At 60.0% G+C, this 133,711-nt stretch overlaps 9 protein-coding genes and 1 long non-coding RNA gene across 23 annotated transcripts; 4 read left to right on the top strand and 6 right to left on the bottom strand.

Moving 5' to 3' along the window:
- Positions 1–28,382: 28,382 nt before the first annotated feature.
- On the top strand, positions 28,383–43,390 carry ADGRE5 (adhesion G protein-coupled receptor E5). 4 transcript variants are annotated; one of them, XM_056119445.1, is made up of 20 exons: positions 28,383–28,443; positions 31,345–31,395; positions 31,518–31,646; positions 32,752–32,907; positions 36,104–36,250; positions 36,755–36,901; positions 37,241–37,387; positions 37,471–37,517; positions 37,607–37,684; positions 38,207–38,384; positions 38,466–38,573; positions 39,121–39,344; positions 40,211–40,390; positions 41,347–41,538; positions 41,898–42,124; positions 42,213–42,279; positions 42,350–42,441; positions 42,534–42,702; positions 42,785–42,883; positions 42,973–43,390. In XM_056119445.1, the coding sequence occupies exons 1-20, from the start codon at positions 28,398–28,400 to the stop codon at positions 43,000–43,002; spliced, it is 2,514 nt and encodes an 837-aa protein (XP_055975420.1). In that variant the 5' UTR covers positions 28,383–28,397; the 3' UTR covers positions 43,003–43,390. The 4 variants fall into 4 exon arrangements, with proteins under 4 accessions (XP_055975420.1, XP_055975422.1, XP_055975421.1 ...); XM_056119447.1 differs by lacking the exon at positions 36,104–36,250; XM_056119446.1 differs by lacking the exon at positions 36,755–36,901.
- Positions 43,391–43,416: 26 nt separating this feature from the next.
- On the bottom strand, positions 43,417–45,880 carry DDX39A (DExD-box helicase 39A). The gene is made up of 10 exons (XM_056119449.1): positions 45,660–45,880; positions 45,458–45,585; positions 45,249–45,341; positions 44,857–45,040; positions 44,436–44,554; positions 44,231–44,362; positions 44,046–44,155; positions 43,815–43,959; positions 43,588–43,735; positions 43,417–43,502 (listed from the first exon to the last, which is right to left on the bottom strand). The coding sequence occupies exons 1-10, from the start codon at positions 45,865–45,867 to the stop codon at positions 43,486–43,488; spliced, it is 1,284 nt and encodes a 427-aa protein (XP_055975424.1). The 5' UTR covers positions 45,868–45,880; the 3' UTR covers positions 43,417–43,485.
- Positions 45,881–54,210: 8,330 nt separating this feature from the next.
- PKN1 (protein kinase N1) lies at positions 54,211–69,427 on the top strand. 2 transcript variants are annotated; one of them, XM_056119443.1, is made up of 23 exons: positions 54,236–54,390; positions 55,323–55,387; positions 58,870–59,173; positions 59,255–59,406; positions 59,998–60,136; positions 61,507–61,652; positions 62,441–62,654; positions 62,852–63,046; positions 63,327–63,436; positions 63,525–63,668; positions 64,412–64,487; positions 64,574–64,709; positions 65,363–65,456; positions 66,565–66,644; positions 66,720–66,795; positions 66,891–66,982; positions 67,848–68,024; positions 68,107–68,169; positions 68,266–68,342; positions 68,431–68,573; positions 68,761–68,868; positions 68,969–69,049; positions 69,133–69,427. In XM_056119443.1, the coding sequence occupies exons 2-23, from the start codon at positions 55,331–55,333 to the stop codon at positions 69,334–69,336; spliced, it is 2,868 nt and encodes a 955-aa protein (XP_055975418.1). In that variant the 5' UTR covers positions 54,236–54,390; positions 55,323–55,330; the 3' UTR covers positions 69,337–69,427. The 2 variants fall into 2 exon arrangements, with proteins under 2 accessions (XP_055975419.1, XP_055975418.1); XM_056119444.1 differs by lacking the exon at positions 55,323–55,387 and having other exon boundaries at positions 54,211–54,390.
- Positions 69,428–69,775: 348 nt separating this feature from the next.
- PTGER1 (prostaglandin E receptor 1) lies at positions 69,776–71,445 on the bottom strand. Its single transcript, XM_056119463.1, has 2 exons — positions 70,434–71,445; positions 69,776–70,044 (listed from the first exon to the last, which is right to left on the bottom strand). Exons 1-2 carry the CDS (start codon positions 71,382–71,384, stop codon positions 69,778–69,780), a joined length of 1,218 nt encoding a protein of 405 aa, XP_055975438.1. The 5' UTR covers positions 71,385–71,445; the 3' UTR covers positions 69,776–69,777.
- Positions 71,446–72,918: 1,473 nt separating this feature from the next.
- GIPC1 (GIPC PDZ domain containing family member 1) lies at positions 72,919–82,672 on the bottom strand. 8 transcript variants are annotated; one of them, XM_056119451.1, is made up of 9 exons: positions 82,553–82,672; positions 79,525–79,651; positions 78,292–78,353; positions 75,331–75,651; positions 74,576–74,761; positions 74,318–74,498; positions 73,657–73,769; positions 73,426–73,507; positions 72,919–73,327 (listed from the first exon to the last, which is right to left on the bottom strand). In XM_056119451.1, the coding sequence occupies exons 4-9, from the start codon at positions 75,616–75,618 to the stop codon at positions 73,176–73,178; spliced, it is 1,002 nt and encodes a 333-aa protein (XP_055975426.1). In that variant the 5' UTR covers positions 75,619–75,651; positions 78,292–78,353; positions 79,525–79,651; positions 82,553–82,672; the 3' UTR covers positions 72,919–73,175. The 8 variants fall into 8 exon arrangements, with proteins under 8 accessions (XP_055975426.1, XP_055975430.1, XP_055975427.1 ...); XM_056119455.1 differs by having other exon boundaries at positions 79,525–79,579; positions 82,553–82,652; XM_056119452.1 differs by lacking the exon at positions 82,553–82,672 and adding an exon at positions 81,410–81,624.
- A 5,209-nt stretch (positions 82,673–87,881) lies between these two features.
- DNAJB1 (DnaJ heat shock protein family (Hsp40) member B1) lies at positions 87,882–90,829 on the bottom strand. The gene is made up of 3 exons (XM_056119460.1): positions 90,305–90,829; positions 89,213–89,793; positions 87,882–89,098 (listed from the first exon to the last, which is right to left on the bottom strand). The coding sequence occupies exons 1-3, from the start codon at positions 90,513–90,515 to the stop codon at positions 88,868–88,870; spliced, it is 1,023 nt and encodes a 340-aa protein (XP_055975435.1). The 5' UTR covers positions 90,516–90,829; the 3' UTR covers positions 87,882–88,867.
- Positions 90,830–96,284: 5,455 nt separating this feature from the next.
- On the top strand, positions 96,285–107,171 carry TECR (trans-2,3-enoyl-CoA reductase). 2 transcript variants are annotated; one of them, XM_056119459.1, is made up of 13 exons: positions 96,285–96,395; positions 104,837–104,887; positions 105,163–105,214; positions 105,479–105,523; positions 105,595–105,698; positions 105,781–105,896; positions 105,983–106,088; positions 106,261–106,333; positions 106,414–106,457; positions 106,538–106,595; positions 106,685–106,773; positions 106,855–106,900; positions 106,989–107,171. In XM_056119459.1, the coding sequence occupies exons 1-13, from the start codon at positions 96,381–96,383 to the stop codon at positions 107,114–107,116; spliced, it is 927 nt and encodes a 308-aa protein (XP_055975434.1). In that variant the 5' UTR covers positions 96,285–96,380; the 3' UTR covers positions 107,117–107,171. The 2 variants fall into 2 exon arrangements, with proteins under 2 accessions (XP_055975434.1, XP_055975433.1); XM_056119458.1 differs by lacking the exon at positions 96,285–96,395 and having other exon boundaries at positions 104,699–104,887.
- Positions 96,609–103,860, bottom strand: LOC130028656 (uncharacterized). Of its 2 annotated transcripts, none has more exons than XR_008793231.1 (3): positions 103,598–103,860; positions 102,068–102,175; positions 96,609–97,299 (listed from the first exon to the last, which is right to left on the bottom strand). It is a non-coding gene; the product is annotated as an uncharacterized LOC130028656 (long non-coding RNA). The 2 variants fall into 2 exon arrangements; XR_008793230.1 differs by having other exon boundaries at positions 96,609–97,122.
- Positions 107,172–107,224: 53 nt separating the features above from the next.
- Positions 107,225–109,633, bottom strand: NDUFB7 (NADH:ubiquinone oxidoreductase subunit B7). The gene is made up of 3 exons (XM_056119461.1): positions 109,454–109,633; positions 107,783–107,951; positions 107,225–107,405 (listed from the first exon to the last, which is right to left on the bottom strand). The coding sequence occupies exons 1-3, from the start codon at positions 109,563–109,565 to the stop codon at positions 107,273–107,275; spliced, it is 414 nt and encodes a 137-aa protein (XP_055975436.1). The 5' UTR covers positions 109,566–109,633; the 3' UTR covers positions 107,225–107,272.
- Positions 109,634–112,416: 2,783 nt separating this feature from the next.
- CLEC17A (C-type lectin domain containing 17A) lies at positions 112,417–119,506 on the top strand. The gene is made up of 12 exons (XM_056119684.1): positions 112,417–112,537; positions 112,660–112,734; positions 114,760–114,834; positions 115,381–115,431; positions 115,600–115,641; positions 115,720–115,761; positions 116,392–116,532; positions 116,607–116,669; positions 116,814–116,909; positions 117,123–117,268; positions 118,539–118,666; positions 119,368–119,506. Exons 1-12 carry the CDS (start codon positions 112,501–112,503, stop codon positions 119,504–119,506), a joined length of 1,035 nt encoding a protein of 344 aa, XP_055975659.1. The 5' UTR covers positions 112,417–112,500.
- Positions 119,507–133,711: the final 14,205 nt, after the last annotated feature.

Below are 133,711 nucleotides of genomic sequence, written 5' to 3'. Positions count from 1 at the left end.
GATGACTCGAATGAACAACTTGTAGATGACAGACAATAGGCAGATCAGGCAATAGTTGCCAATGTCATGGATGTCTCCCTTCTTGAACAGTAGTACAGTCCTGCTGGTTTTCCATTGGGACGGAACCTTGCATTCAGACAGGTAGCGTGTGAAGAGCCAAGCCAGTGTACTGATGAGTACTGACGGCAGGATCTTCAGGTGTTCAGGTCTGACCTTGTCTGGGCCGGGTGCTGTTCGTTTCTTTACTGACAAAATGGCGTGTCAGATTTCGGAAGAGAGAACATTGGGAACGACATATCCATCCTGTGGAATTTGGTATGTCGGCAAGTGGATATGGCTACCAAAGAGATTTGAGTAGAAGTCATGGATAATCTTCTCCATTGCCATTCTGGAGGATGTGATAGATCCATCAGGACGTCGGAGGGCAGTCATCTTGGTTTTGTAGTTGGCAAAGGACAGGCGGACGTTACAAATACTTTTCCCGGCTTCTGCCGCATCTACCAGCACTTCTGCTCTTCTCTCTTTGAGGTCTTCCTTGATCGCATCTCTGCACTGCTTTGCAAGCTCGGACGTTCGCTTGCGGTTGCCTGAGTCATGCGCCAAACCACATTGGCGAATAAGCTCAAGAGTTTTTGAAGACAGGCGTTTTTTTGTGGCTATCTCTCTTTTGGCGTTCCTCGCACAATCACGGAGGTGCTGAACCAGTCGATCGTATTCCTCGTCAATGTTGTCAACAATGGCATCTTCCTATGTTGCCGCAATAGTGCCAAAGTGCCAGTTGGTGGTCGTTCTGGGAGTTCTCTTTTTAAACTTTGCAGCCATTTCTCCCCACTCTGTGAAGTAGAATTTTGCACGAAGGAGACGGTGGTCCGATCCTGTTTGGAATTTTGGGACAACAGCGACATCGGTCAGGCAAAACTGTCGATTGAATATGATATGGTCTATTTCATTGTGGAATCGCCCACCGGGAGACTCCCATGTCAAACGTTTAGATTCTGCCTTCTGGAACTGTGAGTTACCATGGATGGTCTTGGTCGACATGATGAACTCAGACAGCCTCTCACCCTGTTCGTTCCATTCTAGGCCATGGGTCCCGATGTGAAGTTCTTCAGCTGATCTTCTCGGTCCTAACTTGGCATTAAAATCACCCACAATGATCTTATAGAAGGTGTGGTCTTCTTTATAGAACTTCTCCAGCTCCATGTAGAACTTCTCAATTTCTCCTTCATCATAATTAGATGTTGGTACATAGACAACAAAGATAGAAACTGCTGGCAGTGAGCCACATCTATTCAAATGTAAACGTCCGATTCGGATTGTTAGGCATTCTAATGAATCAATGCTCATGGCCAAGTTTGTGTTGACAAGGACACCTACGCCTCCGACACCTCTTTTATCGCATGTTTCGAGGAACAATTCTTCTCCAGTGTCGAAAACAGCATGATGAGATCGGTGCCTTCTTGTCTCGGTCAGACCAATGATGTCGTACTTGATCTTTCGCGCTTGTACCATCAGGTCCTGGATGCATGCATCTGATGCTAGCGTACGTGCGTTGAAAGTACAGGTGATCATTTTTGTCTTCCTTCGTTGTGGCAGCCTAGTTCGGCCTTGAGATTTTATCGGCCTCTCCTTTCTCATCCTTCTCAATGCTGCCATGTTGGTGAAGCCTTCAGGGTGAGGTGAATGAGACCCATTGTAATTACTAGTTTTGGCATATCGAAAACACAACGGATAGCTTGTCAGGCTCTTCCATGCGGGCGGAATACTCTCGGTAGCTTGCCAGGCTTTCCGAGAGGGATAGAGGCTTTTGGGGTGACCTCTAATCGCCCTCGTAGGTGTTACCATATTTGAACCCTATCAAATATGGTACAGCAATTCCGGAAGATGGGTATTTAGTGTTTTATAATGTGTTGTGCAGCCGCAAAGCGGCCGCGCGGGTCCGGAAAGCATCCTGGAGTGTGGCGGCGGCTGGGTAGTGGAGGTAGTGTCGGTAGTGGAGGTCTGCCAGTGAGGAATAGAGAGGAGAGAGACCTCCACTACCCAGCCACCGCCACACTCCAGGACGCTTTCCGAACCGCATGGCAGCTCCAGCCGAGACTCATGCACGACTGAAGACCCACAGAACAAGATAAGCGGAACTCTCTGAGACCTTGGACTCCAGGCTCAACGGACCCAGGGACAGAGATTCTCTGCTTGCTCCCACCAACCACAGGTGACAAAGGGATTATAATCAGGAGCCCTACCCTACCCTGCCCTGTCTGCTTCCACCAACCACCAGAGACCCAGGGATTGGATTGCGCACAGACGACCCACCCTACCCCTACCGGGACCAGATAAAATCTCCAGTGATACCGTTATATAATTCTCTTGGGCAAGAGACATAATATTGGTTGCCTTGCATGTGACGGATCCCGGGTGTGATCTCCAGCATTGAAGAGGGTCCCTTAAGTCCTGCTGGGAATAAGCCCTGAGCACCATCAACTGTGCCCCCCCAAAAGATTGTTGTGTATCTGCTTCCTTGTCACTTTATTATTTTTCTGTACTGAACAGGAGGACATGGATAAAGTAGCTGGCATCTTGAAGGCCCACAAAGCTTTTATAATATCCCCCAAACAGTTTCCTTTTCCTGTACACACTACAGGAAAACTACATTTCCCAGCATCCCTTATGGCTGGGCAGGGTCTCGTGACTCATCTTCGGCCAATGGGACATAAAGGAAGTGGTCGCTCCACTTCCAGAAGAGAACCCTAAAATATCCTGCCAGCTCCTTTCCTACCCCTCCTCCTGAATCAGAGGATCAGTCAAATGTGGAGGAGGACTGGAGGACTCTGGGGGCGGAAGAGAATGATGTCACTGTACATGGAGAATCTCATTCATAGTGTTGGAAAATAAGAACTTCCACCTCACCAGGCTATTTTGAGGATTCAATGAAATCAATTAATATTTGAATTCATCTCGCTAATATTTGCACGGGCAAATGAATTCACTTCACGTCAATGAATTCAAGCTTGAAGAACAGGCTGAGAATAGTTCCTGCCAGGGTGCTGTGGGCTCCATGTGTTCGGGAGATTTTTTTCTAATGTAGCGTTTAATAAACACGAACCTGTACATATGCAGACCGACGTCAGGACTGGAACACAGGGTCGGGAGAGGAGGCGCAGCGGGGAGACACTTTGTCCCCATCACACACTGGCACCCACGGAGCCTGGCATAGCGTGTGGTCCCAAACCAGGAGGCAAACGAGTAAATACAGAAGCCATCTCGCTGCGTGACACCAGGACCCGGGAGGTCTCAGAGAGGCGGTCCAGGCTATTCTGCAACAGGGAGGCTAGGGCACCTGGTTATTCTTGGGTAAAGGCATGGTGGGGCGGTTTGAGGTCAGGAAACGTTCTACTGGGGCGTGGGGCTGTGACTCAGAAACCTTCCTGAGAGCCAGTGATGGTTCTTGGAAACATGGACTTGAAGAGGAACAAACTGATGACAAGAACAAGTCGCTGACAAGGCCTTGCTCCCGCCTGCGGCCGCTCCCCCCAACATGCAGAAACGCCACGGGAAGCCGCGGCTGATGTTTACGGCCCTGCCCTGTGAATCTAGGAGCTGCTGAGGCTTAGGATATGCGTGTACACGGTGGATTTGCTATACTCCAATAAAAGAGAAATTATTAAAAGTATTTTTGTGGTGATGGGAAACGAACCCAGGGCTTCGTCCATCCAAGGCAAATGCTCGGCTGCCAAATAATATTTCCAAACTTAATTTTTTTTTGGGGGGGGTACACCCAGCTGTGCTTTGCATTCAGGGATCACTCCTGGTGGTTCTCAGGGGACCCTATGGGATCAGGAATTGGATCAGGGATTGAGCCTGGGAGGACAGTGTCAGGGCAAGCACCCTCCCTGCTGTGCTCTCTGGCCCTGGCCCCCACACTCACGTTCTTTTACTTCAGTGCTGGGAGCAAACCCAAAGGAGGCACGTGCCCTTCTGTAGAGTTAGATTCAGCCGCCTGACCACCCAGATTGGTGGATTTAGCATAAAAAGCCAGCTTCCTTACTATCCTAGAAAAAATAAAAAGCAAAACATCTGGGTCAGGGAGGCAGCTCAAAGGGGTGGGACATGAGCTTCTTTTTTATTTATTTTTTTGCTTTTTTGGATCACATCTGGCGATGCACAGGGGTTACTTCTGGCTCTGTACTCAGGAATTACCCCGGCAGTGCTCAGGGGACCATATGGGATGCTGGGAATAGAACCCGTGTTGGCCGCGTGCAAGGCAAACACCCTACCCGCTGTGCTATTGCTCCAGCCCCAGGACATGAGCTTCTTAAGGGGGGCCTGGGTCTGCTCCCCACACCGCATTCCCCACACCAGCACTGAGTTAGAATGCTGCCCCAAATACCACTGGGTCAGCTGTCCCCCCCCAAAAAAAAACAAATTCAGCAGGTCTGGGGTGCCCCGCCACACAGCATCCAGGACCCTGACAGGAAGGTAGCAGCTGCTTCTCCACAGACCCTGCCACTCCTTAATGTGTCTCAGCCTGGTGGCCGGGGTCCATTCCCATCTTGCTCCGTGTTTTGCCGCTGGCCTTGTAAAGCAGCAAGATGTCCACACATCCAGACGCCTTTTTGAGGGTGTGTGGGTGTCACAGTCTCGGCAGTGACTCTGAGCTCTGTGTCTGGGGCCAGGGTAACCTCATGTCAGCTGCACTCAAGACCCAGCCTTAGCCCCTGCACCGTCTGCCAGTGCTCCCACCCCCAGCTCTAACTTTATTTTATTTGGGGGGGCCACACCCAGCAATGCTCCGGGCTGACTCCTGCCTCTGTGCTCAGAGATCACTTCTGGCAGTGCGCGGGGGGAGGGGGGGTCCCCACCCGCTGTGCTACATCTTCGACACCCCAGCACTTATTTTTCAAAGGTAAAAGAAAAGAAGGTCCGAGAGGTCTGCGTGGCCCTGTGTCCTTCCTGCAGATCTTCACGGGCAGCTGAGTTCCCACACGGGCTCAGAAATGAGGATCTGGGGTCTGGAGCAATAGCACAGCAGGTAGGGAGTTTGCCTTGCACGCAGCCGATCCGGGTTTGATTCTCAGCATCACATATGGTCCCCCGAGCACAGCCAGGAGTGATTCCTGAGTGCAAAGCCAGGAGTAACCCCTGAGCATCTCAGGGTGTGACCCAAAAAAGCAAAAAAAAAAAAAGTGGATCTGGGGCTTCAGGCTATAGGGAAGGAGTGATTTTTTTTTTTATTCAATTATTCAACTAATAGTTTGTAGCCGTCCGGCCCCGCGGGACCCCGTGCGACTCGGAGGCAGCTCTGAGCCCTGAGCTTCCTGCAAAGCCGCCTCAGCTGCCCCAGGCGCGCCGGCCTGGAGCCTCCCAGAGCGACCCGCGTCCCCTGTCCTTCGGCCCCTGCCCGGGAGAACCAGGCTGGGCTCAGCGCCCTGCGGGATCCCGCAGCGCCCCCTTGAGGTGGCCGCAGGCTGGACACCTGCTCTCGGGGCGGTGTCCCAGGCTCACCTCCTAGGGCCCAGCCTTGACCCAAATCCTCCTCCCAGCTTGCTTTCTTTTAGCTGTTTTACATTGGTCCAGTAAACACTGGGGTTCATGGGCCTCTCCTGACCATGGGCCTATTCAGACCCCCTCTCTGAACGTCTCTCCCCACTTTGCAAGGGGTGTGCAGAGCAGAGACCCCAGCCTCAGATGCCCAAGCACCAGATCTGGTCATTTTCCGGGCTTCCCAGGAGCCCTAAGTGGGCACCCCACTCTGCACCCCTGGGGAGGGCCATGCAGGTGGGGCAGGTTTCGCTGGAGACCAGCATGGGGCTCGGTGGGTGCTGGGGCAAGATGCCACTGCGCCAACATGTCACTATGTTTTCTGAATTCCACAGAGACTCTTTGATTAGCGCACATGTGCTGAGCATGACCTCCGGGACCTCATTATTTTCCCACCTCAAATAAATATGGTGTTTGGAAAGCAGGTGTGGGTTGGGGGCGCAGAGGAAGGAAAGGATGAAGGAAACCTCATCTGTGAAAAGAATTTAGGCCTTAATGAGCTTTTAGAATTTGCTGCCCCCTTCCCTCTAACCCACAGGCACCCCCAGACCTGGGTTTTGGGAGGGGACATTTCTGGACAAAATCCTGGAGGGCCTCATGGAAGTGGCTAAGATTTTTAGCTGGGAGGAGGGGCAAGGTGCCAGGTCAGGCTCAGCATCTCCACCATCTGGGGCTTGGCATAACATGAGCCCTTGAAAGATCTAGAACTTCCTGCCCTGCCCAAAAGTCTAGCTTTATCTAGATTTCTAATTTTTCTTTTTTTTTCTTCTTTGGGTCACACCCGGTGGTTCTCAGGGCGGACTCCTGACTCTATGCTCAGGGATCACTCCTGGCAGGGACTCAGGGGACCCTAAGGGGCACCAGGGATTGAATCGGGGTCCAGCCATGTGGCAGGCAAGAGCAGTAAGTCCTGTGCTATCTCTCGGTCTGGGGCAGAATCTTCTATGTGTTCCAAAGTGGCACAGCTACGGAAGTTGGGGTGCTACCGGGGTTCCTCCAAAGTGCCCTTCCTGTGGGACCATATCCCTGAAACTGCTGGCTGTTTCGTTTGTTGTTATAGTTGGCCCACACCCAGCAATGCTCAGGGATTACTCCTGGCTCTACACTCAGTGCTCAGGGACCCTGTGGGGTGCCAGGGATGGAACCCTGGTCAGCTGCATGCAAGGCAAATGCCTCCCCACCCGATGGCTCCGTCCCTGCTGGCCCTTCCTTGGACGGGTTCCCATTCCCTGACCCTCAGGGCTGGTCAGAGGGAGATGGAAGCCCCGCTGGGAGCAGAGCAAAGCCTTGGTGGCTCCCTCCCCCTCCCCCCCCAGCCGGTTTCTGTGTCTATATTTGGGCGGGAAGGAGATTTCCCGGCCCTGAACAATCCCCCAGATGCCGGAAGTCTCGGAAAATAACCATGCCATCAGATGGGGGAGGCGCCCGCTGGGAATCAGGCTCAGGTTCTGCTGGGGGGGGTCCCCTTGCACCCCAACCCTCTCATTAGGCTGCATTTATGTGTTTATACGGCTTGGGGGACCACATGCAGAGGAGTCACTTGGCACTCCCAGGGCTGCCCGGGCTGAGCCCTTGGGCCTGTCCTAGCCCTGAACCTCAGAACTGAGGCCCACCCTACCCCATTTATCAAAATTTATCCTTGCCTCTTCACTTCCTTCTTATTGTTGTCCTCTAGCTTGGGGGCCCCGCCTTAAGCTGGGTGTCACTGAGCCATGCACAGGAGCTGGCTGTGCTGGCCAGGGTCCCACTGTGAGCCAGCTGCAGGTACTTCCTGATTGTGGGCTGACCTGGTGCCCACACCCCTCTGGTTGCCAGGTGACCAGATATCACTGGGGGGCGTGGCCAGAATCATTGAGGGTGGAGTTGCCAGGGGTGTGTATGTGGGACCCCAGGGAGGGGAGTTGAACCCACAACCTAAGGACTTGCCAGGCAGGGGTTTATCTATATCCCTCCTGCTGCTCCTCCAGGCATGGCAGCTCTTTGTATCTAGTGAGTCCAGGATCCAGGGAGCCAGGGAGTGACCTCACCGCTACAGGGGCACAAAGAATGAAAAAAAAGAAAATTCCGAAGGTGACTCCCAGGCCCCCAACACTGACACCCACCCTCAAAAATGCCCCAGGTGGGGGACTGGAGTGATAGCACAGCGAGTAAGGCGTTTGCCTTGCACGCAGCCAACATGGCCGACACAGGTTCGATTCCCAGCATCCCATATGGTCCCCCGAGCACCGCCAGGAGCAATTCCTGAGTGCATGAGCCAGGAATAACCCCTGAGCATCGCAGGGTGTGACCCAAAAAGCAAAAAAAAAAAAAAAAAGCCCCAGGTGGGCAGGAAGTCAGAAGGAGGCAAAGGAGTAGAGCACAGCAGGGAGGGCGTTTGCCTGCATGCAGCTGACCGGGTTCGATTCCCTCACCTCATAGGGTCTCCCTAGCAGCGCCAGGAGCAGTCCCTGAGTGCAGAGCCAGGAGTCACGCCTGAGCATTGCCGCGTGTGACCCAAAAAGCCAAAGAGAGGGGCTGGAGCAATAGCACAGCGGGTAGGGCATTTGCCTTATACGCAGCTGACCCGGGTTCGATTCCCAGCATCCCATATGGTCTCCCCCGAGCACCATCAGGAGTAATTCCTGAGTGCAGAGCCAGGAGTGACCCCTGTACATCGCCAGGTGTCACCCATAAAGAAAAAAAAATCCAAAGAGCGAAAAAAGGAGGGTGTGCCCACACCCACACGGTGCCACCCTGGGCAGCCAGGAAAGGGGAAGTGCTTCCGCCAGGAGCCCCAGGGCAGTTTCAGAGCCAAGCACCCCACCCCTGTTTCCAGCATGCTCAAAGGAGACCAGAAGTCATAGTGGGGATGGGGCGCTTTGAGGGCGCTTCTGGGTGGAAAGAGAACCTCTTCGTGGAAAGAACGTGGGAGCTGGCAGCGGTCAGGGGTTCCCCATGGGATTCAGGGGTCAGTTCCCAGGGTCTGCAGGCCTGGGAGTGGGGGTGTGAGGGAGCCCCAGGGACCCCTCTGCTCCTGCACAAACACAGACCCGGGACTGGTGTAAGAGGTCCCCTCAGCCCAGCACCCCGCCCCCTCCACGGCTCCCGGTTACGCCTTGCAGGGCCCTGCTGGGCTGCAGGGTCAGTGGGTGCCGGTGCCCCCCCTCGCACGCAAGTCTCAGACCTGTGTGGAATCACAGGGTCTGTCAGGAGACTAGTTTTTGGAATTCTTCCTTCATCTGTTTGTCTTGCTCTTGTTTGGGGGCCACACCGACCTTGCTCAGTCCTAACTCTGTGCCCAGGGACCTCTCCTGGGGCACTCGGGGGTGCCCGGGATGGACACAGGCAGGCACCTCACCCTCTGTGCTATGTCTCTGCCCTAAAGCTGTTATCCTGGTGTCTGGATATTTCACGGTCACGGTCCTCCCATTGTTCATCGATTTTGCTCAAGCGGGCCCAGTAACATCTCCACTGGAGACTTTGTTGTTACTGTGTTTGGCATATCGAATACGTCATGGATAGCTTGCCAAGCTCTGCTGTTTGGGCGAGATACTCTCGGTAGCTTGCCGGGCTCTCCGAGAGGGGTGGAGAAATCGAACTCGGGTTGGCCATGTTGGCTGCGTGCAAGGCGAACGCCCTATCACTGTAGCTGGGGTGGGGTGTGGGGAGATCACACCCAGCAATGTTCAGCGCTCACTTCTGGCTCTGCACTCAGGGATCACCCCTGGCAGTGCTCAAGGACCCTACGGAATGCTGAGGATCAAACCTGGGACATCCTCCCGGCTGTCCTGTCGCTCCGGCCCTCAGGGGCTTCCCCTGGTGGTGCTGGGAGACATGCGGGCAGAGAGCCAGATCTCGGCTTTGTTTAAGGCCGTGAAATATTCCGTGTGTCAACAGGTGAGTACTTTATCCATTCGTTGGACACCTGGTTGTTTCCAGGCCCCTCTGTGCACAGAAGCTGGCGCGCATCCTTTCAAATGAATGTTTCTGGCCTGAGCACAGCAGAGAGGGTGCTGGCCTTGCACGTAGTGGACCATGGTTCAATTCCCAGCACCCCAGAGAGTCCCCTGAGCATTGCCAGGACTGATTCCTGAGCACAGAGGCAGGAGTAACCCTTGCGCATCACCAGGTGTGGCCCCCCCCCCCCGGGAAAAAGTCAAATCAATATTTCTGTTTTCTTGGGAAAGGGTCTGAGAATGCCATTGCTGGGCTGGAGCAGGTTCTGGGCATTCTTTCTGGTTTTGGGGTTTTAAATTTTGTCTTTTTTGGGTCACACCCGGGCTGGAGTGATAGCAGAGTGGGTAGGGCGTTTGCCTTGCAAGCGGCCAACATGGCCGACCCAAGTTCGATTCCTCTGCCCCTCTCAAAGAGCCCGGCAAGCTACCGAGAATATCTTGCCCACATGGCAAAGCCTGGCAAGCTACCCATGACATATTCGATATGCCAAACACAGTAACAATTGTCACAATGGAGACGTTACTGGGCCCGCTCAAGCAAATCGATGAACAATGGGAGGACAGTGACAGTGACAGTGGGTCACACCCAGTGATGCTCAGGGCTTACTCCTGGCTCTGCACTTAGGGATCACCCCTGGCAGTACTTGGGGGACCCTGTGGGAAGCCAGGGATCGAACCCAGGTCATCTGTGTGCAAGGCAAATGCCCTCCCTGCTCCTGGGTATCCTTTCTGGATGCTTCTTCACAGCCTTTGCCCAGAGTCTGGCCATGTTCTCTCCTGCAGTGAGGCTCTCCCTTTCCTCAGATGGTATGACTTTAAGGCTCAGCAGAGTCAGCCTCTGTGAAAAGGTGCATAACAGGTGCTCAAGAAACAAGACCCGCCGGAGCAATAGCACGTTAGGGCGTTTGCCTTGCACGTGGCCAACCTGGGTTCGATCCCCGGCATCCCATAGGGTCCCTTGAGCACCGCCAGGAGTAATTCCTAAGTGCAGGGCCAGAAATAACCCCTGAGCATCGTTGGGTGTAACCCTAAAAGACCAAAAATAGAAAGAAAGAAAGAAAGAAAGAAAGAAAGAAAGAAAGAAGATCCACGTTTTGGCTGGAGAAAGAGGACAGTGGGCAGGCGCTGGCCCCGCCACCCAGGGTCCCCCAGCTATGCCAGGTGGGCCCCCTGAGCACAGCTGCCCATGGCTTAAGAACAGACAAGTTGGGGCTGGAGTGATAGCACAGCGAGTAGGGCGTTTGCCTTGCATGGGGCTGACCTGGGTTCGGTTCCCAGCATCCCATAGGGTCCCCCGAGCACTGCCAGGAGTAATTACTGAGTGCATGAGCCAGGAGTAACCCCTGTGCGTCGCCAGGTGTGACCCAAAAAGAAAAAAAAAGAACAGACGAGTGACAGCCATCCGGAGGCCAAGAAGCAGGAAACGGTCACAAGCAGCACAGGGCCGCTGGGGCCCACAAACCATCTTTCCTGGCATCGCTGAGGACACCTGGGGGGAAACTGAGGCTACAACCACGCCCCCTGGCCAGCCAGACCCTTCCTCCCCCCAGGCCTGTCTTCACTGTCCCCAGGAGACAGGGAAGGGGCCACTTGGGGGCCACGTGGACAGGCTGCCCAGCACAATTACAGTTTTCATCCTCATTAAACCACATTTTCATTCTAATTAGAGTTTTGCCGCCTCCCAGAGAGAAGGGCCCGATTCCTTTTCAGCATCATTACCAGCCTCTCCCCTCCTGCCACACACAGACTCTCCTCTCCCGCCCTCTCCCCACCCCCCTTCTCTCCCCCTCTCCTTCTCCCTTCTCTCTCCCTCTTCCCATTCTCTCTCCTTCTCTCCCCTTCTCACTATCTCTCTCTCCCTCTCTCTCCTCTCTATTCCTCTCTCCTTCTCCCTCTCCCCCTTTCCCTCTCTCTCCCCTCCTCTCCTCCCTCTCTTTCCCTCTCTCCCCACCTCCTCCTCTCTCTTCCCCTCCCCCCTCTTTTTCTTCCTCTCCCCCTTTCTCATTCTTCCTCTCCCTCTCTCTTTCTCCCTCTGTTTTTGCCTGTCTGTCCATCTGATCTCTGCACGGTCTCTGGCCCCCAGGATGCCCAGGTCTCTCACAGACCCCATCCCACCCGCTTCCACTCCCATGCATCCAGCCCTACACCTGGCCCTTGGGCCCCGGAGGACTGAGATAGAGTGTCCCCAGACCCCACTCCCTGGGTTCCCCCCCAGCTCCACGCCAGCCCTGCAGGGTGTGGAGAGATCAGGGTCAGCGGGAAAGTGTGGGGTGCAGTTTCCTGGCTATCTCTGGGGTGCAGTGTCCTGGGGGAGGGACAGAGAGGCTTAGCGCCTGCATTTCATTTTCTCTTAGGTCACACCTGGAGGTTGCAGGGGTCACTCCTGGCTCTGTGTGCAGGATCACTCTTGGCAGTGCTTGGGGTACCCTATGGGGTGCTGGGGATCGAACCCTGATTGACTGGGTGCAGGGAGCAGGGATAGTGCCCTCCTCACTGTGCTATCTCTCCAGCCTTACTCATTTCTTTTGTTTGTTGTGGGTTTCATTTGGTATTTTTGGGGTCACACCCGGCAATGCTTTAGGGATTACTCCTGGCTCTGCACTGAGGAATTATTCCTAGCCATGCTCAGGAGTAATATGGGATGCTGGGGATCAAACCCACGTCGGCTGCATGCTAAAGCAAACGCCCTCCCCGCTGGTCACTGAGGCCCCCAGTTTGTTGGTTTTTGCAAGGGGACCATGCAGGGGGGGATGCTCAGGGAACCCCACAGTGGGAGAGGCTTGGGGTTCCTGCAGGGGGGGTCCTTGGAGGACCCGCAGTGGGGGGGAGGCTCGGGGACCACACGGGGGGATGGTTAGGGGACCCTGTAATGGGAGGGATGCTCGGGGGACCATGTGGAGGGGATGTTGGGGGACCCTGCAGTGGGAAAGATGCTTGGGGTACCCTGCAGTGTCGATTTTCTGAGGGAGCTCCTGAGGCCCCCAGGTCCCCAGCCCCTCTCGCAGCTCTTTTTTTTAAATTTTTTTTTTTTTGCCTTTTTTGGTCACACCCAGCAATGTTTAGGGGTCACTCCTGGCTCTGCACTCAGGAATTACTCCTGGCGGTGCTTGGGGGACCATATGGGATGCCGGGGATCGAACCCAGGTTGGCCGCGTGCTAGGCAAACGCCCTACCCACTGTGCTATCGCTCCGTCCCCCACACAGCTCTTTTGAGGAACAGCAGGCACTGAGGCGAGGAAGAAGGCACCGGCCACGCAGGCCCCAGCTGAAAAGAAATGAAAAAGAAAAGAGGAAGTGCCTGAGCCCACCTGGGTTCCCTTCCAGGGGCTGAAGGGAGCCAGGGAGGTGGGGGTCAGGTGGGGACCACCCCGTGCTGCAGCTGAGGCATCAAAACAGGCTGCAACTCTGTGCCCCACCTCTAGCTTTACCCCAAAAATAACAAAACAGGCAGACTTAGGGGTCAGGGTGATCCACGGCGGGGAGGGCATGTGCCCTGTGCACAGACGCCCCCGGCTCCATCCCTGACAGCCCATATGGTCCACCGAGCACCCCCAGGAATGAGCCCTGAACACAGAGCCAGGAGTCAGCCCTGAGCACTGCCAGGTGCACCCCAATTCTCCCCCCAGTTTCCAGAATCACGTCGCCTGTCCCCCTTCAGCCTGGCCAGGGGCTGCCTGGAGCAGAAACATCTCCCTCTGGCTGCTGAGCCGGAGGCTGCCGGGGCCATGGGCCTCCGTCTTCCTCGTGAGCCACAGGGAGTCCCCGTGGGGTGATTCTGGGAAGGCTGAGAAATTAAGGGGGGTTTACCCCTCCACAGCTAGGCAAGCAGCAGCACCCCAGCCCCTGAGTAGATGGTTTCCTGCATTCCTGGACATGAGCAGACGGTAACAAAGCCTGGGAAACAGATTCGGGAAAGGCTCCACAGCGGAGCAAAGAGCAGCCGGCCAGGGTCCCCCCTGCAGACACAGGGGTCCCCGCCTTCTCTGCCCACTCTCTCCGCACCTGCTCCCTTAGGGTCTGCAGAGGGAACCCAGGAGGGCAGGCTGGGAGCCCCTGCTGCCGCTTGCCCCTCTCCTTAGGAGCACCCCGGGGCTCACTTGGAGCACAGAGCCAGGAATAGACCCCATCTACCCCAGGGGTGGTCCAACCCCCCTCAAACAGAAGATGAGGGCTGGGAGACAGGATGGGGCTAAGGCGCTTTCCCTGAGGGCTCAACAGACAGCACTGCGGGTGACCAGCTGGCCTTGCACTTCCCCCACCTGGATTTACCCCCCCCCACATCCCATCCGGTCCCCCAAAACTGCCCTGAGTGATCCCCGAGTGCAAAGCCAGGAGTAGCCCCTGAGCATTGACTTAAAAAAAAGGGAACCCCCCTTGCATGCAGCTGACCCAGGTTTTAACTGCACCCCAAGCCAGCTCTGGAGTCCCCGGGAATCATGGAGGGGTGCGGGTGGGGCCTAGGCTGAACAAGCCACATCCTGGATCCCCTGAGAGAAACCCAAACCTGGAAACCCGCAGTCCCAGCTGGGCAGAAATTGCTGGGAGGGAACTGGAGGGAAGGCGGGGAATGTGTGACAGCCGGGATGCTCAGCCACTGGGAACCTGCCCATGCCTCAGTTTCCCCAGGTGTGGAAAGGGGAACTGGGTCAGAGCAATAGAACAGCTGTGGGGCTGGAGCAATATCACAGCGGGGGGTAGGACGTTTGCCTTGCATGTAGCTGACCCGGGTTCGATTCCCAGTATCCCATATGGTCCCCTGGGCACAGCCAGGAGTAATTCCTGAGTGAATGAGCCAGGAGTAACCCCTATCTATGCATTGCTGGGTGTGACCCAAAAAGACAAAAAAAAAATAAAAAGGACAGCTGGGAGGGCAATTGCCTGGCAGGCAGCTGAGCTTCCTCGGGTTCCAAAGGGCCCCCGCAAGCACTGCCAGGAATGATCCCTGGGTGCAGAACCAAGAGTCAGCTCTGACATCTCCAGGTGCCGCCCACAAACACAAAAAGAAGTGGGGGTGGGGCGTGGAGTTCCTCCTATCCTGAAGCCCGGGCAGCACCCCACTGACCCCTCCCCCTAGCCTGGGACTATCTAACTCATTTAGGGGAGCAGAAACACCCCAAGCCCCCGCCCACCGCCTTTGAGACATCCCCCCCCACCCCCAGCCCCCCGCCACACACACACATGCAGCGTGCGTGGTCACGAAGCGTCCCTGCGGGGAGCCGGACCAGGAGGTGACCCCCGCAGATCCGCAGCGAGGGGGCCACAGCGGAGGGGCCTCAGCGCCGCCCCCGCCCCCGGGGTCCCGCCAGTCCCGCCCCGGCCGGGCGGCAGCTTCTCGCCGCAGCGCGGGGAGCGAGCGCCACCTCGGGGCGGCCAGGGGTGGTGCCGCCACCCCGAGGAATGTGGGTGTCAGGACCCCCCCACTGCCGGGCGCGGGGCTATGTGGTAGCGGGGACCCCTCCGCGGGTTGGAAACGGGCCTCCCCGCTTAGATAACGCTGCACGGCGGGGGCCGAGGCGCTGGATAGCGGGAAGGGCGGCTGGCCTTGCACACGCTGGCCTGTGTTCATCCCTACCTGCCGGAGCGTCTCTGAGCACAGGAGTCAGCCCTGAGCACAGAGCCAAGAGTCAGCCCTGAGCACCAGCAGGAGTCATCCCTGGGCATCGCCGGGTGTGGCCCCCAAACAAAGCAAAGCCAGAAGATGCATGTGTAAAGGGTCTGGGGTAGAAAGGGCCATATATGAGTGTGTGTGGTGGGGCGGCCGCTGGACCACACGCTGGGCGCCGGGCCCTGTCACGGATCAATCCACCCATCGATCTCGCGCCGGGCGCCGGGCGCCGGGACACCCGTCGGCAGCTCACGCTCAGGCCTTGTGTGCAGGACTCCCGGTTTGAGCACCACCACTGCCTGCCCCCGTGAGTAGCCCGCCTGAGCACCACCAGTGGAGCCCCCCAAAATAAGAACAAGAGGGCTGTGTGCAGCTGCCAGACCCCCATTCCCTCAGACCCGCTGGGGAAGGGGAGGGGGAGAGGGCAGGACGTTCCCCGCAACTAGGGGGCGCCCCGCTCCTCCCTCTTCCTGCGACCCTTAGAACCTCATTAGAAAAGTGGGCGGGGGGGAGGGTGTCTCTGGAAAGGGGTTCCAGTACCAGCTCAGCCCAGCGCCCCACTTGCCTTTGTGTCCGCTCCCCGCCCCAAACAAAAAGCAGAGCCCAAAGAGAACGTGCGGGAAGGTGTGGGGGGGAGGGGCCGCGGGGTGCACGTGGTTCTCACGGGCTTTGGGGTTTGGCTTCCCGGGGAGGGCGGAGCATGTTGCGGTGACTAATTACAGGGGTGGCTGCAGACTTAATTACCGCCTCGGGAAGGGTTAATTACCCCTAATCCGCCGAGAATCTAGAATTGGGGAATCCCAGCGCCTAGAGAACCAAAATATTTCCCTTCCCCCAGGCACCCCCTCCTGCCCGCCTCCGTAGCACGAGGAAGTGGGTCAGGTCCCGCCTGACAGAGGCTGGGTACACCCAGAGAAATGGTCACTTGAGGCGCTGGAGCAATAGCACAGCGGCTGTGGTAGGGCATTTGCCTTGCAAGCAGTCAACCAACCCGGGTTTGATTCCCAGCATCCGGTATGGTCCCCCGAGCACCACCAGGAGTAATTCCTGAGTGCAGAGCCAGGAATAACCCCTGAGCATCGCTGGGCTGGGTATGACCCCCCCCCAAAAAAAGAAATGGTCACTTGGAGGGGCACGGGGCCCCTCGGAATCCCCAGGGCCAGACAAGGAGGCTGAAAGGCACATGTACAATCTCGGGGGTCCAGCCTGGTGCCATGTGAACCTGAGACTGTGGGCAGGAGTGGGACCCTGGGAACAGTATTTCTCAAGGTGGTAGAACAGGAAGTGGCCCTGAGGCAGAGGAAAAGAGAGACCAGTAAGGTGGACAGATGGCACAGGCTGGGGGGAGGGGCGGGGGTTTTGACTGAACCCGCAGAGTGGGGAGGCCTCTAAGTTCACAGGAGATGGGGTCCTTCACCCGAAGTTGGGAGTAGAGCCCCCTCCTGTAGCTGTGCTGCTGTGCTGTCAGCCACTCCCCAGCTTCCTTGGTTCCCAGGGGCGCAGGTCCAGGTAGTGTGGGAGGAGCCGGGAGCACCCCACCCCTGGTCCCCTGCCAGGACGCCCAGGCTGGCTGTGGGAATATTTGTTTTGGCTCCGCTGCTGTGCTCCAGGCGTGTCGGGGGCACGGAGAGGTGAGTCCCAGCTGGGGCAGGACCGGGGCACCCTGAGACCCACCTTGGAGAGCCCGGGACACCGGGGGGCCCCTCAGAAAGGCACGGGGTCCCCCCCCACATCCCTGGCACCTGTCCTAGCGGTGCTGAGGAAGAAGCCTGGCAGGTGGGGGGTAGGGGGGCAGGGCTTCTATCCTGAGATAAGGCCCCCAGGCCTGAGGGTGCGGCATATCCTGTTTGCAGGTGGGAGGGCTACTGGCCTCAATAGGGAGGGCGAAGGGGCAGGGGTGGGGTGAGGCTCACTCTGTGGCTAAGAGAAATGACGGAGGGGAGGGCACTGGCCTTTCAAGTGGCCAACCCGTGTTCTGTCCGCAGCACCCCTCACGGTTCCCTGAGCCCCATTGCGAGTGACCCCTGAGGAAGGGCCAGGGCTAAGCCCTGAGCATCGCCAGTGGGATCCCCCCCTCACTGTAGCACTGTGGCACTGTCCTCCCTTGTTCATCGATTTGTTTGAGCGGGCACCAGTAACATCTCCACTGTGACTTGCTACTGTTTTTGGCATATCGAATACGCCATGGGGAGCTTGCCAGGCTCTGCTGTGCAGGCGGGATATACTGGGTAGCTTGCCGGGCTCTCCGAGAGGGATGGAAGAATCGAACCCAGGTCAGCCGCGTGCAAGGCAAACACCCTACCCACTGTGCTATCTCTCCTACACACACACACACACACACACACACACATACATAAAACCCCAAGTCAGAAAGTCTAACTAGATGGTGGGAAAAACGGGAATCTTGGTGACTTTCTTTCCCACTGGGGCCAATCCTGGGGGTGCTCAGGGACCCCCAGCCTGGGGTAGAAGGCGGGGTGGCGTGGTGTGGCATGGGGGATGCTGGATCTCTCTCACAGACCCCAGGGCGCAGCCCTTTAACCTTTCATCTAACTGAAGTAGGAAATATCTGTGTCTTGGGCAAAGGTTTCTTATCTCAGTCACCAAAACCTATGACCCTTAAGGGACAGTTTAAGAAGCAGAGGGTGGGGCCGCTGCACTTGAACTCCGCTCACTCAGGCTCCCCGACATCCCACAAAGTCCCCTGAGCCCCGCCAGGAGTGATCCCCGAGCACAGAGCCAGGAGTCAGCCCTGAGCATCACTGCTGGGTGTGCCCCCAAACTATAATAACGAAGAGTAAAGACATAGCTCACAGGGGCTGGAGCAATAGCACAGCGAGCAGTGGGTAGGGCATTTGCCTTGCATGCGGCCAACCCGGGTTCGGTTCCCAGCATCCCATATAGTCCCCTGAGCACCACTAGGAGTGATTCCTGTGTGCAAAGCCAGGAGGAACCCCTGTGCATTGCCGGGTGTGACCCAAAAAGCAAAAAAAAAAAAGGAGCACACATTCTGAGGGACCATGGGGTGCCCGGATCAAACGGGGGTTGGCAGCATGGCTGGCAAACACTTTAGCCCTTGAGCTGTGCCTTTTTTTTTTTTTTTGCTTTTTGGGTCACACCCGGCGATGCACAGGGGTCGCTCCTGGCTCTGCACTCAGGAATTATCCCTGGCGGTGCTCAGGGGACCATATGGGATGCTGGGAATCGAACCTGGGTCGGCCACGTGCAAGGCAAACGCCTTACCTGCTGTGCTATCACTCCAGCCCCAGAATGTGTGCTCCTCTTGGCTGAACCTATTTAAATCTCTTGCATCCTACATGATCTGTCAAGCCTGCCAGGAGTGATCCCTGAGCATCTCCATGTGGGGCCCACAAACAAACAAAACACACAAAAAGAGGAATTATAAGTAAACTGAATACAAGAGGCATTGATACAAATCAGCATTGCAGCCAAGGAGGGGGAAGGGAGACTTAGAGACTTATATAAAATCTGTAAATCATGCTTCAAATATTGAATATGCCCATTTTTGTCAAAGTGTATAAATATTGTTTTGATATGTTACAAAAAAAAAAAAAGAATGTGTGCTCCTGGCAGCCCCAAGTACTGTGGGTCGGCTTAGAAAGAATCCACGCACCCCACGGGCCAAGTGGCCCCTCACCCAAATACTTGGCGTGAGAATTGTTGGGAGGGTCCCCCCAGCCTCCTGAGCACCCCCCCAAACAATGGAGCTGCCTTGATGAGAAGAGTGTGTGCCCCCTAAACCAGCGGAGCCAGGAGGCTGCGGTGGGGGTGTGGCCATCTGCGGGTGGGCTGGGAGGAAGGAGGAACCCCGTGATCTGTGACCCGCTGAACCTGTGCTCCCCCATGCAGGCTCTTTTTTTTTTCCTCTAAAGCAAAGAGAAAGCCAGTGAGCTCTTAGCAAATATCAAAGTCGATTGTGAAACGCAGAGATTCCCTCTGAGATTAGCACCAGGCTGGATGTAAGTGCGTCTCCAGGGCAACGGGGGCCAGAACGACCTGCAGACGCCTGAGGGGAGCCAGGGGGTCCAGACCCCACTCGAGAGGTCAGGGCGCAGCCACCCAAAGCCCCTTTCCAGGACGGAGTGACAGGAGAGCCCATCAAGAAGTGTCTCAGCCCCGCAGCCTGTGGCGAAAAGTGTCTTGAAAAAAACCAAACTTAGTATAGGCAGGGGCACTGTCCTTGCATGCTCTGACCCGGGTTCAATCCCAGCATCCCATGGGGTCCCCTGAGCCAGCCAGGAGAGATCCCTGAGCATTCCCAGGGGCGACCCCCAAACCAGTTCCCAAAAAACTCCACAAATATTCAGAGGCGGGAGGGGGGCTGGGAGGCCCTGATCTGAATCGCCAGCACCCCAGGGGGTTACTCCGGAGCACAGAGCCAGGAGTAGCCCTTGAGCAGCTACTTGGTGTGACCCAAACTCCTGTCCCCAACACACATTCCAAGCCCAACTGTCCAGACAGAAGCACAGGCTGCCAGGAGGGGCGGCAGCCCAGCTCTGCGAGGGGCACCCAAGTGCCCGCACTGCAGGGGACGTCGGTGCACTGAGAGCGATCCCGAGTATAGGGCAGTGGAGCCTTCAGGCACACGTGGCGGCACTCGCGTGGAACGCTCCACCTCGCGCTTCCGGTCTGGCAGTCTGGACCATCCCCGGACCCGGAGACAGCACAGTCCTCGGGGCTCGAGGATGGGGGAGACTGGGGGCGTCAGCGGGGCTGCCGGGGCTCAGGGAGGGAGAGAGGTGGCCGGCTGGCCCCCGCTTCAGCATGACCCTGTCCCAGGCCGGCGCTGACTCCAGAGCCCGGGCGTGGGGCCCAGAGCCAGGCCCCTCCCCGCCGCCTCCCGCGCTCGCCCGGCCCCCCTGCTCCCCTGTCGCCTTCCAGCCGCTCCCCGGGGATCTGCCCATGTGCTTCTGATTCCTTTGTCCTGAACTCATGTGGCGGCCGGCCGGCCGGAGCCTTATGTGGAAGAGCAGAGCCGAGGGGAGGGGGCGTGTCAGGCCGAGGCCGCGGCTCTCACATTCCTCCCCCTCCCCCGTACCCGGCCCTGTCAGCCCCCTTGGGCTCCCTGTCCAGGCCGGGACGCGGCTCCGTCCTTCCCTCCCTCCCCCTCTACGGGCTCCGCGCAGACACTGCTTTGGCTGCTGGCAGGGTCCTGCACTGAGCGTCCAGCCCGAGGCGGAGGACCCTGCCGGGGACACGGAGGCCACCCAGGGTCACAGCGCCCGGGACTGCCCCACCGTGTCCCCGGGGAGAGGGCGGATGACGTCCCAGGCGGCTCCAGGGCTCCGGGCTGCTCACCAGCAGGGATGAGCTGCGGTCCAAGAGGGGTCCGGGGTCCGGAGTGATAGGATGGGGGCGGGGGGCGGGCACTGGCTTTGCATGCGGCTGACCTGGGTTGGGTCTCAGCATCTCATAGGGTGCCCGGAGCACCGCCAGGAGTCAGCCCTGAGCATCACTGATGTGACCCAAAAGAACTGCAGGAGGGGGGCCCCCCAGCAGCTGGCCCGCTGGGTTAGAGGAGCAGGAGAGCCTCGTGGCCACAGGGCAGCTGGGGTCAAGTGTCCTGCGGGCACACATCCGCCTGACCACTCGGCCACGCACCCAAGCTTGGGCGCCTCCACTTTGGGGGAGTGTGGGGAGAAACCGCAGGCAGGAGGGGGCAGGAGAACATCTGCCAGCAGCACAGCTGGGGAACCAGTCTGCCTCTCCTCCCCCTCCTCTGTCCTCCCCTCCCCCTGCCCTCCCCTCCCCACTCTTTTCTGCAGCCCTCCCCTCTGCACTGCCCTCCCCTACCCCCTCTCCATCCCCCTGCCCTCCCCGACCCCTCTCCTTTGCTCCCCTCCCCCTCTGCACTGCCCTCCCCTCCCCCTCTTCTCTGTGCCCCTCCCCCCCTGCACTGCCCTCCCCTCCCTTTACACACTGTCCTCTCTCCTCCCCCTGCGCCCCCTCCTCCCACACTGCCTGCCTCCCTCCTTATTCTCTCCCATCAGGGCTCATTCCCCAGGAGTGCCAGGGATGCCAACAAGAGCTCCCACATGCAAAGATTTGTCCTCACTGTGGTGCGATGTATGTACATGTCCGCATCTCAAGCACCCTGGCTTTATTTCTTTCTTTCTTTGCGTTTTGGGTCACACCCAGCGATGCTCAAGGGTTCCTCCTGGCTCGTGCACTCAGGAATTACTCCTGGCGGTAATCAGGGGACCATATGGGATGCTGGGAATCGAACCCAGGTCGGCAGCGTGCAAGGCAAATACCCTTCTCTTATGGCTCTGACCCAGCACCCCAGTTTTAAACGTCAGTGAGGATCTCTGGGTCAGGGTTGGGGGTCACTGTGGAGGGGACCCCAGAGCCAACAGAAGCAGAAGCAGATAAGGGGCACCAGAGCCACGAAAGGCTGCTGGCCACCAGCATATCATCTGTGGGACCAAGAGCCATTGCTGAGAACACGGAAAGCCCCAGTGGGGCTCACACTTTCAGATATGGGGAAAGTGCCCCCAGGGGCCTCCTCCCCCAAGAGCCCTTGGCACCTGCAGGACCCATCCCTGTCACCCCCCCCCTTTCAGTTTTTTTTTTCTCTTTTTGGGTCACACCCGGCAATGCACAGGGGTTTCTCCTGGCTCTGCACTGAGGAATTACTCCTGGTGGTGCTCGGGAGACCATATGGGATGCTGGGGATTGAACCCGGGTCGGCCGCATGCAAGGCAAACACCCTACCCGCTGTGCTATCGCTCCAGCCCGATCCCCTTTTCAGTTTCAATCTTGTCATTGGCCACATTCACAGTGCTCAGGGTGGACTCCTGGATCTGTGCTCAGGACTCACTCCTGGTGAGGCTCAGGGAACCAAATAGGGTGCTGGGGACTGAAATCAGGGTAACCTCGTGCAGGTCAGTAGCCACCCCCTGTTGCCTGGCCCCTTGGGTGAGTTCCTTGGCAGAGGAGTGCAGGGCTGCAGGGCTTGGGGGGGCAGAGCTCCCAAGTGTCCGGACCCCCCACTGACTCATGGACAAGCACCTCAGGGAGCCCCAGGCCCTCATCCAAGGGTGCTGTGGCCTTCCCCACTGTCCAGGGGCTACAGATGGCCTCGCTGAGACTGGGGGGTGGGGGTGGGAGCATCTACAAGTGCAACATTGGGGGGGGCCAGGTTGAAGGCTGAGGGGCTGCAGAGCCACTTTCCCAATCTGTGAAGGAGTTCCCGGGACACTGGGGCCCGAACGGAGAAACTGAGGCCTGGGGCGGGGAGGGGCCGGAAGCAGTAGTGCCACCCAACAGCCTCCGCAGATGAGGAAGAGCTGAGGGAGGCGGAAATAGGGGTCCCAGCGCAGCCACACAGCTGCCTCGAGCTGCCCCCCTGCCCCCATCCCCGCCTGCTCCTCCCCTCTGCCCCCCCCCCGCCCCCCTCATTCTTTTCCATGACGTCAGAGCATCAGAAGCACCACTTGCAGAGCCGTTTCCGTCCAGGCCAGGGACTTGGCAGCATCCATGGCCCGGAACTCGCCGCCGGCCCAGCCCAGACGGAGCTGCTTTCTTGTACTTTATATATATATATATATATATATATATATATATATATTTAAACTCCAAAATGAATTTTTTGAAATGAGGCCTCTCCTGAGCCCTCCGTTCCTGCCCAAATTCTCGCCGCCCTCCACCACCCTAACTCCTGGGTACACCCGGCACCGTGCTCAGGGATCATTCCTGGGGGTGTGGACCCTCGGGTGCCGGGGATGGAGACTGTTCGGCTGCGTGCAAGACCCCTGCGTCCTACACGCCGGCCAGGCCGCCCCAGTCTTCCACTGGCCAGCCCTGGGGGCCCTTCTTGCTCCCCAGGACGGAGGGTGCAGATAACAGATGGGGCCTTGCAGGCCCACCGGCCCCCTCCCGTCCTGCCCACTGGGATCCCCAGGGACAATTCCTCTAAGATTTATTTTTATTTATTTATTTATTTATTTATTTTTGGCCTTTTGGGTCACACCCGGCGATGCACAGGGGTTGTTCCTGGCTCTGCACTCAGGAGTTATTCCTGGCGGTGCTCAGGGGACCATATGGGTTGCTGGGAATTGAACCCGGGTCGGCCATGTGCAAGGCAAATGCTCTCCCCGCTGTGCTATTGCTCCAGCCCCTAAGATTTATTTTTTGTGTGTGGAGGTGGGTGGGACCACATTTGGCGATGCTCAGGGCTGACTCCTGGCTCTGTGCTCAGGATAGTCCTGGCGGTGCTGGGGCACCCGATGGGCTGCCGGGAGGAAGAGGGCTGCCCTCCCCGATGTGCCATTGCTCCGCCCCCCCAGCGCTGCTAGACCTCTCGTGGGCCAACCCCCTCCCCCCCCTCCCCTGCCTTCCTCGAATCCGAATTCTGAGACTCACAAGTAGGGGACAGAACATGGGGCCCCTTTGGGGTGCAGCGGCTGTGCTGGGGTTGTGGCCGGCTCTCCTTATAAACGGGCTATTAATATCCCCCCCGCCCCCTCCCGCGTCACTGCCCCCCCTCCAGTGAGCACAGAGCTCCTGGGAAAGAGGAAGTGGGTTGCTAGGTGCCAGGGTTTGTTTAGAATTTGGGGTGCCCCTGTGACTTCCAGGAGGCCTTTATTTCCTGAGGCACACCATGACGACAGCTCAACCCCCTTTTCCACGACCTGATGTGGGGTGCCGGAGGCTGAGGGGTCTCCGGGTCAACACCCACGCTTCTCCATCTTGTCCCGGACCCCATGTCCCCGAGCTCTGAACTCCTGCATGAGCTTTGGGGAGCCCCTCTGCCCTGCTCCCCAGTATCCCCAGCCAAGCCATCACTGTCCCCCAGAGGCCACCAGTGCCCCCCTACCCCAGGATGTCGTGGGTCTAGGTCAGGGAGACCCGGAGCCAGCTCCCCCTGTCCCGGCCTCAGCCCTGAAGAGCAAGGTGCTATATTTAGGTGCTTGCTGTGCTGAGCCAGCCAGAAAACTATAAATACAGCTCCCCCATGGCTCCCGGGCCTGGTCATCAGGCTTTGGGTGGACCCCAAGGATGTGAGTGGGGGCCTGGCCTCCCCACAGTTCCTGCTCAGGTAGTCCCTGAGGCCAGGCCTGGGGGCAACCCAGGTGGCCAGCCTGTCGGAGGAGACAGCCTGTTCCATGGTTTCCTAGGGAGGCTGACCCAGGCTGAGGGTCAGAGTCCCCCACCCTCCTCCCTCACTCCCCCCCTGCTTCCTGGCTCTGGGCCGGGCTGTCTGTGTGCACAATAGTCCAGCCGCCCTCCTGGAGCCTCTACGGGACTCATCCCTGCAGGGCCAGCCTGGCCCCTTCCTCTGCCATTGTCTCCCGGGCAGGGGCTTCCGGTGATGCCCCTCCACCTGCAGACCCCGACTGACCCCCGCCTCACTTGCTGCCGGGGAAGGCCTTGGGCACAGCGGAGGGGCACGGGGGCACAGGAAGCCAGAAGCAAACATTAGCGGCCCCCTCCCTCCCTGCCCCTGCAGAGAGCAGAGAGAGGGACCTGGGCGCGCAGCTGCGCCGCCCCCACACCCTGCAGACCACCCTCTCACCGCGGCCTCCATTTCACAAATGGGGAAACTGAGGCTCAGGAGCGGTCACAGTGCAGAAGGGGAGGGGAGGGCCGGGGAGACAGGATGGCGCTGGCCTTGGACACGGCCCAGCCTGGTTGGCTCATTGCTCCATCTCAGAGCAGGAGTGATCCCTGAGCACAGAGCCAGGAGTCAGCCCTGAGGACGCCAGTGCGGCCCCCACAAAAAAATGAGTGGGGAACTGGGGAGCAGGTGCAATGACCGAACGCAGGTTCCTGTGGCCTGTGGTTGCAGAAGCTGGAGTCAACCCTGTCCTGTGTCCCCCTGAGCACTGTGGAGGGACTCCCCCCACACTCAGCACAGAGCTGGGAGCAGTCCCCAGGCACTGCCACATGTGGCAGCCCCCCAAAATAAGGAAAAGGAGAGGAGGAGGAGGACGAGGAGGAGGACGAGGAGCAGGAGAAGGGGGAGGAGGGGGAGGAGGGGAGGAACTGGCTCTGACGGGAACAGAACTCCTGTGCAGGCAGGTCAGGCTCCAGCCTCAGTTTCCCCATCTCTCACACAGGAATCACAACCCCTGCCTCTGGTGGTGGGCAGGGGGCTCAGCCTAATGCCCAGGACTGGGCAAGGCTTTGGGTGGCACCAGGCAGTATCCCGGGTTCCACCCCAGTCCACAAGGAACACAGGAGCCAGCCGGGCGGAGAGGTGCGGGCTGGGGTGGGGGTCGCGGGCTCCGGGTAGGGCGTGGGTTGGGGGGCGGGGGCTGGGGGGTGCAGACAGGCCAGTCCTGTTGGCTGAGTGAATGTTTCATCTCCACAGCTCTAGGCAGCAGCGGCCCGCCCAGTGCTCGGGAGCCAGGCCGGCCCCCGAGGGCCCTCACGTGCTGACAGTGCACAGGGCAAGAGGTTGTCCAGGCGCTGCCAAATAGGCCAGCGGGCCCGGCTGGGCAGGGCGGGCATAGCCGCCTGCGGGTGCTGGGAGTGTCGTGCTCCAAGGACAGGCTCGCGGGCGGGGTGGGCTCTGAGCTGCCAGGGTGGGGATTGGGGTGCAGGCAGGTGGGAGAGGATTCTTTTTTATTTTTTTGTTAAAATTTTTTTTATTACTTTATTACATAGGATGGGTCAACCTCAAATTTTTTTTTTTTAATTTTCATTAGTGAAACACCATGAGGTACATTTGTAGACTTTTTTTTTTCTTTTTGGGTCACACCCAGCCGATGCTCAGGAATCACTCCTGGCAGAGCTTGGGGGACCATATGGGATGCCGGGGATCGAACCCGGGTTGGCCACGTGCAAGGCAAACGCCCTACACGCTGTGCTATTGCTCCAGCCCCGGTACAGTTGTAGACTTACAAATTTTTGTGCATGGGTTTCAGTTATACAATGATCGGGTACCCATCCTGGGAGAGGATTCTTTCTTGTTCCTTTTTTGTTTTGTTGTTTTTTGGGGGGTGGGGCCGCACTTGGCTGTGCTCAGGGATGACTCCTGGTTCTGCACTCAGGGATCCCTCCTGGCAGTGCTCAGGGGCCCCTGTGGGACGTTGGGGTGGGACTCGGGTCGCCCCGTGCAAGGCGGCGCCCTCCCAGTTATGGCTCCCACCCTTGACCCTCCGAGCTCACAGCCAGCAGCGGGGCTTACTCCCGGCTCTGTGCTGAGGGGCTGCGAGGGGCCAGGGATCAAACCCGGGGCCTCTCGTGCAAGACCTGAGCCCTGGCCTGGGGCTCGCCCTGCAAGGGCTGGTTTATCTGAATTCTATCCGTGACCTTATGGGTTGATTATTCACACATAGGACGGTGCTCAGGGCTGACTCCTGGCTCTGTGCTCTGGGATCTCTCTTGGGGGTTCGGGGGACCACATGTGGTATTGGGGATCAAATCCAGTGGGCCGCATGGAAGGCAAAGTATCTTCCTTGCTGTGCATTTTTGAGGGGCTGAGGGTGGGGGGTTAGAGGTCAGAACCAGGAGAGGCACCTGCCCCAGGGGGTCTGGGGTCCCACTAATGTCAGACAGCACCCCCAGCAAAGGAAACAGCAGCAGGGTGAGGGGGGTAGGGTTGGAGCCCGGGAGCGGCCTGTGAGCTGGGGGAGTTTTGGGGTCTGTTGTGAGGGGCTGGCGCGGAGGGGGGAGCCGGCCCCCTTGGGCTGTGGGGTGGGGAGCAAGGTTGGGCGAGGCGTGGGGTCCTTGAGGTGGGAGGGATGGGCTGGCCCATCTGGACAGGGACGAAGCCAGAGGCCAGACTGCTGGTCAGACTGGCGGGTCCTGAACGCGCCTCCCTCCCTGCTCATAGCAAACTCTCCTGGCCCTGCCCCAGGCTACAATGGCCGGCTGACCAGACAGGGCTGCTGAATTCCAGAAGGTTCCACCTGTCCCAAGGGTTGCAGACACATCTGGAGGAATGGAAAAGAACCAGGATGCTGGGGGATCCTAGGATGGCCTGAGGCTGGGGCAGAGTGCCCAGCCCCACCCCTACCCCCTGCCCCAGTTCTTTCCAGAAGCATCCCACCTGGGGCCTGTGGACTAGGGCAAACAGCCAGGCCCCCAGCCGCGTCTCCTCCCTCCCTGCGAGGGGCCTGGAAGGGCCCCAGCCCTGTCCTGGGGAACCAGGTCTGCCCCCCTCTTGCGCCCCAAGTTTATGCACTTAAACAGGAAACGCAACAGGCTGAGCCTGGGGGCTGCGGTCATGAGCTGAAGTAACGGAAACTTGGGACGTGAATCTAAATATTTGGATCCTGGTTGAAGGTGGGACATGCAGACGGGCAATGCGGGGCTCTGCCTCAGTTTCCCTACTGGCCTAGGGGGTTGGTGGAGTGAAAGGGGTGAAGGGGACAAAGGATTTCAGGTCACGCCCAGCAGTTTGGGGGGTCACTCTCGGTGGTTCAGGGAGACCTTGTGGCACAGGGATCAAATCCAGGACCTCATGGCGCCAAGCCCCCCAGGTGGAGTTCGGGAGTCCCTGGTAGCCCTGTGTGTTACTCAGGCCCTTGAAGTGAAACCCAGGACCCCCACCCCCATCTCACCGACCCCCACCCCTGCATCTCATTACCTACCCCCCAGGTTCCCGTTTGCTCTTACTCACCCTGTGCCTCAGTTTCCCCATTTGGGAAGCTAAGGCCCAGGTATTGCTCCTTCCATGCATCAAGGCTGTAAGCCTGGGAGGGGCTCCTAGGTCATTTCCGACCCTACATCGAAACCCCCTTCCACGGGACAGCCCAGCCCACGTGTACTTGTCCAGAGCACGTGTGTGTGCACGTATGTGCCTGTGCGTCTCTGCATATATGTAGGTGTGTATGTGTGCCCGTGTGCATGTATGTATGTGTCTGTGTCTGTGCATGTCAGCATGCATGTTGGTCTCTGCTTCTCTCTCTCCTTTGTCTTTGTGTCTCTCTGCCTCTCTCCCATCTCTGTATCTGCCTAGCTGTCTCTGCCTCTCTCTCCTAACTCTGTCTCTCTTTGTCTCTGTCTCTCTCTGTCTCTCTCAGTCAATATCTATTTCTGTCTCTGTCTATCTCTCCTGTCTCTGTGTCTTCTGTCTGTCTCTCTCTGTCTCTGTCTGTCTGTATCTCTGTCTCTGTGTCTCTGTGTCTCTCTCGCTGTCTTTGTCTCTCCCCCTCTCTCTCGTTCTCTCTCTCTCCCTCCCCCTCTTCTCTCTTTCTCTCTCTCTCCTCTCTCTCTCCCTCTCTCCCCACTGTCCCTCCTCGGGGTTGTTTTCCCCGCGGGGCGGTTCCGGGGCGGGTCCTGCTCCCCTACTTAAGGCCGAGCTCCCGCCCCGCCCGCGCCTTCCCCGTCGCCCGCCCGCAGCGACCATGGGCGGCCCGCGGCGCCGCAGCAGCCTCTGCCTGGTCCGCGGAGGTGAGAACTTCGGGACTGGCTTGGCGGGCGGGGGTCCCCTCAGTTCCCGGGGGTGGGGGGCTCGGGCGGGGGCAGCCCCGGGCTGTAGACACAGCCGTGGGGAGCAGCTGGCGGCTCCCCTGGAGTGGCCGCTCACAATGGGGTGTCCTGGGGCTCTGCGGGGCCGGTGCTTGCCACTGCAGGAGAGGGAAACTGAGGCAGGGCGGGGCTGCCTGAGGCAGCTGATTTCCCCGCAGGCGGTGGAGAGAGCGGGTGCAGGGAGCCCCCCACCTGCAAAGACATGTCCTGCTCCCCTGGCCTGGGCACTGCGGGGGGAGGGGGGGTGTTACTGGCTGGTGGCGCCTGGTTTGAACTTGACTTGGCTTTGCTCGGGCCCCGCCCAGGGTGGCCCTAACGGTTCTGGGGTTCAGTTATGGGAACAGATTGGGGTGTTGTTGCCTAAGCAACAGGGAAACAATGAAGAAATGATGTGGGGTCACCACGTCACCACGGGGCTTACTCCACACCCTGGTGGGGGAGGTTCCAGGTGTGAGCTAAGTGTCTCCCCCGGGTTCAAAGGTGACCAGCGCTGCAGGGCTGCCGCGGGGGCACTCGCCTTCCACATGGGAAAAGAAGCTCCTCCTGGCCCCCATGGTCCTGAGCACTGCTTGGGTGAAGAGCGAACAAAAGGGGGGCTGGCGAGAGCCCAGGGGCTCAGGCGCTGGCCTTGCACGTGGCGACCAGGGCCGGTCCCTCAGCACCGCAGGGTGTGGCCCCAAAACCAAAAAAGAAGAAAGTAAAATTAACAGAAGCACTTTGGGGCCGCAGGGATGCAGGGTGCAGGGGCTGGCGCTGGCGGGCTGTAAACAGCCTGCAGGGACCACCCCGCCGGGCCCCCTTCCTCCCACTTCCTGCTGGACCTTCTCGCCCGGGGCTTTCCCTGAATGGAAACCAGATGGGGCGGCCGCAGAGCAGTGGACAAACTCTTGGTCAGTGGACAGACGCTTCTCCCCCAGCAGCTCCTGTTTGGACCCTGGCCAGCTCCCAGATGGAACCGGCCCTCCCAGCAGCCTTCAGGGGTGAGGCAGGACAGCCCCTCTCCCTGAGTCTGAAGACCCCAGCCCCTCAGTCCTGCCTTGCCAGGCGCCGACAGTCCATGTGTGGGGTGGATAAGACAGTCCTGAGCCCGGAGCTGCTGTGTGGGGCCGGTGGAGGGGGGACCCCGTGTTCAGGAAGGTAAAGAGGAAGTAGGTCCCGGGAGTGGAACTGGCCTAATGCTACTACGGTGGGGCATATCCCATGGATGCAGGGCTGGGCAGATGCCTCAGTTTCCCCAGGGGTCCCCAGTTTGAGTAGTTAAATCCCCAGGGCTGAGTATTTAAGACCTCGACACGCCCCCCCAGCCCTGCCCAGAGTCCCCAGGAGCCCTGAGTGGGGGAGGGAAGGTCCTGAGTCATCCTTCCAGGGCCCAGGAAGTGAGTCACACTCCTTCCCTCCTCCCTCCCTGACACACTCCTGGGATCTCAGGGGTGAGCGCTGCCCCCACGCCCGCCCCCTGTTTCTACTCGCTTCTGTTTCCCCATCTCTGACCCACTGTGGGAGTTCCCTTTTTCTCTGTCCATCTCTACCACTGGCTTTCCTGGGGGAAGGGTCGGGCCACGCCCTGTGGTGCTCAGGGGTCACTCCTGGTCGAGCTCAGGGGACCATATGGGGTGCCAGGGATCGAACCCGGATTGGCTGCATGCTAGGCCACCGCCCTAACCACTGGGGTCTCCGGCCCTTGAGTCAGACTCTGCCTCTTCTCTCTCTCTCCCTGCTCCACCCTTGCTCTCCGCCCCCTGGGCCATCTCTGGGGGACACCATGGATGCCCCCTCTCCAAGCCGGCCTGAGGGAGAGGGCCCAGTGCATCCTGTGCCTGGGGGCTGAGGTGGCAGACTGCCCCTCCCCCCACTGTGCCGAGCTCCCCAGGGTGAGCGGATGTGGGCTGGGTGGGGATAAACAACCCCCCCACCACCACCACACGTACTCTGGAAGCGGTTCCTGAGGGGGAAACTGAGGCACTGAGCTGTACCCTGCTGGGATCTGGGTGCAGCTGCATGGGGACCCCCACATCTGGTTTCTGAAGTGTGGGACCCCAGAAGGAGCCACTCCCTACCCCCCACTTTGATCTTTTTGGGGGCCACACCCTGTGGCGCTCAGAGCTGACTCCTGGCTTTGTGCTCAATCCAGGAAGGGTTTGGGGGGGCCTCTGGGGTGAGGGGGGATGCAAGCAGCTCTCTCGAGCACGGCCCGAGGGCTCCCGTCCCTTTGTGTTTTTATTTCATTTCCTTTCACTGTGATGGCGGCTACCGTGGTACTGCTCTGGGGGCGGGGGAGAGGGGCTCTGGGTGGGCCCCCTGCAGTCGGGTAGGGACCCCTGGCGCCCATGTGGAAAGCTCAAGCTGCTCAATTCTGGCAGCAGTTACTTTTGCTGTTGTTGTTTTCGGTTTGGACACACCGGTGCTGCCCGGAGCTGGGGCTCACTCCCAGCTCCGTGCTCGGGGACCCTAGGGGTGTTGGGGACGGACCTCCAGGTCCCCCCCCGCCCCCCGCTATCCTATGGTGCTGGCTTGTCTCAGCTGCAGTGCCCAGGCCACGTACCAGACTGAGGTTCCTTTAGCTGCACATCTGCAGCGCTCTCCAGGGTCTGCGCCCCCCCCACCCTGTTGCTCACACATGGCGAGGGGGCATGGCTGGAAGGGGGCTTGCAGCTGCTGGGATGGTGCCGGGCACACATGGGGCCCCTGGGAGTCGGCCCCGTGACAGTATGCTTGCAAAGCTGGTGCTGTGTGACTGAGCTCACTCTCTGGGGACGGGGCACCAGCCTGGCTGACCCCTGTCCCTCAGACGCCCTCACCCTGCCACCCCCATCTGTGTTTCAGTTCTGAGCATCCTGCTGACTCTGGCCATAGTCGGACTCCAGGATTGTGGCGGTGAGTTTGCTGGAGACACCTCAGTCCCCACCCCACAGAGCCCAGGGAACGGGCCCAGACCCCGTGCAGACCCGCTGTCCAGGGAGGAGGGAGGGTGCAGCCTCTAACCTCTGTCCCCATAGCCTCTCCATCCTGTAAAAAACGCTGCCCCCCACGGTCCACCTGTTTGAACGACACGGCCTGCCGCTGTGACCGGGGCTTCAGGGCTTTTTCTGGAGACATCTTCACCAATCCACTGGAGGACTGTCAAGGTAGCGAGACGTGGGACTGGGACTGGGGGTCTCGGGGGGCGGCGGGGGCAGCGGGCCTCAGCATTTGTCCTGTGGATTGTCACTAAGGGCAAGGACGTGGGCGGAGGGCATACCTGAGCGTGGGGAATCGGAAGTGACAGCGTGGAGAGGCGGGAGCTCTGGGAGACTCCAGCCTGACCTGTGCCTCGGCTTACCGTACCCTTTAGGCCCAAGGAGTAGGAGTCAGCAGTGCCCTCTGTGCCACCCCCGCTTTGCCCCTCCCCCTGTGTCCAGCTCTGGAGTGCCAGCCGGAGGCTGAGAAGAGCAGAGCTGACTGTCTGGGCTTCAGGCATGGCTTGCTCCAGCCACAGCCAGGTGGCCTTCTAGTCTAACTCTGCTTGACTTCCCCACTTCCCTTTCTCCCGCTATTGTGGTGACACCCAGGGAATTCCAAAGTCTCCCGTGTGTGGTGCTCCAACACTCGGCCAGGGTGCCCAACAAGGATTGCAGTCCTTCCGCTGTGGTGCTTGCACACCCTGGGGCCACACTCTGCAGCTGTGATGCTCCCACGCACCAGTCTGTGGTTAGATACAAGTGACTTTTTCTTGCTTTTTGGGTCACACCCAGCGATGCTCAAGGGTTACTCCTGGCTTTGCACTCAGGAATTATTCCTGGTGGTGCTCAGGGGACCCTTTGTATTATTTTTTTTTTTTTGCTATTTTTGGGTCACACCTAGCGATGTTCAGGGGTTACTCCTGGTTCATGCACTCAGGAACTGCTCCTGGCCGTGCTCAGGGGACCATATGGGATGCTGGGGATCGAACCAGGATCGAGCTGTGCGCAAGGCGAACGTCCTACCCGCTGTGCTATCACTCCAGCCCCTCAGGGGACCTTTTGGGATGCCAGGGATTGAACCTGGGTCAGCCGCGTACAAGGCAAATGCCCTCCCTGCTGTGCTATTCCTCAGGCCCAGGACACAAGTTTCCTTGCCGACAGCAACGCTGCCAGGGTTGCGCCTGGTCCGTAGAGCCTGAGGGACCGACCTCATGGCCTTAAGCTGGGGCTTGTAGGCTGTCCCGGAGCTGTGCTGCGCCTTCAGAGGTGACCCCGTGCCCTTGTGTTCCAGACATCAATGAGTGTGCCCCAAGCATGAACGTGTCCTGTGGGAGGCTGGCGGACTGTGTGAACACGGAGGGCAGCTACCACTGCGAGTGCATCTCGGGGTACCAGCTGGCTTCCGGGGAGAGGAAGTTCAGTAACAAGAACGAGAACACGTGTCACGGTAAGGGCCCCGAGCATCCACCCTCTTGGCCGCTCATCGGGGGTGGGGGGCAGGGAGGCTGGGAACTTCGGCCCCTGAGAGCCGCATGTGTGGCCCCCGGGTTTACTCGGAACCCTGCCACTGTTCTTGTGGGCCTTCAAGGGGAAGGTCCTGAGGCTGGCGGAGAGACGGGGCTCCCTGCAGGTGCTGAGCCCCAGTTCATCTCCTCCAATCCAGAGTCAAGGCGTCCCTGAGCACGGCCAGGTGTGGTTCAACCTATCCCCACTAAGTGCCTGGATCAGGGCTGGGGCTCAAGTGAGGGAGAATTTGCCCTTCACGCGCCAGGTCCAGGGTCAGCGGCCCCCCAGGCAGCTCTGGACATAGCCTCCCCTCCAGAAAAGAATTTTCATCTTTAAAAATAAAAATCTGAGGCCGGAGTCATAGCGCAGGGAGGGGAGGCTTGCGTGCTACCAACCTGGGTTTCATCCCCAACGTACTAGAGGGTCCCTGGAGCACCTCCAGGAGTGATCCCTGAGTATAGAGCCAGGAGTCAGCCCTGAGCATGACTGACTGTGGCTCAAAAAAGAAAAAAAAAAAACCTTTTAGGGGCTGGAGCAATAGCACAGCAGGTAGGCCGTTTGCCTTGCATGACACCAACCTGGGTTCGATTCCCAGCATCCCATATGGTCCCCTGAGCCGCCAGGGGTAATTCCTGAGTGCAGAGCCAGGAGTAACCCCTGTGCATCGCCGGGTGTGACCCAAAAAGCAAACAAAACAAAACAAACAAACAAACAAAAAAAACACTTTTATTTTAAAGAAATAAAGTAGGAGTGTTGGGAAATGCTCAGAGAACCATGGGCCTGGTCCACATGGGTCCCAGGCTCGAACCTGCACCCTGGGGAGCCCCATGCACTGCTGGGCGAGACTCCGATTTATTTATTTACTTTTAAAAATGAGCAAATCTGGGGGCTGGAGAGATAGCACAGCGGGTAGGGCGTTTGCCTTGCATGCGGCCAACCCAGGTTCGAATCCTAGCATCCCATGTGGTCCCCTGAGCACCACCAGGAATAATTCCTGAGTACAGATCCAGGAGTAACCCCTGAGCATCGCTGGGTATGACCCAAAAAGCAAAAAAAATAAATTAATTAATTAAAAATGAGCAAATCTGGGGCTGGAGCAATAGTACAGTGGGGAGGGCGTTTGCCTTGCACGTGGCTGACTCAGGTTCAATCCCCGGCACCTGTGTGGTCCCCCAAGCACCGCCAGGAGTAATTTCTGAGTACAGAGCCAGGAGAAAGCCCTGAGCACCACCGGGTGTGGCCCAAAGCGCCCCCTCCAAAAAAAAAAAAAGCAAGTCTGGAGCCAGAGATGCAGTGCAGGGGAGAAAGTGTTTGCCTTGCACTTGGTGGGTTTCAGTTTGATCCCTGGCACCTGGGTCCCATTCGAAGGACCCTCTCTCAAGTACCACAAGGAGTGATTCCTGAGCACTGAGCCAGGAGTCATCCCTGAGCACTGTCCTGGAAGTGGTGGCATGGCCACCATGGCCCTGGAAGCAAACCAAAGCAGCGACTGTCCCTTTGTGACTGGTATGACCTACTTTGCTTCCCCGTGCCTCCGTTTCTTCTCTCTAGAGGGAGCGGACCCTTGTGCCTTCTATCACAAAACTCCCAGGAAGGACTGTGAGGTCCCAAAAGGGCACTGAGAAGGGGTCGCCCCTTCCCCCCTCCTCCCCGCATTAATGCCCTTGGCCTTCCTTAGCCTTGCCCACCCAATGACCCTGGGCATTGTCTGGCTCTCACACTTTCCAGGGAGGGCTGGGGGACAGCAGCAGTTTCAGGGCTCCTGGGGGTGGGTGGGGCTGGGAATGTGGAGCGGGGGAGCCTGTGGGGCGTTGTGAGTTGCGCCGAGAGGGGGGGGGGCGCTGGAGCAGTGGAACAGCGCGGGGGAGGCACCAGGCACCGACCTCATGTGCCCGGGCCCAGCGTCCATCCCCAGCACCCCGGAGGCCACCAAGCCCCGCTGGGCATGATCCCTGAGGACAGACACTACCGGGTGCAGCCCAGGCCGGGAAAGATGGGAAATGACCCAATGGACATCCCAGTGAGGAGATGCAGAGACCCCCCTGCAAAGATGTCACTCTGACAGGCGCAGCTGTGCGCCACAGCTCAGCCCACCTTTCACTGCACCCCTGCATGTGTCAGCCACACCAGGCCTCCCAGCCCACTTTCTCCAGGCATCCCCTGGCCCCCACGCCCCAGTCCCCAGCTCGCAGCTGCTCCCAGCATCCCTGCCAGGTGCCCGGATACCTCTCACCTACTCTCCAGGCGTCTTCTCTGTGTGAAAGAAGGAAGGAATGTTCTGGAATAGTACTGTTTCCTCTGGGACTTCCTGGGTGCCTGGGGGGCTCAGGCCCCAACCCCACCCCCCGCCTGGAGCCCATCAGAAGTCCAGGAGGGCGCTCACCACCCACCTCGCTCTGGGGGCAGCAGGACACACGGACACACCTGGATGGCGGGGAACAAACAGCAGCCTGTGTGGCCACTTGGGGAATGAGCCCAGGATGTGCCCTTCCAGAGGCCCACGTGGGAGCGCCAGTGCCCCTGGAACCAAAAACGGAAAAGACCAACCCCCTGACCGGGGACCCTCCAGTTTCCCAGCCTCCATGCTGCTGACCCCATCCTGATGGGTCAGGGGACACCAGCACAAGGATTCCTCAATGGCTCTGGATGGCCCAACACAGCCTGGATGGCCTGGACAGCCCTGGATGGTTCTGAACAACTGGCATGGCACTGGACAGCTTGGACAGCTGCCTGGACAGCTCTGGAAAGCCTGGACAGCCCTGGACGACCCTGGACAGCCCTAGATGGTTCTGGACAGCCCTGGATGGCCCTGGACAGCCCTGGATGGCCCTGGACAGTGGATGCCAGCCCCCACCCCACATGGCTGCAGGACTCCTGCCCCACAGGCCTCGACCTGGGGCTGTCCCGACTCAGAGTTCCATGAGCACCGCACAGGTGCCTCCGAGCCCCAGCCCCAGGCCATGTTCTCTAGTGTTCATTGTGGGTGACCTGCGCCCTGCCATATCCATCCCATGGAATGAAACTGACAGTCAGCGGGGGCGGGGGGGGGGGCGGAGGGGGGTGGCCCGGGGCACTTGACATGAGCACTGAGCACTGTAGCGGGGTGGGGGGAGCTTGACTTCTGGCTTTGTCTCCAGACATGAACGAATGCAACTTGGAGCCGAGACCCTGCCACGAGACCACCCACTGTCTCAACTTCCAGTCAGGCTACAAGTGCCTCTGCCGTCCGGGCTGGAAGCCGGCTCCCGGGTCCCCCAATGGCCCCAACAATACCATCTGCGAAGGTCCAGAGCTCAGACCCCGAGCCTGGGGCCCAGTCAGAAGCCGGTCCGTGGTCAGCAGCCCATGGCGGCAGTGGGGCTGCCCCTAGGGCCAGGCACTGCTCCCATGAGGCGGAATGTAGACAGATGTGGGGGTCCCGGGAGGAGCTGGGGTGCCAAGGGGAAGCTTCTGAGACCCTAGGTGGCATTGGCTCCCAGGATGTGGCTGCTTTTGGGGGGAGGGGGACACCTGGCGATGCTCAGGGGTTACTCCAGGCTCTGCACTCAGAAATTACTCCTGGCGGTGCTCGGGGTCATGTGGGATGCTGCGGATCAAACTAGGGTCAGCCACGGGTGAAGGGAAAGTGCCCTCCCAGCTGTTCTCTCTCTGGCTCCTGAAACTGCTTTTTGCCCCTGGACAATTTCTGTGTCCTGCCTGGAGGTAGAGGTACACAGGTAGACACCCAGAGAGGTTGGTAGAGCCCAGAGGGGAAGGGGCCTGAGCCTCCCCCATCTTGGTGTCCCCAGATGTGGACGAGTGTACATCTGGGACACACCAGTGCCCCAGTAACACCACCTGCGTCAACACTCCCGGCTCCTACAAATGCCGCTGCCCTCCAGGCTGGAAGGACCAATTCAAATTCAGAACCAGAAAGAAGTACGCGGTCTGCGAAGGTGCCTGCCAGCCCGGAAACCCGGGAATCAGCCACTTCACCATCGGCGGGTGTCTAGGGCAGGGGGAGTTCACATGCTACCACGCTCAGGCCTCAGCACAAGTTCCGCCACCTCCCTGCCCACCACCCAACGTCCTCTGGTCACTGGGTGCTGTCACCTCCTGCCTAGCCCCCAGAGGGACTGCAGAGGGGCGTGGCCTGAAGTGGGAGAGTGGAGTGGGCGCGGTCTGTGATGTGGGCGTGGCGTGGCTATGAGGGGAAGGGCTGGCCAGAGTCCAGGCTAGAGACTGAGGGACCTGTTTGGGGCTGGCCCGACCTCACCCAGCTGCTGTGCCCGCAGATGTGGACGAGTGCACCTCCGGACAACACACGTGCCACAACTCCACCGTCTGCATCAACACTCAGGGCGCGTTCATGTGCCAGTGCCGCCAGGGCTGGGTGCCCAAAGCCGGATCCCAGAATAAGGAGAAAAACACGGTCTGCGAAGGTACCTGGGCCCCCTACCCCACCCGGGCCCTGTGTGCACAACCCCACCCCCAGCCCTAATGAGCTGCTCTTGTGACCCTGCAGAGATCTCCTTCCCAGCCTGGAGCCCACCCTCTGGAATCAGGAGCCAGGTGAGGGGGGTCTCTGCAGGGAATGGGGGAGCAGGGACCCCCAAACAGCCCATCCCAAAGACTCTCTGACCCCATCTCCCTCTCCTCAGAGCCTCTCCCGCTTCTTCCAAAGAGTGCAGGATCTGAGCGCAAACTTTCAGTCAGACAAAGCCCAGGCAACGATCAAGGTAAGCGCAGGTTTCACAGCCCTCGTGGGGCCATAGTGCCGCGGGTGGGTCGCTAGCCTTGCACGCAGCAGACCCAGGCTCGGTTCCTGGCAGTCCATATGGCCCCCAGAGCCCTACTAGGAGCCTTCCCTAGGCAGCGCTTGGGTGTGGCCCCCAAACTAGAATCAATCAATAAAAACAAACTTCTAGGGACTGGAGCGGTAGCACAGTAGGTAGGGTGTTTGCCTTGCACGCAGCCAACCCGGGTTCAATTCCCAGCATCCCATATGGTCCCCTGAGCACCACCAGGAGTAATTCCTGAGTGCATGAGCCAGGAATAACCCCTGTGCATCACCGGGTGTGATCCAAAAAGCAAAAAAAAAAAAAAAAAAAACTAGTAAATTGATCATGCACACACGCCCTTGATGTGTGCAGACAGTGGCCAGAACAGGGCCATGAAGCTGCTGATGCTGGGGTCGGAGGCCACACAGGGTCATGCTGGGGCCCTGTGACACAGCAACTGTCCCCTCTCCCCTCTCCCAGAACCTCATCACATGTGTGGATGAGCTCCTGGAGACCCCCGGGGACCTGGAGAGCCTGACCCTGTCTGAACGGCACCGCACGGCCACCAACTTGCTCTCGGGCCTGGAGGTCATCTTGAGGACTCTGGCCAGGGCCATTCCGGACTCGTCCTTCACTTACACCTCCCCTTTCAGCACAGGTGACGCCCCATCCTGTCCCCAGCCCTGGGTCACCCTGCTCCCACATGAGGGGCCCCCAATCACTGCCCCCTTGCCCTCAGAGCTGAGCTTGGTGCTCAAGGAGAGAAAAGATGAAAACGTCACCATGGGCCAGAGCCATGCACGGATGATGCTGAATTGGGCCGTGGCGGGCACAGCGGGAGACTCAGGTAAGTGTGGGGGTCTGCAGGGTCTCCTGGGGCAAGGGCTGGCACGTAGGCAGCTAGTGATGAGTTTCAAATATGCAGTCCCTGGGGCGGGGGCGACAACACAGCAGAGAGGGCACTACCTTGCACACTACCATCCCGGTTCGATTCCTGGCAACCATAGGGTTCACTGAGCACCGCCAGGAGTGAGTGCAGAGCCAGGAGTAACCCAAGCACTGCTGGGTGTGACCCAGAAAGCCAAAACAAAAGACAAAAAAGAGTATGTAGCCACTAGGGCTAGCCCAGCGGGAAGGGCACTTGCCTTGTACACAACTATTCCGGATTCCATCCCTGGCATCCCACGGGATCCCCTGAGCACTGCAGGGAGCCAGGAGACTGCCCTGAGCATTACTGGTGTGGCCCAAAAGCCAAAAATAGAGAGTATGAAACGTCTGACACACTGGTCTCCAGCTCGCTCTGGGTGTCCGGCTGAGGCTGACTCAGACACAGCTGGAGGGAAGCTGCCCGGAGGAGGGTGTGGCCGAAGCTAACAGGCATCTGCCTTCCCTAGGCCCTGCCGTGGCGGGCGTCTTCTCCAGTCGGAGCATGGAGAAACTGGTGGCCAATGCTTCCCTGAAACTGGACCCCAAGAATCAGATCCGGCTGGAAAGGATCCACGAGAGCCCTGTCCACGGAGCCCGGCTGCAGCTGCTCTCGGCTGTCAACTCCATCTTTCTGAGCAATCCCCACACGGAGAGTTTGGATTATCCAGTCTACTTTGCCTTCGCCCACCCCGTGAGTGCAGCTGGGGAGGTGGCACAGTGGCTCCGTACTTCCCCCCCTCCCTCAGGCCTACCCCAGGGCCTTTGCATGTGGGGGGGGGGGTCTCCGCCAGCTGTAGTCTCAGCCCATTTTCCTATACTGCTTTTATCTTTTGCTTTGTTTTGGGAATTTGCTTTGTTTGGGGATCATTCCAGGTGGTGCTGCAAGGGGGGCAGTATTCCCAGGGCATGATTTTGGGATCCCTCTTGGCGGTACTCAGGGGACCTTGTGGTGATGAGGGCGGAACCTGAGTTCCCACATGCATATCAGTTCGCTCCTGTCTTTAGAACCCTCCAGCTGGCCTGATGAATAACGCCCCTGGTTTCTGCCTTGGCAATGCACAGGACGGTCCTCACGGTCACTGGGCCACGACTAGAACACGGCAGAGCCCGTGTGGCGTGTGGAGCTTATTCATGCCAGTCTCCACACCTGCTTGTCAGCCACTCAAGGGCTGGATTTGCCTCTGCATGGGCAGATTCCCTGGCTTGACACATGTCCAAAATATTGGTCAAACAAAAGGCCTCCCCTTCCCATAGTGGGCTCCTTGGCACCAGAGAAAGAGTCCAGAGAAATGGCACAAGCGTATGCACAAAGACAGCACCAGGAGCTCAGGGCCGGGAGCAAGTCCCAACATTGCCGGCTGTGGCCCCCCGCATGGAGGGGCTGGAGAGCAGGGGCCGGGGGGAGGCACTTGCCATAATGCAGCCATCCCCATGTGCCGAGTGAGCCACTGAACACAAGCCCGGAGTGAGCCCGAGTGCCACAGGCTGTGGCCACACCAAACGCACCCACAAGAATGGGGTCCTGGCTGCCCGCTCACCGCTTGCACCTGCCCGCAGGAGGAGATACCCGGCGTGCGGCAGGAGCTGGTCTGCGCCTTCTGGAAGGCTGATGAGAATGGGGTCGGGCGCTGGAACACCTCGGGCTGCCGGCTGATGGGCAGTGCCAACGGCAGCAGCACCTGCGTCTGCACGCACCTCAGCAGCTTTGCCATCCTCATGGCCCACTACAACGTGCAGGTCAGCGCCCCGGGCATATGCGAGGCAGCCGCTCGCACCTTGGGCTGTGGCCTAGGACTCCCTGGCCAATAAAGTAGGGCACACATGGGGCCTGAGTGATAGGACAGCAGGAAGGCCGTTTACCTTGCACGTGCCAATCTGGGTTTGATCTGCAGCATCCCTTAAGGGCCCCTGAGCACCACCAGGAGTGATTCCTGAGTGTAGAGCCAGGAGTTAGCCCCTAGCACTGTAGGGCGTGCACACCCACCCCCCCAAGAAAATAGGCCATAAAGATCACACAGCGGTCAAGGATGAGTCTCTGGCCCAGCCTTGCACTGCGCATGCGAGCACTGCCAGATGGGAGCCTTGAGCACCAGCCTCCCTGCTCCCAGAATCTCAAAAATAGGCCAGAGACAGAAACTAGAGCTGGAGCACATGCCACCACTAACGAAGTCCTGGTGGCCCCCAGCTCCACTGGGGAGATTAAAACATAACAGAGGGGCTGGAGCAATAGCACAGCGGGTAGGGCGTTTGCCTTGCACACGGCCGACCCGGGTTCGATTTCCAGCATCCCATATGGTCCCCCAAGCACCGCCAGGAGTGATTCCTGAGTGCAGAGCCAGGAGTAACCCCTGAGCATTGGCTGGGTGTGACCCAAAAAGCAAAAAAAAAAAACAAAACAAAACAGAAAAATAAAAAAGATCTTGGGAGCTTAGGCGTGCAGATAGCTGGGGGCGGAGGAGCAGAGTGGAGAGGGGCCTCAGGGTGGGGGTCCCATGGAGTGCCAGGAACCGTCAGTTTCCCAAGGGCTTCGGGGTCTGAAAAGGCTGTCAGGAGCGCCGGGTCGGGGTGGGTGGCCAGAGAAGGCGCGGCAGGGACAGGCTCCCTCGGGTGCGGACGGTAGGAGAGGGAACGGGGCGGATGGGAAGAGAGCCTGCATTCGTGGCTCTGACCGTATTCCCCCACCATACACGCAGGACAGGCAGCTGGCCCTCATCACCAAGGTGGGCCTGTCGCTGTCGCTCATCTGCCTGATGCTGTGCATTCTCACGTTCCTGCTGGTGCGGCCCATCCAGGGCTCGCGCACCACTGTGCACCTGCACCTCTGCATCTGCCTCTTCCTGGGCTCCACCATCTTCCTGGTGGGCATCGAGAACGAAGGCGGCGAGGTGAGCGAGCGCGCCCCGTTCCCCGCACGACCCCCACGTTCACCTCGGGGTGCTGCCAGGCGCAGCCCGCCGGAGTCCGCGGTCTAGGTCCCCACGCGGCCCGCCCGATACCCTCCCACTTGGGCTCCAGATGGGGACTGACCGCCCGAGGCCCAGCCCTCTCTGATGTCTGGCGTGGGGCGTGGCTGCGGTTCGCCCCGCTCCGGTTCCGCCCACCCACTAAGGGGGCCTCTTCCTGGAGATTGATTGGTCGCTGCACTCAACACCCCGCCCACCTCCGAGCTCTAACGCGGGGGCTGATTGGCTGTGGCGCTCGGGCCCCGCCCCGCGCTGATTCGGCCCCGCTCCTCCGCCCGCAGATCGGGCTGCGCTGCCGCCTGGTGGCCGGGCTGCTGCACTACTGCTTCCTGGCCGCCTTCTGCTGGATGAGCCTGGAGGGCGTGGAGCTCTACTTCCTGGTGGTGCGCGTGTTCCAGGGCCAGGGCCCCGCGCGGCGCTGGCTCTACCTGCTGGGTTACGGCGTGCCGCTGCTCATCGTGGGCATCTCGGCCGCCGTCCGCAGCGAGGGCTACGGCCGCACCATCTAGTGAGTGCGGGCACTGGGGCTGGGTGGCCGGGTTCCCGCGGTACGCTCTAGGGGCGCCCTTCCTGAACTGCCCCCTCCTTGTCCCCAGCTGCTGGCTGAACCCCGAAAAAGGCTTCCTCTGGAGTTTCCTGGGGCCGGTGACCGTCATCATTCTGGTGAGTGCACCCCACTCTGGAAGCCCCACTGCCCCTTTGGATGCCCTCTGACCCCCAACCTTCTCCCCAGTGCAACGCCGTCATCTTCATCACCACCGTCTGGAGGCTCACCCAGAAGTTCTCCGAGATCAACCCTGACATGAAGAAACTGAGGAAGGCCAGGTGTGGGGCTGTGAGGGGCTGGGGCCGGCTTCGGGGATGGGGGGTGAGGGGGCGGGGCCCTGGCCAACACTGTCCACTTCCCTCACCCTCAGGGTGCTGACCATCACGGCCATGGCGCAGCTCTTCGTGCTGGGGTGCACCTGGATCTTCGGCTTGTTCCTCTTCGACCCGCAGGACTGGATTCTGTCCTACACCTTCACAGTCCTCAACTGCCTGCAGGGGCTCTTCCTCTTCCTGCTGCACTGTGTGCTCAACAAGAAGGTAGGCACGCCGGCCAGACGAGGGGGCGCCTGCAGCGAGTGGGGGCACCCCAGCCTCTTCTTGACCACCCTGTGGCCCCCAGGTGCGGGAGGAGTACCGCAAGTGGGCAGGCTTGGTCACTGGGAACAAGTACTCGGAGTTTGCCACCACCACCTCTGGCTCCAGCCAAAACCAGACTCGGGTAAGAGTATGGGGTGCAGGCAGGTAGACTGGGGGGCAGAGGCGACCCGGGTACCCTGGCCCATCCTCATGCACGTCCCCCCTTTGTAGGCACTCAGGCCTTCCGAATCAGGCATGTGACGACGACGCCCAGGCCCTGCAGCTCTTGCACTGGCCAAAGATTCTCCCTCCTTCTTCCCTGCACCTCTGCCTCTGCACAGACGGTCCCCGCAGGCCGCAGCGCCCTAAGTGGAGGGTGGGGGGTGCAGCCCTCTGGTACAAACCCGTCTCTGCAGAGCCCGCGGCTGGGTTTGGCATGGTAGCAGTGGGTGCTGATTGAGGTACACGGTACAGGGCCCCGCCTTGGGGCCTCTCTGCTGGAGACTGGGTGCGTATGGGTGCACTTTTGTGTGTGTGCGTGTGTGTGCGTGTGTGTGTGTATGTACGTGTGCATGTATGTCTGACGCCGGCTGGCACAGCGCTGGGCACAGAACAGGCGGTGGAGCCAAGCTTTGTAATAAAAATTTATTCTCACACAAACATGAATCTCAGCTTCTCAACAGCAAACACGAAGGGCCGGCGCAGTCGCCGGGGGACGCTGGGTCTCTGATCGCTGGGCGGAGGTTATCGGCTCTGCTCGACTGCAGGCACAGGGAGGGGGGGAACAGTGAGGTGGGCCCGGGGCACCTCCGCCCGTGCCACCCACGCCGCCCGGGGATCACTCACTGTAAGTCGAGATGTCGATCTCCTCGGGCAGCTCTGCCACGTTCACCTCAAACCGGTCCTGCACATCGTTGAGGATTTTGGCGTCGTTCTCATCCGACACAAAGGTGATGGCCAGGCCCTTGGTCCCGAATCGGCCGGCACGGGCCACCTGCGGAAGGCAGGATGGTCAAGCCACCTGCTCACTTGTGCCTTGGGGGAGGTGGGGAAAGGGATGGGGGGGCACTTACCCGGTGGAGGTAGGTGTCCGAGTCCTCGGGCATGTCATAGTTGAAGACGATGTTGACCCGTTCGATGTCCATCCCGCGGCCAAACAAATTGGTGGCCACCAGGATCCGGCGCTGGAAGTCCTTGAACTGCTGGTAGCGCGACAGACTGGGTGCAGAGGACAAGAGGCGGCCTCAGACGCAGGCTGGGGTGCGGGCACAGGCACGGGCAGCGGGGCTGGAGCGCGCACTCACCGCTCCTCCTGCGCCATGCCCCGGTGGATGGCGATGGCCGGGAAGTTCTGCTCCACCAGGAGCTGCGCCAGGGCCATGCAGCGCTGCACCGACTTCACAAAAATCACCACCTGCATGGGCGCGGAGTCAGCTGGGGGGGTCGCCTCACCCCAACCCCCGCCCCACCCCTGCAGGCCGGCCAGCACCTGGTTGAACTCCAGCACATCTAGCAGGTCGAAGAGCTTGCGGTTCTTCTCGCTGTCCTTGAGCTTCACGTAGTACTGCTGCAGCCCGTGCAGCGTCAGCTTGGTCTCGTCGTCCACGAACACCTCCATGGGCTGCCGGCCGGGGCGGGCGGTGAGCTCGGGGCCCGGGGCCCCCCAGCCCGCCCCGCTGGGCCCCGACACTCACGTCCTGCATGAACTTGCGGCACACGGGCCGGATGTCCCTGCTCAGGGTGGCGCTGAACATCATGCACTGCTTCTCGTGCGGGGTCAGCCGGAAGATCTCCTGCACGTCGCGCCGCATGTCTGCAGGGACCAGTGGGCGCTGAGCGAGGGCCCGTGCGAGCCCCCCACCCGGGAGCAGGCCAGCCCCGCCACCCCGCTGCCAGGGAGCTGGGGGCCGGAGGGGGGGTGCGGGCCGCTGGCGGGCTGCGATCACTTACACGCTGCCAGAGCGGGGCGGCCGGGCCGGGCACCCAGGGAGCCGCGTCAGGGAGGGCAGCCTGGGGCAGAGACAGCCGCGGGGGTGAGAGGTGCAGCCCCACGGCCCGGCCCGCACCCGCTGGCCCCCACGCCCCGCCACCCCCCCCGCGGCCTCCGCCACTCACCCAGCTGCTCCAGCATCTTGTCACACTCGTCCAGCACGAAGTGCTTCACATTCTTCAGACCGAGGCTCCGGTTCCGGACCAGTGCCAGGATGCGTCCAGGGGTGCCCACCACCACGTGGGGACAGCTCCGCTTCAGCACTTCCTCGTCCTTCTTGATGGAGAGGCCTCCGAAGAACACCGACACCTGGGGGCACGGCTGGAAGGCTCAGCACCCCCAGCACCCCGGCTGTCCCGCCCTGCCCCATGCTGGCCAGCCTCCAGGGAGCGGCCCCTGGGGCTGTGCATAATTCATCAGGCTTTTAAGGAGCAAAAACCGCCGCAGCCCTCAGCTGCAGCCAAGCCTGGTAAAGCCCAGCTGGGCCAGAGCCCGCGGGCGCGTGGCGGGCACTCACCTTCACGCTGGCCATGTACTTAGAAAAGCGCTCGTACTCCTTGCTGATCTGGAAGGCCAGCTCCCGTGTGTGACACATGACCAGGACTGTCACCTGGGGGGACGCGACACGCTCAGGGTCGTGCGCCGGCACACAGAAGAGGGGCGTGGCCGGAGAGCGCATGAGGAATCCAGCCTGGAAGGTGGCCAAGCGGGACGGGTCAGGCCCACCTGTCCGTTGACGGGCTCGATCTGCTGCAGGGTGGCGAGCACGAACACGGCCGTCTTGCCCATCCCAGACTTGGCCTGGCACAGGATGTCCATGCCGAGGATGGCCTGCGGGATGCACTCGTGCTGGACTGGAGGGACAGAGGGGGCGGTCAACGGCTGCCCTGCGGGACGGGGGGCAGGGGGTGGGGGCCGGGGCGCTCACCCTCGGATGGGTGCTCAAAGCCACAGTCCACGATGGCCCGCAGCAGCTCCGGCTTCAGCAGGAAGTCCCGGAAGCCAGAGCTGTGGATGGACACGTAGGAGCCCTTGACGTCCTTCTTAGGGGGGGCCGGGGTGCTCTCGGCAGGGGCCTGGGGCTCCTCATCTTCCTCGTAGTCCAGGAGCTCATTCTCCACGTCCTGTTCGGCCATGGCGCTGACAGGGGCAGGGCCGGGCAGTTAGGACGAGGGGCAGCAGTTGGCCATGGGCAGGCGCAGGCCCCTCACTCTGCACCCCACTGCTGTGCTCGGGACTGGGGGCTCGGCTCTCTGCCCACTATGTTTTCCCGGGGACTGCAGGGCGGAAACCTCCCAATTCTACCCCAGAAAGCTGGTGTCAAGATGCCCAGGGCCGCGCTCCGCTTCTCCCCACAGGCCTCGGATTCCCAGCAGGTCTCCTACGGTGAACACCCTGGCAGCCACTGAGACGGTGCCCTCTGTAGCCCCCCTCACTGCCCTCCTGGCAGGACATGGACATGGCACAGCCACGGGTTCCTGGCACACAAACACTGATGCCACATCTTTCTTTGGGTTTTAGGTCCCTCTCGGCTCTGTGCTCAGCGACCACTTCCTGCTGAGCTCGGGGCTGACGACAGGTGGTTGTCGGGGGACTCTGTGCAAAACCAGGGATCAATCCCGGTCACCTGTGCTTCACCCACTGTCCTCTCTCTCTGGCCAACCATGGCCTTTTCAAAGCCCACCCAGAGGGGTCCTTGCACCGGGTGGTCAGGGCCAACACAGTACGTACACGAGGCTCATCTCTCAGACGGCACAGGGTGAGCACACCGGCAGGCTCTGGGCGACTCTTGCCTGCCTAAAGCCAATAGCCCTGTCACCCTCCTCCAGGCGGTCCCCTGCCCAGCCAAGCTGCTCCTCCCCACAGTCGCCAGAGCAGCCTCTAAACCCAGGTCAGGCCAGAACAACAGTACAGCTGGCCTTGCACAGTCATCCCAGGTTTGACCCCCAGCCCCCCACAGGGCCCCCAAACACTACCAGGTGTGGGTTCCCTCCATAAGCCCCAGAAGGTCTGGGGTTCCCCTCTTCCTGGAGGGGTCTGTGGCTCTGGAAGAACACTTCCTGCTGCCCCCAGTGGTCACAGGTGGGGCAGGTGGGCAGGAAAGGTCAGGTTTTCTCATGGGGCCACCAGCCCCTGTGGACAATGCTGCTGCTTGGGGCGCAGGGGTCAAGCACAAGACTTCAGGGCCGAGGGGTTCACAAAGCAAACCACAGGGCTCAGTGGAGACAACTGGGGATAAGACCAGCACCGGGACAATCAGCAATTGAGTGACTGATCCACTGATTGATTACCTGGCGCCTCCTCTGGGTTCACCCCTGGGAATGGGGCATTTCAAGGAAATAGGCAGGTGGAAGATGCCTATTGTGTGTGTGTGTGGGGGGGGAGCAAAAGTCGGTGAGAGGCATTGAAAGTGCTTTCTCCTGGCAGGAGACCCCCATGAGCGACCCAGGAATAGATTCTGCCAGAAGCGGCTGAGACAGGTGGAAATGAGCAGGCCAGGAGGAGTCGGCCTGGTGACCGGCGGGCGCTCCCGTCTGGGTTTGGGGTGCCAGAGGCCCCCGGGGTGCAGGGGTCTGGGTCAATGACAACTTCAGAGATGGGAACCCTGGGTGGAGAGACGTTACTCGACCCCAAAGTGAACTTCCTTTGCCCTAATCAGTGCAAAGAGCAAAACCAGTGCCGAGTGGGGGGTAGGGAGAAGGCGCTCGACCCCCCCAGTGGTTACTGCAAGACGCGACCCACTCAGTGCGGGCCCCTCGCCCAGACGCCGGGCTTTACCCGGGTCCCCCCCAGGCCGGCCGGGGCTCGGGGTCGGCATGACAGGCCCCCGGGGCGGTTCCCGCGACCCGAGCGCCAACGGCCCGCCCGGCCCCCACGCATGCGCCCCGGCGCCCCAACGGCCACCGCCCGGGACACCCCAACCGGCCCGCGCCCCCTCCGCCCGCACCGGCCGCAGCCTCCCGCGTCCGCCTTCACCCGCTCGCCCGCTGCCCCTCGTCCCGCAGTGCAGCCCCGCGCCCAGGCCGCCGCTTACCCCCGTCCCCGTTCGCCGCCGCGTGCTGGAGGCACCGCCGACTGCCGACACCGCTCCGCGCGCCCCGGCACCAGCCGCCGCGAGTCTAGGGCCGGATGTCAAACGGCGCGCGCCCACTGGTCCGCTTGCATGTCACTCGGTAGCGATGGGCGCGGTGATTGGACCTTGAGGGCAATTTAGCGAGGCTATTGGTGGAGATGAAAAGAGGCGTGCCACCCGCCTCGGGTTCATTGGTCGAGTGGCTGGTCTCGGCTCCGCCCTCCCGCGGACACGTGACGAGATTTGGGGGTGGATTATTTTTTATTATTATTTATTTTGGCCCTAGTGGGCGCCGCCATTTTTATTGCTGGCCTATAGAAGCCAGGTTGGCTGGTCCATGAGCTGGCGACTCGCCCTTAAGAAACGTGGCGCCTCCCCGCAGGTCCCCATTCTCCCCGCCCCCGTGACCGGGACTTTTCAGTGGGACCCAGTTTGCAATCCCGGGTGGTCCCGGGCAGGAGCCCTGAAAAGACTCCAGGGGAGACTCGGAACTTGCGTTGAGTTTCCACCGGCAGCCGGGGAAGGGCCCCCCTGGGGCGTGGGAGTGAGACTTGGTCACAAGCCACATTTCCTGAGGGTTTGCTGAGGGTCACAGCCTGGTCACACCCTGTGCCGGGGGCCATGCCTGTTCAGACCACAAAACCAGGATGTTTTCGACACTGCACTCAAACTTTTTCTTCTCTTGCCTTGCGTATGTGAGGTCCCGAGTTTGATCCCCAGCACGGCAGAAAGTAATCCGAAAACTTTGCTACCAAACTTTAACCCACACCTCACCCCTACTTTATATACTAAGTAAACTTGATAAAGAAACACAAAGGCCAAAGTGATCTTACAGAAGGTAGGAAGTTTGCCTAGTACCTTGTGGGCCCTGATTCAATCCCCAGCATCCTATCTGGTCCTCTGAGCACCACCAGGAGTGATTCCTGAGTGCAGAGCCAGGAGGAACCAAGAAAAAGAATGATTTTTTTTTTTTTTTTAGTTTTCTGGGTCATACCGAGCGGTGCTCAGGAATTACTCCTGGCTGTAGTCGGGGGACCATATGGGATGCTGGGAATTGAACCCCAGTCGACCACGAGCTCTACTTGCTGTGCTATAGCTCCAGCCCCAGCATGATGATTTCTGATCACTGTCAGCACTTGCCCATAAGACATGAAACAGTTCCAAATTCCTACCCTCCCTCCAGAAATTTCTGCTGTGCTCTTCAGCTACTGGACCCCATGCCCTACTCTGGTGAGACTTTGAGCCCTAGAGATAAGTTTTCCCATTCTGCCTTTCCCATCTGTGGAACGGGTTCCTTGGTTCTGGCATCTGTCTTCTTTGAAGACATTAATTAGCTTTGGGTTCTGGTCCATGCTGCTGCTGCTGACGAGTCAGGCAGTTCTTGGTGGCTGTTGAGTGGCCTGTGGAGGGAAGGTCTCTCTCTCGCTGTTTTAGGTTCACACACAGCAGTGCCCAGGGCTTCTGCCTGGATCTGTGCTCAGGAACACTCCTGGCAGCGCTCAAGGACCATATTTATTGGTGGGGGATCAAAGTCAGGGTAGTGTGCAAGGCAAGTGCTCTCACTGCTGTTTCCTCCAGCACCAGGGGACCTGAGAACGTGTTGTGTAGATCAGGCTATTCAATCAAGTGGTTACTGAGCATTTAATTCCCCAAGGTTTTTAATGCTCTCTAAATGGTTCCATTTTCGGAGTTGCATGCAAGCAACACCCTTGGAGGAGGAGGAAAATGCTGTGATGGAGGCTTCTCTCAGCTGCAATATCCTTGCCTGCAGAATCCTTATCAGGAACCTGCATGGGTCCTCAAGAGCTGGAAGGAAAGAGTGGCCACATAATTGCCGTCCAACTTGTAGGAATCTACTCTTGAGGTTAAGGTCAGTCAGACTAACACTTTAGTGTAAGGCTGAGGAGACAGTTCTCTGGGTTCCAGTGCAGCTTTGTCTCTGGGGGTCTTCGGTTCTGCCCCTGGCAGCCCGCCGGGCCTCAAGCTCAGCCAGGAGTTACCAGAGCACTACTGGGTGTGGTCCTTAAAGCAAAAACAAAACAAAGCCTTTGTCCGGAGGCCAGTGCCTCGCCCGGCTCAGGGTGGGTCAATCAGGTTTTCCGTGATTTTGCAATTTACCTTATTTCACTGCACACTTGTCACCACTCTTTAATCTTTGTGCCCTGATTTTCCAGTCCCCAAATTGGTTATGAGGGGCTGGAGAGAGAGCACACTATAAGGTGCCTGTCTCACCTGTGCCCAACCCGGGTTCAACTCCTGGCACCATGGATGGTCCCTCGAGACCCGCCAGAAGTGCTCCAGCGAATAGAGCACTACTGGGTGTGGCCCCAAAGCAACAAAACCAACCGAAAAATTGGTCTCTGGGCCCCAGAGATAGGACAGGGGTGAGTGTTCTCGCCTCGTATAGGTTCCCTGGCACGATTCCTAATATGACATATGGTGACCCAGGAGTAAGCCCTGAGAGTACAGCTGCATGTGGACCAAACCCTTCCCTTCGAAAGCAAACCAAAATACCTAAAAATTTGTTTATGACTTTTTTTTAAATAAAACTCCACAGAACCCCCCTCCTTTTTCTTTTTGGGTCACACCTGGCGATGCTCATGAGTTACTCCTGGTTCATGCACTCAGAAATTACTCCTGGCGGTGCTTGGGGGACCATATGGGATGCTGGGAATTGAACCTGGGTTGGTCATATGCAAGGCAAATGTCCTACCTGCTGTGCTATCACTTCAGCCCCATCTTTTCTTTTTTAGTAAGTCACAAAATGTGATGCTTGATGCGCAGGAGATGGCCAGGGAGGAGAGCTAAGGGGTCGGGGGAGGGAGTGGGTGGGAATTCAAATACAATTCCTCTCCCTCCCCAGGGCTGGTGGCACCTCCTGCGGGTGGAGAACGAGCCCCCCCCCCCCAGCTAGGTGCTATCCAAAGCAGAGGGTGGGAGACAAGTGGGGTGGGGGCTGATGGGATGAGAAAACAGCCCCACACACCAGACCCTTGGCAAGTGGGAGCACCAACTGTATGGGAGAAAATTAAAGAAAAAAATCAAACAAAAGAAACATTTCATTTCTTTTGGTTTGCTCCTGGCTTAGTGCTCGTAAGACCAAATGCAATCACAGAATGGAAGGCCAGTCCCGGCTGTACTCTCTGGTCCAGGAATAAATACGTTTCAACTTCCTGGCATCCCTAGGCTTTGTCCTCCTGCCACACCTGGTGGTGCTCAGGGCTGAATCATCTTTGAGCTCAGAGATCACTTTTCAGGGGACCACAGGGGGGGGGGGGGGACTGAACCTGGGTCAGTCGCGAGCAGGGCAAGCGCCTGGCACTGTCTCTCCTGCTGGAGCTCTTATCACCCTCATTTAGGGAAGAAACTGAGGCACAGAAGTAAAGTCACAGATCCTGGGCCAAGGGGATACAGAGTATCACTCTGCCTGTAAGGAGGGGAAACAGTAGCCACTTGTCTGGTTTGGAAAACACTTTCTCTTTCTCTTTTCCTGTTGGTGGGGACTGGATACATTTCTATACATTTCCTTCCCCAAGGTTAGAGAACTCTGGGGGTGGTGTGGGGGGGGTTTCTCTGATGGAACAGAGCTACATTTTTACAGAAAAAAAAAAGCCTCAGTGTGATTCTTCCGCCTAAAATTCCATGCTGGCTCTGGCAGGTTCTTGGGTGAAAACCTTAACCCTAACCAGGAGCGCCTGGAGCAACCCTGCCCGCCCACCCCCCTCAAAAAAAAAAAAATCACCAGCCTCTGGTTTTCAGCACTAGATTTTGTCTTTGTATCTTCCCAGTGCCTAGAGTTGGGGACCCAGCAGTGAAGAGACCCCAACATCCCTGAGGGGCAGCACCCAACTGTTCTGGACAGAGGCAAGAAAGTCCCCTCTAATTGTGCATCTGCCATTTGTCCAGAAAAAAAAAAAATCAAGCTACTGGGGGTGGGGGAGAGTTTGGGGAAGGGGATGTATCAGAAAAAGTATCACCTCTAAAAAATATTAAAGTGACATTAGAGCAAAGATGAAAATGACAGAAAAAGGCAGGTGGGCAGAGGAGATAAACTACAGGTTGCAGCTCAGGCCTGGCACACAGGAGGCCAAGTTCGGTCCCTGGCATCACATGGGCAGGCAAGGACACTGCCAGTGGGAGTGAACTGGCTGGTTTGAGGAAGGTGTAAGGAGAGGGAAGCCCTCCGCCCTTGCTCCTGCCCTCCAGGCCTCTAAACCCAGACTCCTGGGGGCTGGAGCGATAGCCTTGCATGGCTGATACGGGTTTGATTCCTCGCATCTCATATGGTCCCCTGAGCACATCTTCAGGAGTAATTCCTGAGTGCATGATCCAGGACTAACCCCTGAGCATCACTGGGTATCACCCAAAAAGCGAAAGTAAATAAATAAATCCAGACTCCTCACCCAAGACCTTTTCCTTTTTTTTTTTTTAAAGAGTGTGATGGGGGAAGGGAATGTGAAAAGGTCCTGTGGTTAGAAGGCAAGCTTGTGTGGGGGAGCAGAGGCAACCAGAGTGCTATAGGGGTGAGGGGAGGGCAGGCAGCTTGAGGAGCAGGTGGTTCTTCAGGAGCATCCCCAAGCCCAGGATTGAGCTCCAGCAGGTGCAGGTGGGGTGTGGTTTTTGTGGTCCCAGACCAGGACGCCACCCCAGCAACTGTCGGGACAGGCCCTATTAAGTGAAGGTTATAGGGTATACCAGTTTCCAGCTGGGTCTCAGTTCCCAGAGCCACCAGCAAAGGCCCCAAGCGGGCATCGATAACTACTCAGTGAGTAAAACAGTGAGAATTTGGCCGGGTTCCCCAGCTCCATCCGGGGAGGCAGCCTGGAGCGTGGCAAGTGCAAGGCCCATCTCTAGATCCTGGGTCCCCAAGAACCAAGGCTGGCTGGGCAGCCTGGCTGAGTTACACAGCAAACTCTGGGGCCAGGGCAGCCATCTGGGTCACTGGGGTGCGGTCCTCTGAGCCTTGGTGTCCTTGCCTGCCCATGAAAGGCAGAAAACCCAAACACAGCTCCCCACCTGTTTGGTTTTTCAGCCTCACAGGGACGCAGGCAAGGGGTTCCTTCTGCTTTTGTTCAGGGAACCCGATCAAATACAGGATTTACAACCAGAGATGCTCAGGGATTACTCCTTGAGATGCGACCCTCTGCAGCGCTGGGATCGAATCCTGTTCGCTGTGCACAAGGCAAGCACCTTCCTTCATCGCTGTTCAGGCTCTCTGGCCTTTTTATCTCAGATTCAGATTCAGATGAAAAGCCGTTGAGGCACAACCACGAGGCTTTGAGGAGCTGAGCCAGCCAGGGGTTGAGGAAGGAGAAAGAAGGAATCTAAATGGTTAGTGCAAGCTGGGTGTGACTGCCTTATGCAGAGAAAGGTAGGAGCTTTGGAAGGTTCTAGGCTGAGCAGGGGCACCATCTGAGTCACTGATGCCCTTGGGCAGTGGTAGAAAAAAAGACTCTGAGGCCCAGGGCTGAACCAGAAAACAGGGTCAAGGTGAGACCGTGCAGGGTGAGGAACCCCGGGAAGGGGGAACGGGGGCCAGCTGTAGAGAGCATCACTTCTTCTCCTCGACTCCTTCCTTTACTCTCTGCTCTCCCGCAACGGGAAACCCAGGGAGGCGCAGTCCGGGGCGCTGGAACCGGTCCCGGGAGCGCGGCCGTGCGCCGGCACCGCCGCCAGGGGGCGCGCCGCGCCGGTACCCCAGGGAGCGCAACTTGGCGCAGGCTCCGGGTTTCCAAGGCAGCGCATGGTGGGCTCGGCGCCAAAGCCGCGCGAAGCGGACTCTCCGGGGACCCTGGGGGATCCCCAGCAGAGGCCTCGGCCCTCCGCCTTCGCGCGGGCACGCCTCTGCGTTCATGGGGCAGCACCCCGAGAACCAAGGCCAGTCCGCACTGGGCGGCAGAACCGAGGCTCCACCGGCGCCGGCCGGAGCCTCGGCGCACGCCAAGCCCCGCTGGCACGCACCGTCCGCTCAACCTCCCCCGCGGTGGGCAGGGACGTACTTCTCGCGTCTCGGGCGGGGGCGCACGCAGCTCGGGGTGGGGTTCTCTCGGAAGGCGCGGGGGCGGTCCGGAGCCGAGGTCCGGTCCCGGGGGCATCAGAGCGAGGCGCGCTCGGTTCCCGGCGGCCCAGGAGGCCTGAGTTCACATGGGCCGAGCCGCGGGGCGCGCCGGGTCGGGGATCTCTCTTGCAAGGGTGCCCCCGGGAGCCCCCTAGGCCTCGGCCGCGAAGCTCCCCGCGCGCTGCAGTGTGGGACGGCCGCGGAGCGCGCGGGGAGGGGGCGGCGGGGGCGGGGCCTGCGGCCCCGGGGGCCGTCGGGAGCCCCGCCCCGACACGCCCCCGGCCCCGCCCCCTCCCCGGGCGCCGACCTCGGCTCACGTGACCGGGCCGGGCGGCCGCTGGGGCCGGAGGGCGCGGCGCGCGGACGCGGCGGCCTGGCCAGGCGGGGCCCGAGTGGAGCAGGCCGGTGTGGGCCGCGCGCCCCCTGCCCGCCGCGCGCCGCGTGCACGCGCGCCCCTCTCGCCGGCCCTCCCTCGGCGCGGGGCCCCCGGGCGGGCGGCGCGAGGACATGGCCAGCGACGCGGTGCAGGTAGGACCCGAGGCCGCGGGGCCGGACGGCGCGGGGACCCCGCTCCCCGTCGCCCGTGCCCCGCCGGGCCCCCTTCTTCCCACCTGGGGCGCGCCGCGAGGGCGGCAGGGCCCTCTGAGCGTCGGCACCCCCTTTTCCAGGCCCGCCCCCGGGTGTCCCCTTGGCAGGTGGAGGTCCGTCCGGCTGGGGAGTCGGGGAATCCCGGAGAGACCCCCCAGCCGCACCCCTGCGCGCGGCCACTCCCTGGAAATCCGAGGGGGCGGACTGCAGCCTCCTCCCGGGGTGTTGGGGTCCTGCTGCCCGCCCGGCGCGGGTGGCCCCCGCGCTCCCTGTCCGCGGGCGATTGAGACCCGCAGGTGCCGCTGCACCTGGGACAGGTGCATGGCGCGGTGCCCGCGGCGGGCAGGAGGCTCTGGCCCATGCCCGCGCCCTCCCCGCCGCACGCTGGGCGCCCCCCGCCTCCCTCCGGGTCACTTTACGATGATCCCCACGCCGCCCAGATTGGCACCTGTTGACGGAAGCGTGAGAGTCGTTCATTAGGTGGGAGGGCGGGTAGAGGCAGCCCGGAGGGTTTGCCAGAGTGGAACCTTATCCCAGGTGGAGAGTGTCCCGGCCCAGCTGACACCCGACCCCGGGCAGGTGACAGGCTGGGCGGGACAGATGGGCACGCATCGGTGACCCGCACCGGTGACCTGCACAGCGCGCTTCCTGCGTGCTTCCCCCCCCCCCGCCCCCCCCCCCAGAGCCCCCGGCCAACCCCTGGACAAAGCAGGGAGCCTTTCCACTTGGAGGGCAAATGGCCCGGTGCGGAGCCAGCCCTCCTGCCTCCCCTCCTTGGGTCATCTGGTTGCTGGATAACCAGGTTTTGTCTCCTGTGCACCTGCCCATCCCTTCTCTGCCCCTCCCCCACGTCATTCCCCCCCCCCCCCCAGCCCTGCTGATGGCCTGTCAGCCTTGCCGCGGAGCTGGGCGAATCTGGTGTTGCCGGACACACAAGGTCAGACCTTGGGGCCTGGAGGAGGCCCCCCACTGCTCCCCCAGCCCTCGGCAGGCACCTGGCATGCATTGGCTTGCCTGTCCCCATCCGGTCATGCCATGGCGCAGAGGCTGCGATGCCCGGCCTGGCCCCTCTCCCTTCCCTCGCCTGCACCCGCTACCCTGCTCCACTGACCCTTGTCGTGGCTGCCCAGGTCTGCCGCCCTGCCCCTCTGTCTGTTCCCCGTGTGCCTGTCTGCTTTGTGTCCGGCAAACGGATGTCCTGTCCAGATTCCGGAAACGCCGAGGCCATTGAAATCTTGGACGGACGGATGGACGTGGGGGCTCTGGGGCCCTGCACGGGAAGAGGGGAGGGGCATCCTGGGAGGCGGGCCCTCAGCCCTGGGTCTCCCGTGGCTTTGCCTGGCTGCCTGGTCCTCGGGTAACCCCTGCCCTCTGGGCAGGAGTGAGTCACGGGGGTGGGGCCTCCCTCCCTGGCCTTACTCCCCCAGGATGGCCGGCCCCACTCCTGGCTGGCCCTAGCCCTGCCTGCTGGGACAGCGTGGGGACAGGGCGGCCAGCTGACTGGGCTGTGCGACCCTGGCTTAGTGACTTTACCTCTCTGAGTCTTGCTCCTGCCTGGGAAAAATTGGGCTTTGGGGATGGGGGAGGGGAAGCACCACATGCTGGAAATCCTCAGGTGGCAAAGTAGGGTGTGTGGGGGGGGTCCCAGTGAGCAGCTCCAGTTGTGAGTCTGTGGCCCCACCACATTTGTCACCTCCACACTGGACACTGCTGATATTTGGAGCAGGGGCAGCATATCTGGTCCCCACCTCCGGGTACCAGGAGCTCCCCTCCCCCGACCATCCAGGTAGCAAAAAAGGCCCCTGGGCGGGAAGGGGAGGACAGCGGGGCAGGGGCCCACCCTGGGCATCACCTATGGTCCCCAATTCCCACTAGGAGTGATCCCAACACCTGACCCCTTCACAAGAAAGATAAGCAAAGAAAAAGGGGATCCCAAGAGCACCCACCTCCTGAGCTGACTCAGGTGCAGCTTGCAGTAGTGCTGATTATTTGGGGGGCCCCTCCCTGCCAGCTGTGTCCAGGGCCTACAGGGCTGGTGGTTTCATGCTAGCGGCAGCAGCTTCAGTGCTCAGGGGTGCCATGGGGTACCAGTAGGGAGACTGGTGTCGACACTTCCTAACCCGGATGCTGTCTCCTTGATTCAGAATAGTGGTCCCTGAGTTTTTTTTTGTTTTTTTTGGGGGGTCATACCTGGCAATGCGCAGGGGTTACTCCTGGCTCGTGGACTCAGAAATTACTCCTGGCGGTGCTCAGGGGACTGTATGGGATGCTGGGAATCAAACCCGGGTTGGCCGCATGCAAGGCAAACGCCCTACCCACTATGCTATCACTCCAGCCCCAGTGGTCCCTGAGCTTTACCTTGTGTGAGCCACGGGGGTGTGTGTGTGTGTGTGCGAGCGTGTGTGCGCGCGCATGCATGTGTGTGTGTGTGTGTGTGTGTGTTGGGGGGGCAGTCTCAGCCCAGGCTTCCGGGCTGAGGCCTTGATGTGGGGACCTCTGGGCGACACTGCAGCACCGGCTAGACCCCCTGGGCCCCCAGCTGTGGTCAGCAGTGGCGTCCAAGTGAGGAATGCGGAAGCGGAGGGGGGTGTTATTTGCACTGGGGGCATGTGCACCCTCCACTCCTCTGGGACCCTGCCCCCCAAGTCCACACTAGTGGACACCAAGTGCCATCACACTCGCCCCTCCAAGGGCATCTCTGAATGGCAGGTGGGTTCACTCCACCCAGAGAAGCAGGATCAGCCCCATAGAGTCGTGTCCCCAACCCCCAAGAGGCCGCAGTGGGTGCCGGGAGAACCGGAAAGAGGAAGTGGTGAGCGAGGAGGAGGGTGGGTCCCCGGCTGGACCCAGGATGGCGGAGGCCGAGCTCCCCTTGGACCAGGAGCTGGAGGTGGGCACAGTGGGGGTCTCCTCTAGGGGATGAGGGGAGCGCCCTGCCCACTGGATTTCTGGGTTTGGGTCTAAAGGGAGCAGCACGGGTGGCCTGTGGCTGGGCTCGGAAGGAGACAGCATTCAGCGCCGTCTCTGGGTGCCTCAGGGCGGGGGTGCCAAGGAGGGCAGGGTTCAGCTCCTGCCGTGGGGCTCCCGGTGGAGAGGGCACCAGGGGACGTGAGGTTTGTCCTCAGGCCCTTGGAGCTTGGGGATACAGCTAGGGGACCACTAGAGAACCTCTGCGTGCGGGGGGTGGAGAGAGCCCCTGGGGCCCCTGCATAGGGCGGGCAGCAGGGGAAGCGAGACTGCCTGAGGCCTTGCTCGGGCACGAGGGTGCGGACGGTGTCTGGCTCTGCAGCCCTCGTCATGTAGTCCACTTGGTGGCTTTCCAGTGTGGGGTGTCTTTTTGGAGTGGGGGTTGAACCACACCCACTGGTGTTCAGGGCTGAATCTTGGTCCTGTGCTCAGGAATCACTCCTGACAGTGGCAGTGCTCAGGGGACCCTGTGTGGTGCTGGGGAGTCACACCAGGGCCAGTGACCACCTAATTTTACTTGGCCATTGATATTGTTTGGGTTCTGGGTTACAGCTGGGGATGCTCAGGGCTTCCTCCTGGCTCTGTGGTCAGGGAGCACTGCTGGAGGAGCTCGGAAGCCCCTGTGAGGTGCCAGGGAATGAAGCAGGGTGGGCCTCATGCAAGGGAAGTTGGGGCTCCCGGGTGCAATGCTGCACTTGTCCCCCACAGCCGCCCACTTTGTAAGAAGTGGGCACCATGAGAGGGTCCCCAACGGACAAGCTGAGGGGTCGCTTAGTTCCTGGTCCCTGGGACCATGGGTCAGGGCCCGTAACTGGATGTAAAGGGGGTTGTCATGTAATATGTATTAATTTGGTTTAGGGTCCACACCTGGGGTGCTCTGGACTGAAGTCCTGCCTCTGCACTCAGAGATCATTCTTGGCAGGCTTGGGGGTCCTTGGGGCGCGGGGATGCCCTGCAAACACCCTCCCACTGTACTGTCACTCCGGCCCAGGGTAGTGTCATATAAAATTTAAGGTAAATTTCTCCTGGGGCCAGAGCGATAAAACAGCGGGTAGGGTGTTTGCCTTGCATGAGGCCAACCCAGGTTTGATCCCTGGCATCCCTTAAGTCCCCCAAGCACTGCCAGGAGTAATTCCTGGGTGTGACCCAAAAAGCAAAAACAAAAACAAACAAGTAAATTAAATCTCTATGATTCATGACCAGTAAATGTTTGCCTGGGAAAGTTGGTGTTTGTGTGGGGAGGTTGGGCATGCCTGGCGGAGCTCAGGGTGCTCCTGGCGAGGCTGGTACCCCTACGCGGTGCCTGGACTCGGTGGGGTTCTGCTTAGTTGCTGCATGCGGGCTGGCTCCTTGGTACGGGTGGAAAGCGAGAGGAGGGAGGAATAGGGGTCTCGGTCTGGGAGCGTCTGCAGAAGGTGGCCCCTGACACTGCCTGTGTCCCCCCCCACGCAGAGTGAGCCCCACGGCTGGTCGCTGCTGGAGCAGCTGGGCCTGGCGGGCGCCGACCTGGCGGCTCCCGGGGTGCAGCAGCAGCTGGAACTGGAGCGGGAGCGGCTGCGGAGGGAGATCCGCAAAGAACTGAAGCTCAAGGAGGGCGCCGAGAACCTGCGCCGCGCCACCACCGACCTGGGCCGCAGCCTGGGCCCCGTGGAGCTGCTGCTGCGGGGCTCAGCGCGCCGCCTGGACCAGCTGCACCAGCAGCTGCAGGAGTTGCACGCGCACGTGGTGCTGCCCGACCCCGCGGGGGGCTCCGGAGGTGAGGGGCCACCCCAGAGGGGCGCGACTGGCGGGTGAGGGGCGCGGCTGACCTTATGTGTGTGTGTTCCCCCCCTCCCAGATGCCCCCCAGTCCCCCGGGGCGGTCGGCCCCGCCTGCTCCGCCACCAGCCTGAGCCGTGTGGCCGGGCTGGAGAAGCAACTGGCCATTGAGCTGAAGGTGCGGCAGGGCGCCGAGAACATGATCCAGACCTACAGCAATGGCAGCACCAAGGTGAGTGCGCACAGGCGTGGGCGTGGGGGCGGGGGCAGCGGGTGTCCAAGCCCTGGAGCCACGCCCGCAGATGGACAGTCGTGCAGGGTATGAGCTGGCTGCAGGGCGTGGAAAAATGTAGTGGGTTCTCGGCACTTGGACAGACAACATGGGGTCCCTGCTCCCACACACAGAGTCTTGGCTGCAGAGCCTGTAGAGGGGAAAGCGGTGCCCTGCACACCGCCAGCCTCATCCCTTGGGCATTGCCAGGAGTGACTCCTGAGCGCAGAACCTGGAGTGAGCCCTGACCATTGCAGTGTCAGATTCCTGGATCAGACCTGAGACTCACCCTGGCCCCCTCCATCAACTCACCCTCCAGCCCTGGGCTGGAGAACAGCGCCTGCTTGAGGGGCCTGGCACCCAGAGAGGTTGAGTGACTGGTCAGTAGTCACGTAGCTTAGGTGTCAGAGCTGGGGCTCTGGCCCATGGGCTATGCCCTCCTCCATCACCACCACAACCCCTTCCCCCCACCAGCACCACCGTGTGGGCTGTAGCAGTGGCAGGCACAATCCACCTGCCCCTCTGGCCCTTCTCACCCGCTCCTGCCTACAGGACCGGAAGCTGCTGCTCACTGCCCAGCAGATGCTGCAGGACAGTAAGACCAAGATTGACATCATCCGCATGCAGCTGCGCCGCGCGCTGCAGCAGGCTGGCCAGCTGGAGAGCCAGGCGGCCCCGGAGGACACCCAAGGTGAGCACCTTGCCCTGAGCCAGCCACACCTGCAGCCTACTTGACAGAACTTGGCTCCTAACCTGGCACTTTGGAGACCCAGAAATAAATGCTGTACCTCCCAGTGGGGTGGATCCCGCCTCGGTCTTCCTTTTGGGGGTTTGGGCCATACCCAGGGGTGCTTGGTGGTGGTGCTGGGGATGGAGTTAAGGTCTACAAGCCTTAAACCCTGAATTATCTCTCTCACCTCAGTTTTTCTTTGTATCCTCACTTGAGATTTGTACAAGATCGGCTGAACTCAAGCTCCCTTAAGTTTTGTTTGATTTGGAGACCACATCCAGAAGGGCTACTTTTGGATGGGCTACTCCCAGCCCAGTGCTCAGGAGACAGTGCGAGGGTTGGGATGGGATGGAGCCTGCTGCATGCAGAGCCAAGTCCCTGCTGACTTCTCTCTCCAGCCCTGGAAGTCACATGCCTTTGGCACATGGCTGTATCCTCTCAGGAGGCTGCTTTTGCATTGTACTCACCACCCGTGTCACCTTTTCTTCTCTGGGGGACAGCGCCCCAGAGACCATGCTCAGCAGTGCCAGGGCTAGAAGCGGGGCTCCTGCGGGCAAAGCCTGTGCTCCAGCCCAGCCCTTCCCTCCCTGACTCTGGTGGGAAACATCTGGGGAGTCTCTGTCTCATCCTGCTAGCCTGCTGGAGCAGCTGTGTGCTAGCCCAGCGTGTGCTGTTTCCATATGGGTTTGAGGATCCGCTAGGGCATCCTGAAGGAGTGACCAGGCCTCAAAGTCTGCAGTACAGCCAGGACAGTCTTAGCCAGAGCAGCCTTCTCGCAAGTGTGTGTCTCATACCGGGTACCATCCTGAGCCTGGTCCTGGCATTTTTTTGTGTGTGGTGCCTTCGACCAAATCCTCACATGTGTGAGGCCTTTTACTCAGCTGCTTTACCACAGCCCAGCCCCGCTGATTTTGTTTTAAAGCCTGTGAACACCTATGGGCTGAGCATGCCTTCCAGAAGGCTCTGTCCGCAAGCCTGTGTTGACTGCATGCCTGTGTAGGCCACTGTCCCCAGATAGGCCTTCCATGTGCCTGGGCTGTCTCCGTGGGAGCCAGTCCTCAGCGGGCCAGGGAGCTGAGCGGCTCAGCGGGGCCAGCACTTGGTTTGCAGCTGGGAGCCTGTGCAAGAGGTGGGGGAGTGACCTGGCACCAACATCACTGGGTGAAACCAACACAGTCACGCCAGTGGATCACATGGGGGCAGCACCACCATCGTCCATCGGACAAACGGGCATGTTGGTGGCAGTCAGTGACCCCCTTTCTTGGACAGCTGCTTGTCTGTCTGTCTGCCCCAAGCTGACTGCACAGCACCCCTGCTCCCTCTGCCCACAGGGAGTCCGGACCTGGGAGCAGTGGAGCTGCGCATTGAGGAGCTGCGACACCATTTCCGAGTGGAGCACGCTGTGGCCGAGGGTGCCAAGAATGTGCTCCGCCTGCTCAGTGCTGCCAAGGCTCCGGACCGCAAGGCAGTCAGCGAGGTGAGGGGCAGGGCCTGTGAGGGGGGCGGGGCCTGTAGCTGCCTCTGTCAGCGTGGTGAGAGGTAGTGCCTCTGAGGGGGCGGGGCCTGCGAGAGTGGAGCCTCCAAGGGGTGGGGCCTGTCCAGAGCTCTGTCAGGGTGGTGAGAGGTAGAGCCTGGGGGGGCGGGGCCTGCGAGGGTAGCGCCTCCAAGGGTACAGGGTCTGTGGACAACTGTCAGCAAGGGGCGGGGCCTGTGAAGGACTGTCAAAGGGTGAGAGGTGGAGCCTCTGAGGGGCGGGGCTGCGAGGGTGGAGCCTCCAAGGGGGCAGGGTCTGTGGACAGCTGTCAGCAAGGGGCGGGGCCTGCGGAGGGCCACAAAAAGGGGTGGGGCTTTCGTGGAAGGCGGGGCCTTAGTCCCAGAAGGCCTGGTTGGGGGGTCCCATGGGTGGAACCTCAGCCAAGGAGGGGAATTTGAAGAAGGGGGCGGAGCCTCAGCCCAGGAAGGCCTGACTGAGAAGTGGGATTTCCGTGAAGGCAGGTTCTCAAGGAAGGGACTGTACCCTGAGGGAGCGTGGCCAGGTGTGGGAAAACCACCAAGGGGCAGGGTTCCTGATAGTGGGCGGGCCTCTGGGAGGTCATCCAGGGTCCGGGCCTAGTTCTCTGGGAGCCCTCGGTAGGATCCAGATAGACATGGGGCGTTGGTGCCCAGAGAGATGGGGCTACTGGTGGGGCTTTGCCAGGTGGCTGAGAAGGGTCTTAGATATGCCCTGGCCCATGGCATTCTCAAGGCTGGCCCTTCATGCTGCAGGCCCAGGAGAAGCTGACTGAGTCCAACCAGAAGCTCGGGCTCCTCCGGGAGGCCCTGGAGCGGAGGCTCACAGAGCTGCCCGCCGACCACCCCAAGGGGCGACTGCTCCGAGAGGAGCTTGCTGCCGCAGCGTCCCCTGCCTTCAGTGCCCGCCTAGCCGGACCCTTTCCTGCCACGCACTACAGCACCTTGTGCAAACCGGCTCCGCTCACAGGTGGGCGGCCCACACCTCCTCTCTCCTGTCTCAGTCCAGACCCCCTGGGTGGCTCCAGCTGTCACCACATTCCCCCTTTTCCTCTGCCCGGGTCCCCACTTAGAGCTTCCCTGCTCCTGAGCCCTGAACGCTCACCCTCCCTGCGCTGCCTGGAACCCTCCAACCTTCTCCACCATCCCTCACTGCCCCTCACTCAGGGACCCTGGAGGTACGTGTGGTGGGCTGCAGAGACCTTCCGGAGACCATCCCCTGGAACCACACACCGTCGGTGGGGGCACCCGGAACCCCGGACAGCCGCACCCCTTTTCTGAGCCGCCCGGCCCGTGGTCTCTACAGCCGGAGCGGGAGCCTCAGTGGCCGGAGCAGCCTGAAAGGCGAAGCGGAGACCGCCAGTGAGTGGGCCTGGAGGGAGGTGCTGGACCCGGGCGCCTTTTCTCTGCTTGGGGCCCTTGGAATTTTTTTCCTTTTTTTTTTTGAGGAGGGTTTAGGGCTACACCCAGAAGTGCTCAGGGTATATTCCTGGTTCTGCACTCAGGGGTGACCTCAGCTAGTGCTGGGGGGAGCGAGGTTGCACAGGAACCGCAGCCCCCCGTCCTGGACCTTCTGGGTTGGGATGGACCTCGTGGTAAAGGACAGGAGGGCGTGCCCTCTGCTGAGCACCCGTGCCCGCAGGCGAGGTGAGAACTGTGCTGAAGCTGGACAATGCCGTGGTGGGACACACATCCTGGAAGCCGTGTGGGCCCCATGCCTGGGACCAGAGCTTCACCCTGGAGCTGGAGCGGGTGAGTGGGGCGGGGGTGCTCGAGGAGGGGGCGTGTGGGGTGGGGACGGGGCACGGCCCCAGGGTCCCACTGACTGCCTCCCCCACAGGCACGGGAGCTGGAGCTGGCCGTGTTCTGGCGAGATCAGCGGGGCCTCTGCGCCCTCAAGTTCCTCAAGCTGGAGGATTTCCTGGACAACGAGCGGCACGAGGTGCAGCTAGACATGGAGCCCCAGGGCTGCCTGGTGGCCGAGGTGCGACCCCAACCCTGCTGGAGGGGAGGGAAGTTTGGCCGCTGGCTCAGGACTCACTTCTGGCGGGGCCTGTGACACCCTATGCCTGCGGTCCCCTCGCTCTGGCTCAGCATTCCGTTGTGAGCTCATAATCGGGGGCTTGTGAAGAGAAGGATCCTGGCAGATGGGGCGCCATGAGGTGGCCCCGGGGTGGGAAGAGCACACCACTTGTTCCCAGGGGAGGCCGTGGGGTGTATCCATGCAAGAGTCGCTCATTGTGGGGTTTCCTCATGCCCTACCCTGGGGCCCTCCATGGGTGCTGTTCTCTATCCATGTTCCTGAAATTCCATCTGGAGGGGAACATTCTAGAACCACCCAGCAGAGTCACCTCTTACCACATCCCGAGGGGCAAGGGTGTCAGAGCCCTTCCTGCCCGTGTCTGACCTCCCAGCTCAGATGGTCCATGTGGCCAGGGCTCAGCCTCGGGCATGGCCCCCAACCCTCCATGGGGTGATAACCTTAGAGCCCAGCGGAGGAAGTGCTGGAGCTGGGAGGATGGGGCTCAGCGCACAGGTGGGCCTGGTGGGCATGTGGGGGGGACCCGTTCCCTGTCCCTGTGTCTGTGCCTGAGGGTGCCGTGGGGGGAGTCTGTTCGCTCCCCAGGTGCCTCGCTTTCTCTAGCATCTCCCTGGGGTCAGGGAGGGCCTGCTTGCCTGCTGGAGGCGGGCACTGTGACCCTCAGCTGCTGTCCCCGCCCCGCCCAGGTCACCTTCCGCAATCCCGTCATTGAGCGCATCCCCCGGCTCCGGCGGCAGAAGAAGATCTTCTCGAAGCAGCAAGGTGAGGCCGGGAGTGGGTTTGGGGCTGAGGGTGGGGGAGGGGCCCCAGGGTGATGCACCCACGCCCCCACCCATCCGCCCTCGCAGGGAAGACTTTCCAGCGAGCCCGGCAGATGAACATCGATGTGGCCACGTGGGTGCGGCTGCTCCGGAGACTCATCCCCACCCCCACCAGCACCTTCAGTCCCGGGGTGTCCCCAGGTGCTGAGGCCCGCGGCACCGGGTAAGGAAGGAGGCACAGGGGCGTCTTGGCCACCACCCACTCGGGTCCCCCAGAACTCACCCCCACACATGTGCTCTGCTGCAGAAATCCACCCCGACCCCCACTCTGTTCCCGCCACAGAGACACTCCCGCAACCCCCCCACACCTGCTTTGTGCTGCAGAGACATCCCCTGTCCCCCACACCCACACCCCCTCCGTTGCTCTATGCTGCAGAGACATCCCCCGCCCCCCCATACCCATACCCCCTCTGCTATAGAGACATTCCTCACCCCCACACCCCCTCTCTGCTGCAGAGACATCCCCTGCACCCCCACACGCCCACTCTGCTGTAGAAATATTCCCTGCACCCCCCACACACCCACTCTGCTCAGAGATCCCTCCACACACCCACACACACCCACTCTGTGCTGCCGACATCCCTTGCACAGCCCCCCAACACACACACCCACACCCACACCTGCTGTGTGCCACACACACACCCTGGGATCCCCCCACATCCCCACTCTATGCTGCAGACCCCCCTCAGCACCCCCACACCCACCCACACACCCCTGCTCTGAACCGCAGACACCCCCAGCACCCTCACACCCACACCACCCCCCCCCCGCCGTGGTGCCCCCCACCCCCTGCCACACCCCCGCTCTGTGCCGCAGGGACATATCAGTGGAGAAGCTGACACTGGGCACAGACGCGGACAGCTCACCCCACAAAAGCCCCCTGGGCTCGCTGTCCAGCTCCTCCGGCCTGGTGAGTGTCCCGCGGGGTGTGGGAGCGCCCGACTTCCAGCCCGACGGTGGCGGGGAGAGATTGCCCCACGCCTCAGGCGGCTCCAGCCTGTGCAGCTGCTGGGGCAGGATGTGGCCGCGCGGGGTACAGCTCAGCTTGCGGGAGCCCCCCCAGGTCCAGTTCCAGCCCCTCCAGGGGGGCTGGGAATCCAGGAGCCAAGACCACGGCAGGCTCCTGCATTCACCACCTGTCCCCTCCTCCTGGACCCCTCCCCCCAAAAAAACAAATTTCCAAGGAATCCACACTCAGGCTTTAAAACCAAACCTGCTTCCGTCGAGACTGTATAGTCCCTTATCTTGTCCCGTCCCGTGGCTGCCGAAGTCAAAGGCGAGGACAGGCTGATCTGTGTCTCAGAAGTCCTGGGCCTTCAGTTTGCGGACTAGTGTTTCCTGAGGTCCCCTGGCAGCTGATAGCCCCTGGAGCCCCGCACTGCAGCCTTCCTCCCTGCTCATGGCGCCCGGCACCTTGGAGGTCCAGGGAGAGAGCACAGTGGGCAGGGCACCCGTCTGGCATACGGCCAACCTGGGTCTTGTCCCTGAGCACAGAGCCAGGAGTCAGTCCTGAGCACCGCTGGGGAAGTGAGGGTGGGGGCCCAGAAACAAATTAGGTGGGTTTCACGGGCCGATGCCTAGAAGAGAAGGGTGCGGGCAGCCACTAGCCAGCTGACCGGAGCCCGTCCCGGTAGACACCCAATCTGCAGGTGTCGCCTCTCCCCGCACCCCACTGCAGCCTGCTGGGGTTCACACTTGAGAATGAGAAAGCAGGGTAGCAGGACAGGACCATGGGGAGCTCTGATCACTGTCTTCCACCAATGGGTGTAGGTGGGGGTGCAAGGGATGTGAAGGAGGGAAGGGGCAAGGGAGAGGAAAGGGCAGGTGGATGTCAGGACAAGGCACTGGGTGTGGGAACTGCATGCAAAGGCCCTGGGGCAGGCGGGTACAGGAGGCGAGGGCCAGGGCAGCAGAGGGCTTGGCGTGGAGGAGGAACGGTCAACCACAGCCCCGGAGGCCTCTTGTGGTTATGAGTGACCTGTGACTACCTTCGCCCCGACTTCCTCTCTGCGCCTCAGAGCTCCCCGATCCAGGAAACCGCCCCTGCACCAGAGCTGCCTTTGGAGACCCGAGAGAGCCCAGGCTCGGCCCTGTGCAGGTGAGAGCCCAGCCCGCTCCCTGCTGCACCCCTGCCCGCCCCTCGCCCCCATCTCTACCCACTGTGTCTCCGCAGCCCGCTGAGGAGCTCCCCCCTGTCCCTGGAGGATTTCAAGTTCCTGGCAGTGCTGGGCCGTGGCCACTTTGGGAAGGTGAGGTGGGGCGGGGGGGGGGGGCAGGGAGAGCAGCCCGGGTGGGGGTCCCTGGCTACCCCACACCTCACCCCCTTTGCCCTCAATGGTTTCAGGTTCTGCTCTCAGAGTTCCGAGCCAGCGGGGAGCTGTTTGCCATCAAGGCTCTGAAGAAGGGGGACATTGTAGCGCGAGATGAGGTGGAAAGGTGGGGGTCCACCCTGGGGCGCTCGGGGCCGCTGCCGCCCTGGACACAGGGGTTCGGTCCTCAGGAGGCCTGGGGCTGGGCACGCATGAGGCTGGAGCTGTCCTGAGACAAGCAGGGCTGTGCAGAGAGATCTGCTGAGCTGTGGGCTCCAAAGTCTGTGCTCAGGTGGGGCCCACTGCTCCACCACTGCTTTGGGCTCTGGCTTCCACTCTGGGGAAATCTCTCTGACCCTCGGCCGCCGCCTCCTCCGTAACGGGAGCAAGGACCGGAGAAAAGGCACACAGGGCTGGGACGTGGCTTGCGTGCAGGAGTCCCAGGCCCTCAGCCCCAAGCACCACTGGGAACAACTCCAACCCTCCTTTGTCAACCAGGACACTCCCCACGCACACCCAGAGAGACTTAAGCAAATAGAGAAATTTATTGCTATAGATCAGAAAAGCGTGAGCGCGTTGCCTTCAGGCCTGGCTGTATCCAGGTGTTCAGAGGAGTCTCAGCCCTGCTTTCCTCTGGGCTTTGCTTGTAGCTCCCTCTTGGACCCACCCCCCTCCAAAGGTAAAGGCTCATCCAACCTTCTCCCCTTCTTGCTAAATTCTGACAGATCTCCCGTGACTCACACCCCCCTCCCCAAGTAATCTTGAACTTGACTCTCCTCCTCCTGGCCAGGGAAATGGGAAGTTGGGGGACGCTTTTAGGGTGACGGATTGCTCACTGATGCCTATTGAGCAGACACAGTTCCAGGTTGGGAAGCGATTCACCAAAGGATGCACAGCCCTGTCAGCAAGTCGCCAAGGACGCAGGGGAGAGGTGGGACGTGCTGGGTGGGGGTTTGCAGTGGCCCCTCACTCCTGCCCGCCCCGCCCACCAGCCTGATGTGTGAGAAGCGGATCCTGGCCGCGGTGACCAGCGCTGGACACCCCTTCCTGGTCAACCTGTTTGGCTGTTTCCAGACACCTGAGCACGTGTGCTTTGTGATGGAGTACTCGGCCGGCGGGGACCTCATGCTCCACATCCACAGCGACGTGTTCTCCGAGCCTCGTGCCATGTGAGCCCAGCCCCGCCCCGCTCCGCCCCCACCCCGCCCCACCCTGCGACTGGGGGGTGTCCTCACCCCCGTCTCTCTGCAGCTTCTACTCAGCCTGCGTGGTGCTGGGGCTACAGTTCCTCCACGAACACAAGATAGTCTACAGGTGTGTGTGGCCGTGAGCCTCGGAAGGGGGGGGTGGTGCCCCGACTTCTGGCAGGATCCCTGGGCCGCCCACTCCTCATTACGCTGCCCCCCACAGGGACCTGAAGTTGGATAATTTGCTCCTGGACACCGAGGGCTACGTCAAGATCACAGACTTTGGCCTCTGCAAGGAGGGTGAGGACCGGCCTGAACCCAAGGGGTGGGACTAGACCGGAGGAGGCGGGTCCAGACCCTCGCCCACCTCTTCCCTGCCCCTGCCCAGGAATGGGCTACGGAGACCGGACCAGCACTTTCTGCGGGACCCCCGAGTTCCTGGCCCCCGAGGTGCTGACGGACACATCGTACACGCGGGCCGTGGACTGGTGGGGGCTGGGCGTGCTGCTCTACGAGATGCTGGTGGGCGAGGTGAGCCCAGCTGTCCCCCTGTCCCCTAAACACACACACACACACACACACACACACACACACACACTCGGTGCTGACACTGCTGTGTGGCTTAAGGGAAGGAGCACCCCCGCCCTCTGTAACGGTACCCAGTAGGCTGCCAGCACCAAGTACGTAGCACAGGGGTCTCACCCTCCTCTCCTCGCAGTCGCCATTCCCAGGGGACGACGAGGAGGAGGTTTTCGACAGCATCGTCAATGATGAGGTGCGCTACCCGCGCTTCCTGTCCACCGAGGCCATCGGCATCATGCGCAGGGTGAGCCACCTGCCTGGGAGGCCTGGAGGTTCCCCCCTTCTCCTCCCCCCCCCCCCCCCCCCCCCCGTGCCCGAGCTGACGCGGCTGCCCCCTCCCCCAGCTGCTGCGCAGAAACCCGGAACGCAGGCTGGGGTCCAGCGAGCGGGACGCAGAGGATGTAAAGAAGCAGCCCTTCTTCAGGGTAAGGCGCCCCGCCAGCCCACCCCCTTCCCGGCGCGCCTCCCGCGAAGGCCCCCCCGCTACCCTGCCCCTGCCCCCCCGCAGACCCTGGGCTGGGACGCGCTGCTGGCCCGCCGCCTGCCGCCGCCCTTCGTGCCCACCCTGGCGGGCCGCACCGACGTCAGCAACTTCGACGAGGAGTTCACTGGCGAGGCCCCGACGCTCACGCCGCCCCGCGACGCGCGACCCCTCACGGCCGCCGAACAGGACGCCTTCCGGGACTTCGACTTCGTGGCGGGGGGCTGCTAGCCCTCCCTCCCTCCCCCGGCCCTCCCCCGCCCCCACAGAGCTCTTAGTAGTTTTTAAAAAGGCAAACTTTGGGCTTTGCCCGGTTCCTGCGCCCTCCCGGCTCTTCTGTGCAGAAACGGGGGTGGGGAGGGCGCGCGACGAGGGTGCTGGGCTGCTGGTTTGGGGAGAGCCTCTGGGGCCGCGAAGGGGGGACCCCCCTCCCCCACGCAGTCGTCTCCTTGAGCGAAGGTTGCGGTCCCGGTTCCGAAGCGGAGCCCCACCCCTCCCCAGGCCTGTCCCCGGCTTCGGGCTCCCCCAGGTGGCCACGTTTGGGATCGCACTCCCGGGTAGGGGGAAGCGGGCAACGCCTCTGCAGCCCCCATGGGACCCGCAGAATGACGGGTTTATTGTCCGGAGGGCGCCTCCGAGACTTGGGCCTCGGCCGGGGGCGTCCTGAGCCGTCTAGAAGTGGCTGAGGGCACTGTTCCGCGAGCTGCGGAGGGAGCTGGCTTCCCAGGTGCTCCTGGTCAGGCAGAGCCCTGCCGGGCTGTCCTTGGTACTGGCCCGGGGGGGCAGCAGGCGGAGCACTTGGCGGAGCACCGCTTGACGCAGCAGGATGTACACCCAGGGGTCCAGGATCTGGTTCCAAGAGGCGAGGCGCACGGCCAGAAACAGCTGCCGCTGCAGGGAGCTGGAGGCCCAGCCGCCGACGGCCAGCGCCACCAGCACCTGTGGGAGAAGCAGCTGTGAGCCCGGGGCGGGTGGGGGCCGTGTGAGTAGGGGGGAAGGGTCAGCGGGAGTCTGGCAAAGTGCTCCGGAGAGGAGTCGGGAGGGGACGGTGGCGCTTTGCAAAAGCTACAGGTCTCACGGGGGAGGCGGGAAAGCCGGTTCAAGGTATCCCAAAGGGCAGGAATGTGGCAGGGAAGTGGAGAGGCACGAGAAGCACGAAGCGTGAAGCCCCCGGGAGCGCGTCGGGGTGCGGCTGGGGCGTGGCCTGTGGTCAGCCAGAAAGTCCTCGGAAAAGAGTCAAATAAGGCGTGCTGGACCGTCCGGCGGAGCCGCTCCAGATGGGCGGGGCGGGGGCGGGGCGGGAGGGCGTGGGCGCGCGCGCCCCTCACCAGCAGGGGGCTCCAGCAGACGCACGACACCAGCATGATGCCCACGAGCTGGCCCACCATCTCCACGTCGTGCGCGCGGGCCCGGCGCGTTGAGCCCCGGCTCAGGGAGCGGCCCGAGCCGGCGGAGGCCGAGAGCGCCGATGAGGCGGACGAGGCGGAGGCCGAACGGAAGCCGCGGGCCGGCCCGTGGCTGCGTTGGCGGCGGCGGAGACGGGGCGCGGCCGTCGGGGGGCGGCGGCGCCAGCGGGCGCGCAGCAGGGCCAGGCCGCTGAGCGTGTTGCACGCGAGCGCGACCAGCAGCGCGGCCAGGCCGAGGCCGGCGAAGAGACCGGCGAGCAGCGCCTGGCCCCAGCCGCCCGCGGGGCCCAGCCCGATGAAGCACCACGTGCCCGGGTACTGCGGCTCGTAGCGGCCCAGGCGCGCCGCGGGCAGCAGCGCCACGGCCAAGGGCACCGCGGCCAGGGCGGCCACGGCCAGGCGCGCGCGGGCCGCCGAGACGCGCGCCGCGTGCAGCAGCGGCCGCGTCACCCCCACGCAGCGCTCCACGGCCATGCCGCAGCCCAGCAGCAGCGGGCACAGGCCGAAGAAGACCATGCACCCGCCCAGGAAGTGGCAGGCGGCCCCGGCCGGCGTGCGGCCCGCCGCGTACAGGCGCAGCACCAGCGCGCCCGGGATCACGTGCCCCGCCAGGTCGGTGGCCAGCAGGCTGGCCACGAACAGCACGAAGGTGGCGGTCGAGCGGCGGCGCCGCAGCCGGCCCGCGGCCTGCGCCAGCAGCGCCAGCGCCAGCACGTTGGACACGGCGCCCAGCGTCATGGAGAAGATGGGCAGCGCCGGCGACGCACCCCCTGCGCCCGGAGGCGGCCCGGCCGACGCATTGGGGGCTCCGGGTCCCGCGCATAGGGTGGCCTCGTCCGCCAGGCTCCGGTTGAGGGGCCCGCAGGGGCTCATGTCACATGCGACGGGGGACACTGGGGAGAGATGGGGGGCCTGCTCAGACCCCGAAGCTCCTCTGGCCCCGCCCTCCCGTCCAGTCTGTGCCCACAGCCCGCGGTGCTGCCCCCGGGACCCCTCTCTGCCACGACAGGCACAGGTTCCCCCCAAATCTGCCCTGTGGCCCTGTCCTCGCCGCTTACCCCAGCTGCCGCCCGAGACGAGGGGTCCCCATGAGCCGCTGCACCCTGCTGCCCGCCGTGCTGCGGCTGTGCCGGCTCGGCCGGCACCTCCCAAAGGCTGTGGGGGGCGGACCCCTCTCGTCACTCCCGGCTACTCTCCCTCCAACTTCCCCCCGAGGAGGGGGGGCTCCCCATGGGTCCCCCTCTTCCCCCGGGCACCGGCCCCTGACCGGCCTCCTGCCTCATTAATAAAGCGGATAAAATCTAAACACTGGAAAATGTGAGTGGCCACGCAGGGCTGAGGTGGGGGTGAGCCTGGTCAAGGGGGCCACTGGAGCCTGGGGGAGGGGACCCCAAGTCTGCCTGAGCGCAGGGTAATCAGCACTGGGTGCAGCGCCAAGAATCCCCTTCCCACCCCCCATCCTGAGGTGCTGCCGCCCCCAGCCTCCCGGCTTCCACACCCTCATTCCTGAGGCCTGCAAGTTCAGGATGCAATGCCCCGGTCCCCCAGACGGAACACCACCATCATCCCCAGGAGTGCTCCCTGCCACGCAGAACGAGACAGGCATCATGGGGACAAAAGAGTGGGACCCCGGCAGATACCCGCAGCGCCCCCGCCCCCAGTCCCGAATGGGCTGGCTTCCCTGCAGCCAACCGGCTCACCCCCAAGCGTTCCTGCGGGGACCTCTGGCCGGTTCCCCCTTCTCTGATCCCCTCAATCCCCGGATAAAGTGACCTGTCAAAACAAGCCCAGCACCATTCACTGGCTGACCCCAGCCAGGCTGGCTAAGCCTGGGGGTGCGACTGCCCGGGCCTGGGGGTGCTGCCCACCCGCCCGTGGGACAACCCCTACCTGTTCGAAGCCCTCGGCCGGAAGCCCCCGACTGGGAAGCCTTGGGGGCGGACAACTGCGCTTTGCCGGAAGCAGTGGCCTGCTGCCAGGCGCGCAGAGCAGAACGGGTGGGAAGGGGCGGGCGGGCGGCTCCTAATTCAATTTGGAGCCAGGGATAGATTTCAGCTGCTGCATTCTTTCCCAGCCCCGGCGGCCTGCCCCCCCTCCCCCCCACGAGGCCCACACATCCTGGAGCAGAGCAACAGTCTTTTATGTTCCAGAAAGTGGCAACTTCAGGTACAAAAGTCCAGAGCTGCCCCCAGCCCCGCCCTGCTCGGTGGGCCTGGCCCTGGGGCTGTGGGGTTCACAGCAGACTTGGGGTTCCTTGGTGGAGGGCAGAGCCTCCTGAGAGGGGCGCCCCGACAGGGCCGGGGAGAGTGGGTATTATTGCAGGTAGGGGCGCGCCCCTCCAGTCTCTGGGTCGGGAATGGATGGCGGCCGTACCCCGCCACAAACAGCCTGAGGCCAGGGGTGGGGGGCGCAAATAAGAGAAGTGGGGGGCTGTTCCATCTGCCTGGCCCCTCCCCTGGGCGCCTGACCTGGCTGAGGTAGGTGGGGAGCGGGGTCACCCAGGCGGGCTAGGAATCGGGGAGAAGGGGAGGTGGTACCGATTGGAGACAGGAGGCCCCGCGTCAGCCCCACCTGCCTCGAACTTGGGCAGCTGGCTGGGTGCTGGGGTGCGGGTCCCCCCAGGCTGCGCCCAGGCCGAGGTCGCCTCGAGGTCCAATGGGAGGCCTAGTAGCGGCCGACCTTGGCGTCCCCAATGGCGCCCCAGACGTCGAAGACGAACTCATCGGGGAAGGCGAAGTCACCCAGCCGCTCGTCCAGGGCCTCGGCCAGCTCATCTGGGTTCCTCTTGTCCTTCCCCAGCTCCACCATGGTGGCCGCTGTGGGGGGGAGGAGGCAGCAGAAAGGTCCAGTCCCACGGCGAGGGCCCAGGGCCCAGCCCTCCACCCCCACCCGGGGCGCCCGGGCGCCAGCTCACCCAGCTCTGTGTCCCTGATGCCCATGTAGTTCTCCAGGAGGTCGTCAACCTTCTCCACCGCCTTCTCCTCAAAGGCCGAGGGCTGAGGGCAAGCAAGGCTGGCGTTCAGGGCAGGAGAGCAAAGCCCGGGGCCCACCCTGAGTGTCACTCCTCCCCCCGGGACAGTGTGGGGTAGGGGCAGCCTGACCAAGGGTCTGCCGGAAGGGGAGCTGTGGCCCTGTGTCCACTCACCAGGTCCTCGACGGTGGCCGGCCCTCGGGATCGGAGACGCAGGGTTCCTCGGCCAGTGCCCAGCTGAGGGCCTGCGCCCGGGCGGCCACCTGCTGAGCGCACCCCAATCATGTCTGCAAGGGGGTGGGGATGCATGAATGCAGGGGTGAGGGGCAGGGAGCCCAGTTCTGGTGACTCCTGGCCAGCCTGGACTATCCCACCTCCCCCCAGGACAGGCAGGGGCTGGGGACAGGAAGGGGGCGGCCTGGGTCTCCAGCTGCCCAGCAGCCTGGGGAAGTGCTCCGAAGGACCCCACCCCTACCCCATTCCTGAGAGTCAGTGAGGCCAGACATTGATGTGGGGGTGCAGACACAGGGCAGCCAAGCCTGGCTTTCCCGGCTGGGGGCTGGCCAGGGTAAGGGGCGCTTGGCTGGGCTAATGGCTCTGGGAAGACGGGTGGGGGGGGCAACTTCCTCCTTGATCCCACCCTCCACCCGCATAGGCTGGGCCCGAGCCAGCACCCCTTCCCCTGGGCAGGGCTTAGCTGAGCACCCCTCACCCCCCTGTGACCGGCTGAGCTCGGGCGCCACCTGCTGGTGGCTCCTGACCCTGCATCCAGGGCCCGGGAGCAGGAGGATGGCGTGGGGGAGCTCGGGATCGGGTCGGGGTGGCAGCCCCTCACCAAAGGCTTTACGGGGCTCCGTAAGCTTCAGTGTGAAGGTGCGGCCCCGGGGCAGCTCCTTCAGCAGCCGGGCCACCTCGTAGTGGCGGCAGCCCAGCAGGCTCTGTCCGTTGATGGACTCGATCATGTCGCCCACGCTGACGAGCTGGACGTGGTCGATCACGCTGCCCTCCTTGATGCGCTGCGGGAGGGGAGGGCGCCGTCAGGCAGCGGCTCCCCCGCCCCCGGACCTCGGGGGGCCCCTTGGCCCCCAGGCACCTTGATGAAGGCATAGCCGGCCCCGTTGTCGGTAATGGTGAGCCCCAGCGCGTCCTCCGACTTGAACACCTCCACCTCCTTCCGCTGCCCCTTCACGTGGGCGAAGATGAAGTCCTCCAGGCCGATCTGGCCCCCCAACAGCTTGTCCATGTCCACTTTGTGGGTGTTGAGGGTACAGAACATCACCTGCGGGGCAGCCAGACGCTCAGCACTGCACGCGGGCGCCCGCCCGCTAGGAGACGGGCAAGGCCTGGGGGTCTCCTCCGGGGGAGCACTACAGCCCTCCGGACGACAGGGGCGAGAGGGCCGGGCCCCCATCAGCGCAGCCCCACGCCGCTCCCTAGTGTCAGGCTAACCCCCCACACGCATCCGGTAAATAGGAATATCGCCCCTGACCTCCGGCCCGACAACCTACGGGGCGCAGGACGTGTGCGGAAGCCCCAGGGCCCGAGTGCCACACCCTGCGCCCATGGGAGGCGGCGAGAGGAGGCTCTGACGGGAAATCACACCCAGCGCCGGTTCCCACAACCCACTGCTGCGCAGCAGCCCAAGAACTCGCCAGCCCACCCCTCGCTGTCCACTGTCCCCACGATGCACCCGGGCAGGGGTCCACGAAGACCCTACCCACCAGGGAGTGAGCTCGCAAAGCCTGCTGGGAACTCGGGCGCAGCTCAGACCGGCGCGTGCTGTGCAGAGCCCCCGCTGACTATGGGCTTCGCACCCTCCCGGGGGTCCGCGCCCAGCTCCCCCAGTACCTCGGCAGGCGGCAGCCGGAAGGCCTCGGCGATCTTGCCGTACAGCTCCTTGACGTTGGTGAAGCCCTCGATGCGGCCGGTAGGGCTGCCGTGGGCCAGCTGGGTGTGGAAGACGAGGCGGGGCCGCAGGGCCGGGGGCGGGGGCGGCAGGCCCATATGGGGTCCGCCAGCCCCGCCCCCGCCCAGGGGCCCCGGCTCCCCCACGCCCAGCCCACCACGGCCCGGCTCGGCCTCTTCATTCTCCACCAGAGGCGGCGCCTTTTTCCGCCGCCCCAGACCCAGCGGCATGAGCGGAGAGCGGTGGGGCTGCAACCGGGAGATCTGCGGGCACGAAGGCGGGCTCAGGGCCGCGGGCGCCCCTTCCCAAGGCAGCACCCTCCCGCTGGTTCCGGGCCGGGTCAGGGCACTCAGGCACAAGGAACACGAGCGACCAAAGCCTCGTGGGACCCCTATTCGCGCCACGAATGTGATGCCCATCTTTGGGGCCGTACCTAGCAGAGCTCGGGGCTTACTCCTGGATCTGTTTCCAGGGTCACTCCTGGTTGGGCGTGGGGGACAGTATCGGGAGCGAGGGACAAGGCAGGTCAGCCGCCTGCAGGGCAGACGCCCTCCGCTCCCATGTGGGGACCGTGGGACGTGGCTGCTTCCTGTCAGTGGGCAGGGTGGGAGACTACAGGGTTAATCCTGGTTTTCTACTGTGTAATACATCAGGGCTTTGTTCAAGAGCTCCGGGGCCCTTCAAAGCACCCGGGCAGCTGCCGAGTGACTGGCTGACCTCGCAGGCCCAGGCGAGTTCAGGCTCCTGAGCCTAGGGAGGAAGTGACCAATGACTTCTCAGCCCAAGCCTTCATTTACTAGGGCTGGTTCTTTGAAAGGAGAAACAAGATTGAAAAGCCCTTTGCTAGGCTAAGAAAATAAAGAGAAGAGAAAAGCAGCCGTGAGGGAGGTGAGGCCACGACAGTGCACACACAAAGGCTGGCTAGCGGCTGCGCCAGCACTAGGAAGCTCCGAGGCGAAGAGCCGGAGAAACCATCGCTCAGGCTCACTCCGAAGCGGCAGCACGACACAGAAGACCAGAATCCAAGCAGTGACCAAGTGTCGGTGAGAATAAAGGCATGGGAGGATTTCGGCCAGGGCTCAGGAGAACTAACACCCATCCTTCCCCAAGGCTTCCACAGAGCGCGGGAGCCGGAGAAACTCTCCACAACACATTTTTATTGTTTTTGGCAGTGCTCAAGGGTTACTCCTGGCTCCGCTCCGAGATGGGATACCGAGGATCAAACCTAGGCCGGCCACGTGAAAGGCAACGCCCTCCCTGCTGTACCATCTCTCTGGCCCCGCAAACATATTTTTAGGAGATCAGCATTACCCACATACATCCCCACGCAAGCCAGGATGGTACAGGAAAAGAAACCCAGAGGCAGTGACTCCGGAGTGCAGAGGCAGAGGTCCTCAAGCAAACCTCAGTGAAGGCCCCCAATGCAGCCGGGCTCACTCAGGACCAGGGACGTGCTTCAAGTTGCGGGGTACAAGTTCCACAAACACAGGGCACGACCCTGCCCTGCTCAGACCCCTGTGGCACACGATGTCCACAGCATGGCCAGTAACAGCCACGTAAACATCCGGCGCCACCAAGTGGGATTCCTTGCGGTGGCCGCTCCAGACAGACACCAACTGCTCCAGCACAGCACAGGGGCAAAAGCCACAGGCCTGTCGGCATGGCCCCAGCACACCTACAGCATTCAAGGACTTTACCCGACAGTCACTGGAATGAGAAGCAACAGCGGTGACAAGGCCAGTGAAGCCTGAGACCAGGTCCTGGACGGGACAGCCTCCCCCCCCCCAGAGTGTGATCATTGCTGGCAGCGCAGCACCGTGGGGAACCGCTTGCCTTGCACCCGCTGAGCTGGGTTCCATCCTATCACGCCACATGGACCCTGAGCACCCAGGAGACCCAAAAGGCCAAACAGAACCCATCTAAGGAAGACTCAGAGATGAGGCGGCCTGGGCTCTGTCCACGCCACCACAGAGGGGGCCCCAAGCCCAGCAGGACTCTTTTCTGAGTGCAGAGTCAGGAGTGAACCCTCAACACTAACAGGCATGACTCGAAAACCAAATAAAAAAAGTCAAATGGGCAGAGGCCTGAAGGGAGCAGGCACTTGCGACCCGCTCGCCACCCATGCCAGCCGCTCTGCCCAACTCGAAAAGGCCGGAGCTCTGGGGAGGGACGGGGGATGGCGGGGTACGCACCAGCAGGAGACAGGGAGGGCCCTGCACGGACATAGTGCCTCAGCGGTGCAGAGCCAAGATGCTGGAGACCCGTGTGAGGCCTGGGCTCTCAGCCTGGCACCTCGAAATCAAACAAAAAGATGCGCCCGGCCCCAAGTCGGGGCAGCCCCGCTCCTCAGGGCACAGATGAGGGAGCACCTGAGACGGGAAATGGGAGCTGCGGCCGCTTTCCCGGTGCCCAGCAGGACGGGTCTACATTTAACTACCTTTTTGTTTTGCTTGTTGGTTTTGGTGTCCCACCCAGTGATGCTCAGGGCTTATCCCTGACACTGTACCCAGGGGGATCACTCCTGGAGGTGCTCAGGGGGCCCCATGGGATGATGCCGGGGATCGAACCCAGGTCAGTCAGTGCAAGGCAAGTGCCCTCCCCTCAGTACTATGGCTCCAGCCCCATCATTTGACTGCTTTTGATTTGAGGGGGTCACGCCCAGGGTTCCCTCCTGGGGGGTCTCTGGGACTCCTATGTGGTCCTTGAGCCCTGGACTAGGCTTCAGCTCTGCAAAATGGCATCTTCCTCTTGGTTCCAGTATGGGGTCACACCTAGTGGCACTTGGTGTTGCTCTGGGCAGAGCTTAAGGGACCATTTGGTGCAAGGTGTGTGAACATGCCCTGGGATGCTCCCCCTGACCTCTCTCCGTCCATCCCCAGGGCTAGGCCCCCTGTCCCACTCACCCCGACCAGCAGTGGCCGCCTCCTCTCCCCACCTCAGCCCTGGCCCCACAGCCAGAGTGATCCTGTAAAACAGAAGCCAGGTCACACCTGTCCACTGCCCGAGCCCACCCAGCTTCCTACCTGCTCAAAGTAAGGCGCACTATCCTCCCCCTTCCCCTCGCTAGAGCACATGTGGGGCATGCAGGAGGCCCGGGGTGTGACTCAGCACCAGTGAAAAGGATCAGTGCAAAGCAAGTGCCCCTGCTGCTGTACTATCACTCTGGTCCCAAGAAACTGGGTTTTTTTGGGGGAGTAGAGTCCCACCCGGTGGTGTTCAGGGCTGATTTCTGGTTCTGCACTCAGGGATCACCCCTGGTGGGCTTGGAGGACCCTATGGGATCACAGGGATAGAACCTGGATTGGCCGCGTGCAAGGCAAGTGCCCTGGCCATGGGACTATGTCTCGGACCCCAGAAATTGCAATTTTTCAAGGAAACTAACTTATCATGAAAGCCTGAAGGTAATCCATGGGATCAAAGTCAGCAGAATTGCCTTTTCTCTCCACCGCTAGAATGGAACCTCATCATTTGAGGGATGCCACCCTTAGAGTGCCTGGCGCAGTGGGAAGTTGGCTTTGCCTTAATGGCTGTGTGACCCGGGGAAAGTGTTTTAACTTCTCTGAGCGCATTCATTTTTTTTTTTCTTTTTGGGTCACACCTGGCAATGCACAGGGGTCACTCCTGGCTCTGCACTCAGGAATCACTCCTGGCGGTGCTCAGGGGACCATATGGGATGCTGGGAACTGAACGCAGTTCGGCCGCATGCAAGGCAAACACCCTACCCGCTGTGCTAACCTCCAGCCCCACCTCTTTGAGCACCTTTTTTTTTTTTGGGGGGGGTGTCACACTCAGTGATGCTTAGGGCTACTCCTGGCTGTGCACTCAGGAATCACTCCTGGCAGTACTCGGGGAACCACATGGGATGCTGGGAATCGAACCCAGTCGGCCACGTGCAAGGCAAACGCCCTACCCGTTGTGCCACGGCTCCAGCCCCTCTGAGCACTTTCATGCTGACAGAGAACTAGAACAGTTACCGCATTTGCCATCACCCTTCCCAGGAACCCATACATGCATCCCGGTCACGCAGGCCACCCCCCACCCACTGCCTGTCACCCGCACCTGCTGAAGGACCAGGCCCTCCCCACTGAAGATGCAGGTGCTCGTAAGTAAGTTAAAAGCCCATCTCTGCCACTTACCAGCTGCGTGGCTGTGGGCAAGTCACTTCACTGGACGCGGCCTCAGTTTCCTCATCTAAAAAACGGGCAGAATGCCTGGATAGCAAGGTGTTTGCAGAAATCCAAAGAGGCCAGGCATGGAACCCGCCTGGCAGTGAGTTCAAGGAAGCGGTTATTATTATTGTCGTCATTATTACCGACCCCTTCCTCCCCCCTCATCCTGCCCAGGAACACCATAGTCCTCTCAGGCCTATGCCAGGTCACCTCCCCCAGGCAGCCTCCCGGCTTGCCCCAGCCTGCTGGAACCGCCCCCAGTGGTCCAGCCGGCTCAGACCCAGGAAGGTAATTACATGTCGCCCTGGTAGAACTCTTGTCTCACAGCCTTAGGCTGCCATTTAAACCCATGTCTCTATTTTCAAATGTAAACCATAGCAGTCACTCTGCTGCCTTGAATCTCACAATTATTTCCCAGCTGAGGTAAGCCTACAGTGCCCAGTGGGACCCCCACAGCCAAGCATGGCCACTGCCTGACCCCTGTGACTGTGGACCGGGGCCCACGCTCCTGTCACAGTCACTCTCCTCATAGTGCCCCTTGCCCATGGATCCGCTAGTATAAGGCAGCTCCCCGAGAGCGGGACTGCTAGGCAGGAGCCCAGGCAACGTGCAGAGAGTGCGGCCGAATCCACAGAACATGCCTGGCGTGGCTCACTGTCCCCCCAAACTTGCAGGGACGGCGGAAGAGAAGACACTTCCGCCTGGGTGCCCCCCCAGCATCCCTTTCTGCCCAGAGAAGCAACGGAAACTTAGCGACCCCACAGCCAAGGAGAATGGCAGTGCGAGGACAAGCAGGAAGTGGAGAGGGGGTTCCTGGGTGCTCTGCGGCTGCGGGGGGAGCACACCACGCCCAGGCTTCCCTTCCCAGCTGCCTGGCTGGGCTGGCGGGCGGGAGGCAGCTGATTCAGTCTTGAAAAACCGGCTCCTGGCTTCCGGGGAGCACCGCCTACTCCCAGGGGCCCAAGGCTCAGCACCCCACTGGCCAGCTTGTTCCTCACCTCCAGGAAGGGGTGTAACCTCCCTCACCTTCTAGGGAGCAAGGCCATGGGAGGCAGCTTCCTGGGATAATCCTGGGGGGCTGCTGGTGGACAGCAGAAGCCAAGACCAGCAGGTGCTGCTCAGATAAGATGAAAAGTGGGGGGAATCTGGGCGGGAGAACCCTCTCAGACCCCAGTCTGTCCAAAAGCTGGTCAACAACGCCCCCAATTCCAGGGTAAGAGGAGCCCCCAGAGGGTCTAGTCCAGGAACCTAGACTCCACATGCCTGGGCGCGGAGGTGCGGGTCCCGCCCGTTCCTACATCTGCCACTTGGAGGCTGTGTGACCGTGGACAAGCATTCCACCTCTCTGGGTCTAAAACAAGTCATAACACCTTCTAGGAGGTGTCTGGCCTCCGTGATACACATGGTATGCCCCGGCCACGGAAGCATTCGATAGATCGATCCGTTTCATTCTTACTCTCGGGACCTCCCCCCGCCAGGCCCCTCCGCCCGCCCACCCCCCAGCGTCCACCTCGAGCCCCTGGAGGATGGGACACGGCCAGCTCCAGGGAGGTGCCCAGGAAGGACTCAGTAATACTGACCCGGTGCCGGGATCAAACTGGATAGGGACTGTCCAGAGGGGTGTGGGGGCCAGCAGAACGAGCGCTGCCCGCACCCCGACGGCGGGAGGCGCTGTCCCCGCGCCCCCCACCCGTGGGAAGGGAGGCGGCCCACTGGGAGGAGGCCTGGGACATCCCCGGCCCCACCCCGCAGGCCCAGCCGGATCCCCGAGGCTCCGGAGCCCCCGGGAGTGCGCGATGGGGGTCCCCCCGCAGCCACGAGCCGCTGCGCCCGGGTCGCGGGAGAAACTCACCTGCGCCGCTGCCGCGCCCGCGCCGCGCTCGGCCCTCGGCAAACTCGGCCCCGGGCCTCTCCAGCAGCGGCGGCCGGAGGGCGGGGTCCGTGCCCACGCCCCGCCAATCAGGGACGTGCTCCCGGAGCCCGCGACCAATCGGCGCCGGGACTCACGACCACATTCCAAAGGGATCCCTCCGCCTCGTCCGGCGTCCCGCACCCCGCCCCCCGCGCCCGGGCGCGGTGGGCCTTCCCGCCCCGCCTGGGCCGAGCGGGCTGAACCATCGCGGAGGCACGGGGGGAGCCCAGGCCCCTCGCTGGCGAGGAAGGAGGCGCGTGGCCGCCGGGAGGCGGCGACCCTGGGTCCTCGTGCTGTGGGCCGGGTGTCCTTCTGGGACACGCAGGGGCGTGGGAGGGAGAGTCAAGTGACCGAGGCTGAGTTTCGTGGAGAGGAAATACGATGCAAAGTCCTAACGCCTGAAAAAGGGGACTTTCTGGCGAATCCACGCCTGCCCCACAATCTGTCCCTCGATAAAAGGTGCTTTCAGGGGCTAGAGAGATGGCACCGCGGGAAAGGCGTTTGCCTTGCACGCACCGGACCTGGGTTTGATCCCCATAGGGTCTCCCCAGCTCCGCCAGGAGAGCTCGCGACCCAAAATGCAAATAAGCAAAAGTTCATTCATTTCTGGCGGGCGGGGAAGGCTGGAAGCTGGATCTACACGGTGAATACAGAGGGTCACTCCAGCACCCCCGCCTCCAGCATCCCACTTCCTTAACGGGGTGTACAATGCACTAAGGCACAAGAGTGTGCATTCATTCATTCATTCATTCATTCACACACACCCTCACGTCTGCTGGTTAATGTGTTCCCGTCCCATGCCAGGCTCGGCCCAGACTCCACAAACAGTAAGTTGGATACATTTGGTGCCGGAGACCGCACGATCGGGGGCGGCCAGGGCAGTGCGAAGGGGTAGCAGGGGTGGGAGACCCGGCCGGCTCGCCGGCCAGCACAGAGAACGTTCTCAGCAACTATTGTGCGACACACCCTCCGTCGTCGCGGAGCTGGGTCCGTTCCGTCCATCTGACTGTCCCTCCTACTACCTCCCCCCCGGCCCCCGGGTCTCAGCTCATGAGAGGCGGAAAGGAGCCACCACAGCCTCACCATCTCCAGGTGTGTCCTTGCATTGGGAGATTTTCGAACCGGAGCAGGTCCGGGAGAAGCAGAGACGCGAAGGAACCAGGCGCGCTCGGTTCCCAGGGCCGGTGAGACATTTCCAGGCTCGGGACCTATTGGGCACCGGCGCGGACGCGTGGGGCGGAGCTTGGAGCTCGCTTTGCATGCTGGGAGTTGTAGTTCCGGTAGGCCGGGGGTGCCGCCCTCCGAGCTGCCTCACGGAGGAAACGGATCTGTGCAGCCTCCCCCTCTCCACACACGGCACTCCAGGCTGAGCTGTGGTGTCTCCTTGCCCTGACAGTGGCGTCCCCGCAGAGGGACGAAGTGAAATGGGACAGCGGGCCGGATACTAGTGGCTGAGAGCTGCCTGGCTGGCACCACCCAGCTGGCGGGCGTCCCGGTTGCTGTGGCAACGGGCACAGCCATTGTCCCCCTCTATTGGTTCAGCTAACCTCTGCCGGCTGGGCCAATGCACTCTGCGGGAATGTGCGCGTCGCTCGGCTTGTGTCTGGCCTCTGAACTGTCCCCTAGAGACTGCAGGTTGACGGGTTGGGGGGTGGACAGCCGAGACCTGAGCCAGAACCCAGCACGTGATTCATGAGGAGGTGTCCGGAGAGGGGGGTATTGCCCAAGGTCACAAGAAGATCATCAGGCAATGCCCTCCCCCCTCCAGTTTTTTAGCTCAAATGCAGGCCTGAGAAGCTGCTGGGTGACTACTATACGCAGAAGGAACCGTGAGGGAAGGAAATTTGCAGCCGCCCAGAAATCATTGGCTCCTCAAAGAGGTGTGGTTTGGGGTGATTCGGGAACCCTCTGGTGCCACAGATCGAATCCGCCTAGCCGCGTGCAAAATGTGTAAATGCTGAGTGGATAAAGTTCCTGAGTGGGACCATTAAACTATGATTGAATTAGAAAATTTTCTTTATGCGACCCCCAGCGGTGCTCAGGGGCAGCTCCTGGTTCTGTGCTCGGTGGTCCCTCGTGGGGAGTTGGACACACACGAGCGATGCTTTTAACTCCCAAGCCTTGTGAGAGAATATTTTCTTTGGAGATATACCCTAAATTATTTATTCGTAAATTCGGGATGTCTGTAATTGACAAATAGTTCATGACGGGGTGTGTGTGTGGGGGGGTGTTGACACTTCGCTCTCTGCTCAGGGATCACTCCTGGCGGGACTCGGGAGACCATATGTGGTGCCAGGGTCGAGTCCAGGTAGGCCATGTGCAGGTAAGTGCCCTGTCCGCCCCCTGAAAGAACGCTCCGGCCCCTCAGCCTCCGTTTCATCTTCCCGGGTATCCACAGATGGGGTTCCTGGCTCATCTCAGCCTCAGCCTCTCCCCCAAACTGTTCCCCGGAACGCGACCAGAGGGCGCCCGAGCACCACAAGCCAGGCCACGCCCACTCCCTGCCAATCCCGCCCCCCAAGACCTGGCGTCTCTGTGCCCTCCAAACACCCTTCCTGTCAGTATTCCCTTCTCCTAGCTCCTTCGCCTGTTTCCTGCCTGCTCCCCGGGTCCAGTTTGATCCCTAGCACTGCCTTTGAGAGAAACACACACACACACACACACACACACACACGCACACACATAAGCACATAAGCACATAAGCACACACACAAGTGTTCTGGCTCCATCTCCAGGAGGCATCATCATAGCAGGGGAGGACCCCGCGTTTGAGCCCCTGAACACCACTAGGTGTGACCCCAAAACAAAATATTTAAATAGATTTTTTTAAATGGAAATGAAATAATAAAAACAAAACACCAAATATCCCCTCTCTGTCTTTTCGGTGTTTTTCGTTTGTTTTGTTGTGGGGCCACACCTGGAGATGCTCTGGACTGACTCCTGACAGCCTCGGAACGCCGAGGATAGGATGTGGGGATCAGACCCTCGTCAGCGATGTGGAAGGGAAGCGCCCTGTCTGCTCCTCTGGCCCCACAGGCCCTTCTCTGGGCAGAGTTTGCTGACCAGAAGCGAGTTTAGGGTGGGCCCCGGAGCCCAGAGAAAGCGCCTTGGGGCATTCAGCAGGTGAGGTGCCCAGATTCAATACCTGGAATCCCACAGGGTTCCCTAAGCCTCACCTAAAATGATTCCCTAAGAACAGAGCCAGGAATAAGCCGTGTGCCCCACAAGGTATGTGCAACCTGTGCACCCCCCAAAAAAAAACCCAACCAAACAAATATCAGTGTCCTGGGGCGGGAGCAATAGCACAGTAGGTAGGGCGTTTGCCTTGCACGTGGCCGAACCAGGTTCGATTCCCAGCATTCCATATGGTCTCTGAGCACTGCCAGGAGTGATTGATTCCTGAGTGCAGAGCTGGGTGTGACCCAAAAAGCAAAACAAACAAACATATCAGTGTCCTCCACAGCTCTGAGGCTCGGCAGAGGGCACTGCCTTGCACGTGTGCCCAGCCCCCTGTCGCCATGAGACCCCAGCAGACCCAGGCGCGAGTGCACGTGTGTGTGCGAGCGCGCATGCGCACACTGCTCTCACAGCGCCAGAGCGACTAGAACCAAATGGATACGTCCTGGGAAAGAGACGGCAGAGACCACACCAGGACACAGGGTTCAGGCACCAGCTTGGGTGCCGCGAGCTGTAGGCGCCCGGGAAGCCTGTGTTTCTGGGGAAACTGAGTCGCCCCGCCCCTGCCTCTGCTGCTCCCTGGGCTCCCCAGCCTGGTGGGCATCTGGGGGCTGGGACTCAACCTGAAACTGATCCCCGAGAGTCAGAGCCAGGGCCTGTCCACATATACCCTGGGGATCAGAAGGGGATGTGTAGGTGCATGTTGGGGGGCGTCACCTGTCCCAAACCAAGGGAGGCTGGCTGCGCTCATGCGGGAGTGATGATAGGACACTGGTTGTGGCGCTTCTCAATCCTCAAGCTTGCTTGGTGACTCGATTGCTCACTGGACTGGCACCCAGAGGCAGTGAGCAGGGCCCAGGTGCTTTGGGAGATGGAGCAGAGCCAGGTAGCTAGTTGTGCAGGGGCAGCAGCTTCAGGATGGTTCCCCGAGGAGTGCCAGCCCCCTCCCGAGTGAGGGCTGCAGGAAGCGCAGACCAGACCCAGAGCTCTGGAGTGGGCACGCACCGGGGAACACAAGGACATGAACGCCCGGCTTGACATGGACTGGAAGGCCTGGATTTTCCTGCAAAATATAGACGCCAATGGCGCCCAGGACGCCAGCCTTGGTGCTGTAATCAGCGATGGCCAGTGCTAATGCCAAGGACCACCCGTGCCTTCCCCTAGGGAAGAAAATGAGGGTGAGCCGCAGCCAAGCCCTGACAAGCTCCCACCCACAACAGGGCAGCTGGGGTCTGGGGAGCCCTGGGCCCTGCCCTTCTCCCTTCGCCTATAAAAGAGCCTTAATGATAGCCACACCCAGACCTCCCCCAGGAACGCAAGCACGCACTTCCAGTTTCCCCCAATCCATGTGCTGTGCTCCATTTACGTCTGTTTTGCTCCACTCTGTGCAAGGGGCTGGGGGGCTTTTATCCCTGCTGGTTGGTTTCTTATTCCCTGTTGTCCTGCTGCTCAGGACCAGGGTACCCGCTTCCACTCTGCCACGAGATGGTGTTGGGGGACAAAGAGCTGTTTTTTTTTTTTCTTTTTGGGTCACACCGGCAACGCACAGGAGTTACTCCTGACGGTCGGCGCTCAGGGATGCTGGGAATTGGACCCGGGTCGACCGTGCTGTGCTATCACTCCAGCCCCCAAAGAGCTATTTCTTTCCTGGGGGTTGGGGTGCTCCCAGAGCCTGTGGGTCCCTCGCAGTGATTCTCAGCCAACTGGCTGGACAATTCCGTGTGAGGTCAGAGGAAGTGGTGCTACTCAGGTCCTGCAATGTAGGGGATCTAATAACACCCCCCAGATCCCCCCAATTCAGTGATTGGGGCACCAGGGATGGAACTGAGAGCCTGTCTGCAGAGCACCTCAGCCCAGCTATTATGCCAGTTTTACAGCCTTAGATACCAGAGAGGTTGCATCAGTAGCCCACGGTCAACAGTGGACAGTGGTCTGGGTGGGACCCAACCCTGGCCGAGGACCCAAAGAATTGGCAGGGGTCACCCCATACTGACTTGGGTCTTGGTCCCTCCCCAGAGAGGCCCTGCTGAGCAAAGGCGCAGAATGACGGGCAGGCTGAAATTTCTTCAGAACATTACGAGGGGAAAGGCAGAGCACAGGGTCAACTGGCTGCCGAGAAGCCTGTGTGCCCGGAAGGGCCCGCAAATCTGGAACACCGGCTGGGTGGGAGGACAGCACAGCGGGCGCCCTTCCGGCTTGGCGCTGGCGCTGATGGGGAAAATGCAGCAATTATGCTTACATAAGCAGACTCCCTTGGGGGCACCTACCACAAAGGGCAAAGCTGGGGCCGAGCAACAGGACAGCAGGGAGGGTGTTTGTCTTGCACTCAGCCAAGCAGGCTCCACCCCTGGCATCCCATAGGGGCCCCCTCCTCATGAAGCACTGCCAGGAGCAATTCCTGAGCACAGAGCCAGGAGTCACCCCTGAGCATCGCAGGGTGATGGCCAAAAACCAAAATTTTTTTGTTGTTGTTTTTTGGATCACACCTGGCAATGCTCAGGACTTACTCCTGGCTCAGCGCTCAGTGATCACTCCAGGCAGTGCTCAGGGAACATATGGGATCCCAGGGATCAAACCCGGGTTGGCTGCATACAAGGCAAGCATACTTGATATACTATCGCTCCAGCCCTACAATATTTCTTAAAAGGGCAAGTCTCTGGAGCTGAGGCTTGTTGATGCTGGCACAGCTGGATGGGGTCCCCGCTTCCCTGGTCCCCTCATGCACTGCTGCCCTGCGCAGATGACCACGTCTAGAGCCACAGAGGGAGGATTCCAAGGCTTCAGAGCCCTAAAGAAGTTGAAGAAAAGCACCGCCACAACTGCACACAGTTCTTGGGGCCCAGAAGCCCAACCTGCAGGGAAGACAGTGGGCTAGGTGCTAGGTCCTTGGCAGAGCTGGAGTGGAGATACCTTGTTTCCAGCTCTGTAACCAGCACCTTATAATGTTCTAATCTGTTTCATAAAAAAAAAGATAAGAGTAAAATCAGCTTTGGGGGAAGGGCACAGTTACGGACTTTACCAGGGGAGTTTCCATTCTGGTCTGTGGGCCAGGCAGGAAGCAGCAGCAGGATTGGGGGGGACACTCCTCCCAGGGCCCCTGGGAGCTCCAGCGCTGTGCCCCAACCCTCCCCTACACCACCCTGCTAAACGAGTTACTTCGCACCCCCCCACCCGCTTATCTCTCCCAGCAGAGCTGTGTTCACCCCCCCGCAGAGTCCGCAAACAGAGTCAAACGTCTGCTCCCGAGTTTCCAACAGTCTTTAATGCTGCAGCACTGCACACTGACAAGTCACACACTTTGGTCTCAGGGTGGCAGTGGCAACTTATAGCGAGTCTAAAGGCCTCAGCACCAGACCCGCCAGCCGGACACAAAGCGGCCCAGCCCGCCCCAAGGTTCCTTCCAAGTTCATCACAGCCGCCACCATGGCAGGTTCTCTGTGAACCACTTCACAGCGGCCATAAAAACATATTTACACAAGTATGTCACAGAGTGTCCCTGTGATCAGAGGCAAAGACCCTTTTATCAAAAGGGTTTATAACTACGATTACATTGGTGCAAAATTCAAAAGGATCATATCCCTCTGAAAGAGTCCAGAATCCAGGATAAAAAGGAATGTCTGGCGGGTCACCGGTGGGCCCTGGAGTGCCCAAACATCGCTTTAAGAGGAGGAGCACAGAAGGCGGTGGGCACCCCAGGCTCCTGGTCAGGAAGGAGGACTGCCCCCGCTCCCGTGCTCCAGGCTGGCTCCTTTGGTCCTGCTGGGACAGGAGGTATTGCTTGTGGGCGCCGGCTGGCCGGCAGGTCTGCAAACAGCTGGGTTCTCATGTGGAGATGCCAGTGAGAAACCGGGTCTTCAGGGAAGAGCGAGACGTGGCACCAGACAGTGACAGTCAAGACACCAGCACCACAGGGTGGAGGTGCAGCACGGTCAGCAAAGGGCCCCCAGAAGGGAAGAGTCCAGCTTCAGGGCTGCCAGCAGGAAGGAGGTGCGGGCCCAGCGGGCAGGCTGTGATGCCCTTCTCGCAGTGCCCACCACCTGCAGCCCCATCGCTCGAAAAACCACTGAAGCCTAGTGCACGACTTTGAAAGATTGTAATATATTCTCTGGCAAACACCCAGCAGTGCGCAAGCCCGCCCTGGGCCCTCCCGCCCTCTCACGGGTCCACAGACCGCTGGAACGTTCCAGAAATCCTTGTGCTCAGTCCTGGGGACACGGGTGGCTATATGGGGAGCACCTGTTCCAGGACACTCCTGGAAGACTGTGGGATCCTCTCAGGGAAGATCACCTCGAACTCGATCACCAGGTCCCCACGCTTCTCCGGTGTCTTGGGAAGGGGCAGGCCTTCTCCGGGCACCTTGCGCCGCATGCCTGGCCTGATGACATCTTTGAACACGACGGGGATGGTCCTGCCGTCCAGAGTGGGAACCTTCACCGTGCAGCCACACAGAGCCTGGGGACAGAAGGGCCGGCCGCTGAAGCTGAGCAGGACCTACCCGGGGCCAGCCCAGGCGGCCCCACCGCCTCTGCCCCCCAACCCGGCTCCAGCCCACTTCTCCCGCCTCACCTCCCGAAGGCTGATACGGGCTGGGTAGATGACGTCAGAGCCGTCTCTCTTGAAAACGCTGTGGGGCTTGTCCTTGAGGACGAAGACGATGTCTGCGGGAATGTTGTTGGAGGTCTGGTCCCCTTCCTTGGGAAAGGTGATCTTGGTCCCTTCTTTCCAGCCTCGCTTCACCTCGATGGTCAGGATCTTGTCCTCGCTGCGGGTGCTCTTGCCGTCGGGGTTCAGGCGCTTGTGGGAGATTTTCATCTTCTTGGTGCAGCCGCTGTAGATCTCTTCCAGGGAGACCCTGAGGTCGTGGGTGACCGGGGGATCTTGCTTTCTGCGCACGGGCTCCTGGGCAGGGCGGGAGCGGCCAAAGTTCATGTTGGTGAAGCCGCCCATGCCGATGGGGAAGCCGGAGAAGGGGTCGTCAACGTCCATGCCCTCCTCCCCGTTCCGCTGCCCGAAGAAGGTGTCAAAGGGGTTCCGGCCGCCAAAGAACTCGGCGAACATGGCGTGAGGGTCTCCATGGAACGTGTAGCTGAAGGAGGTGCCGTTGGCGCCGCCGCTGCTGCCGCCACTGGGGCCGCCGCCCTTTAGGCCTGGAAGGGGAGACAGGGTGTGGTCAGGGGGTCACCATCGGGGGTCAGCGGGGGCTGGGCCTCTCCCGCCGGGCACGGGAGGGGGACGCTGCCGCTCCCCGAGGGTCTCTGGGGGCCCCGGGGTGACGTCAGGCCTGGCCAAGGACCCCACTGGAAATCGAGGGTGGGGGTGCCCCCAGGGACGGGCGCGGCCGGGGCTGCAGGGGTGCGGAGGCCTGAGTCATTCCGGGTGGGGCCCCCTACCTGGGCGCCCGGACTACGTGCCAGGTCTGGCTGGCTCAGCGCTTTCCCGGGGTTACCTCACCCCGCCCTGGCCCCCCCCACCTCCCGCGCCGCCTCCCCGGGGGCCGCGCCCGCCGACTTGCTCGAAGCTTCTGCGCGGCAGCTCCTCCTCCCCGAGGCCGGCCGCCAATCCGAGGGCGGAGGCCCGCGCCGCCCGCGGGGCCGCAGGAGCCGGGAGACCGGCCTCGGTTTCCCCGGCTGTCAAACGGTGGGGGCGCGCCGCACGCACCTTCCTCCCCGTAGCGGTCGAAGATCTCGCGCTTGCGCGGGTCACTCAGCACGTCGTAGGCCTCGGCGATCTCCTTGAACTTCTCCTCGGCGCCCGGCTCCTTGTTCTTGTCGGGGTGGTATCGCAGCGCCTGGCGGCGGTAGGCCCGCTTGATCTCCTCGTCCGACGCGCCGCGGGACAGGCCCAGCGTCTGGTAATAGTCCTTGCCCATGGCCCGCCGACTAACCCCGCCTCCCCAGCTGTCCCCGTTCCCCGGCTCCGCCGCCGCCCGGTCCCGGACTCTATATACCCGTCCGGCGGAAGCTTCCAGAGCCCGCCAGCCCCCTCCGGAACCTTCCGCCCCGCCCCCGGCGCTGCGCCGGCCAATCGCCGCCGCTTGGCCCGCGACGCGCGACGTCCGGGGCGGGACCTCGTCGCCAACGGCCGCCCGCGCGTGGCCACGCCCCTTCCCGCCCCGTCTGGGGCAACGCCTCCCGCCGGCGCGCGCTACCCGGACTCATCATCCACGGAGAGCCAATCGCGATCTTCTCTCGCCGCGCGCCCCGCCCCCGCCCCGCCTCGATAGGCCGGCATTTGGGAAGGGGCGGAGTCTCCTTCCGCCCCGCCCCTGCCCGGAGGCGCTAAGCCGGCTCGCCGCAGGTGGTAAGTCTCCCAGCCCTCTGGGGTCGGCTGGGAGACTCCAGGCTAATTCTCTAACCTCTACCCTGCGCCAGGTCCTCCTTCCGTAACAGGAATAAACGCGCCCTCTTCGGGCTGTGGGAAGAATGCGGATGGGAGCCCCAGGTCTGAGTCCTGCAGGTCCCTAAACTCCAAGGCTCACCTCCCAGCACATGTCCGGCACTGATTCAGAGCTTCACTGCCCTTTTACCCATCGGAGACGACCCTTTTCCTTGCTTTTCACGCTATCTATCACGGCTAAGAGGGCTCTGCCAGGCGCCAGCCAGTTCCGGGCACTTTATGTGTGTTTCAGGCACTGAAGCCTCCCAACAGAGGGGAAACTGAGGTCCCGAGAGGGCATGCGCCTTGCTGAACGTCTCCTGGGAGAACGCAGATTTGGCTTCCTGAACACCTTAGGTAAGTACTTGGCTGCGTTAAGAGATGACTGAAATGATGATAAAGTGGTAACTAAAGCAATATATTGGAAGCAGGGAGGTAATAGGGCATGTGAGGTGCTGGTTTTGTGCGCAGCTGACTTGGGTTCTATCTCTGCACCACCACCAGGAGTGAACCCTGAGCAGAGTTGGGCGTGGCCCTCAAACAGCAACAACAAAAATATTGTATCCCTGTTACCTCCAGCTCCAGCCCCTGGAGGTAGCAGGGATACAATATTTTTGTTGTTTTCTGGAGCAATAGCACAGCGGATAGGGCGGAGAGGGCGTTTGCCTTGCACGAGGCCAACCTGGGTTCGATTCCTCTGCCCCTCTTGTAAAGCCCGGCAAGCTACCGGCAGTATCCTGTCCTCACGGCAAAGCCTGGCAAGCTACCCATGGTGTATTCTATATGCTAAAAACAGTAACAACAAGTCTCACAATTTGTTGTGAGATGTTAGTGGTGCCTGCTCGAGCAAATCAACGAACAACGGGAGGACAGTGCAGTGACAGTGCTACGTCCAGCACTGCCCCTCCTACTCCTAGGGACAAAAGCTCAGTGCAGGAACCCGGATGGGACACACAGACCCTGCAAGGCAGGCACAAGGCACTGAATCTGCGCCTCCACAGCCAAACCACCAGCAAAATGCAGAAACTACGTCCAGAGATGCCTCTGAGTGAGTTTGTCACAGTCACAGCAGCGATTCTGACTTGAGTCTTGGGCAGCAGGGAAGCACAGACAGACAGGACGCTGGCCCTGTCAGAGGACACTGCTGAGACACACGCCGCCTTGACACACTTGCCTTGCATGTGGAATGCTCTAGGTCTGATTCCCAGCACTGCATAGCCCCCCACCTCTCACACACACACACACACACACACACACACACAGACACACACACACAGACACACACACACCAAATGCTTCATTAGCACCAAAACCAGACTCACAAGGCTCTGGGAGCCTCCACTTTTTTTTTTTTTTTTTTTTTTTTTTTTTTGCTTTTTGGGTCACACCTGGCGATGCACAGGGGTTACTCCTGGCTCTTCACTCAGGAATTACTCCTGGTGGTGCTCGAGGGATCATATGGAATGCTGGGAATTGAACCCGGGTCGGCCGTGTGCAAGGCAGACGCCCTACCTGCTGTGCTATTGCTCCAGCCCCTGGGAGCCTCCACTTTCTAGGCCTTTTGGGAAAAGGCGCAGAAGCATGAAGGGGACCCCAGCGACTTGGACTGGCCACAAGGGGTGGGAGGGGGTAAGGGATTCTCAAGCTGGACGGTGCTTGCTTGGTTTATATTACTGAGGACACCAAAAAGTGACTTCTACTGATTAGATAATAATGGAGAAAAAAAAATCCAATCTACTAAGAAGACAGATTAGGTTGAGTTCTGGAATCTTCTCTCTGGAGCCTGTGGCTAGGCAGAAAAACTCCAAACCAGCTCCAGCTTGTCTGGGCTCAGCCTTTCCCTCCCTCACACACCCCTGCGCAGCTCCACCCACACCCTAAAACCAGCCTAGCCAGATTCTGGGGGAGAAACTCAGTTCCTGCCTCACCAGCAGAGCCAGGGAGTATGCGCCAGGGATGCAGCCACCTCGTATCTCCTCTGTCCAAATATCCCTGGCCCCTATCCCTAGTCTCAGCCCCCTTCCTTTCTGGCCAACAGAACAACACAACACTTTTCTGGAATTTTCCCTCTGGCAGAGCTAGAAGCAGCTAGAAGCAGCTCCAGGCAGCTCCGAGGACCCCAGCTTGTGACTGTAACACCTCAGCCACTGGAGGAATGTGGGGACAGAGCTGGGTGCCATCAGACACCACGTAGTCACCCATGGCTTGAGCTGAGTGGCCAGGCTGCACGCCCATAGCCAGGAGACCCATGTGCCACATGGCCAGCAGAAGCCTTCCCCTCCATGGGCCCTTGGGGTGCGGGTGGGACATGGCACTCAGGTGGTTCACATGGGCAGCCTTCGGAGTGGAATTCCAGGATGTTCTGACTCTGAAGGAACACGCATGGACTCGTGGCAGGTTACATCAAGTTGTGGCACTTTGGCCATACGCTCCCTTCTCCGGACAATACCTCAGGGTGCACAGCACCACTTTTACCCTGAGCCTTGGGGGCGGGGACAAGGAACAAGACCTAGGGACATGCATTCTCCAGGTCTGGGGCCAGACAGAGAGCTCAGGGCTCAGGGTTCGATCCCCAGCACCTCCTAGTCCCTGTCTGCTCTGTCCTGTGTGACCATGGTAGCCCTGAGCCAGTTCCAGGCACCCAATCTCCCCGGTACTACCCAGAGAGGTCACCTCCCACCCCCACCTGTACCCTGAGGCCTGCAGACAGCAGCAGAAACAGAAGTCTCAGGTCTCAAAAATGCGGTTTTAATGGACTGGAGCCAGGGGTCAGCAGTATGGGGGCGGGGGGGAGGGGAGTAAAGCATCCTGCTTTGGGTCCCTTTCCTGGGAGATGGGGCCTCCCTGGAGCATAAACTCCAGAAGTTTCCAGAACTCAACCTGGATTACTCAGTACCAGGCACTGACTCAGTGGGGCACCACCCACTGCAGTGTGAATCAGGGATTTCCCTACAGGTCATCCCACTTCCACGGGTGCCAATGACACACCTTTGAGATCCTCACAGTTCAGCGGCCATTGCAGGCTCAGGGCCCGGGTGGAGGCCGGCTCTGAAGGGAGGAAAGTGGGGGCAGCGAGAGAGGGTTATCAGGGGCCACCCTGCCTTACTTGGCCCGAAACAGCAAGGGGATGGCAGCTTCATGAGCATTGACAGACGTTCCCGTCGCCGCCCACCCTGCTACGTGCATCAAGCATTTTCCCCAGGGTCTGGCACAGCTAATGGGTATGTGACGTGTGAGAACTGTGGCCCCATGTGTACAGTCTCATTATTATTATATTTTTTTTATTTGCTTGAGGGCCATACTGGGCAGTGCTCAGGGCTTACCTCCTGGCTGTGCTCAGGGGTCACTCTTGGTGGGGCTCAGGAGACCCTATATGGTGCTGGGAATTGAACCAGGGTGGGCCACGTGCAGGCCAGAGTCCTTCCTGCCGCACTGTCCCTCTGACTCTCCATGTGTGTACAGTTTGATTTTAATTTTTGGAGTTTGTTTTTGGGCCACACCTGGCAGTGCTCAGGTATGGCAGGTAGACAGAGAAAGGCCCTTGGCAATAAAACTTAGATCAACAAAACTTCTGGGAGGAAAATCCTAAGACTGAGCCACCCTGTAGATACAGAAAACAGACCTGGTAAGCTCTTTAACAGACCCTGAGGAGGTTGGACCCCTCCCCATGAAGTTCCTCAAACCCTCGGACCTCTCCCTTAATCTGATTAAAATGTGATCCAGCCCTGAGAAGACTTCAGAACTTCTGGATCAAGACAACCCGAGAAGAGCCTATAAAAGACACCTTGAAAAAAAAAAAAAGACACCTTGAATAAAGGAAGGGCATGGATATGCTGCCCGAGCCGTGTGCTGCTTGCCCCAGCATGGCCGAGCACATGTCCCCGAGCACGTGTTGCCCGCATCTCCCCTCTTGAGATGTGTACTTTCATGTCTAATGCTGGGATGTGTCTAGGGACTCTCTCTGCCCTTTGTTCTCTCTTGAGCGCATTATTCTCTCTTTCTCTCCACACCTTCAAAAACCCTCCAAATAAAATCTATTTGCTTCACTGCTTGTCTGCTCTTGAAATTCCTTTCTGCTAGCAGGGTGAGAACCCAAGAACCCTGGGTCCCCGGTGACAGGCGGATTGGGAAAAAGTAACTGTCTTCTCCCGCTTCACATGAGCTACCCGTGGGCACACCGACATCATTGGGTCTGCACTCTGTGTGTAAGGCAAATGCCCTTACCTGCTGTTCTATCTCTCCAGCCCCCAGTTTTGGATTTGGGGATCATTCCAGCTCGGGGGGAATCCTATGCGCTGCTGGGTATGGGAACTGGGTCAGCAGCAGACAAGGCCAGAGCCTTCACCCCCTGCCATCTCTCCCGCCCCCAAGGGGTTCCAACGGGCACAACAGGGGAACTTAACATTGAGGATTTAAATAACAGCTATCCAAAATGTGTACCCAAACTAAAAAACCTTGTTTAGGTGTTTATTTTTTCCTCCTTCCTTTCCTCCCATCTCTGTGTCCTGCGGCTCCATCCACAGTCATTTCCCTCATCTTTGACGAGGAACATTCCAAGGGGTCACTTGGCACACCTGACGGTCCCCTCCCCGACCCGCTCAGGGAGGCGAGCAAGGTGGGCCGCGGGGGTTTGCATCAGGGACAGCGAAACAGGGCGCGGTCTCTAGGTGCACGCTGGGGAGTCCCGTGGGGGGCTTTTCCCACCCCGTTACCCCTTTTTTCCCCTCCCATTCGTGACGGTTGGGGGTCCCCTCGCCCGCGAGGCCCCTCCATCCAAGGTCCCCTCCCCCTAGCCCGGACCCCTAACCCTCTACCGTACCTTTTGGGGTACCCCCCGGACCGCCCACCGGGGGATTCACCCCGTAGCACCAGCCGCCAAGTGGATGCTGCCCTCCCTGTCACTCAACTTCTTGCTCCCGCCCCTCGCTTTGCAGTAACCGTCGCTTCCCTCGGTTTCCACAGCGACGCCAAGGGGCGGGGCCCGTGGCGCGCAGCGCCGAGACTCTTTCTGATTGGTGGGCAGACCCCGACCCCCCCTTCCTTCTCACTCTTCCTGCTTTTTGCCCGCCTACGGCCCTTCCCACTCTGTGGGGCTCGCAAACTGATTGGCCAATCTCGTGGCGAGACTGGCTAGTCCTCGCTCAGACCGGTCGGCAGGGTACGGGGGCGAAGGGGGGTCCCGCTCGCTGATTGGCTGGCGGGGCGCGCGCGGCCCGAAGGGGCGGAGCCGACGCGGGGCCTTGGTTAGTCTCGCGCGGCAGCGGCGAGCGGCTGAGGGATCTTGTGGCGAGTAGTGCGCGGGCAGTGGACAGTAGCATCCGAAACAGCCACAGCAGCAACCGCCGCCCGGTGAGGAATCATGAAGCACTATGAGGTAATAAGCAAAAACTGGAACCGAAAAGCTGCCGCGGCCCCCGGTTTCCCTTGGCGGGAGGACAGGACCCCCGCTGTCTCATCCTGTGCCCCGGAGCGCGCGGTCAGGGCGCAGGCGCAGCGGGCGCGCACGGGTTCGTCGGGCCACTGGTCGGGCGCAGTGCGCATGTGCACGGGAGTATTTATAATTCTGCAACCCAGGCTGTTTTGGGGCTGTCTTCGTTTTATTTATTTATTGTTTGTTTGTTTGTTTGCCCTTTTTGGATCACACCCGGCGATACATAGGGGTTACTCCTGATTCATGCACACAGGAATTACTCATGGCAGTGCTCGGGGATGGTATATGGGATGCTAGGAATCGAACCCAGGTCGGCTGCGTGCAAGGCAAATGCCCTACCCGCTGTGCTATCGCTCCAGCCCGGGGGGCCGGTGGGGGGTGGCTGTCTTCGTTTGGGGTCTCTGCAGGACTCGAAGCCCGCGAGCCGCCTGCAGTTTCCCCAGCGGGCTGAGTTGTCGGCTTGGCAGGGGCGGAGAGGGTCGGACTCTTGCTCTCCATCCCAGAAGGTCTTGCATCACGCCACCTCCTACTCGGCTTAGGTAGGGGCTTTGCATCAGCTCAGCGGCTCTTTTGCACGACCTTTGGACCCCTTCTCCCACTCGGGAAGTTCTTGAGAGCAGCAGCTTAGGCTGCGAGGGAGGTGCACCTCTCACCAAGCCACAAAGCTGATCTACGGAGAGATGGTAATTAACTGATAATTATGGATGGCGTTTGATCACAGATAAACGAAGTTTCATAACCCAGAAGCGCAACAAAAGTCCGGAGGCAGCTCTGGACCTGAAGCACCAGCACGGCAACACTGGGAAGGAAGGGGCTGAATAAACCATTGTCTCAGAACCATCCCCTCCTAAAGGGGAAGAAAAAAAAAAGGAGTTCAGAGAGCACCTGGCCCTGTGCAGTGAGTTTGTTCTGTCTGCAGAAGCTTGTGATTTTTTTTTTGCAGAGGAGGAAGCATTGTTAGGCTTAGGGAATGAACAATTCCCAAGTTTACTCTTTGCTTTGATCTCTCCCTGTTCTGGAAACTGAGCACAGCACATAAAGTTTACTGTTGTTTTTCCCTTTTTGTTATTTGGACTTTGCCCAGTAATGCTTGGTGGATATGGTGTTACTCCCAGCTCAGTGCTCAGGGAAGCACCCTCAGGTGGTACTGAGACCATGTGGTCAGGGGAATTGAATCTGGGCATGCTGCGGCCCTGGCAGCCATCCACTAGCCCTGAATTTACCTATCCTTTTCCTTTTACCTTTTTTTTTTTTTTTTTTTTTTTTCATTTTTTGGTTACATTCAGCCATGCCCACTCTGCTGGAGGCAGAGAGGGTCCTGTACATGCTGATAGGGGCTTTTCCCTTTGAGATGGCTCCCTGCCCCGCTGCAGTGGTGGCCTCTGTCCTGACACTTCTCACTATCTCTCAGGCCCCTGCTCCTGGGGCACTTGGTGTTGTGCAATCATTTCCACAACTCCCTCATCTTGTGCAACATTCCCACAATTCACTCATTTCCACTTGGCCCACGAAACGCCAACTCCCTGTGCCACTCTGCCCAGGCAGCATGCAGCCTACTTTCCCTCAGAAACAGACCCTGTGGTGCCTTGGTAGGTGGATGGAGAGAGCCTCTATTTAATTCCCCAGCGTGCAGCCTCTGCTTCAGTTCACAGTGCTCTCTCTCTCTCTCTCTCTCTCTCTCTCTCTCTCTCACACACACACACACACACACACACCCCTGTCCTCTTCTTACTATTCTTTTTTTTTTTTTCCTTGGCCTTTTGGGTCACACTGGCGATGCACGGGTTACTCCTGGCTCATGCACTCAGGAATTACCCCTGGCGGTGCTTGGGGGACCATATGGGATGCTGGGAATCGAACCCGGGTCGGTTGCGTGCAAGGCAAACGCCCTACCCGCTGTGCTATCACTCCAGCCCCGCTTCTTACCATTCTTGGTCCTATTTGGGGGACGATGCTCAGGGTTTACTCCTGGCTCTGCACACAGAGATGACGCCTGGCGGGGCTCAGAGGACCCTATGGGGTGCTGGGGATGGAACTTGCATCAGCAAGTGCCTTACCCACTGTACTGTTTCTCTGGCCCATTTTTTGTAATTTAAGCAAAATCTTTGGAATCCATTGATCTAGAATTCCTCATTTCTTTACTTTTGCTGTTTGGGTCTGTGGTGCCAGCTCAGTGCTAAGAGGTTGCCCCTGACAGTGCTTGGGGATCGGACCTGAGGCTCCAGCATGCGAAGCCTGTGTTCGGCCCCCTGCCCACTCAGTCATCTTTATTTATTTTATTTTATTTTGCTTTTTCGGTCACACCCGGCAGTGCACTCAGGAATTACTCCTGGTGGTGCTTGGGGGACCTATGGGATGCTGGGAATCGAACCCGGGTCGGCTGTGTGCAAGGCAAACGCCCTGCCCACTGTGCTATGGCTCCAGCCCCCTCAGTCATCTTTAACTTGATGCTAGGAACATGGAGGCAGATGCTGTGATCACTGAATAATGAATGACTTGAGGTTGGGTGGGGGGACACTGGGCCACCCCCAGCAATGCTGGGGGTGGCGTGGGGGCTACTCTTGGCTCTGCACTCAGCAATGCAGGAAGGACCCCCCTGGTGGTGCTTGGGGACCATAATGCAGTGCCAGGGATTGACCTGGGGTCCACCGCATTCTAGGCAAGTATTCCCTCTTCTGTACTGCCCAGAATAAAGGTCTCTAACGTTTCCCCTCTGAGCCCTCCAGCCCTGAACAAGAAACCCTACGAGGCGTCCTGGAGCAGCCGTGCGACCTTTTGCCAAGGTGTGGGTGTCTGCTCGCTTGCACACAGGCTCTGAGGCCTCCAGACCACAGTCGGGTAGCAGTTTAGAGGAGAGACCCTGGCCTCCTTGTCTCCCCGGCCCTTGCAGGTGCCCCCTTCCCCCACTGCCCGGTGCCAACCTTGAAAGGCCGCAGAATTGCTCTCACACCTGTTGGAGCCCGGGCAAAGGTCTCCGCTCCCATCCAAGGGTGTACTTGGGACCGAGTGCAGCCACTTCCCCAAATGACCCCCCCAGTACACAGAGCTTCAACCATGTACCCAAGAGACTGGGAGCAACCCCGAGATTCTGCAGGACACTTGACAAACACTGAAGTGACAGTTCTCCTGGGGCACTGGTGCTGTTTGAGTCAGTCTGCCAGATGCCCAGAGAAAACAGCAGTCCCGCACCTGACCGGTCTTGTGTTTTTCGTTTTTTTTGGGGGGGGGGTCACACCGAGCTATGCACAGGGGTTACTCCTGGTTCATGCACTCAGGAATTACTCCTGGCCATGCTTGGGGGACCATATGGGATTCTGGGAATCGAACCCGGGTCGGCTGCGTGCAAGGCAAACGCCCTACCCGCTGTGCTATCACAAGACCTCTCTGTACTCGCTGTTCTATCACAAGGCCTTGCGTTCTTGCTTCAGCGTTTCAACCCTGAACACAGTGGGTGAAAGTTCTGGTAGATTGTGGTCAGTGGCACCTGTCCAGAGTCACCACGCAGCCGAGCACGAAGGTGACAGGTGTGGCCCAGTCACGAGATGGGGCCTCACTCCACCTAACCTGGGAGGCTTTCTGTCCCCTGGGCTCTGGACTGATGCAGGTGGGCGGTTCTGTGGGTGGGAGTGTCCCGATTGGGAGAGCACATCCGGACCCTCCGCTGCCTGCTCATAAGGTGTCGGGTCTGGATGTGAGGACCAGACTGTCCTGGCCCTACACCGCCCCTGCTGCTAGGACAGGCTCGGGCAGGGACAGATGGCACAGCACATCACTGGCGAGATGGGCCGCAGGGCTAGTGGGCACTTTGTCCTTGCAGGCGCCCTGGGTGGCGAGGGGGCAGAGGGAGGTTTGTGGCTCCAAGGCCACAGCGAGAATGGCGCGGCCGACTCCCTCCCCGTGGTTATCTGCCCCTGCATGGGGTTAGAGGGAGGCTGAGGCCCGGCTCCTGGATCAAGGTCGGGCGGGCAGGTCAGGTCTGATGGGACAGGGCCCGCACCCGGAGCGGGATGAGAGCGTTTGGGCTCCTGAGGGGGCCTTCCCTGCCCAACTTCTGTTGTCCACTGGGCCTGAGTGAGTGCTAGAATCTTCCGCTTTGATCAGCGTCCTGCAGAGAGGCTTGGCAGCCTTGACCCTTTGCTCTGGGGGCCACACCCCTTGGGGCTCTAGGACTGCTGCGGGGGAGTGGGGGGTCGGTTCCAGCAATGCTGGGGAGTGAGGCAGGGTTTCTGAGTGCAAAGCCACCCGTGCGGCTGTGACCAGGCTTTTCCCCCTTCCCGGCCATACGTTACATGGGGACCCATACAGAACTGGATTGTGGTTTTGATGAGCACTTGAAGATGAGGGGACCCCTAGGGAAGCTGCAGCATTTAAGGAGTCTGTCGGGCTGCGGCAGAGATGGAGGTGGCCTTAAGGAGGTCGGTAATGGGGTCGGAGCACTAGTCCAGCAGGTAGAGCGCTTGCCTTGCACGTGGCTGACCCAGGTTCAATCCCCGGCACCCCTTGGGATCCCCTGAGCATTGCCAGGTGTGACCCAAAAAGGATAAAAAAAAGTGGTCGGTGGTGACGCCAGATGCCAGCGGGGCCGTGGGAGCCAGCATGGTCAGTGCTCCTCACTCCTGTTCTGCGGACCCTCTGGCCACTGACCCAGGCTGCTGCATTTCGGGGTGCCCCTGTGATGGGCTTCCCCCGTGCTGACCCATTTGCTCCTTCCAAACTCCTGGTTTCTCTGCCTCCACTCCTGGGGTCCGTAGCCCCTCGAGGACTCGGCCTGGACTGGGTGTCATGCCAGCATGATGAAAGACCCTTGGTATGGGCTGTACCCGGCCGCTGGACTCTGAGAGGCTGGTTTATTTCTGAGACCTTGGAGTACCCCTTCAGGCACTCGTTACAACACCGCACGGAAGTTTCCTTTGGCTGACCAGGGGGCTGATCATCCCCCTTTGCCTTGCCTATGCCCAGTGGCCGCTGGAGCCTTTCCCAGCCTGGGATAAAGGCTCACTGTGCTCACGCTGCTGCAGCCTGGCACAGCCTGGTGCCCATCCCTGCCCAAGCCAGGTCCTTACGTAAGCAGAGTGGTGACACCTACCTGTGGCCCCTGGCACCCAGGGCCCAGGCCCATTTACTCAGCCCCTTTCCCTTTGGGTGGCCTGGCCTATGGGAGTGTGTGCCCTGGCACCTGGGGGTCACAGTCACAGAACCAAGGCAGGTGGCAGAGGTGGCTGACCCTGGGTCCCATTCCTTTCTCCACAGCATTGGCCACCAAGTCTGCTTCCTGCCCCTGGTCCCCCCTTGGAGTAGTTGAGCGAGATCTGCCAAGGACCCTGGTCGACTGCATGCCCCCTTTATCCAGAGGCCTCACTGGGCACCCCACCCAATCCCCATGGGCCCCTAGACCGCTGCCTGCCCCCGCCTGCCTGCCCTTGCGGCTGCTCCCTTGGCAGGTGACCGTCCATGCACCCTGGCCTTCTGCCAGTGCTGTTGTCTGCTGTGGGTATGCCCTTGGGGCTGTGCAGTGGGGTGAACTGTACCCCACTTGGCTTGAGGATCAGGGCGCAAGCAGGCCTCAGTTTCCCCCCTCTGGTGCTCAGAGTGGAGAGGCCTGAAGGGTTACTCACCTTCCTGCTGTGTCCCCTGCTGGGGTGTCCTGGGGCCTGTAGTCCTTCCTTTGGCCTCCACTTCCTGCTGCTGATGCAGTGCCTTTGTCTCCCACCTCTGGGAGACACCTGCTTGGAAGAGCACCAGGCTGAGTCCCGGGGGTGGACACATGTCCTGGGTCCCCTGTGCCACTGCCTCGTGTCTGGTGTTGGGGGACCTGGGGCCAGGCCCGTCATTTCTGAGCTCCCTAAGGGGTCACAGTCCTTAGCAGATGGGCAGGGAAATCTCTGCTCAGAAGTGGACCCCAGGTGGCTTCCTCCAGTCAAGGCTCGCTGTGGCCCTGGCTGGGCACAGTGACCCGGCCCCCCTGTCCCTGGCCCCTGTACAGAAGCCAGGGAGGCCTTTGGCAGCCAGGTGCAGCCCCTTTTGGGAGCTCCCAGCAGGCCTTTCTCACGGCGTGTGTGGACCCTCTGGGCTGGACCTCACCTCAGTGCTGGTGCCTGACCTGTGTGACCTCAGACCAGCCCTGGTGCCTCTCAGCCAGCAGGCCTGATGGGGAAGGGGTGGAGGCGGGGTTGGCAGGAGGTTTGCGTGGGGCCTGAGGTGGGGGGGGGGGCGTGCCAGGCTCTGGATTAGCAGGTGCGAGGGCCCAGAGCCCAGCTGCCCACGCTGCGGGGGCCCCACCTGGAACACTTTGCCCTGCGGGGCCCTTGGCGGGGGCGGGTTGAGATGGTGCGACCCTGCCCCTCCCGCCTGCTGGGAGCCTGAAGCCCCGCCCCGTGTCCAGAGCCCCGCCCCTCCCACCTGCTGGGAGGCCGAGGCCCCGCCCCGTGTCCTGGGCCCTTGGAGCCCTGACCTCCTGCTACCACGAGTTGCTCTTGGCTGGTCCCTGGAATCTGAGGCCTCTGGGTGCGAATTCCTCCCGGGCTAGTGGAACTGTCATCACAGAACCTCCGCCCGGCCCCTCCTGCTTGCCTGCCCTGTCCTTGTCCCCTGTCCATTGTGGTTGTGGCCCCTCACTGAGGCTTGGGGCCAGAAGCACCCTGCTCCCCTTCCCATCTTCTACAGGGGACCGCAGCCTCTGGAACAGCTGCTTATGCCCCTGGCCTCTCCCCCAGGCACCCAGCTTCCGCCTGTAAGTCTGGGGTGGGGAGCGCGGGAGGCCTTCACATCTCCCTGCCCCTTTATTCCCTCTCTTGTCTCCACTGTGGGGTCTCCAGCAGCCCCGCCTGCAGAGACCCTGCGGTGTAGGGTGCCAGAACAAACACAGGGATCCGTGAGGGACATGGGATCTGCCACCACCCCACCCCGGGCCTGGGATCGGTTCCATTTGGTGGGAGCTGGGGTCTGTCAGCTTGCCTTTCCCCCTGAGTCGCTTTCTTGGGTGTAACAGCCTTGGCACCCCTGTTCAGCCCGCCAGTCCATCATCCTGGCCCATCCAGCACCAGCTTGCCCCGTCTCCCCCACCCCTGCCTTACAGTCCCCTCTCGGGGCACAGAATGTGGGGAAGGGGTGGCGAGGCTGGGCGGGTGCAGCCCCCGATGACTTACCTTCCTTTGGTGCTCCCTCCCTGCATCCACTGGGCTCTGCACCCCTGCTGCCTGCTCCCCTGCTGCCCGCCAGTGGGCTGTCAGCCGACCTCTGCTCCGGGGGCTGGGCCGCTGCCCGGCGGGGCACAGGGCTAGGATGTCAGCCCTGCCCCCAGCAGCTGCACCCGGCGGGCGCGCGGGGCTAGTTGTATTTTAAGCTGTTGAGTGTTTCCGCAGGCATTCGGGGCCTCCTCCCTGCCGAAGTGCTGCTCCCCTCACCCCTGCAATGGCAGGCACTCTGGGGTTCATCTCCTGTCTGGCTCTGTCCTGTGGCTTACAGGGGTGCAGTCCCCTGCATCCCCAGGCTGCAGACCCTGGCAGCCTTGCTGCAGCACCTGCCTCCCCTCCTGGGGGGGCCCCATTCCACACTGGCCAGTTGCACCCCCAGGTCCAGCTGCCAGTTTGGATGGGGGTGACTCGGGGAGTGAGCCAGGGTGCCCTTGGCTCTCTGGAAGGAAAAGGGCAGCCCAGAGTGCATGCTCAGGGCTGGGGGGATTTGGGGGCCTGGACAAGGGGTGTGCAGATGCTTATCGTGGACGTACTTGGGGAGGGGTAGGTGGTGGGGCGAGGGTAACCGGCTCCTCTGAGGGACTCTGCACCCTAACTCTGGAATCCCTCGAATCCCTCCGGAATCTGTCACCTCTGCAGAGCAGGCGCGCATGCAGGACATTAATCCTGAGCGGCTCAGGAGGGAAGCGATGAACTGGCTCGCGGATTTTCAGAGTCGCTGGGATTTCTCCAGGGCGGAACTACGCACCCCAGCTCGCCTGCGAGGCCTGGTTTCTCTATGCCCAGGGCAGGGGCCAGGGGCTATGAAGGAGCGCCCATCTCTGTGCCGGGGGCCAGGGGGGCTGTGTGCCCTGGAAAGCCTCGCATCCGTCACCCCTCATGGGCTCCCAGGGGCTCAGCCCTGGGGCAGTTATATATTTAGCTGCCATGGCCACAAGCACTCGGGTTACAGCTGCCCAGAGGCTGGGTGGCGGCGGGCACCTTGCCAGCACGGCGGAGTCTGCTCACAGCCCAGTGCGCTGTGTGGGGAGGGCCAGCGGGGCCAGGGCCGTGGGCAGAGCGGGCAGCATGGACCTGAGCGTGGCGGCTTGGGACGCTGGCCCAGGCCCCCGCCTCAACAGCCTCCCCCGGCCCCGGCCCGCACCCCACAAGGGGGCCAAGAACCCTAAAAAGGCTGTTCTCTTCTTCGAGGTGGAGATCCTGGACGCCAAGACGCGGGAGAAGCTGTGTTTCCTGGACAAGGTAGGATGGGTCTGGGGACCTGGTGCCTTCGGGGGTTTTCTATGCCCCTCCTGCGGCCTCTGGGGGTGCAGGGGCCTGGGCTGACTGCGGGGCCTGCTGGGGTGGGGAGGCTACATTAGCCTCCAGGGCCTGAGTAGAAGGCGGAGTTGAGAACTCGGGAAAGGCTCCCTGTCAGCCTGACCCTGGGGACCTTGGGGGGGGTGGTGTCCTACTCACTGCAGTGGGGAGGGGCTGCCCCACACCCTTAGCTGAGCCTTCCCTGCTTGTGCCCCCAGGTGGAGCCTCATGCCACCATCTCTGAAATCAAGAATCTTTTCACCAAGAGCCGTAAGTTCCTGCCCAGCAGTCCCGGTGTCCCTCAGGCGGGGCATCTGTGATTTGGGCCTGCAGATGTCCAAGCTCCCTGGCTCTGGGGGTCTACGGCTGCAGCTGTTGCCCCCACGGGCAGGCCGAGGCCCCGGCAGGCGCCCCCGTGTGGCCACACGCAGGAACGCCCTTGCCAGGCAGCAGAAGGACAAGCCCCGCCGGCCTTCTGGGTTGGGGGGAGCCGCGCGTTCCCAGGCCTGACGCTGACAGCCCGTTCTCCCGCAGACCCGCAGTGGTATCCGGCCCGCCAGTCCCTCCGCCTGGAGCCCAGTGAGTATGGCCGGGGCACCCCGTGGGGCGGGGGAAGCGGGCAGCCCCCGCTGAGTGGACCCTCTCTGCAGAGGGCAAGTCCCTGAAGGATGAAGACGTCCTCCAGAAGCTGCCAGTGGGCACCACAGCCACGCTCTATTTCCGGGACCTGGGCGCTCAGATCAGCTGGGTGACAGTGAGTCTGCGCCCCCGCCCACACCCCGGCTGTAGCCCCCTTCTGCCGCCTTGAGGTGACCCGTCTTGCCCTGCACCCCCAGGTCTTCCTGACTGAGTACGCGGGGCCCCTTTTTATCTACCTGCTCTTCTACTTCCGGGTGCCCTTCATCTATGGCCACAGATACGACTTCACGTCCAGCCGGCACTCCGTGGTGCAGTGAGTGGGGCTGGCCGGGGCTCGGGCCGGGCCGGGCCGGGCTGGGGTCCCCTACCCGCCACTGAGGCCGCTTCCACCCCCTCCAGCCTTGCCTGCATCTGCCATTCCTTCCACTACGTGAAGCGCCTTTTGGAGACGCTCTTCGTGCACCGATTCTCCCACGGCACCATGCCGCTGCGCAACATCTTCAAGGTGAGCCCGCCCCGCTCCCTACACCCAATCAACACCCACTCCTCTACCCGAGTCCCGCCCTCTCCCTCTCCACCAATCAACACCCACTCCCCTGAGTCCCGCCCACTCGGTCCACCCAACCAACGGCAGTCTCGCTCCCTCCTACCCATTGCCGCCCCTCCCCTCCTTTCAGAACTGCACGTACTACTGGGGCTTCGCCGCCTGGATGGCCTATTACATCAACCACCCCCTCTACACGCCCCCCAGTAAGTGGCCTCGGCCCTGCCGTCCCCGCGCCCACTGCTCGCCCCTCCCCCCCGCTTACGCTCCTCTGCTTCCTCTGCAGCCTACGGCGCCCAGCAGGTCAAAGTGGCACTGGCCATCTTCGTGGTGAGCACAAGGGACCGGTGGGGCGGAGCGGGACGGGGCGGGGGGCTCTGCTGACCCTGCTACCCCTGCCGCCCCCACAGATCTGCCAACTGGGCAACTTCTCCATCCACATGGCACTGCGTGACCTGCGGCCGGCAGGTGAGTGCGCTGGGGCGGGGTGCAGGGCGCGGGGCTCCCGGCTCTGGGAACCCCCTTGGCCTGGCCATTCACTCTCCTGTCCCACCCAGGCTCCAAGGCCAGGAAGATCCCCTACCCCACCAAGAACCCCTTCACGTGGCTCTTCCTGCTCGTGTCCTGTCCCAACTACACCTACGAGGTGAGCACCCCTCACCGCCCTCCCTCTTAGAGCGTGGGTCTGCCATGCTGCCCCGTGACCCTCACGGCCTGTCCCCTGCAGGTGGGGTCCTGGATCGGCTTCGCCCTCATGACCCAGTGTCTCCCAGGTGAGTGTCTGGCCCCACCCTGGCCCCACCCCGGCCTGGCCCCGCCCTGCCCCACCCTGCCCCACTGACCGCCCCCCTCTCTCCACAGTGGCGCTCTTCTCTCTGGTGGGCTTCACGCAGATGACCATCTGGGCCAAAGGCAAACACCGCAGCTACCTGAAGGAGTTCCGGGACTACCCGCCCCTGCGCATGCCCATAGTCCCCTTCCTACTCTGAGCCCCCCCCAACACACCTGGTACCCCTCCCCAATAAAGCCCACCCTTAACCAGGACACCGACTCGGAATGTTTCTTGGGGGGGTCGCCGCACACAGAAGAGGCGAGGGTCGGCCAGGCCTGGAGGCGTTTATTTCTGACTGGTCCACACGGAGCCACTACAGGGCCATCTCGGGGGCCACCTCCCCGTGGCCCTTGCCGGAGGCCAGCTCGGCCTCCCGCCGTTCTCGCCGCTTCTTGCGCTGCAGCAGCCGCCGCTCCCGCTCAAACTCCTTCATACGCTTCACGTAGCTGCCGACACAGGGGCGGGGGTCAGGTGGCGCCGGCCTGGGGTTTCCGGGGCGCCCACTCCCACCCAACTTCGGTCACCCAGGTGGTCTCAAAGCCCCTGTACTCGTGGGGGGGGGGCGGGGGGTTGGGGTAGAAATCCCCGTTTAGGGGCTGGAGCGGTAGTCCAGCGGGTAGGGCATTGGCCTTGCACGCGGCTGACCCAGGTTCGATCGCCGGCATCCCATAAGGTTCCCAGAGCACCGCCCGGTGTAATTCCTGAGTGCAGAGCCAGGAGTAATCCCTGAGCATTGCTGGGTATGACCCAGAAAGCCAAAAAATAAAATAGAAATTCCCGTTTAAACTGGGGGACGGCTACCCTGGGGCCCGCGCATTCTCACTCGAGGTGCTCGCAGTAGTCCCAGTCGTGCTGCTCGTGCTTGCAGCCCAGGAAGTTGGGGAAACTGTCACGCTTGCACTTGAGCAGCCGGATGAGGTAGTGCGCGCAGTAGTCCCGCTGCTGCAGCACTAGCTGCGCATCGTTCATCTGCTGCTGCGTGGCCACCATCTCTGCAGGCGGGCGGGAGAGACATGCCAGGGCCCTGGGTCAGGGCCCCCCCCCCCCCCCGTCTGCAAGCAGGCACTGCGCCCCCAGCCCTCCCCACACACTGCAGCCACCCCCACCCCCAGCCTCAGGCAGCTTTCTGGAACCTTCCCCTCTGGCCTCTTGCCATCGAGTGAGAAGGTCTCGGGCTCTGGCTGAGAACTCCGGGCTGGAGCCTTCTCCCCGCAGGGAGCCTGGGACAGAGGCGCAAGGGACTGGCTCCGTGTCACTGGGATGGGCTGGCAACTGGGCAGGTGCTAAGGGCACCTGCTGTGCAGGAGAAAGGGAAGAGGCTCGTGTCTGGGGATTCAGAGCTTAGTGTGGGGGACCAACAGCTCCCATCCTGGGACGCCCCAACGCTTTCCTGATGGGGAGGTGGGCAGAAGTGAGGGGGATGGGGCTGGAGTGGTAGCACAGCGGGTAGGCCGTTTGCCTTGCACGCAGCCGACCCGGGTTCGATTCCCAGCATCCCATATGGTCCCCTGAGCACTGCCAGGAGTGCGCCTCACCGTGCAAAGCCAGGACTAACCCCTGAGCATCGCCAGGTGTAACCCCAAAAGAAAAAAAAAAAAGAAAATGAGGGGGAGCCCGGGTGAGGACCAAAGGCTGCGAGGTCGAGGGAAGCAGTGGGAGATGGCGAGGGGATTCTGGCACTCCAGGCCAGTGTCTACCGGAAGCCCAGATGCCAGCAATCCGGGCAGCCCATGAGCAGTGGGGAGGGCGGACACAGGTCGGGACATTTGAGGCACAGCAGAGAAAGGGGTTTGGGGCACCCGGGCAGCTGCAAGCCCAGGGCTCTTTCACCCCGATATGGTAAGACTGTGGGGGCAGCGGGAAGGGAGCCGGGGAAGAGCATCCAGGTCGCAAAGGATGAGGTCAGGGGGGCAGGAAGGAGGCAAGGCCCAACTGGGTCCAGGCGGCTATCTGGCTTTGCAGGGCAGAGGGGAGCAGGGCTCCGGATACCTGCAAAGCAGCGTGCGGGGCCCCAGAGACTGAAGAGAGAAGGGGGTGGTGGGGCAGAAGGAAGCAGCAGCAGAATGACTGGGGAGCACGAGGAGGCGGGCCGATGGAGCCCATGGAGCCTCTGCCTTGCAGCTGGTGGCCTCCTGACAAAGCAGACCTGCGCCTGCCCCTCTACTGCTCGGGTGCTCTCTCCCCAGCCACCACCTCCAGGGCGTCCACCTGGATGTTCCCAAGGGCTGCCCCGACCCGGCTGCACCGCTGTCCTTCCCACCACCACCTCCTGGGGGTGCGCGCTCCCCACGGGCGACGGGCATGACAGCCAGTGAGGCACGACACCCCGCCCCGGGTGAGGGGCATAAGCTGGACGCTCGTGCCCGCACGCCCCGGGAGAGAGCCAGGAACCCAGCAGCATTTCGCGGGCCCCTTCCCGCCCCGCGCTCCGGCCTCGTCAGGGACCCCGGAGTGCCTGGGCGCTCGCTAGCCGCGCCTGCGCATGGGGCCTCACCGCGCTCCTTGCGGTCCGGGAATCCGTAATCGGGGGGGAACGTGGGCATCCGCAGGGGATCGGGCTCCCCGGAACCATCGCCCACGTAGCGCCGGGCCAGATGAGCCCCCATGGTTGCAGTTGCCGCAGCTTCCCGCGGCCCACGGGGTCACCTCGCTCCCACCCGGAAGGACTCCTCGTCGCAGGCCGCGACTTCCGGGTTGCGACGGCGGTCGCGGGGATCACAGAGACGAGCGAATTACGGTTCCGCTGGCGCCGCCTGGCGGCTGGGAGAAGACAGCGCGGGGGCCCGCCGTGGGAATCGACGCGCGCTTTGCTGGGCGGTCACGTGGAAGCAGGTGGTGGGTCTGCACCCACCCTCGGGGCGGACCCTGGTCGGGCACAAAAGAAACGTAGTTTTCGTAGCTTTTCAGCTCTGTTTTTTTTTTTCGCTTTTTGGGTCACACCCAGCGATGCTCAGGGGTTATTCCTGGCTCTGCACTCAGGAATTACGCCTGGAGGTGCTTGGGGGACTATATGGGATGCCGGAGATGGAACCCAGGTCGGCCGCGTGCGAGGCAAGCGCCCCACCCGCTGTGCTATCGCTCCGGCCCCTCAATTTTTTTTTAAGCTCAATTATTTTCTTCTAAACAATCTCTTTTTTCTTTTTGGTCTTCAATACAGATTTACCTTAAACCCCCCAAAAAAATAATAGAAAGAAAGAAAGAAAGAAACCTACACAGACCCTATGATATAGACAGTGGCATGGCTCAGAGTTTTAATAGTTAAAATTAGGGGCTGGAGAGAGAGTTACAGGGGGGACAGCACTTGCTTTGCATGCATCTTACCTGGGAGCGATCCCCAGCACCCCATATGGTCCCCCAAGTCTGCCAGAAGTGATCCGTGAGTACAAAGCCAGGAGTAAACTCAGAGTACTGGTAGGTCTAGCCCCAAAATGAAAAAAATTAATATGCACTTGCTAGTGCCGTGTGTGGGGCTGCTGTCTGTGGACCCCGACCCCTGCAAGGTGAGTGGTGCAGCCTCCGTGTTGCCTTGCTCTCCTGCTCCCTTTTAAACTTATTTCAGGGAGCAGGAGAGGTTGTACAGTGGGTAGGCTACTTTCCTTGTACAAATCTGACCTGGATTTGATCCCCAGCATCCTGGATGTGGCCTCAAAAACCAAGAGGGGAAAGAAGGTATTTGTCCTTGTACATAACCATCCTGTACCTCACAAGCTTTCCTGAACGGCACCAGGGATGACTCCTGAGCCAGAGCCAGGAACAGCCCATGAGCACCTCCAGGTGCGGCCCTAAAGCACACAGACATATGTGCATATCTATTGGAAATAAATTTTATTTTTGGCCACACCAGGCAGTCCTCAGGGCTCACTCCTGGCTCTGCTTAGGAGTCACTCCTGGCGGGGCTGGGTGGATTCTGTGTGGTGCCAAGGTTGGAACTCGGTCCAGCAGCGTGCAAACAGCTTCTCTCCACTCTCCTAGGACCTTAAATATTTCCCCCTTAGATGGAAACTTTGTCTGCACCCCCACCCCACCAAACCATATATGCATTAATTTATTGCGGTACTGTCAGTGGTTTACAATAGGAAGTTTTATGCAGAAGGCTTCACACCTGGGTGAATGTCTACACCCACACCCCAAAAATAGTCTATGACCTATCCGGAATCCCTCACCCGATGTCTCAGGGGGGAGAGACTGTGAGAGCTGCAGCCCCCCCCCCCGCGCCCCCCCAGCCTCCCCACCCCCTGCGCTTCCCAGGGGCCTACTCAGACAGGACAGACACGCTTTCAGTTCCAGGGCACCTGGACAGCTTCCCTTTGAAGTTTCCTTCTGGCTGGTGGGCGGCTCGAAGTTCCAGCAGCTGCAGACTTTCCTCGGGGATGTCCTGTGGCCATGGGCGCAGGTGGTGCGGGGCATTTTTGTGCTAGGGCCGGGCGCTGCGCTGTTTCAGGGGACTGCACTGCTTCTTTCTCCCAGCGCACCCAGGGCCTTGTTCCTGCTCTGCCTCTCCACCCCCCACCCCCCTTCTTAGCTCTGAAGGCACCATCTTGTCTGTCTGCCTTTGGCTCTTGAGTCACCCCCAGCGATGCTCAGGGGTTACTCCTGGCTCTGCGCCCAGAAATCACTCTTGATGGTGCTCGGAGGACCCTATAGGGTGTTGGGGGTTGAAACTGGTATGGCCAAAGTACAAGGCAAACGCCCTCCCCACCGTGCGGCCAGCCTTAGGGCCCCTGTTCCAGACCATCTCTATCTTCAAACTGGGATGTAAAAAAATTTTTCCCCTTTTGGCGGGGATGGTGGAGGCACATTCAACAGTGCTGGGTTGGGTCCCTCCGAACAGTCTTCAGGGAACGCTGTGGAGCCAGGGATGGAGCCAGGAATAATCCCTGAAAACAGCTGGATATAGTCCAAAAACCAAAGAAATGAACTGTTAGTTGCAGGGAGCTATAGCTGGGGTTCTTGGGGGTGCCGTGAGCCATGATTGAAGGTGCACACACAGCACTTTTTAGGCTGGTAGGTCCTATGCCACCGAAGCCACCTTTGGGCCATTTAGAATGAATTTTGTGGTGCCCAGGGCGGAACCCAGGGCGTCAGATGTGCAGAAGCCTGCGGCTACCTCCCAGCAACGCCCCCAGACGCTTTTGCAGATTCCCCGGAGTCACTGTTGGAAATAAAGTCAGAAAGTGACAGTGATTGTAGTGACGCAGTCCCTCCGTCTGCTGCCTCTCCTGGGTGCAGGGAAAGTTCTCGAGGAAAGAATTCATCTACTTTTCACTCAGCGAAAGTGTCTGGTGAGCGTCTCCAGTTCAGGGGCTGTTTTCATGGTTATATTGGTGTACGAAGGCAGAATAGAAAGACTGCATGTGTGCGTGTGTGCATGTGTGCCTCTGTGTGTGTGTGTGTGTGTGTGTGTGTGTGTACAGGAGCATGCATGCGTGGGGGTGATCTCACGCATATTTGCAAGTGCCTGGCTTTTAGAGAAACGGGGAAGTGAGAGGACATAGACGTCTGGGTGAGAAGGTCCCTGTCTGGAGCCCTGAGGCCACGGGCATGCTGAACCCTAACTTTAGGCACTGGGACAGTCGAGGTAGGGGCTGGCTAGGCGCGGGCTGGGGTGGTGGGGTCTATCCCCTATCCCTCCTTGGGCAGGAGTCCGGGTCTGAGGGGCGCTGGGGTATGTGCTGGGCTTAACCTGACTGTCTGGGGAAGGGGCCCGAGAGAAGGAAGAGGACGATGACTACGAGAACTCGGCTCCACCCTACAAGGACCTTCCTCCCAAGCCAGGTACAGGGCTCCTCTGAGGCTGGGGCGGGGGAACAGCCGGGGGACAAAGGACCTCATTGGGGTCCCATGGAGTGTGTGTTGGACACACAGCCGAGCCTGCAGCCAGCCTGAGCGGGGTACCACAGTGGAGAAACTTCCACAGCTATGGCATACCTTCAAGAGTCTCCCGATCTGATGGGGGAGGCAGTGTGGATGTCTGATCGGGGAGGCAGTTCTATGTGTGACCTTGATGAAGGGCTCTGAGGGGGAATGGCCAAGATCACCATGGAGTGCTGTCTGAGAAGGGAGTGGAGAACTCCACCCACCATGATGGGGGGCATGGGGTCAGCAGTGGAGACTTTGAGTGGAACATAGGGATGAGGGGAAAAAATCTGTAAAGAAGCAAAACCTGGACCTTGGGATGGGAAACCTGATGTTTGAGAAGCTGCCAGGAACGTGTGGCCTCCCTAGCCCCCAGAATTCACATCTGCTTTTAGATAAACAGGGAACTGAGAACCTTCAGAGCCCAGAGCCCCCTGGGCACCAGCAAGAGTCTATGCAGATTTAAAAGTGCAGCTTTTATTCTCAGGCGAATTATAGTACGTTTTGATGTGGGTGTCTTTGAATCACACTGTTTAGGAAATGATGGCGGTGGTGTTTGGGGGCCATACCTGGCAGTGAGCAGGTTGGACTCCTGCCTGGCTCTGCACTCAGGGATCACTCCTGGCAGGGCTTAGGACCATATGGGGTGTCGGGGATGGAACCCGGATCAGCTTCATGCAAGGCCAGCGCCTTCCCCGCTGTCCTGTCGCTCCTGCCCTCTTGAGGGAATTTCTGAGCTTACTAAATCTAGGTATCACCTTTCTCCCCAGGTCAGGGAGGTTTTACAGTCTTTCTTTTCCTTCTTTCCTTCCTTTTATCCCTTGTTTTTTGGGCCACACCTGGAGATGCTCAGGAATCACTCCTAGCGGTGCTTGGGGGGATACAAGGTGCAGAGGATCAACCTGTGTCCCCCATGCGCAGGGCAAGTGCCCTACCTGCTGGAGTGTCCTTCCGGCTCCCTTCTTTCCTCCCTCTCTTCCTCTCTCCTCTTTCTTCCTTCCCTCCCTCCTTCACTCCTTCTTCCTTTCCTCCTCCTCCTCCTCCTCCTCCTCCTCCTCCTTCTTCTTCTTCTTCTTCTTCTTCTTCCTCTTCCTCTTCTTCCTCTTCTTCTTCTTCTTCTTCTTCTTCCTCTTCTTCCTCTTCCTCCTCTTCTCCTTCTTCTTCTTCTTCTTCTTCTTCTTCTTCTTCTTCTTCTTCTTCTTCTTCTTCTCCTTCTCCTTCTTCTTCTCCTTCTCCTTCTCCTTCTTCTTTTTATTTTTTTATTTGCTTTTGGGTCACACACAGCAATGCACAGCGGTTGCTCCTGGCTCTGCACTCAGGAATTACTCCTGGTGGTGCTTGGGGGATCATATGGGTTGCCAGGGATTGAATCTGGATTGGCTGTGTCAAGAAAACGCCCTACCCAGTGTACTATCGCTCTAGTCCTCCTTCCCTTCTTTTTCCTTTCTTTCTTCTATCCCTCTCTTTCCTTTTGGGCCACACCTGGTGGTGCTCAGGGCTTGCTCCTGGCTCTGTGCTCTGGGATCCCTGCTGGCAGTGCTCAGGGAACCGTATGTGGTGCCAACGGTGCAAGAAAAACGTCCTACCTGCTGTATCACCACTCCAGCCCCTTCGCTGCTATTTGAAGACCAGCTGGAGAGGAAGGGGTGCATGTGTGTGCATGTATGCGTGTCTGCACATGCATGTCTGTGTGTGCGTGCATATGGGGGGGTGGTCTCAAGACATATTTGCAAGTGCCTGACTTTTAGAGAAATGGAAAGTGAGGACATAAACATCTGGGGTCCAGAGACCTGAGGCCGCTGATATGCTGGACCCGAACTCTAGGCACTGAGACAGTCGAGAAAAGGGCTGGCTAGGTGAGGGCCCCCCATCCCTCCCTGGGCAGAAGCCGGGTCTGAGGGATGCTGGGGCATGAGCTGGGCTTAACCTGACTGTCTGGGGAAGGGACCCAAGAGGTGGAAGAGGACGATGACTACGAGAACTCGGCTCCAACCTACAGGGACCTTCCTCCCAAGCCAGGTATGGGACTCCTCCGAAGATGGGGCGGGGGGACAGAAGAGGGGCACCTCTCCTGGTGATGCTCAGGGAACCATATGGGATGCTGGGGATCAAACCCAGATTGGCCGCATGCAAGACAAACACCCTCCCCACTGTGCTATCGCTCCAGCCCCCAACAAAACCTTCTAGTTTCAAACTTTTTTAAAATTGATTTTGGGGCCACACTTGACAGTGCTCAGGGGTTCCTCCTGGCTCTGCACTCAGGGATCATTTCTGGCAGGACTTGGAGGACCTGATGGGATGCGGGGGATCAAACCCGGGTTGGCTGCGTGCAAGGCCAGCATCCTCCCTGCCGTGCTATGGCTCCAGCCACAAACTTATTTTTGAACGACTGGAGTTTTGCAGAGGGACTCGGGGACCCTCCTGGCGGCTGCCTGCTCGGTGCCCTGCCCGTGAAGGTCTGCTGCCCGGCCCCTGCACTTGCCCTAGGTCAGTAACTAGGACCAGGTTCAGAGACCTGGGAGAGACTTCCCTGGCCTGGCGCTCACCATCAACCCTCCTCCTCAGGAACCAAGATCGCGATGCCCCCTGAGCCCTGGAGGCCTGCTAAGAGCGTAGGTGAGTCGCTGACCTTCTGCCACCCGCAGGGTCCTACGGGCTTGGGGCATCCTGGGGCTCTGGGATCACTCCTGGCGGAGCTCGGGGGGTCGAACCCTTCCCCGCTCCCCCATTGTTCGATCTCTTGGGGCCTTCTGATCCCTTTTGATCCCTTTTGATCCCTTCTAGACCTGAAGCTCGGCCCGGTCACCTGGTCATCTCCTCGGCCTGGTGAGCAGCGGGAGGATCCTTGCATGGTGGTGGTCCCAATGACACCCCCCAGCCCTGACGGCATGTCTCTCTGCCCAGGTGCACATCTGGACCAGCCTCCGGCACTGCCACCGCACCCTCGTAAGTCCCAGCTCCAGGGCTCTGAGACAGGGCAGGACCCTGGGCCCAGACACCTTCTGGTACAGTCACTCCCCACAAGCCTGTGGCACCCGCCCAGCCCTCAACCTTGGACATGGGGAACGTTTTTAGAGGTTGAGTCACTCCTGGGAACAGGAGAAACGTGGGCAGGGCTGGCGGAGAACGTGCAGGCAGAGCTGGGTCAAGTCATGCAGACCTCCCCAAGTCCTCAACTTACAAACCAACAAAATGGGACTGTTCTTCACAACTCTGTGCCACGGGGCACTCCAGAAAGAGCCTGAGGCAGAGGACAAGCTGGGCTGGACTCCAGGCCACACTTAGAAGCCCTCGATTTCCTCTTTTTTTTTTTCCCTTTCTGCTTTTTGGGTCACATCTGATGATGTTCAGGGGTTCCTCCTGGCTCTGCGCTCAGGGATCACTCCTGGTGGGCTTGGGGGACCCTATGGGATGTCAGGGATTGAACCTGGGTCGGCTTCATGCAAGGCAAACGCCCTCCCTGCTGTGCTCTGGCGCTGGCCCCGTCTGACGCTCTCTCAGGTTGACTGTCTGGTGACGGGCCATGACCTTCCCACGGCTCTGGGTCGTCACCCTGTGCACTCTCCCCACCCCCAGCTCCCCCAGCACCCTGGATGGGCCCCAGGAGCAAGACCGCGGGCTGCCTGCGGCTCCGGAGGCTGGTGATGCTCCTGTCCCTGCTGCTGTCGCTCTCCGTAGCACTGGGGGTCGCTGCGCTGCTGGTGGCCGTGATACAGTGTAAGTAGGGCCGGGAGGGGCCCCAGACCTCGAACCCACCCCCCGTGGGACTCAGGCCGGATCCTGCCTCTTAGACCAGGAGCTCGGGAAGGAGCTGAGGGACCTGGCCCTGCAGCAGGCGGCCTGGCAGGCAAACGGTGAGTGTCCCCACCCCTCAGAGGGCTGCCCCGGCTGTCACAGCCTCAGAGAAGCGGGTATTCAGGGCGGCGCACACCACAGATGGGGGGGACACGCATGGGGTGTCGGGGGCTCCCCCCTGATCAGGCCCCTCTTGGAGGCAGTGACAGGCCCAGGCGGACTGTCCAGCCTGAGGAAGGACATTGACCGGATCCGAGCCAGCACCAACCAGTCCCTGATGGAGCTTCGCACCTTACTGGGTCAGTGGAACGCAAGATGGGCCGGGGGTCCGCGGGAGAGCCAGCGCAAGGCACTGCCCGGGGGTGACTCTGAGCATCATCAATTTGGTTTCTGCTGGGTTCAGGGCCACCCCTGGCAGTGCTCAAGGGTCACGCATGACTATGCTTGGGTCTGTATAGTCACAGGGATGGAACCTGGGTCTCGGTCACAGCAGTCCCCTGTCCCGTTCTCAGAAAGGGTGAAGTGCCCCAAGGACTGGCTTCCCTTCCAAGGAGAGTGCTACTATTTCTCCCCGAACACCATGTCCTGGGACGCAGCCCAGGGGTTCTGCCAGAAGCACTTCTCACACTTGGTCATCATCAGCAGCCTCGCCGAGCGGGTAAGCTGAGCGCCTGGGCCCCGGGCTCCTCCCTGGCCTGCATGCCAGAGAATGTGAATAGCTTTCTTCTTTGGAGAGGGGGTGTGGCCATCCCACCCAAAGTGCTCAGGGAGTGACCCTGGAGCACTGCCAGCTGCGGCCCCCAACCCAGGAAACAGAAAAAATCCAACGGATGATGCTGGGACTGAAGCGATAGCACAGTGGGTTGGGCGTTTGACTTGCTGGGTTCGATTCCCAGCATCCCATATGGCCCCCCGAGCACTGCCAGGAGTAATTTCTGAGTGCAGAGCCAGGAGTAAGTAACCCCTGAGCATCGCCGGGTGTGACCCAAAAAGAAAAAAAAAAGTCAAATGGATGATACTTAGAGTCATTCCCCATGTCGTATGCTGGCTCTCCTGCAGACCCCCAGCCCGTCTCATGTCTCATGAAGGGGCTCAGGGCGTACTCCCAGCTCTGCACACATGAATCTCTCCTGGGCTGCCAGGGATCAAACCCGTGTCGGCAGTGTGCAAGTCAAGCGCCCTCCACAACTGCCCTATCTCTCGGGCCCCATCTCTTTGGGCCACACCTGAACCCAGCACTCCAGCTGCGGGTCAGGCTCCACCTGCAGCTGGCAGGAGCAGCAGGAGAGAATCCCCCCTGCAGGCGGTGACTGGGTCCCCCAGCACTGCCGGGAATGATCCCTGAGCACGGAGCCAGGAGAACGCCCTGAGCACCCAAATACACAAACAAAAGCCCACCAGCCTTTGTCTGGTGGGTTCCAATTACCCGCAGCTGCTTCGTGTCCTGGAAATGCAAGTCAAACTGTAAGCAGCTCCCCATTCCTGCACCGAGATCCCCATTTTTGTTGTTTTGAGCCACACCGGCTCTGCACCCAGGAATCACTCCTGACGGGCCCTATGTGGGGGCAGGAATCGAATCCAGGTTGGGCCCTCCCTGCTGTCCTGTTGCTCCGGCCCCGTGATCCCCCTTTTCGGTGGAGCCTGAAATGATACCGCCACCATCCCCCTGGCCAGGAGGGACCCTTGAGCACTGCCTGATGTGGCCCCCACATGGGTGTGAGGTGTCCAGGTGGCCGCTGGGGAGGGGGCAGCTGGTCTCACCCCATTTGTAGATGCGGGAACTGAGGCAAGGGGTGGGGGAGGGGTGCAGGAAGGTGCACAGTGCTTCCCGTTGCAGGGGACAGACTGTGAGGTTCCTGGGGATAGGGTGGCACCATCGACCCTCAGGAAGGGGGAGAGAGACCCTGAAACTATGCTCGTTCTTACAGAATTTCATCACCCAGATCACCCGCATCAAGAACACCCAGGGGCACGTGTACTGGCTGGGCCTGACGGACAGGATGCAGGAGGGGATCTGGCGGTGGCTGGACGGCTCCCTGCTGACAGAAACACTGAGGCAAGTACCTGGCCCAGCCTGCTCCCCTGACAGCCCCAGCGGGTGGCCCTGTGCTGGGGGTATCAGTGCCTGGGGGGGGGGTTTGAGGATGGGTCCTCTGAGCCCACAGGAGTCATCCCTGAGCACTGCTGGGTGTGGCCTGATTCACAGTCCCAAGAGATAGAGATGAGGACTTCAAGACATGCCCCCTCCCTCCCCCTCCTCCTTCTCTCTCTCCCTCTCCCCCTCTCCGCCCTCCCCTCCCCCTCCTTCTCTCCCCTCTCTGCTCCCCCTCTTCCCTTCTCCCTCCCTCCTCTGCTCCTCTTTTCTTCCTTCTCCTCTGTCTTCCATCTCCTCATACCTCCCACACACCTGAACCACCAGGTCAGGTTGTGCTTTGGGAGAAGGTTCTCGAAGGCACTGGAAGCATCCAGGGTGGGCTCCCACATTTTGTTTCCTCATGAACCCATGAGACAGCTTCACTAAATCCAGAATTAACCTTAGGGCGCCCCCCGCCCGGGGCTTCCTCAGACTCTGGGTGGGTGCCCGTGCGAGAAGCTGTATCCGGGGCTCTAGCAGCGTCATTTCCTACCCGGACCCCGGGGAAGAGGCCTCCTGCCCCGCCTAGACTCCAGCCCCTCCTGACCCTGCTTCCCTCCAGTGCCCCCTGGATCCCCGGGCCCCTCCCGGCCCCCCCACTCACACCCCCAACCTCCAAGCAGCTTTTGGGACTCCCACGAGCCCAACGACAGCAATAGCAAGGAGGACTGTGGGAGCATGGATCGCTTCGGGCGGTGGAACGACCTGCCGTGCGAAACCACCATCTACTGGATCTGTGAGCGCCTGTGCCCCTGCAGCTGACAGCGGCCCCATCCCCAGGAATGGCCCCAAGGCCCAGGGCAGGGACTCTGTTTACCCAGGCAGGCAGAGGAAGGGGAAGTGGGGGCCGCGGGCAGTCTCTGAGGGCCCTCCCAGCCCACGCCCCTGTCTGCTGGTGCATCCCGGGGCGTCTGCGGGGAGGGGCCCGCCAGGAGTCAGCCCTGAGCACCACCGGACGTGCCTCCCAAATCTTCAGACAAATAAAGCATCTCTACTCGGATCCTGACCTTGGACTTCACTGCCGGGACAGGACGGAGCCGCCGGGACGGGGCCACCAGGACAGGACAGGCCAGCAATGCTCCTGCTCGCCAGAAAGGCCAGAGCACAGCGGGGGCGGGGCAGCAGGAGAGCCTGTGCAATTCGAGAGACTTGGTAGGGGGTGTCTGACACTGAGGAAACTGTCCGGGAGGGGAGGGGCGGCAGGGGCTGGGAAAGCCTGAGCCAAATCTTGGGCAGGTCTGGGGCATGAGAACAGCAGCCAAGGGAAAGTACTTTCTAGAACCTCAGTGTAGGCGGGACCCAACCAAGCAAGCGTGATTCCTTCCTCTGGTGGCCACAAACTCTGATTCTTGTTTCTTCTGTTTGGGGGCCATACCCAGCACTGCTTGGGGCTCACTCCTGGCGGTGCTGAGGGACCCCATACGGGATGCCAGGGATCGAACCCGGGTCTGCAGCATGCGACGCCAGTGCCCTTCCCGCTGTCCTGTTGTCCCGGCCTCGGCATCACAGTGTCAGAACAAACAGCCCAGACCAGGAGCCCAGAGCAGATGCCACTTGCTCTCATCTTTGCTCAGAATTCCCAGGCAGTGTGCAGGGGACCTCAAACCCCTCTGAGTAGTTAACTGAGCCGGGGGTCAGCACAGCAGGCCGAGGGCACGGCGGCACTGCCAAACGGGACATGTCTAGGCACTGCCTAGACAGACCCCAGACACCTCCCCATGTCTGGGATCTGTCTAGGACCAAGGTTTCCCAGGCAGGTCCGGGGCACCAAGCCACTGTGGGCGGACAGAAAAGCACCAACGAGGATGGAATGGGCAGGGAGGCTCTGGGAAGAGGCTGATCTGAGGTGCCTGCTGGATTTATTTATTTATGTTTGCTTTTTACGTCACACCCGGTGATGCTCAGGGGTTATTTCTGGCTCTGCACTCAGGAATCACTCCTGGCAGTGCTTGGGGGACCCTATGGGATGCCGGGGATTGAACCTAGGTCGGCCGTGTGCAAGGCCCTCCCCGCCTGTTGGATTTAAAGAACAAGTTTTTGGGAGGGGCGAATAAGCACGCCGAGCAGGGGTGTTTGCCACAGTCGCCAGGTGGGTATGTTGGGGGGGCACGACTGGGCCCGGGAAGGGAACACACCTCAACATACATTACCGGACCAGAGTCATAGAATAGCGGGGAGGGTGTCTGCCTTGCACGTGGCCAACTCAGGTTCAACCGCCAGCATCTCATAGCACTACCAGGAGTATTCCTGAGTGCAGGGCCAGGAATGAGCCCTGAGCACTGCCATGTGTGACCCAAACACAAAAACGAACACACATTTACTTCATGGGGCACACAGAGGGTTGGAGCTGGGCTCCACACACTGACGCCGGGGAGAGCGACAGACTATGCCAGGGAAAAGGTCTCTGTTGTGGAAATGTTCTTGGAGGCTGCTGAGGCCCCCGGAGTGGGACACGCTCTGGCCATGGGGCTGGCGAGTGCAGTGGGCAGTGCCATCTCTGGCTAGATCTCTGGGTGTGGATCTGCCTCCACATGGGGCTGATCGTTCCTTTCTGAAGACTTTCTCTTCACTTGTCCTGGGGAAATGACCAAACCGCCCCCCATGATGCCTGGACAGATGGTGAATGTCCAGAGAAAAGGACACGAAGGACGGCGCAGAAGGGCAGGGAGGGTGCAGGCGGAAACGGGCTGTGGCCAGCCAGGAGGAGATGCCCTGCAGGGAGTCCAGTCTCCAAAATCTAGGGGAATTTTTAAGTTCATTTAAAAATGTTTGGCTTCGGGGCTGGAGCAATAGCACAGCGGGTGGGGCGTTTGCCTTGCATGCGGCCCACCTGGGTTTGATTCCCAGCATCCCATATGGTCCCCAGAGCACCGCCAGGAGTAATTCCTGAGTGCAGAGTTAGGGGTAACTCCTGAGCATCGCCGGGTGAGACCCAAAACAACAACAACAACAAAAAATGTTTGGCTTGGAGTCACACCCTGCAATGTTCAGGATTTCCTCTGGGCCCTGCACTCAGGGGTTGCTCCTGGCAGGGCTTAGGGGATCCTGTGGGGTGTCAGGGATTGAACTGGGGTCAGCCTAGTGCAAGCAAACACCCTGCCCGTAGGACTAACGATGATCGGGCCCTCATTTTGAGATTTTGATTGTTGGGTTGGTTTTGGATGTTGGGGGGTCACACACGCTAGGGAGGGCACTCCTGGATCTGTCTAGAGGAGATTCTAATTAGAGGTAGATCCCACCACGTTGGCGGGGGTCCCAGTCTCACTGTGAGCCCAAGCAGTGCCCGCACGTGGGGGAGGCTGGCCCCCGAGGGACAGGTGTGTCCTAGGAGAGACATGGGGTGGGGTGTGGGCAGTGGCGCTCAGGCCCCCCAACACGCGCGTCTCCTCCAAAGGCTCTTCCCTAAGACCTGTCCCCTCCGCTCCCTGCTAGAGTTGAGAGGTTCAGGAATCTGATGCCAGTCAGTGTGAGTGAGTATGTACATATGTGTGTGCGGGTGCACGTGAGTGCACGTGTGCATGTGTGAGCATGTGTGTGTGCATGCGTGTGTGTGTGCATGCATGTGTGTGCGTGTGAGTGCTTGTGTCTGTTCATGCATGCGTATGCCTCACCCAAGACCACATCCTCATACTTCCAGATGCTTCTGTGCCTCACTCTGGGGGACGGCTGGGATGGATCCCCATCCTGACATATTTTCCCATGCCCTTGTCCTCTGTCACCCTGAGCTCCCTGGGAACCTGGGCACCGAGTAGCCCTTTGTGCCCCCCACGCGTGCCCACTAGGCTGGGCAGTTTCCCACAGCATCCTTGACTGTTGGGGGCCAGTGCCCGGGGCAGCTGCTGCCTCAGATTCCCGAACGCCGTGTGCGAAGGCCATGAGGACGGCAGAGCTGGACAGGTGCTGGAACTGCGCACAACTTGGCTGGTGTTCGCCCCCAACAGGGCGCCGCCGTCTGTGGCCCAGGGCCGCTGTCCTGGGAGCTGTCCCAGTAGACACAGATGTCACGCGTGGCTGCCTGCCGCAAACAGAGCAGGAAGGAGGGCAACCGCAAGCGCAGGCAAAGGCGAGGAGAAGCCCGGGGTCATGGGTTTTCAAGCGAAAGACTGCCTGTCTGTCTGTCTGACTGTCTGGGAGCCAACACTGCATAGACGTCACTGGGCCAGGGTGCTGTCCCGCCCCTTGAGAGTGTGACAGGAGAGTGTCTGACCGCGCAGCTTCTCCTTGGCCACTCCTAGCTTCCTCACACTGATTCTGTCCCTGCTACCTCTCAGCCTGTCCACTTCGCAGCCGTGACAGGAAGTGGCGACGCATCCCAGCCCCTGGAGAGCGTAACTAGAGCTGTCAGCCTCAGGTCTCATAGCTGGAAGGTTTTTTCTCTTTAGATTTTAGGTTTTGGTCACACCACACGATGCTCAGGGGTCAGTTCTGGCTCTGCACTCTCTGCACTCAGGAATCCCTCCTGGTGGTACTCGGGGAACCCTATGGGATGCCGGGACCGAACCCGGGTCAGCTGTGTGCAAGGCCAGTGTCCAACCCATTGTGCAATCTCTCCATCCCCAAGAAAAATAATTATTAAAGAGATATTTTTGGACCGATCCCCGAGCCCACCAGGAGCGATCCCTGAGTGCAGAGCCAGAAATAAACCCTGAGCATCGCCAGATGTGACCCCCCAAACAAAACAAAACAAAAAGAGATATTTCACATTCCTCCCCCCACCCTTTACTAAGTCTCCAGAACCTGGAAATCCTAGGTCCGAAGCAGAAATGCTAAATCTTTGCCATCTCAATTCAGACATACCGGAAGGTCAGCGTGACGGGCCAGGAGAGTGCCAGCCTCCTCCAGGGCCCACAGTGGTGCTCACGGCCAGGAGCTCAGGTAAACCTGGCCTGGCCCACATGGATCTTCAAAGAAAACGGCATTGATGAAGTCCCCAAGAGACTAGGCTATAAAGGCGACAGCGGTGTGACCTGGGCAGGTAGAACTTAATCCTACGAACGTGCAGAAAACCACAGGGAAAGATGCCAGTGCCCCAACCTGCAGTTGGGGCTCAGATTGGTAATGACGGTTATTAAGTATTGTAGGTTTGGGGGGCTGGAGTGATAGCACAGCGGGTAGGGCTTTTGCCTTGCACGCGGCCGACCCGGGTTCAATTCCCAGCATCCCATATGGTCCCCTGAGCACCACCAGGAGTAATTCCTGAGTGCAGAGTCAGGAGTAACCCCTGAGCATCGCGAGGTGTGACCCAAAAAGAAAAAAAAAATGTAGGTTTCTTTTTTTTTGGCAGTGCTAAGGATTGACTCCTCGTGTCTCAGGTGAGAGTCCTACCCTGGCTCCCTGCCCAGTCTGCTGAGTCTGCTGATTCGGTTCAGACGATTCTTCATCGTGGGGCCTGGCTGAGGTCCTGTGGGAGGTCCTTTGATGTACTAAACACCCGCACTGAAAATCAAGAAGCCTCCTGAGAGAGAAGCATCAGGCCCCAGTTATATGCAGGGTCTTTTTTGTTTTTGTTTCTGTTTTTACTTTTTGAGCCCGGCAAGCTACCGAGAGTATCTCATCTGCACGGCAAAGCCTGGCAAGCTACCTGTGACAAATTCAATATGCCAAACACAGTAACAAGAAGTCTCAAAAAAATGGAGATGTTACTGGGCCTGCTCGAGCAAATCGATGAACAAGGGGAGGACAGACAGATTAAGGACAGACAAACTTTTTGGGTCACACACCCAGCGATGCTCAGGGATTACTCCTAACTCTGAGCTCAGGAATCACTCCTAGGGGTGCTTGGGGGACCCTAAGGGATGCCGGAGATTGAACCCACATCGGCCACGTGAAAGGCAAATGCCTTCCCTGCTGTCCTATCACTTGGGGCCCTGAGAGACATTCTGGGGCGTCTCAGTTTGGGGTGACCTACCAGAATCTAGTAGAAAAAGATCAGAGATGCTTCTCAGCTGCAGCTAGTACACACGGGACAGAATCAGGAAAAATGTCGCCACAAGCCTGCCACAAGCTGGTCACTTGGTCTCGTATCAGGAATGTTGAGTCTGCAGCCCGCAGGTGAATCGGGGAACACACGTCCGCGTTCTGTGCTGGTGAAGGTGGCCAGAGAGTGGGGTCCAGGCCACAGGGCAGAGGTGGAGGTTTTCCTGGCACATGGTCAACCCGGGTTCAATCTCCAGCATCCCATAAGGTCCCCTGCATGAGCACTGCCAAGAGTGATTCCTGAGCATAGAGACAGGAGTCAGCCCTGAGCAGCTCTGGATGTTGCCCCCAAACAAACAGAGGGTAGATTTCTGGGGGTGGGGCACCCTGAAAAAAAATTTTTTTTGTAAAGGAGTAGCTGGCCAAGTATGTTTGGGCAGCTGTCTGAGAGCGAGCCACGTGGGTGCCATGAGGAGGCTGAGACCCCTACGCTCTCCTGATCGGCTCGCCCGGCTGCGTGTAGAAGTTGCACATGGGTGGGTCTGCAAAAACGAAGAAGTCGAAACCCAAGCCGCCCTTTGCTCCTGCTTGCTTTCTGCAAGTAGCCTTGAGCTTCGACCTTCCACAGGGAGAACTGCATGTGAAACCTTGACACCCAGAGGCACGCGCCTAGCTCCCCGCACCTCTGTCTCCTCACACAAGTGCTACCCACCAGTGCTCTGAGCTGCTTTTTACTGTGTTTGTGGTGGTGATGGGGGGGCACATTCGGTCATGCCCAGGGGTTACTCCTGACTCTGCACTCAAGAATCACTGACCGTGGGGGCTGGAGCGATAGCACAGCGGGTAGGGCATTTGCCTTGCATGTGGCCAACCCAGGTTCGATTCCCAGCATCCCATGTGGTCCCCCGAGTACCGCCAGGAGTGATTCCTGAGTGCAGAGCCAGGAATAACCCCTGTGCATCATCGGATGTGACCCAAAAAGAAAAAAAAATCACTGGTCATGTTCGGGAGACCATATGGGGTTCCAGGAATTGAACCCCTGTCAGCCATGTGAAAGGAAAATGCTCCCCCTGTTGTACATTTCTATGACCCCTCTTTCTTTCTTCCTTTCTTTTCTCCACACTCTGCAGCACTCAGGGCTTACTCCTGGCTCTGAACTCAGGAATTAACCCTGGCCATGCTCAGGGCACTCTCTGCTACAGGGATAGAACCCAGGCCGGCTGCACGCAAGACCAGGACCTGACTTGTAGGAGCTCTCCAGCCTGCCTCTTTTATTTTTTCTAATGAAGACCCCACTGGCAGTATTTAGGGTAACAAACCCACAGGGAGGTTTTTGGGTGACACCAGAAACGATCCCGCACCAGGATTTCCTCCAGGATGCTGAGTGAGTCCTCGCCAATACCTGGGCTGTCTCTGTGGTGGACGTCAACGCAGTGGATGTCCATGAAGTTCATCTGGGCCTGCAGATGGAGTGTCCGTCTCCGGGGTGGGAATGGGGAGACAGTGATGCCCCACGCTCATTTCTGCAGCTGCTAAGACAGGCCAAACTGGTTGAACTCTGCAAGAAGAAAATCCAATCCCATCAGAAAATGGGGCAATGAAATGAACAGAAACTTTCTTAAAGAAGAAATCTGGATGGCCAAAAGGAACATGAAAAGATGTTCTTCATCACTAATAATCAGAGAGATGCAGATCAAAACAATTATGAGATATCATTTCACACCACAGAGACTGGCACATATCCAAAAGAACAAAAACAACCAGTGTTGGCGTGGATGTGGACAGAAAGGGACTCTTCTTCACTGCTGGCGGGAATCCCGACTGGTCCAGCCTTTATGGAAAACAATATGAACATTTCTCAAAAAACTAGAAATTGAGGTTCCATTTGACCAAGCAGTACCACTTCTGGGAATATAACCCAGAGATGCATAAAAGTCCAGTAGAAATGACATATGCACTTGTATGTTTATTGCAGCACTATTTACAATAGCCAGAATCTGGAAAAAAAAACCCAAGTGCCCGAGAACAGAGGAATGGTTAAAGAAACTTTGGTACATCTACAAAATGGAATACTGTGCAGCTGTTAGAAAAAATGAAGTCATGAAATTTGCATATAAGTGGATCAACATGGCAGGCTAAGTGAAAAGAGTCAGAAAGAGAGGGACAGACATAAAGTACTGCACTCATTTGTGGAATAAAAAGTAACATAAAAAGAGACTAACACCTAAGGACAGTTGAAATAAGAGTCAGGAGGACTGCCCCATGGCTTGATAGTCGATCTCATGAGCCGGGGAAAAAGGTAGCTGAGATGGGGAGAGAAGCACTAAATAAATGATGGTTGGAGAGATCACTCGGAATGCTAGATGCATGTTGAAAGTAGACGATGGGGGCTGGAGCAATAGTACAGTGGGAAGGGCATTTGCCTTGCATGTGGCAGACCAGGTTCGACTCCCAGCATCCCATATGGTCCCATGAGCATGACCAGGAGTGATTTCTTTTTTTTTTTTTTTTTATTTATTTATTTATTTATTGAATCACCGTGGGAAAGGTTACAAAGCTTTCAGGTTTATGTCTCAGTCATGCAAATATCAAACACATTTCCCTTTACCAATACTTATTTTTTCCCATGAAGAACCCCAATAAAACCCCACCCCCCACCCCTCCCCGTCCCTGTGAGGCAGATGAATTCTAGTTAACACTCTATCCGCTTTGATTAGATTGTTTCAATAAAAGATTCACCACTATTATTTAGAGTTTACCCCCCCCCAAATCAGACATGCTGAAAAAGCATTGTGAAGTGATTTGCTTTCTACAGCTGGGTTCAAGAATTAAATGTTGGTTTTGGATTTCTGCTATTTTATCTATTGACCCTGGAAGTATTTCTACTGAAAGTCAGATAGTTAAGAAATTGGTTTCTGTGTTCTGGAGTCGTGGCCGTGCTGGAGAGCCGCTCGTGGGGGGCAACTGGTGGCCTCGGTAGGGCGTGAAGGGCGGAGCGAAACGCCCCCCTTCCCATGAGGTTTCAGTCGCCCCCACACTCCCGGCTCACACCTGCTGTCCACAAGGCTCCCATGTGGCCGCCATCCTTCTTTCCAGAGAGGAGAGGGCGAATGGGGCAACACCCTTTCCCCTCCGGCAGACTTGATGGGCTGGATCAACGCATAGTCCATTCACTTTTCTGCTCCAAGCTGCTGGGTTCTGCATTAAGTCCTTGTGCTTCTGGGGCCATGGCCGTGCTGGAGAGCCGCTCGCGGGGGGCGACTGGTGACCTCGGTAGGGCGTGAAGGACGGACCGGAACGCCCCCCGACCCATGAGGTTTTAGTCGCCCCCACTCCCCCGGCTCAAACCTGCTGTCCACAAGGCTCCCATGTGGCCGCCATCTTTCTTTCCAGAGAGGAGAGGGCGAATGGGGCAACACCCTTTCCCCTCCGGCAGACTTGATGGCCTGGATCAATGCATAGTCCGTTCACTTTTCTGCTCCAAGCTGCTGGGTTCTGCATTAAGTCCTTGTGCTTCTGGGGCCGTGGCTGTGCTGGAGAGCCGCTCGTGGGGGGCAACTGGTGACCTCGGTAGGGCGTGAAGGACGGACCGGAACGCCCCCCTTCCCATGAAGTTTTAGTCGCCCCCACACCCCCGGCTCATACCTGCTGTCCACAAGGCTCCCATGTGGCCGCCATCTTTCTTTCCAGAGGGAGGAGGGCGGAAGGGAGCAACACCCTTTCCCCTCTGGGCAGAAATGATTGCCTGGATTAACGCATAGTCCTTTCACTTTTCTGCTCCAAGCTGCTGGGTTCTGCATTAAGCCCTTGTGCTTCTGGGGCTGTGGCCGTGCTGGAGAGCCGCTCGTGGGGGGCAACTGGTGACCTCGGTAGGGCGTGAAGGACGGACCGGAACGCCCCCCTTCCCATGAGGTTTTAGTCGCCCCCACACCCCCGGCTCATACCTGCTGTCCACAAGGCTCCCATGTGGCCACCATCTTTCTTTCCAGAGAGGAGAGGGCGAATGGGGCAACACCCTTTCCCCTCTGGCAGACTTGATGGCCTGGGTCAATGCATAGTCCGTTCACTTTTCTGCTCCAAGCTGCTGGGTTCTGCATTAAGTCCTTGTGCTTCTGGGGCCGTGGCTGTGCTGGAGAGCCGCTCGTGGGGGGTGACTGGTGACCTCGGTAGGGCGTGAAGGACGGACCGGAACGCCCCCCTTCCCATGAGGTTTTAGTCGCCCCCACACCCCCGGCTCATACCTGCTGTCCACAAGGCTCCCATGTGGCCGCCATCTTTCTTTCCAGAGGGAGGAGGGCGGAAGGGAGCAACACCCTTTCCCCTCTGGGCAGAAATGATTGCCTGGATTAACGCATAGTCCTTTCACTTTTCTGCTCCAAGCTGCTGGGTTCTGCATTAAGCCCTTGTGCTTCTGGGGCTGTGGCCGTGCTGGAGAGCCGCTCGTGGGGGGCAACTGGTGACCTCGGTAGGGCGTGAAGGACGGACCGGAACGCCCCCCTTCCCATGAGGTTTTAGTCGCCCCCACACCCCCGGCTCATACCTGCTGTCCACAAGGCTCCCATGTGGCCGCCATCCTTCTTTCCAGAGAAGAGAGGGCGAATGGGGCAACACCCTTTCCCCTCCGGCAGACTTGATGGCCTGGATTAACGCATAGTCCTTTCACTTTTCTGCTCTAAGCTGCTGGGTTCTGCATTAAGTCCTTGTGTTTCTGGGGCTGTGGCCGTGCTCCAAACTTAACTCTGACTTTCAGGGAGAAAGATTGGGTGGTTTGCTTCTCATTGATCACTTTGTATATAGAGAGATGTTGCGCGGCCGCATAAGCGGCCGCGCGGTTTTGAGAAAAAGTCCTCGTTCCCGCATACTCGAGCTGTGTTTGTAGAGGCTTCTGGTCACCGGGGTTCCATCTGGGGGAGGCGAGATGCGGCGCCTACTCCATCTGGAACTTGCGGGTGAACTTGGCTCTTTTTGGAACCTGTTTTTTCTTTTTTTTTTTCCCTCCGGGATCCCGCACTCTCCATGTGTTCTTTCTCTTATGCTTAAGGCTTCAAAGATGGCGCTGGGGGGCGGGCTGTGGGCGTGACTTCCGGAATCAGAGGTTACCTGGGAGGTGTAGTCCGGCAGATTTGAGAAAAAGTCCTCGTTCCCGCATACTCGAGCTGTGTTTGTAGAGGCTTCTGGTCACCGGGGTTCCATCTGGGGGAGGCGAGATGCGGCGCCTACTCCATCTGGAACTTGCGGGTGAACTTGGCTCTTTTTGGAACCTGTTTTTTCTTTTTTTTTTTTTCCTCCGGGATCCCGCACTCTCCATGTGTTCTTTCTCTTATGCTTAAGGCTTCAAAGATGGCCGACCAGGAGTGATTTCTGAGTGTAGAGCCAGGGCTAATCCTTATGCAATGCCAGGTGTGACCCAAAAAGCAAAAAAAGAAAGAAAGAAAGAAAGTAGACTATGGACCAAACATGATGACTACTTGTTGCCTGTATTGCAAACCATAACACCCAAACGGACAGAGAGTAAGAGGGATTGTGCCTGCCATGGGGGCAGGAGGTGGGAAGGGGTGAGGGTGGAGAGAGGGATACTGGGAACATTGGTGTTGGAGAATGGGCACTGGTGGAGGAACGGGCACTTGAAAATTGTTTGACTGAAATGCATAATGAAAGACTGTAAGTCTGTAAATGTATCTCACAACAATTCATTAAAATAAAAAAATTTAAAAAAAGAAGACAGGCTAAGAAGGTGCATCACAGGAGCATGGACTGCACACATCACAGAGAGCGCTCATTACTGCCGTGGATGGGCCTGGAGCCTCGAACACACACACACATACACATACACACCCTGAGCGGGCACACCTTCCCCAAGCAGGCACACACACACACACATACACACACATACCCCAAGTGGGAACACACACACACACACACACACACACACACCCACCAAGAGGGCACATACACACACAAGCGGACACACACACACACCAAGAGGGCACATACACACACACACAAGCGGACACACACACACACACACAAGCAGACACATACACATACACACACCCCAAGAGGGCGCATATGCGCACACACACACAGTTTTTGTTTTGGGGCCACACCAAGCAGTGTTCTGGGCTGGCTCCCGGTGTGGCTCAGGGGAGGGGCGAGTGCCCTATCATTGTATGACTCCGGGTGCTGGGACAGAGCTTGAGCCCAGCTGTGGGGCATGGCCAGCCCTCTCTCCCATGCTTCTGCCCCATTTTGGCACGTGTGTCCAGGTGGGTGGGCTCATATCCCGACCCGGCCGGCCAGCAGGACTCCCAGGGTCTGCTCTCCCACATAAGTTTTTTTTTTTTATTCCTAGTTCTGCACTCAGGAATTCCCCCGCGTGGTGCTCAGAGAACCATATGGGATGCTGGGGATTGAACCTGGGTTAGCCATGTGCAAGGCAAGTGGCTAACCCACTGTATTATCATGGTACATCATTTTTTTAAATTATTATTAGTGAAACACCATGAGGCACAGTTGTAGACTTACAATTTTTTGTGCTTGGGTTTCAGTTATTCAATGATTGAGTACCCATCCCTCCACTAGTGCCCATTCTCCACCTCCAGTGCTCCCAGTATCCTCCCACCCCCCATCCCCCCATCCCACCCCACCCCTGTGGCAGGGCATTCCCTTTTGTTTTCTCTCCTTTTGGGTGCTGTGGTTTGCAAAAGAGACACTGAGTGGCAATCATGTTTGGTCTATAGTCTACTTTCAGCATGCATCTCCCATCCTGGGAGGATCCTCCCAACACCCTTTATTTGGTGCTCCCTTCTCTATCTGAGCTGCCTTTTCCCCTAGCATGTGCGGCTGGCCTCCAAGCCATGGAGTGAACCTCCTGGTACTTATCTCGGTTATTCTTGGGTGCTTAGTCTCCTATTTTGTTACTTTATATCCAGATGAATGCAATCTTTCTATGTCTCTCCCTCTCTTTCTGACTCATTTCCCTTAGCATGATACTTTCCATGTAGTACCACTTGTATGTAAATTTTATGACTTCATCTTTTCTAACAGCTGCATAGTACTCCACTGTGTAGATGTACCAAAGTTTCTTTAACCAGTCATCTGTTTTCGGGCACTCAGGTTTTTTCCAGATTTTGGCTATTGTGAATAGTGCAGCAATGAACGTAGAAGTACAAATGTCATTTCGACTGTACTTTTTTGCCTCTCCGGGATATATTCCCAGGAGTGGTATAGCTGGGTCAAATGGGAGCGCAATTTCTAATTTGTTGAGAATCGTCCATACTGTTTGCCAGAAGGGCTGAACCAGTTGGTATTCCCACCAGCAGTGAAGGGGAATCCCTTTCTCACCACATCCACGCCAACACAGGTTGCTTTTGTTCTTTTGGATGTGGGCCAGTCTCTGTGGTGTGAGATGATATCCCATTGTTGTTTTGACCTGCATGTCTCTGATTATTAGTGATGAAGAACATTGTTTTCATGTTCCTTTTGGTCATCCAGATTTCTTCTTTGAGAACGTTCCTGTTCATTTCATTGCCCCATTTTCTGATGGGATTGGATGTTCTCTTCTTGCAGAGTTCAACCAGTTTGGCCTGTCTTAGCAGCTGCAGAAATGCGCGTGGGGCATCACTGCCCTCCCCACCCCCACCCCGACGACAGACACTCCATCCCTATTCCCTGTGAGAGCAGAGCATTGTGTGGAAGAAACATCCATCCAGGAGGAACTGGGTAGATCACCTACGGGACATCCACGCGATGCTGGGAAAGCACTCAAACGTGGTCACACTGGGGCGAGACTCAGGAAGATGCCCAACTATACAGCGAAAAAGCAAGGTGCAGACCTGTGTCCCCTGTGTAGTAACACTGACAAAGAAAACCAAACCAAACCCTGCAAGTACACATGCACACGTCTGATTTGTGTGGCCAATCAGTTGTCACAAAGGTCCCAAGGGGAGGGGAGGAGAGGGGGTGAAGCGGGCTTATCCCTCCCTACTTCATAGTTCAGAATTGAGTGTGCTTCCTTCCTTCACCTTCTTCCTTCTATGTTGCAATGATCAGTCTCGGAGCATTCCTGGTGGCGGTGCCCACCGGAGTTCTCAGTGTTAGTTGAGGGCTGGCACACAGGTAGCTGCAGGTCACAAACAGGGGCGCCCTGGCAGGACCCTAACGCACACCTCGGGCTGCAGGTGTGGGGGTGCTTGTCGAGGAGCTTCCTTAGACCCCTGCTGCTGACTCGACCTTTCATTGGGATGGGGGGCACACCCGGTGCTGCTCAGGATTTATTTCCAGTTCTGCACTCACGGATCACTCTTGACGTGCTCGGGGCAGTGGGGGGGGGGTGGCATATGGGGTGCTGGGGAATGGGACCCAGGTGGGTGGCAGGCAAGGCCAGCGCCCTCCCTGCTGCACTGTCCCTCTGGCCCTGATTTTTGAGAGCTGCTCTCCATCTGCCCAGTTTCACTTTCTGTGTAAGTCGCGAGCAAAGCGCTGATGGTGACTCTGGCTGTCCCTAGCACGGGCCGGCAGGGCTCAGGAGTCGCGGGTTTCTGTGGACAGCAGGGGCCACGGGGATACCACCCAGCCTGAGGAGAAACTTGCCCTGCACCCTGAACGCCCCTTGGGCACCTCAGCTGAATCCCTGGAACCGAAGCTGGGGCGCACTGGAGCTGTGCGCATGCAAGTGGGTGGCACGCAAGTGCACGTGGCACACACGAGCAGGATGGGGGGGGGCGCTCAAGCGCACATGGCACACAGAAGCACATGGGCAGGGCGTGCAAAGTGCGCATAGCACACACGAACGCTGTGGGCAGGCGCATATGCACACATAGCACACGTGAGCATGTGGGCAGGACACAAGCGCACAGAGCACACAGGAGCACACATAGTACACACGAGCATGTGGGCGGCATGCACAAGCGCACATGGCACACACTAGCTCGGCGGATACCTGGATTGGATGGGAGGATGAGAAAGAGCTTTTCCCGCTGGCCCTCTGCGTTCTGGTTCCAGTCCCTTGCAGATGGAGCTGAGAAACCGGCTTTGAGTGGGTCTTCTCAG

The sequence above is a fragment of the Sorex fumeus genome, unplaced genomic scaffold (assembly GCF_029834395.1).
Source record: "Sorex fumeus unplaced genomic scaffold, SorFum_2.1 ptg000041l, whole genome shotgun sequence".
Lineage (NCBI taxonomy): Eukaryota > Metazoa > Chordata > Mammalia > Eulipotyphla > Soricidae > Sorex > Sorex fumeus.
This window is presented reverse-complemented; position numbering and strand designations above follow the sequence as displayed.

Bases quoted from the DNA above. Each gene is read 5' to 3' on its own strand.
- ADGRE5 (XM_056119445.1), top strand. From the start codon at position 28,398: ATGGGCGGCCCGCGGCGCCGCAGCAGCCTCTGCCTGGTCCGCGGAG. The intron at 37,388-37,470 runs GTACCTGGGCCC...GTGACCCTGCAG, and splicing joins GAAAAACACGGTCTGCGAAG to AGATCTCCTTCCCAGCCTGG. The intron at 41,539-41,897 runs GTGAGCGAGCGC...CTCCGCCCGCAG, and splicing joins TCGAGAACGAAGGCGGCGAG to ATCGGGCTGCGCTGCCGCCT.
- DDX39A (XM_056119449.1), bottom strand. From the start codon at position 45,867: ATGGCCGAACAGGACGTGGAGAATGAGCTCCTGGACTACGAGGAAGAT. The intron at 45,041-45,248 runs GTGAGTGCCCGC...CCGTGCCCCCAG, and splicing joins AGTACATGGCCAGCGTGAAG to GTGTCGGTGTTCTTCGGAGG. The intron at 44,156-44,230 runs GTGCTGGCCGGC...GCGCCCATGCAG, and splicing joins ATGTGCTGGAGTTCAACCAG to GTGGTGATTTTTGTGAAGTC.
- PKN1 (XM_056119443.1), top strand. From the start codon at position 55,331: ATGGCCTGTCAGCCTTGCCGCGGAGCTGGGCGAATCTGGTGTTGCCGG. The intron at 59,407-59,997 runs GTGAGTGCGCAC...TCCTGCCTACAG, and splicing joins ACAGCAATGGCAGCACCAAG to GACCGGAAGCTGCTGCTCAC. The intron at 63,437-63,524 runs GTGAGTGGGGCG...CCTCCCCCACAG, and splicing joins TCACCCTGGAGCTGGAGCGG to GCACGGGAGCTGGAGCTGGC.
- PTGER1 (XM_056119463.1), bottom strand. From the start codon at position 71,384: ATGAGCCCCTGCGGGCCCCTCAACCGGAGCCTGGCGGACGAGGCCACC. The intron at 70,045-70,433 runs GTGAGGGGCGCG...CTTCTCCCACAG, and splicing joins TCTGCTGGAGCCCCCTGCTG to GTGCTGGTGGCGCTGGCCGT.
- GIPC1 (XM_056119450.1), bottom strand. The intron at 74,499-74,575 runs GTGCCTGGGGGC...CCCCTCCCGCAG, and splicing joins CCGGCTATGCCTTCATCAAG to CGCATCAAGGAGGGCAGCGT. The intron at 73,508-73,656 runs GTGAGTGGACAC...GCTTGCCCTCAG, and splicing joins CGGCCACCGTCGAGGACCTG to CCCTCGGCCTTTGAGGAGAA.
- DNAJB1 (XM_056119460.1), bottom strand. From the start codon at position 90,515: ATGGGCAAGGACTATTACCAGACGCTGGGCCTGTCCCGCGGCGCGTCG. The intron at 89,794-90,304 runs GTGCGTGCGGCG...CTCCCCTTCCAG, and splicing joins CGACCGCTACGGGGAGGAAG to GCCTAAAGGGCGGCGGCCCC. The intron at 89,099-89,212 runs GTGAGGCGGGAG...TTCTGTCCCCAG, and splicing joins CCCGTATCAGCCTTCGGGAG to GCTCTGTGTGGCTGCACGGT.
- TECR (XM_056119458.1), top strand. From the start codon at position 104,714: ATGGACCTGAGCGTGGCGGCTTGGGACGCTGGCCCAGGCCCCCGCCTC. The intron at 105,897-105,982 runs GTGAGTGGGGCT...CACCCCCTCCAG, and splicing joins AGCCGGCACTCCGTGGTGCA to CCTTGCCTGCATCTGCCATT. The intron at 106,458-106,537 runs GTGAGCACAAGG...CCGCCCCCACAG, and splicing joins TGGCACTGGCCATCTTCGTG to ATCTGCCAACTGGGCAACTT.
- NDUFB7 (XM_056119461.1), bottom strand. From the start codon at position 109,565: ATGGGGGCTCATCTGGCCCGGCGCTACGTGGGCGATGGTTCCGGGGAG. The intron at 107,952-109,453 runs GTGAGGCCCCAT...GCCCGCCTGCAG, and splicing joins CCCGGACCGCAAGGAGCGCG to AGATGGTGGCCACGCAGCAG. The intron at 107,406-107,782 runs GTGAGAATGCGC...CTGTGTCGGCAG, and splicing joins GACTACTGCGAGCACCTCGA to CTACGTGAAGCGTATGAAGG.
- CLEC17A (XM_056119684.1), top strand. From the start codon at position 112,501: ATGCTGAACCCTAACTTTAGGCACTGGGACAGTCGAG. The intron at 116,533-116,606 runs GTAAGTAGGGCC...CCTGCCTCTTAG, and splicing joins GCTGGTGGCCGTGATACAGT to ACCAGGAGCTCGGGAAGGAG. The intron at 116,910-117,122 runs GTCAGTGGAACG...TCCCGTTCTCAG, and splicing joins GGAGCTTCGCACCTTACTGG to AAAGGGTGAAGTGCCCCAAG.